This window comes from Peromyscus californicus, unplaced genomic scaffold (assembly GCF_007827085.1).
Source record: "Peromyscus californicus insignis strain IS unplaced genomic scaffold, ASM782708v3 Scaffold_19__1_contigs__length_69161282, whole genome shotgun sequence".
In the NCBI taxonomy this organism is placed as follows: Eukaryota; Metazoa; Chordata; class Mammalia; order Rodentia; family Cricetidae; genus Peromyscus; species Peromyscus californicus.
This window is the reverse complement of record NW_026294491.1, coordinates 34,539,197-34,644,391: the sequence shown is the minus strand read 5'-3', so window position 1 is coordinate 34,644,391 and position 105,195 is coordinate 34,539,197. Positions and strand designations below refer to the sequence as shown.

The following is a 105,195-nucleotide window of genomic DNA, read 5'->3' as shown; positions in this document are numbered from 1 at the left end:
ACATCTCATCCTCAGCACACCCAGCTGCGATACTTCCTCTGCCCCACCTTGCCGCTCTTCCTGGATGCCTGGATGCTGAGCACCCTGCCAGTGTAGACACAGCTGGCCTCTCTCTTCTGCATGGGGTCTTGTTTTCTCTCCCTAGCTGCCCCTGGCTGCTCTTTTTATCTTTCCGAACCCTGCCCTTTGTCTGCTTCTAAACACTGAAGTTGTCCTCAGTCTCTCCCTGAGCTATCCTGTTTATTTTCACTGCTTCTGCCAGTTGCCTGCTGCTGCTCTTTCCCCAGCCTCCCACTCCCTCTCATCCCCTGTTCCTGGGAAGACGTGTCCCACAGTCTTGAGAGGCAGGGTGGTAAGTCATTGAAACCCCAGCCTCTGCAGCCAGCCATGATGACACACACCTGCTATCCCGGCACTCGGGAGGTGGAGGCAGGAGAATCTGAAGTTCAAGGTCATCCTTAACTAGGTAGCAAATTGGACACCAGCCTAGACTACATGAGATACCATCTCAAGATCAAACAAATAAAAGCCAACAACCCCTCCTCCCCAGATATGCCTTCCAGATTGAAAATAATCCAGACCTTGCTCAATCAGGTCCTGACTGTGGGAGACTGGCCTGTCACTTGACACTTCTGTGTCTTTATCTGCAAAATGGGGCCTGTTACATCTCCCTCACCAGGTTTTGGATGTTAAGCAGACTGTCTCTAAGTGTGTGTGTGTGTGGGGAGTGCTCATGGGGAGTGCTGACCCTCCACCCCCATCCCCCGCTATGTCTGCTCAGAGGAAAAAGGATGTCTGTTCCAGTCTCAGAAAAGGAAAAGAGACAGGACTAATGTATCAGTTCAGGAAGAGGACCTGTGTATGGTGGTCTCAGCCTCCAGTCTGCTTTTTACTTCAGTACTTCTCTTTCCTCACGCCTGAGGTGGCCAGCTATGGGGGAGGCATGCACCTTCTCTGCCTAAGCCATGAGTAAGTTCAATTATAGAACCTTATAGGAGTCTTGCTTGCTCAAAATTTCCCAGTTATCTTTATGATTATCTCCATTGTCTTGCCCATTATCCCCATTATGCTTTCTGATTCTTGTATTTTATTGCCTCAAACAGACCCAAACTCAAAGCAGATTTAAGGCAACCATCAGCCAGGACATGGCAAGTGTCGAGTATATGACAGTATTTTTGTCTTTGACCTCCAGGGATCTGCAAGATCTGTCCCTCAAATTTGAGGAGATAATTTCCCTCAGATTTCTTGCATTCCTGTGGGGTCCAGATCTGTTTGATTAGTCATGAAAAGCTAGAGACAGTGTATTCATCTAGATTCAGACACTGCTCCTGCAGACCCTATTAGAGGCCTATCCGAGTTAGTAAAGATATGGGTATGGGTGTGCTTAAATTGGTTAATTAATGCTGTGCAAATAACTTTGTTATATGTGTCAAACTGGTATAGACAGCAATTACACTATCAGAGTATGAGAGTTACCATTTTTCTGCATTCTTAACTATTCAGATTATTGTCAGATTAAAAAAAAGTTATTTGCGCCCACCCAAATCTAGTAGATGAGCAATGATGGTTACTTGTTGATGTTTGCTTTAGCCTGAGGACCATTACAGTAGCTGTTTTTCCTTCACTGTGACTGAATTACCTGACATACACAGATGGAGGGTGGAGAGCTCTGTCTTGGCTCCTGATGTCACAGGGGTTGGTCCATCATGGTGGGAAGTGCATGAGGAACAGAGAAGTTCATGTCGTGGTGCATCAGGAAGCAGAGGAAGGGGAATTCCAGTGTGCTCCAGTGTTAGCCTGTCCCTGTTTGCTCCTTCACAGACACACTCAGAGTCGTGCTCCGCCATCTTCTAGACTATTCTAAATCCACTCAAGTTGACAGTTAAGATTGTACCAATGGAACAGGTCATTTTTCTGTTTAGGGACCAGCATAATGTCCTTTGTGAGATGCCCGTTCAGGATGTTGGCTCACCCCCCACCCCCCACCTCCCATGGTAAAAGCCACAGCATCAAGTCTCTCATCCATGTGTGAGAGTTCAGTACAACCTTGTCGACACCATGTGCCTTTCTGCAGAGGGATCTGTAGAATATTTGCATCTTGCCTGGAATTCTGCATCCTCTGAACAGCAACTTCCTGTCTCCTCTGCCCAGCCTCTGGCAGGCACCACTCTGCCTTCTGTTTTGATGAATTTGATCATTTTCATACCGCAGACAAATTGGATCTTGCAGAATTGGTTCTTTGGTGAATTTCCTTCAGCGTAATGTTCTCAATCTCTCATGGATATGTTGTAGCATCTCACAAGTTTCTCTCTTTTCAAGACTAATATTCTGCTCATCTGTGTACTGATTTCTCCATCCGTTTGTCCATCAGTGAGCATTTAGTGGCTATTATGAGCTACGTTGCAATGAACTGAGGGGTGTGGATATATGGGGTCATTATCCATTCTCTTGGATAAATACTCAAAAGTGGGATTAATGGATCTTATGGCAGTTTTGTTTTAAAGATGTTTTTTGTGTGTGTGTTTTGTTTTTTTGAGACAGGGTCTCCCTACATAGCCCTGATTGTTTTCATTTTTTCTCTTTTTACATTAAAGAATTAATTAAAATATATTTACATCATTTACCTCCTTCCCTTTTCTTCCCTCTGATGCTTCCCAGGCTCCTTCCAACCCCTCCCATCTTTCCCTCATTCCCTCTCAAATACCTGGCCTCGTTTTCTTTGATTATTATTGGTACATATGTATACCTAAATATATGAATGCAACCTGCTCAGTCCGTTTAGTGTTGCTTGTGTGTCTATGACTTCAGGTCTGACTGTTGGTATTGCATAACCGATTAGGGGGCTTATCCCTAAGGCAGACCAACTCCCCGCCTTACGGCAGTCTTTAGTTGACTGAAGTTCTCAGTCTACGGATGGGGCCCCCCATGAGATTTTCCCTTCCACGTTGGCATGTCCATGCTAGCTGGTGTACTTCTTCAGGTCCTATTTAGATAGCCGTGTTGTGGTGGTAGCATGGGGGAAGCCTCCCTGATGTTCTAGGAGACACAATCTCACAGCAAACTTCTTGGTCCCCTGGCGGTTACAAAATTTAATTCTTTGTGTTATCTCCAGCGCTGCTCATTTTCTGGTTCCGTTGGTGTTTGCTCGTAAGCAATGCCATCCTCGCAGGTGGGAGGCGACGCATCACTGCATTTTCCATTTGTTCTTCCCCGACGGTTAGCCGTGTTAGCATCTTTCCATGTGCACTCCAGCCGTCTCTGTATCTTCTCTGTAGGAAAGTGTAGCTAGGTTCTTTGCTCCTTTGAAAATCAGGTTTGATTGTTTGTTGTTGGATTGTAGGGGTCCCTGATGTATTCCAGATGTTAAGACTCTGCCCCAGTTTGCTCTCTGTTGCTGTGATAAAACACTTGGACCAAACACAACTTGAGGGGTTTGGGTTAGTTTGGGTTCTGTTGCTGTGATAAAACCCTGACCAACAGCGGCTTGCGGAAGAAAGGGTTCATTTCCTCTCAAAACTCCCGGGTCACAATCTGTCACCAAGGGAAGCCAAGGCAGGAACCTAGAGGCAGAAACTGAGGCTGGGTCCACGGAGAAAACTGTTTACTGGCCTGATTCCAGGCTCACAGTCAGATTCCTCTCTTACACAGCTCAGCACCACCTGGCCAGGGGTGGTGCCGCCCACTGTGGGCTAGGCCTTGGCCTATCAATTAGCAATCAAAGAAAATGCCCCAGAGATACGCCCACGAGCCAATTTGATGGTGGCAAGTCCTCAGCTGAGGTTCCTTCTTCCCAGGTGTCTCCAGTTTGTGCCAAACTTTGAGAAAACTAACCAGCATAGGGGAGGAAAGGGTTTTAGTTCAGTGTATAGGTTATGGAGCGATAACAAAGGAACTCAAGGCAGGAACTGAAGCAGAAACCAAGGAGGATCTCTGCTTGCTGGCTCCCTCCCCAGCTCATGCCCAGCTGGCTTGTTTGTATAACCCAGTGAAAGGACCAAGCAGACACCGTAGCAGGCTGCTCAGTCTTCCCTCAGAGATCAGGCCTCGATTTCAGTTTCCTGAGACTTGAGCAGCAGTTTCTGGGAGGGCCATGAACAAAAGACATAGTCCTTGCAGTAGCTCCCTTTCTGCACGTACTCTGACTGCTCAAGGTTCAGCCAGTTGTTTACTGTCTGGGACCCCTCACCATCTTAGAGCTACCTGCATGAGTCAAGGACAGAGCCTGGGCCACTGAATCAGCCCCTACAATCAGTACATGCTAGGCCAGCCAACCTCCATGGCAGCTCAAGGACAAAGCCTGGGACTTGTCCTGCTCAAAAATGGTAACTGTAACCCCCCCCCCAACTAACCCTAGCCAATTAAAAATTACTAACACGATTGCCACTCGCATAAACCAATCCTGAGTCTGTTCCTATGTAGTCTGTAGACCCCAAGCCCCCTTGCTTTAAAAACCCTGCCCCATTGCTACTCCGGGTCTGTCCTGCTCTGCTGCTGCGTCAGATGGGTGGAGAGTCCCGAGTTAACTTGTAGTAAAAAGACTCTCGCTTTTGCATCGGATTCCATCTCTTGATGGTCTTTGGGGGACTCTAGGTACAACACCAGGACCACCTATCTAGAGATGGTGGTAGCCACCGTGGGCTGGGGCCTCCCACGTCAATCATCAATCCAGACGATCTCCCCCAGACACGGCCACAGGGCAATCTGACTGCAGCAATTCTTGAGTTCCTTCTCCCCGGGTGGCTTCAACTTGTGTCAAGTTGGCAGTAAGAAGGAGCCAGTGTGACACCTTGTCAGAGACGTCATTTACGACTCTTTTCTCATTCCATAGTTTGTGTTTCCTTCTGCTGAGGTATCATCCACCGCGTTGATATGCCCGGGCTTGCTCTCACTGCCTGTGTGCTTGGTGTCATTTCCAATATGTCCTTGTCCTTGTCGAGACCAAGCTGAGGAGCTTTTCCCCCTGTGTTCTCCTCTGTGAGCTTTACCTGGATTTCATGGCTAAGTCTTCAGTCCATTCTGAGTTAATTTTGTATGTGGTGTGAGATCAAGGTATGCAGACACACAGCTTTTAAAAGAGATTTGCGGATGAGACTGTCCTGTTCCCATTGTGTCGTTTCAGTGAACCTGCTGGAGACTAGTTGACATATGTGAGCGCCTCTGTCAAAACCAAACTCATTTTTTTCTCTTCTCTTTGTTTTTATTTCTACTCTAATCTTTTAATTCCCGTCTTTCTAGTAACTGTGGGCTTCATTTCTTGTTTTTGGTGAGTTGCTGTGGTGTAAACTTGGGTTATGTTTTTGTTTGTTTGTTTATTAATGGAGACAGTGTTTCAGTGTGTAGTCTAGGCTGGCCTTGAACTCACTGCATAGCCCAGGTTAGTCTCAAACTCACAGCATGCCTCCTGCCTCGAGTGCTGGGATTACAGGCACCACCACAACTGCCGTTCTTCTTTCCATATGTAGGTACCTGATGCTACAAATTTCCTTTGTTACTACTTTTTCTGTGTTCAGTAAGTTTTGGTGGGTGTCCTGGTTCGTTTCTTTCTTTCTTTCTTTCTTTCTTTCTTTCTTTCTTTCTTTCTTTCTTTCTTTCTTTCTTTCTTTCTTTCTCTCTCTCTCTCTCTCTCTCTCTCTCTCTCTCTCTCTCTTTCTTTCAGGGTTTTTTGTTGTTGTTGTTGTTTTGTTTTGACACAGGCTAGAGCTATCTGGGGAGAAGAATCTCAGTTGGGAAAATGCCTCCATCAGATTGACCTGTAGGCAAACTTTTGTAGGCATATTTTGATATTGGTGAAATTATTAAGGCCACTCCACGTAGTTAAAAGGAGATTTATTTAATGGTGTAACTTACAAGTTAAGGGATAGGTAGGTGGCGGGGTCTGGGGAAGGTGTATCACAGTCCAGCGGTGTTCTCTGGAGCTCTGCTTGGCCCACCTTCTCCGTCCAAGGTCCCGGAACCAAGTGAGTGCGCCGCCCATCCAGATCTCAGGTCTCCAGGTGCCTCCCTTGGCCCCGCCTTGTAGGCATGACAGTTGCCGAAGTCTCAATGGGGGTTGGAACTTCCAGATCAAAGGGGAATGGCTACCCACTACATTTTTTAGTAATGATTGGTGTGGAAGAGCCCAGCCTATGGTGGGTGGTGCCCCCTGCTTCCCAGGCAAGTGGCCCTGGGTTCTATAAGAAAGCAGGTTGATCAAGACACAGGGAGCAAGCCAGTGAGCAGCAACACCCCACGGCCCATGTTTCAGTTCCTGCCTCCAGATTCCTGCCTTGACTTCCCTTCATGGTAGACTACAACTGTAAGATGAAATAACTTGTTACCCCTCCCCCCAGCTGCTTTTGGCCAGTGTTTATCATAGCAACAGAAATCTGACTAAGACAGTGTGTTGTGCTTACTTTTTGTATGTTTTAAAGTGTTTTCTAAATTGTCTTTGGCCCATCGGTTGTTCAAGAGTGTATGATTTCCACATATTTTCAAATTTTCTAGTTTTTTTCCCTGATTTTGATTTCTAGTTTCATGTCATTGTGATCAAAAGATACTTGATATAATTTCAATCTTCTGAATTTTTATATTATCTTTCTTCCTTTATTTAAAATAGCTTTTATATATGGTACTATATTTACATCATTCCCCTCAGCCCCTCCACCTCCTCCTGTATCTTTCCCCTGCTTGCTCTTAAGTTCATGGCCTCCTTCTCTAATTATTATTGTTTTATACACACACACACACACACACACACACACACACACACACACACACAAATACATAAGTACAACCTGCTGAATCCACTCAGCATTGCTCATATATATATGTGTGTGTATATATATATTTATACACACAACACACACATACACACACACACACACACACACACACACACACACACACACACACATAGATGGGCTGATTACTTGATACTGGATAACCAATTAGGGGGCTCATCTCTGGAGAAGTCTGATTCCCTCTTGGCAGTCATTTAATTGCCATAGCTCTTCATCTAGGTCAATCTTGTGAATATTTCTGTCTTTTTGAAAATATGATACATTGTGGAGAAGATTCTGTGTTTGCTTGGGAAAAGTACATCTTCTATTACTGGTATGTGGAATGTTCTGGAATTTTCTATGTAGACTAGGCTGGCCTTGAACTCACAGAGGTCTACTTGCCTCTGCTTCCTGAGTGCTAGGATTAAAAGCATGTATCACCACACCTGGTTTATTTATTTGTCTTTGAGACAATGCCTCATGTAGCCCAACCTGGCCTCAAGCTTTCAATGTAGCTGAGGATGATCTTGACTTTCTCATCCCCCTGCCTCTACTTTCTGAGTATTGGGAGTATAGGCATGGGCCAACATGTGAGGTTTTATGAGTTTCTGAGGATCAAACCCAGGGCTTCATGCATGCTCTGAAAGTTCTACTGCCAGTCTAGACTTGTATTTTAATTTTAAAACATTTATTATTGTTTCTATTTGTGTGTGTGTGTGTGTGTGTGTGTGTGTGTGTGTGTGTGGTGTGTGTGTAGGGGGGTGATGTAGGTGAGTATGGCTGTGCACATGCCATGGTGAACATGTGGAGGTCATAGGACAGAATTCCAGAGTTGATTTTCTTTTTCCACCATGGGATCTGAGGAATCAAAATCACATCCTTGGGTTTATACAAGTGGTCTCAGCTGCTGAGCCATCTTGCTGTTCCCAAAGTCATACTTTAAAATGACATCACCTACTGTGATTGTGTTGCTGTTTTCGTCTCTCTTCATTTTTTTTTTCTTTTTGTGTGTGTGTGTGTGTGTGTTGTTGAGGATGGTACCCAGGGCTTTCTACGCTAAGCATGTGCTATCACTAAAGCATTGCCAGATGCTTCTCCAACTTTACACCTGATATCTGGCCGCTTCGATGTTAAGTGCATATGTGCTTAAATGTTTTCCTATGTTCCTAGTGTGTACTTCCTTTCATGTTGCGGTGATGAAATACCATGAACATGTCCATTTTGGAAAGAAAGAGTTGATTTTGGCTTATAGTTCTGGAAGAATAGGAGTCCGTTATGGCAGAGGGCGCAGCAGCAAGTAGCAGGCATGGCGGCAGGAACAGGAAGCTGAGAGATCACATCCGGAAGCCTAAACAGGAAGTGGAGAGAGCTACCTGGAAGTTGGACCAGGTTATGAGCTCTCACAGCCCCACCCCAGTGATGTCTTTCCTCCAGCAGGGTAGCACCAGATACCTGGGCCTATGAGGACATTCTCGTTCAAACCACCACACCTGCTCACTGATCCTTTCAACATCACAGACTGCCTTTCCTTGTATCTTCTCAGGTGTTGACCTCAGTTGGGACTCCCGTCTCATTAAGCCACTGTTTGCTCAGGGCATCTTCCTCCATTTTTCTACAAGTCTGTGCCATGTCCTGGAGTCTAAAGATACCGTGGATGGACAGTGTAGTTTGATATTTCCCCCAGGAGTATTTTGCTCACTCCATGTCTTCCCACTGAATAGTGTAAACCAATTACATCGAAAGCTGTTTCCGATCGGGAAGGACTTATGGTGCTTTCGCTCCTGGAGCTTCTATCCTTCTTTCCTACTCTTGCTGACTTTTGTGCTTCGCTGATTTTTTTTTCCCCAGTATTGACATATGTTGATTCTTTTTACACCTTCCTTCGTAGGTCAATCCATTTCAAACCAGTGACAACTTTGCCTTGATTGCACACACCCATCTCACTCATTTGCGCCCTCTGACCTTGTGTAAGTAATGTCACCCGTTATATCTTTTTGTATTGTATAGACACCACTGTATTCTTAGCTCTGGTTATTTGTTCTTGTCTTTTAATTTCTTTTTAAAAAGATTTATTATTATTATTTTATCCTTGTCTTTGGGAGTTTGCATGCACCATGTGTGTTCTGGTGCTTGTAGAGGCCAGAAGAGGATATGGGATCCCTCTGGGACAGTTACAGGTACTTGTCAGTTGCATGCTATGGATGCTGGGAACTGGACTCAGGTCTTCTGCAAGAGCAGCAAGGGTTCTTAACAAGCAAGCCATTTGCCTGGGCCTTCTTGTTAACTTCTATAACTGAATTAAATGTGATTTTTGTACTATGCCAGTATCATAATATTTATAGTTGTCTGTGTGTTTACATTATTGTCTTACTCACTGTTCTATTGCTGTGAAGAGACACTGTGACCATGGCAACTCTTATAAAAGAAAACATTTGATTAGGGCTCGCTTACAGTTTCAGAGGTTCAGTCCATTATCATTATGGGAGGGAGCATGGTGGCATGCAGTTAGACACAGTGCTGAAGAGTAGCTGAGAGGTCTACATCCAGACCCACAGGCATCAGGAAGAGAGAGAACCACTGAGCCTGGCTTGAGCTTGTGAAATCCCAAAGCCCACCCTAACTTTCCCCAACAATGCCACAACTCCTAATCCTTCACCATTCCCTAATGACCAAATCTGTGAGCCTATGGGGGCCATTCCTATTCAAACTACCACACTTAGCTACCAAGCTTTATACTTTCATCTGATTTCCTGTGGCTGTCCAGTGTCTTTGTTTGAACTCACTTTAGCATTTCTTGTAACCCGGTGTAGTGGTGACACCATCTTTTGCTTTGTTTATCCTGGAAACTCTTTTTTCCCTTTATTTTTGAAGGGCAGTTTTCCAGATGTGGTATCCCTTTTCAGTTATATCCCTTATTATTCTGAATATAACCTCTCTCCCTTTTGGCTTGGTATGATCCCTGAGAATCTTCTGATAGTTCTATGGGGATCTCCCCCATATGTGATGAGTCATTTTTTATTTAATTCAATTGATTTTCTGCTTCCAAAATTCTTTGTCTTTTGACAGTTCAACTGTAATGTGTCCTGGAGTGAGCTTCTTTAGGCTCATGATGTCAGAGTCTATTGCTGAAAGTTTTTCTGTGTCCCGCCCAGTCCTCAGCCACTCAGACCCAAGTAAACACACAGAGGCTTATATTAATTAAAACTGCTTGGCCATTAGCTCAGGTCTACCACTGACTAGCTCTTACACTTAAACTCAGCCCATTTCTGTTCATCTATATGTCACCACATGTTCTGTGGCTTTACCTCTATGCCATTACATGCTGCTCCCTGGATGGGGGGATGGTATCTCCTGACTCAGCCTTCCTCTTCCCAGAGTTCTCCTTGTCTCCTTATCCCGCCTATAATTCCTGCCTGGCTACTGGCCAATCAGCATTTTATTAAACCAGTGTACAAAAGTATTATCCCACAGCAAGAGTCCACTGGGCATCTTAAAGTGGGGTGTTCATTTCCTTCCACAGATCTGGGGAGTCCACAGCTATCTTTTAAGTAAGCTTTGCACACACCTCTTTTTCTTTTTTCTTTCTGGGGTCCCTACCGTGCATTTACTGTTGCCTCTTATGGTGTCAAATGAGTCCCCATCTCTTTTTTCTTGTCATTTATTTGTCTCTTGTTCATCTTAGTTGGTCTTATCATTCCATGTTTTTGATCAAGTCTGACAAACTTCTCTGGCACATTTTTTATTTAGTTAGTTACTATGCTTTCAGCTCTAAATATTCTGATTTTTGTTCTCTCTTTGTTAATACAGGCTTATTTGATGATATTGCTTCTTTTATGATTTTTGATTATATAGAAATTCGGTTACATAGATACATTAAAATACTTACTGTTATTACATATCTGATAACAGACTTACATCTGTAATATGTAAAGGTCATTTGTCATTCAACAACAGACATCTTCTCACGGAGATAAGCAAATGGCCACCGAGTACATGAGAAGGTGCTCAGCATTAGTCCTTAGAGAAATGCAACTCGAACTGTGATAGGCTACTACTTTCCTTCCCTAGGGCGGCTGCAATCGAACAGGCAGGACACACGCATGAGGAACATGCAGAAAATTGGATTCTTCCTCTATTGCTGATGGTTGTGTAAAACAGTGCTGCTACTAGGAAATCAGTTTGGTAGTTCTTCTTCTTCTTTTTTTTTTTTTTTTTGGTTTTTCGAGACAGGGTTTCTCTGTGCAGCTTTGCGCCTTTCCTGGGACTCACTTGGTAGCCCAGGCTGGCCTCGAACTCACAGAGATCCGCCTGGCTCTGCCTCCCGAGTGCTGGGATTAAAGGCGTGCGCCACCACCGCCCGGCCTGGTAGTTCTTCTAATGGTTAGACACAGATGTCACCAGGTGAGCCGGAAATTCCACGGCTGAGCTTACACTGAAGACAAAACGGTCACACGATTGTTAACGGAAGTGTCACTCATCACAGCCCGAACTGGGAACTACTTAAATGATCGCCGTGTGATAACTACAATGATATACCCATACAATGGAATGTATTTGTCAGTGAATGGCTGTGAGAGGATGGAAGAAAAGAAGGAACAATTGCCAGTGCATTTGAGTTTCTTTTCAGGGAAATGGACATGTTCTAAAATTAGATCATGGTGGTAATGAACTATTTTACGTGTTCCAAAGTTCATTGGTTGCACATGTTCAATAGAAAATTTTATTGAACATATGTTAGGTCTCCAGATTTCGATTAAAAACTGCTCTGGTGCAGACGCTTTGCGAGACTTCTCAGGCCAGCCAGCCCATCCTTTCTTCTGCCCCCGGGCTTTCCTTGTCTCCTTCGGAGCAGAGTTAGAGAGGCTTACATCCGATTCCCCTGTCCTCAGACATGCAGGGTGTTCCAACAGAGTATGCGGAGGGTCAGCTTTTAGCCTCCACACCCAGGTGGGTTCTGACATTTGGACAGTTGCCCCGTTTATCCTGAGGTCATCAAGACTGAAACTCCGGTTTACCTGGATTGGTGCAAACAGATGCCCTGCCTTCAGCTGCTTTGATTAATCTCTGGATTCTTCTGTCAATTTAAGTCTTTTAAGAAAGAATGTGTGTGCACGCGTGTGTGTGTGTGTGTGTGTGTGTGTGTGTGTGTGTGTGTGTGTGTGTGTGTGTGTTATAATGCATGTATCAATGTATTTGGCACTTGCACACACATATAACAGTGTAATATCAGATATCACATTGTGCCAAGTAAGCTAGGTGTCTTAGCCCTAGAATTTTTACTTACTGGGGATTGAATGAAGGCTCTTGTGTGTATAGGACAAGAGCTCTACTGCCGAGTTACTTCTCCCTTAGAAAACAATATTGATTTGACATCCAAGAATCACTTTAAATTCAGAGGTCCTGACTCCAAGGGTGGCCCCGGACTGTAAGGCAGGGCTACCCACCCCATTCCACTCTTCCTCCTTTCTAGAACCCAGCCTTTCCTTTGTTTTTACCTTCCTCACATCTGTTTTCAAGTGGAGGCTCTGCTCCAGTGTCCTTCAGGAAGCCTCTTGTTGCCGCTGGCCCCCTCTGTGGTATTTTAACTCTAACACTTACCACCGAGTAAGTTCTCCGGCTTTGTTTATTGATTCAGTGTCTGCCTTTCCCTACCTGGTACATAAGCTTCATTGGACCAGGGCCTTGCTTATTTATTCATGGTACCTGGGAAAAGAATAAATCTATGACAAACACTTAATTTTGGAACATATTGCCATAAATTTTAAATCAAATATCCCTTTCCGGGAAATCTGTCTGCTGCCAGAATGTTAGTGGGTTTCTAACTTATCATCATGAGGGAAAATTTATGTTCCAAGATGTCTGTGGGTGCAGCTATTATTACCCTGGCGAGAGATGTGATATGTCTTTCTGTAAGCTCCACATTGACAAACGGCGCTGTGCCTTGGGGGAGATTCCTGTCTGTGCAGGGTCTCAACATTATTCCTATTTCCAATTATTGCTCAAGAAAGTACTGTTGCTAGTGTGCATTCCTAGGGAGCCTGTATTTTTGCTGCATCATGAGTTCAGTAACCCACAGCAGTGATACAGGGTCTGCAGAAACTCAGGGTCTTCCCTCTCGTCTGATATCCTTGAGCGGCAGTTCAGGCTGTCCTAACGACGATTGGGGAAATTGTCTAGCCATTAGTTGGAGTGAGTTGAAGTCCATAAAGTGTGTGGTGGAATGACCTGTGGCAGTTCCAGAGGGTGGACGACCCCTGTGCTCACATCTGTTAATGCCACATCTGTTAATGTTTCTCTTGGGCTCTGAGCTCAGCAATATAACTCATGTGGGCCAATGGCACAGATATAAAACAAAGGTACCATGCTTGTGTGTTTCCTTCTCTGCTCTCCCCAGAGCTCCCTCTGGATGGAGAGTATGCACAGGCTAGCTTGCTGGAAGCTCTCCAGGGGGGACGGTCAAGTCACCCCAGCCAAGGCCAGCCCAGCCCAGTTAGACCCCAGCAAGCCTGTTAGGGACCACAACTGAGATCCAAGCCCGGTTTAGACCCAAAGCACCCAAGCCACCCAGGGACCTTGAGGAATGCTAAGTGAACGGTGGCTGCGTTGGAACTGGAGGGTTGTTCATGGCGTCACAGCAGCAAAGCAATGCACGGGGACGGCAGAAAACAAGCTTTGAGCCTCCTCTGCAGATTATTTCTGGCCCTTGGGTAAAAACCCAAAATTGAGGAGTGAGATTGCTGTGGGATGGTCTGTATGTCAAATGTGTTGCTGATTGGTCAATGAATAAATCACTGATTGGTCAGTGGCCAGGCAGGAAGTATAGGCAGGACTAACAGAGAGGAGAATTGAGAGAACAGGAAGCTGGGTGAGGGAGACACTACCAGCCGCCATCAGGACAAGGAAGATGTAAAGTACCGGTAAGCCACAAGCCACGTGGCAAGGTATAGATGAATAGAAATGGATTAATTTAAGCTGTAAGAACAGTTAGCAAGAAGCCTGCCACGGCCATACAGTTTGTAACCAATATAAGTCTCTGTGTTTACTTGGTCGGGTCTGAGCTGCTGTGGGACTGGCGGGTGTCAGAGATTTGTCCTGACTGTGGGCCAGGCAGGAAAACTCTAGCTACAAATGGCGCCCAACGTAGGGCAAGAGTTTCCACCTAAAACCTGAGAAAAAAGATTCTAAAAGGGAGCTAAAAACAGTTCCTAGTTGTCTCTTTCAAGTTAGCGGCAGCCTGCTGGTTTGAGCTACTGGTGGGTTCCTAGTGTGCGTGCATGCTCGACCTGCAGTATGGTGGGAATGAGGCCTCTGCAAGTGGCACATTAAGCTGTGTGGTAGATTTAGCCTTTGCTAGTACAAAACAACAAAAAAAAAGAGGTTTCTGGGCTGCACACTACTTTGATAGAAGCATAGACCCACTATTTCTGAGAGTTGATGGCTCCCAGAGCTGGCGGAAAACCTATCACCGCCATGTTGGGAAGCTGAAGTGGGCGGAGCCAGCAGCGCCAGCACCGTTTCAGACTTAGAAGGCTACAGTTCAAAGCAATAGGCTCAAGCTAATATAAAAAAATAAGTCACGTAAAGATGGCTACCACACAGAGAATCTGGATTATGTTCTTTTTGATATTCGTAACTAAAGAAAAACATTTGATTACAAAAGCTGTTGAGTTATGCCAAAATGTATATTTTAAAGTTACCTTGACTTCAAAATTTGGATGTAAGGATATGTTGCTTTGGAAAGGAGGCTCTGCTTTTGTTTCCACAGAAAGCCAGAGGCTATGGATTTGTTCCAGATTAAGACACATCAGGTTTGACCAGCCAAGACCACCTGAAAGGTCTCCGATGACACCATGGCCCAGATGATCCAACTGGCTTAGACGATACACCCTCATGGACTACTCCATAACCCTAAAATATTCTTTATGTCCCCATAAGATACAGCGCCCCCCTCCAGCAGGAAGTAGTAAGAGAAGCTACGCCCAAATTCCCAAATATACCAAGCTGACTTTGGAGATGTGTAAAGGTTAAAACCTTCCTTTTTAAGAAAAGAAAAGGGGAAGTGCTGTGGGATGGTCTGTATGTCAAATGTGTTGCTGATTGGTCAATAAATAAATCACTGATTGGTCAGTGGCCAGGCAGGAAGTATAGGCAGGACTAACAGAGAGGAGAATGGAGAGAACAAGAAGCTGGGTGAGAGAGACACTGCCATCCGCCATCAGGACAAAGAAGATGTAAAGTACCGGTAAGCCACAAGCCACGTGGCAAGGTATAGATGAATAGAAATGGATTAATTTAAGCTGTAAGAACAGTTAGCAAGAAGCCTGCCATGGCCATACAGTTTGTAACTAATATAAGTCTCTGTGTTTATTTGGTTGGGTCTGAATGTCTGTGGGACTGGCGGGTGTCAGAGATTTGTCCTGACTGTGGGCCAGGCAGGAAAACTCTAGCTACATGAGATAGAGAGGTTTCTTGCTTCCGTTTGTGATCAAACAGCAGGAGGCTTCTGTAGTGGGTAGCCATTCCAGCTTTGACCTGGAAGTTCCAACCCCCAATGAGGCTTCGGTAATGGTCACGCCTACAACTTAGTATATATATATATATATATATATATATATATATATATATATATATATATATATAATATCTTAGATAGAACATATTAAGTATTAGATTCAGGTTCTTTAGGATAGGACACCTTTTGAAATGATCTTTGTAACATCCATTTACCTATGCTCTAGACTTCTCTAGATTTTAGTATGTGTTTCTTGCTTGATATTGTTCGCATTGATTGTAGTTCCATCTCATCTAGGTCATTATCCCTCATTACTCCAGCACAATATTTGATAACCATTCCTTTGTATATAGTCTTGTATTAAGTTAGAACCTTCTTATTTAGACAAAAGGGGGAGATGTAGTGGGTAGCCATTCCAGCTTTGATCTGGAAGTTCCAACCCCCATTGAGGCTTCAGTAACGGTCACGCCTACAAGGGGGGGGGGCAAGGGAGGACCCTGAAGACCCGAGATCCGGATGCACCGGCTCTCTTGTTTCCCGGACCCTGGACACTGGAGGTAGACCGAGCAGAGTTCTCCAGAGAACACCGCCAGACTGCGCTACGTCTTCCCCAGACCCTGCAACCTACCTATCCCTTCACTTGTAAGTTACCCCACAAAATAAACCTCCCTTTTAACTATGTGGAGTGGCTTTAATAATTTCACCAATAGGCTTCGGTATTCCACACTTACTTCCATATCCCACACTTACGTCCGTATTTCACACTTAGTGTCCAGTGGCGAATTGGACTCCAAGCATCATCCTACTAGACCAACAAGGACAGGGCTGTCCGTCTGCTCTCTCCTGCTGAGAACAGCTGCAGGCCTGAGGCCAGTGGAGCGAGGTTGATATGATTGCATGGCACCCCCAACCTCCTGCCCGGCTCCACAGAAAGGGGCACTGGGAATTAAACTATGACACTCCTCTGCGGTAGGGTACTTCTGCCCACACTCCAGGGCATGTGGCCCTAGTGGCTTTGCAAACCTAGCTACTGTCTCTAGGAATCCTTCTGGGTGCCTTTTGGTCCCACTCTCCAGGAACCTCCAGTCCAATTCTCATCATGTGGACAACTCATCTTAGTAACTGGTCATGTAATTTCCGGTGCTGGAGACAGAGCCCAGGATCTTGCACATGGCACACAAGTGCTGTACCACCAGCCACATCCCCAGTGCCTCAATTTCTCTGTTTATCATTATTTTTAAATTTTATTTCATTAATTTTTTTTTACATTTCATTCATTCATTAATTGTGCATGTTGGGGTAGTCAGAAGAGAACTTGTGGGGGTCAGTTCTCTTCTCTCACCATGTGGGTTCCAGGGATTGAACTCAGCTCATCAGGCTTGGTGGCCAGTGCCTTTACCTGCTCAGCCAACTCACCAGCCCTTATTGTAGCCCCACCCCCACCCCTGATGACTCAGCTACCAACGGTCTGTTTCCATGTGAGCAAATGAGAGACAGGCAGAGGAGAGCGTCCATGTCTGAATTTGCCTCTAAGAACCTCTGCTTCCAGAGAGCTTAAGAACAGAGATGATATCGTTACAATGGGGTCTAAAATAGGATTACTTCTAAAACTACTATGATGAACGTTTTTAAACAATCTTTATTTGAAATTTTAATTTGTGTGTATATGCATACGCACATGAGTGTAGTGAATGTAGAAGCCAGAAGAGGGTGCTGGATCCCCAGACCTTGAGCTTCACATGGTGGCAAGCGGTCTGACGTGGGTGCTGGGAATAGAACTTGGGTCCTCTAAAACAGCAGCAAGCATGTCCACCTGCTGAGCCGTCTCTCCAGCCCCAAGGACAGAAAATTCTAGTGTGACCCAGTTCCTATTTCTTAACATTACTACGCATATAGGAAAATTAAATTCATTTTGTAGGTAAATCTAATTCACTTCATATGTGGAACTAAATGAAATTTAAATCATTTCGCATGTAATAAGAGACCAGTAAAATTTCTCAAGTCATTTCATTTACTCCAGAAACCATGCAAATCATGAATTCTAAAATTCATTTTAAACATCATAATCAGTTGCAGAAAATATATCTGTATGGCAATGATACACAAAATTTCAACAACTTTTAAGATTCTGCTTCACAAAAGGAACATGGGCGCCTATCGTAGACATTTTTGAATTTACAATTCTACCTCATTGTGGTGGTATTTTACTTATACTGAAATGTGATTTTAATTGTATGTTAATAAATAAAGTTGTCTGGGGGTCAGAGCTATTAGAGTCATAGCAAGTGCGTGGCGGCGGTGGCGCACGCCTTTAAGGACCTGGAGGGCGGTACATTCAGGCAGTGACGAGGCAGTCACATGTTTGGGTTTACAACCAATGAGAAGGCAGAACAGGAAGACTTTAAAGACAGACACACAGGAAGTAGGTCCTTTTCGGAGAGCTCTCTTGGCTGGAGAGGATCCCTGAATCAGGAAGGGTGAGGCTCTTAGCTCTGACCTCTTGGCTTTCTTCTCTGAATTGGCTCTGTGTTTCTTATTTTATAAGACCGTTGGTTACATCTACACCTCATGTTTTGAAAACTAGGGTAATGAACCAGGCATTTAGACATGCCAGGGAGTACCAGGAGAACTCAGTGAGCTTCCTCTTGCCTGATGGAGTTTTCTACAAGTTCTGTTTTGATTGGGATTGGGTCACAACAAAGGGAAAGAGAAAACACCAATTTGTAGTCCTCAAACTGTATCTTTCTCTGGAAACAGCCAATCCTCATTCCTAATGATTTCTTACATTGGTCTTCTGTTCTGTCCCCAAAGAGAACTGTCCAACAGGACCCAAAGGAAAAACAAGAGGCAAAAAGAATTATTCTCCAAATTAGTTTATAGTTTGATCAAAAGCAATTCCTCAAAATACATACAAACATAAAGTGCTTCATCTATTATATACATAAAATCTCTCAGATCAATACAAAACTTTAGGATTTAATACATATTTTAAGAATTCAAGCCTGTCTCCTCACGCCCTATTCCAACAAACCACCTGGCATATTCGTGTTGATTTTTCTGCAGTAAGTATTTTCTGAGCTTTGGGGCACATCAGATATGTGAATTACAAATCTCTGTCCGTTGCTTAGGGTGATGAGGGCTTCTTGTCCCACAGGAAGGCTGAGTTTAAAGATGCTCTCGGTGGCCTTGTCTTCTAGCAATACCTGGATGAGCTGCAAGGTAGAAGTGTTTGAAAGGACAATGTTACACTAGGTCCTGGTTGCAGAAGCCACTCACACGGGGACCCATAGAAAGTGTGTGTATTTACTTTGCTCCTGCTGGGGGATCCTAATTTCTCAGGGGAATCCTTGAGGTCTGGTGGAGATTTCATGGGAGGACACCCCGTCAGGGGAAAAGGCAAGAGAGACGGCTCATTGTCAAATGGATTGCCTTTAGGAAGGGGGTGACGGTCTGTAGTTTTCGAGAAACACCCAGGAGCTGACAATTTCCCATAAAGACCCCCCTCCACCATTCCGCAAACATACAATTAGATTCGCACGCAGGGTGTGTGTGTGTGTGTGTGTGTGTGTGTGTGTGTGTGTGTGTGTGTGTGTGTGTGACAGACAGACTGTGAAACAGTTGCCCTCCACTGGTTGAGATGACACTAGATTGAGAAGTAAGGGATTACAGGGGTTCACGGCCTCTAATTTAGCCCTTGTACCCTCTGTCACTGACCTGCCTACACCAGGGGAACAGGGAACGGGGGGGGGGGGGGGGGGGGGGGGGGGGGTGGGGGGGGAGCCGGCTGTGAGTCCCTCAGCCCTGGAGGGCTTGGAAAATTTGCAAAGCTCTGAGCTTGACTTTAAGAGTAGAAATGAGTCTCTTCTTGGTCTGATTTCATCAACAAACTCCCCATAAGTGAATATACTTTTACAAAGATGTGCATGAGATAAATGTTAGATGCCAAGACTCACCAAAGTATCTCTCTCTAGCTGCAACAATAACTCCCCTCCCCCCACCGCACCTCAAAAATCTGTCTTTGGGCTAGTGAGACGGCTCAGCTGGTAAAGGCAGTTGCTACAAAGAGCCTCTGAGTTTGATCCCCGAGACCCACATGGTGGGAGGAGAGAACCAGCTCCCACAAGCTGTCCTCTGACCTGCGCATGAGCACAACTCCGCCCCTCCCCACCACACATACAGGAAAATAAACGTAACAGAACAACTATCTTTATCTTTGTTCCCAGCATTGATACAACAGTCTCTCTCTCTCTCTCTCTCTCTCTCTCTCTCTCTCTCTCCTTTCCATCTGAGAACATGAAAGTAAAAAACATAATTTGTCTTTAAAAAAAGATTTTCCTTATTTGACGTCATCAATACTTTTGATTTCTCTCTTAAACATGCCTTGGCATCTTAGACTCTTTGGAATGTTGCCACAGGATTGGCAGATGGATGTGTCAGTCTGGAATGCTGACTTAGCTGTTATCCTAGGTGCAGGGCAGTGCTAAATTGTTCTGAGAAGGAATGCTGTCACAGATGTGCAGTGCACGGGGCGTTAACTCTCAGCAGATGAGTGCAGATGGGACGTGTGGCGGCAGGGGAGGGGGAGGGTGCTTTTTTTGTTGTCGATGATGAGCGCACATGCCGAATAATGAACGCGATGAAAATTAGAGGCGTGTAACTTTTCGGTGTTAGCTTGTTGAAGTCATTACAGCTAATTCAGCAGGCGTGAAGAAACAGAGAGGCTTTAATTAATCTCTAATGCATATTACCTTGGATTATCTGTCATTCATCTGCTTGTACTGCTTTATTACCAAGTTCAATTAAGTTTTTAATATCTTCTCTATTGTTTCCGCCAATTAAACATAAGTCAAACCTCATTGTAATGAACTTCCGGGGAGCTATGGGATTGGGTGGAGTGTTAAGGATGGGTGCTCGGAGCAGGAAGCTTGATGGGAAAGTGACAATTAATAACTAGTGGTTGGTTGGACTGTGTTCTAAGGAATTTTCTAAGCATTTTTCAGTGGTTGGCTTATTGAAACTTTATAGCCCTATGGAATAAAGTTGCTTGCTCTGGTTTCTCAGGTAACAGGTGAAGAGGCGAAATTCTGGAATTTATGTGCATGAATCCCACACTTACCAAGTCACTAAATTTAGAATTAATCCCATCAGTGGAAGGCTCACTAAAGAAAGAGATGCTGAGAAAACCCTGCACTCTGCCAGTTCTCAGTGAGGTGACCTTGGGAAAATCTCTCCTCCATTCACACGCCTCAGTTATCTCACATGTAACACACAGCTGGTGACATCATCTTTCTCATACAGCTGAGTGATGCTCCATGCCTGCTCTCCATCCTGTTCAGCTGTGGCTCAGGAGGTGAAAGGTCACTGTTCACCTTGCTGGCTAAGAGCGAGCAGCCAAACTTCGACCTGATTCTTCTCTGCCTGGCCAAACTTAACTTTGAAACTTCTTCTAGAACCATCTCTGCACTTAAAGGAATCTCTAGTCAATTTGGGGAGATCCTACCACCCTCGATACTCTATCACCCTCTCTATATGGTTCCTCACCCTTCACCATTCCCCGGAATAAATAGGGTTGCCATGGTCTATCTTCAGGGACAATCCTATCAAGCTGATTTACCCAGAACCCTTCTGACTTCTGATGTCCCCTCTTAGTGATTTCCATTCACTGACTGCTCCTTCATCCTTATCTATGGTCTCCATGTTTTCGGAGTTGAGCAAGACCCTGTTCAGTGGTCCTTGTATCCACCACAGTGGTTTTGAACAAAGTGTTCCTTATCACTTTTTAATCAATATCATTGAATGATCCATCTTTTCTTTAACAAAGTCTCATGCTGCAGCACACACTCTTCCTCGAAGCTGAATACTACAGCCCAGCACTAATGCTGGTGGTCCCACTGGGTTCTAGAGAATAGGCTCAGATGGGCCTGCATAGATTTTTCCAGAAGGTCATTGTCCAGGGAGAGTCATTCTCCTGGTATAGCCTTCTTCGCAGAGGTCTGGGGCTCCTTTCTGTCGATACTCCTGGGACACTGGTTCTAGAGCTTCCTCATCTGAGGAGGCCCAGCTTCTACTACATCAGGTGTCTGACTTGGGTCTATATTCATTACTTCTTGGCTCTCTGATTACATTCACTCACACGGGAGAAGGCTGCTCTTTTAGGGACACACATTGCAACAGGCTGACCCTTTGACCACTGTTATGAATCGTAATAGAAATATCTGGTATTTCTGATGGTCTTAGGTGACCCCTGTGAAAGGATCAGTGGCACATTCTTGTAATTCCAGGGATGGGGAGGTGGAGACAGGAGGACCCCGGCCAGCCTAGCTGAATCAGCAAGACCCAGGTCTCAAGGAGATACCCTGTCTCAAAATAAAGGTAGACAGCCCTGAGAAACGTCACCTGAAGTTAACCTCTGGCCTACACACACACACACACACACACACACACACACACACACACACACACACCTGCGCACATGTACCCATCCATAAGAACATGCAAATATACACACATTCATACACATACATACACCAAGATAATAACTATCATCATCATCATCATCATCATCACTATTTTTAAGGGGTAGATTTCAAGTGCCACAATGGGAAATCTCCAGCGCTGGCCTTCCATAACTAGATTATAAATTAGAATAAACCCTGCACCTGCCTGTCTGCCAGCCTGTACCTAACGGCAGCATTAAAGACGGGCCAATGGCAGGGGCTTCACGCCCGATACAAGCAAGCAAAGCTAAAGGTAAAGTTAGACATCATTCACCCCTGTCTCAGACACACTCTGGGTTCCAGGCCACACAGGCTAAAACAAAAACCACCGTAGTCAAATACTTCCTCCGTGGCTGGTCTGAACGATGGAATCCGTTCTTCTGCCCAAGCCCCACACCACCTGGGAGGAAGGGAATCCTCTGCTCCCTTAATAAAAACGACGAGGGACTAGGCTATGGGCCGCAGTCCTTTCTCTGCCTCGGGGAGCTGTATTGCTGCCTGCGGCATCTTTTCTACTTCTATTTTAATAGAATGTTTTAAACCTCTAGACTCCGGCCCCCCATCTTTACCACTGAGCTCAGAACACTCTCATTCCTTGTAACTGCAATAGAGTCTCCATTTCCCATCTCTGTCTCTAAATCCCTTTATCAATGAGATGGAAAACGGACAGTGGGGCTCGGGGAGACAACGGCACTCACAGCTTAGTCACACTGTGTGAGCACTGTGGAGGCAAACCCACCTTTCTCCTCACACCAGGCATGTCACTGCACTACACACGTCACGCCTGTGCTGACCAGCAAGGGGCAGACAGGCTATCACAACTGCCCTTGACAAAACGACCACAAAGAAAGAGAGTTCTGGAACCCCTCAGCACTGTTCACTCTGTGTGATCTTTATGAGTTTCCTAAGTATTATGCATTTTTTTTTTTTTTTTTGGTTTTTCGAGACAGGGTTTCTCTGTGTAGCTTTGCGCCTGTCCTGGAACTCACTTGGTAGCTCAGGCTGGCCTCGAACTCACAGAGATCCGCCTGGCTCTGCCTCCCGAGTGCTGGGATTAAAGGCGTGCGCCACCACCGCCCGGCTGTATTATGCATTTTTACTAACTCAGTCTGCCTATCTGCCTGTCTGCCTGCCTGCCCCCCTTCTGTGTGTGTGTGTGTGTGTGTGTGTGTGTGTGTGTGTGTGTGTGTGTGTGTGTGTGTATCTACCTTATTGCCTGTGGCAGTGTCCACCAGGAAGCCCAGCACCTGGAGAACCATGCTGCTCACACCCATGGGACTGCAGCTCTGGCTCATGTGTCTCAGCGTCACCTGAGGTGACTCCACACTCCGGCTTGTGCATTCCGACGTTGGCAAAGTATCCAGAGGGTGGAAAAGGGCCTGGTCCGGCTGGGCGAGAAACTGGTCATCTGACAGCAAGTCCTGGAGACTCCCCAGGTCCTCTTCTTCCTCTTCTTCCTCTACGCACGACTCCAGAATGTGAATCACATATTCCAAAAGCAGCAAATGAAACAGATGCCAGGCGCCTGCATTTAAAAAAACATCAGAAAGGAGTACATGTGATAGACTGCGGACTGACAGGCATTAGTCAATCTCCACCAAACAGATGGCTTTTAATTCCTCGCGGCCAGACAATCAACTGAATGGCTGGGGTGGTTGGTGGTAAAGGACCTTTGATTCTAGCAACAATCCACACTCAAGGAACCCTGCAAGTCAGCCCTCCGATAGAGAGGGCTGAAGGCTAGAGCTGACTTCCTAAGAAAGAACTTAAAACCCATGTGGTGTGAGACAGGAGCAAAGTACTCCATAGAGGGATGGGTGCTATCCCTTCTGCTCTCCCAGAGAGAAGTCTGCCCTTGATGTTTGCCCAAGAAACAGAATGGGAGATCTGGTCCATGCAATCTTTAAAGATACTTCTTAAACAAAGGCAAAACTGTGGCTCGGATGTGATTTATTTAAGTCGTTAGGGAGAGAGAGGATGAGGGAGATGTTGCAGATGGATGGAAGGAGAATGGGGATTACTAAGCACAGGGCAGCAGGGGGGACTGGTGATGAGGTGTTTTACAAACAGATGCAGATGTGATCTGTTCGCTGGGCAGTGGTCAGTTTCACACGAGGACACCAGCAATGTGCGCCTGTGTGAGTGGGAATCATTAGGGGTTTCAGTTGACTGCCGTTGACAGAGGTGTAAAATGATGAAAGAATATTCCAGAAGCATGGACTCCATCTTCTTAGATCTTCTGTCCACATCAGGTAAGGTTTTTGTCCATTTCAAAGCTTCCACAATTTTCCCTGTCTAGTGTTCACCCATCCTTGGTGGATGCTGGGGGTTGGACACTGCCCGTGGGATAGTTGCTGACTTGTCTATATTAAACTTGTTCTATGATGCCCAGCCTAACAAAACTTGGGGAAACTACAGTCTCCGGGAAGAGGGGAAACCGCTGGTGTGAATGCTCTGACTTTGAATGACAGGCAGGGAGGGGAGACGGGGAGAGGATCAGAACTGGGCTTTCTTCTGGGCTCACACATTGGCCTTACGCTACCTCTTTGCTTGGGATGAGTGTTTGCATAAAGTCTGGAGCTCATTAGAAGGGAGTGCCTCATTAAAAATGGGTGTCACCCACATGGCTACTTCTAGCAGCAATCTTCCAAAGAGCTACAGGGTGTTTGCAAGCGGATCTGGAAAGCGGCTTGCCTTCTCCCTGCTCTGTCTATGTGGGGCAAGGGCACCTGGCAGCTGGTGGAGCAAGGCCGACTCTGCCTACTGTGTAGGTTGTAGGAGTGGCTTAGTCTGCTGTGTTAGTTATCCACAGCGGGCCTAAACACCTGGCAGAGGCAGCCTAAGGGAGGGAGGGTTTGGCTCCCGGTTTTCGAAGGGTCATTCCATCATGCTAGGAAAGGCATGGTGGAGCAGTTCACACCATAATGCACAGACTCCCCTTTCTCCTCTGCTCAGTCAAACCCTCAGTGGTGGGAGACACACCACACACTTTTAAGGTGAGTCATCCTTCCTCAGGTAGTTTACTCTGGAAATGTCTTCACAGGCACACCAGGAAGTGCACCTCACCAATCTCCTAGGAGACTCTAAGTCCACATGCCATCTGCCCAGTGCCCATGAAAGTGCCTTGGACATTGCAGGCTGAGGGGAAAAAGAGATACCTGTTCACTGATTCATCCCAGGAAACTGAAAAACAAAAAGCCCTTCCCCACAACTCCCGTATGCTTCATCCTCATCAGTGATGTGGCTGGCCTCGACGGAGAGGAAGACCAGTTATCGACCATGACATCTGCAGTAGCACTCCCTTCTTCTGTCACTGGCACACAGTGGTGGCTTCATCAGTGGCTCTTCCTAACAGTTAAAAACAGTGCTCCAAAGAACGTGTTTCCCCTCCGTCTCTGAGCACTTTTCTCATAATGTCCCAGTTTATGGCTCAAAAGCAGGGATAGTCCTTCTCCGTGTCCAGCTGGGAGGGAATGAGAATGGCACACGGTCCATTTACTCAACGGACAATCGCCTCGCCACCAGCAAATGAATAGCCACAGTTTTCTGTGTGTATGCCGCACATTATTTAAAATATTAAGAGAAGGATGAATAAATTCCACACGGCAACAGTCAAATTTATACCACGGTAACATTCCTCTTATTTATTATTTATCTTATCACTTATCTATTTATTAATATTTATCTAATAAAACATTTATCTACAGCCTTATTATGTCTTTGCTTGCTTTTCAGTGTTAGGGTTTGAACTCAGGGCCCTGTACACATTAAGCAAGTGTGGTCTCGTGGAGTCTATTCCCACCAGTGCCATACCAACACCTTAAACATGTCTCCAGGTCTTGAACTTACCGAAACTGTCTCTGTGGCTCAAGGTCATGGCTTTACTCACAGCGGTGAGAAGGAAATTCCATCTTAGCTGGAAGCTGGCAGCCAGCCTGACAAACTCCTCTTTGCTTTTGCTTGGCTATTATTTTTGTGTGAGAGAGAAAAAAATCTTGGCATTTACAATAAAATTAAAAAAAAAAAAAACAAACCACCACCGCCACCAAACCTCATGTTTCCAAATGCACATGTTTGTCACGAGCAGACATTTTAAAAAGGAGAAAGACGAAGAGGGAGACGAGAGACGGCTGGGTAAGAACGGAGGCGGACTCGGTGTGAGGGCTGTTGCCGTGTCTTACCGTGTTCTCTTTTGTCATGTTTGGTTGCGGTCTCTTGGAGGCCTGCTCTTTTCTGAAGGGACATGGAAGAGGAGTGGATGGGGGAGAGGGGAGGCGGGGGAGCAGGCTGGGAGGAGTGGAGGGAGGGGACTGTGGTCGGGATGTATTACACGAGAGAAGACTCTGTTTTCGATTAAAAACAATAAAAGAAAAATCAGAGGGAAGCAGAGGGCCTATTTCTAGTCTTGTGAGGAGGACGTACTGGCTGCTTTTGCTGTTCGTCCTGACCTTTCCCTTGGACCTACAGATAGCTGATGAGTCCTAAAATTAGGCTTAAAGTTAGGCTCAGAAGCCAGATGTTGGTAGAGTGCTTGCCTCATAAGCAAGGGGACCTCAGTTGGGTCCCCAGAACACATGTGAGGGAAAAGAGTCCGGCCAGCCTAGCCTACGGGTGAGTTCTTGGCCAGTGAAGGACCCTATCTCAAGGAATTGTCAGGGATGTCCAGGGCCAGACAGCAGCAGCAGACACAAAAGAGACCCTGCCTCAAACACAAGACAGAGGGAGACCCAACTCCTAAAATATTGACCTCTGACCTCCCCACACAGGCTGCGTACTCACCTGCCACCCCCTCCCCAACCACCCTGCCATAACTTGTTTACAGTGTTTTCAGGGAAGTGGTGGGGTGTGTGTGTGTGTGTGTGTGTGTGTGTGTGTGTGTGTGTGTGTGACTCTGTCTCAAGAATAAAAAGGTGGACAGTGTCCGAGGCACAGCACCAACGCTGTCCTTTGGCCCGTACACACATGTAAACACACTGTCCCATCCACAAACAGGTTTGCAGCCTCACATCTCTGCCTCCATTTGTCTCTTTTGCACTGAGTCATTTATTTGAGGGAGTCCCCTTCGATTCCAGAAGCAACATGTGAGGTGGGTTAGCCTCTGTGACAAGAAAGACTCCCTCTCTGCCCGCAGACAGTAGCCGCCATCTTATGACTGACGAAGCCCTGCCTGACTAACCCTGACCAAACGACAGCTTGATTAAGGCTGATTAATTATGCACACTTCTTAGCCACCTCCTCCCACATCCTTACCCCACATCCTTACCCTACATCCCTACCCCCACATCCTTACCCCACATCCTTACCCCCACAATATCCTTAGCCCACATCCTTACCCCCACATCCTTACCCCAATATCCTTACCCTCACATCCTTACCCCACATCCTTACCCCACATCCTTACCCCCACATCCTTACCCCCACATCCTTACCCCCACATCCTTACCCCACATCCTTACCCCCACATCCTTACCCTACATCCTTACCCCCACATCCTTACCCCACATCCTTACCCCACATCCTTACCCCCACATCCTTACCCTACATCCTTACCCCCACATCCTTACCCCACATCCTTACCCCCACATCCTTACCCCACATCCTTACCCCAATATCCTTACCCCCACATCCTTACCCCACATTCTTACCCCCACATCCTTACCCCACTCAGTTCTGTTCTTTCCCTATATAATCTAGGAGTCCATGTCAGTAATCCAAAAATGGGCTGAGAAGGCTGGTTCCATCTCTCTCTCTCTCTCTCTCTCTCTCTCTCTCTCTCTCTCTCTCTCTCTCTCTCTCTCTCTCTCTCTGTGTGTGTGTGTGTGTGTGTGTGTGTGTGTGTGTGTGTGTGTGTGCGCAGTGCCTGTGGAGGCTGGAAGGTGGCACCGGATTCGTTGGAGCTGGAGTTACAGGCATATATTGCCCCACATGGGCGCTAGGAACTGAACTTGAGTCCTCTGGAAGAGCAGCAAGTACTCTTAACCACTGAGCATCTCTCCAGGCCCTACTTTTCCCATTTGTTTTGTGGGATGTGTGGCAGGACCTGATTTGTTAGGACCACTGGAGTCAGGCCTAGGTCTAGGACTCTAGCAACAAGCTTCCTTCATTTTGTGTGCAGATGGTTCTGGGGCAGGGCCCATTGAAAAGGTGGAGAGGAGTGGAGAGGTAGGAAATCGGCCTGTTTTATTTTCAGTCCCCACACAAATTTGTAAAGCGAGGTCAGTTGTGAAGTGTGTTAAGTAAGTTTATGGGGGGACATTGACTTGAACTGAGTCTTGCACTGAGTCCCAACAGGTCCATATGGATTAACTCAGGCTGAAGCTCTGTCACCAAAAGGAAACTAAGGTTTTTATCTGACCTGAGAAATCAGGAGAGAGGGCTGGACAGAGGAGAGGAGGAGGTTAGAAAGGAAGGAAGGGGGAACTAGCCCAGGTCTCAGTCCATGATCCCTGACATGATCCAACTCTGCCTAAACCTTAATGGGCCATTGACTTTCTGTCCCTATTCCATCTTTCTTTAGCCTTTTTCTATCTACAAACACTGCTGAGATGACAGAGGGGACCGTCTCTGGCTTTGGGGGTTGCCCAATGCAGGAAGCGTTCTTTGCTCAAATCAACTTTGCTCAATTCATTTTCTTCAGCGGGTACCACAGAGAAGGGCCGTGGCAGCCACACCGAAGTGCCCTGGCGAAGCGCCGCTGGTAGAGTTGCTGGCTCCCGAGGCCTCGCTCTTCTGCATCCATGTCTGACTGACAGAGGGGCACAGAACCCCAGCACTAGAACATGAGGGTACCTGTGTGGGAAACACAGCTCTGGCTGCTAGGGGTGTGAGCATCTAGGTTGGTGAGTCCCTGTCCTTGTGCCCAGGAGAACTTGGCCCATCTGATGGCCTAGGTGGCTGGCACTAACCTGGCTGTCAATAGGATGCTGCCACATGTAACTACAATGTTCTTTGTGTAGACTAGGAATGGCATTGGGTCACATGTGGACCACAACCATGGAAGGCTAGGAACTTCAAATGTGTCTACTCTGTGAGTGTTCCCAAGCCCCTCCTAAGTCTCAGTCACACGCCATGTGGTCCAGGCATGACTGGCAACTACATGCCTTTGAAGAAGAGAGGGAAAGCTTGGCTGGAGACGGTGAAATGTCTTTTCTTCTTACTGTGTTTCTTCCTGCCCCCCCCTACAGAAAACCTACATCTGCCAAAGGGTTTCTCTGAGTCTTACCATTTTCCTTACCACATTTCTCACCGCTGAGTGGGCTCCCACTGGTGATCGAGAGTGATAGAGAGTGAGGTTGAAGGATATTGTGACTACGAAAACACAGGAGCACTTGATTGATTGACTTTTGAGGTAGGGTCTCATGTAACCCCACCTGGCCTCAAGCAGGATGATGAATTTCTGGTCTTCCCACCTCCACCTTGAAGGCCCGGATTATGGGAGTTGCATCACTGAAGGTGGGATTACAGGGGTGCATCACTGTGTGTAGCTTTTATGAGATGCTGGGGATGAGACCTCATCTCTCCTAGGCAAGCACTCTCCCAACTGAGCCACATTCTCAGGCCACAGGGGTGGGGGTGCTCCCTAAAGGCACCTGGGAGGGAGCTCTGGGTGGCCATCAGCACCAGGGAGTATCTGTCCCACCGCTGTTGCGCCAAGGCACTTCTTGTTTCTACATTTAGTAAGTATTCTTGGGTCCAAGCTGAACAAGATGAGAACCAAATTGGACATTTTCCTCCGCTAGCATCCTGCCAGATGCTAACAACCAAAACCATTAGTCATCTTTGACAGGCCCAAGGCTCTGCACTGGCTGTTTTCTTGACAATCATCTGTTTGTTTTTTTTTTAAAACCAGCTAAACTATTTTATAGTAACAAGTCCTTCCAAGGCATTCTCTTGCAAAAACACCGTTTTTCTTAGCACGCCTCATTGGTGAAGGCTGCAGAGAGGGTGGTAGAGACGGGCAACACGTGGTGTTACATGGTGTCGTGTGGCTCGCAACGTGAACGAGTCAGTCTGGCTGCTGAGAGGCATGACTGGCGTTAAAGATTTCTTGGTTAAAGATGGAGACTGAGTGAATATACAGAAATACGGACAGACCCTAGACAGCCTGCATCATTGACATGGTACAAGCCTTCAGCTGCCCAGTCCATCCACGTTCAGTACAGAATCTGGAACAATTATTATTACTTTTTTTTTTTTTTTTACACAGAGCCTGGCTATGTAGCACAGGCTAGTCTTGAATCCACAATGCTCCTGCCTCAGTTTCCTAGTCATAGGTGTGTACCCTCCTCACATGGCTTGGGGTGATTATCTTTTAAGAAGTAAAGAATGAGAAGGACAGTTGGAAAGGGTTTCCAGGCTCTTTCCTTGGGCATCTTTCTGGCTCATCTTTTGGAGGTGCCGACCCTGGTCAGGGCTACCAAGAAGGCTGGTGGGGAGGGACAGAGAAGTGGTGGTGGGGGAATGCCTGAAGCCCTTCTCCAGTTCTCAGGCCCCAGGGTCCTGGCTATGACCTGCGGGTCTCTTCCCGATTCCCCATACACTCATCTCTGCCATAAAGAGACCCTGTCTCAAAAAATAACAAATAACAACAACAATAACAAAGAAGGAAGAAGGTGGAAGAGGAGGACAAGGAGGATGAGGAGAAGAAGAAAGGGAAGGGAAAGGAAGGGAAGGAGGGAAGGAAGGATGAACGAACGAACTGGAAGGTGGGCTGCAGCTGTGTGTAGGTCAGTGGTACAGCACTTGCTTAACATGTGTGAAGTTGAGGTTTCCACTCCCAGGACCACCCTCCGCCCCGCACAACACACACACAAGATGGATTGTCAATGGATGTGAGTGGATTGCTTCTTCTGGCAGGTGTGCCTCTAGGGACTCCTTTCGCTGGGGTTCACACCCTCTCCACAGTCCCCTTGGTGCTCACCCCCTCTCCACAGTCCCCTTGGTGCTCACCCCCTCTCCACAGTGCCCTTGGTGCTCACCCCCTCTCAACAGTCCCCTTGGTGCTCACCCCCTCTCCACAGTCCCCTTGGTGCTCACCCCCTCTCCACAGTCCCCTTGGTGCTCACCCCCTCTCCACAGTCCCCTTGGTGCTCACCCCCTCTCCACAGTCCCCTTGGTGCTCACCCCCTCTCCACAGTCCCCTTGGTGCTCACCTCTCACCATCTCTTTCTCTCTTTCAAATGGTTATGTGCACACCTACCTACATTCATCTCAAGACACATCCCTTATTCTAGCATACATCCGTTTCCCCAAACACATGCACATGTGCAACCATGTACCTTACTTCTTCGCATTTCACACTTCTACTCATACACGTATGCTACCCCACAGTCACACAAACACAGCACACACACACACACACACACACACACACACACACACACACACAATGTGACATGCCACCTCCCCATTTTGTGCCTTGTCAGAGAGGTGAGAGGCCATGTCCCTATCCTAACACCCACACTACCCCAACATACTTATGACCATCAGAGAGCCTCTTTCTCATGCCCTCAGGACAGCAGTACATCAAAGGGATTCATTCTCCCAAGGCCTACTCTCTTTGGAAACAAAGGATGAGTTCTGAGCGAGTTTATCACCTCTATGGCCGTCAAGGCCAGAATCATACAGGTAAGTGTTGGCTACTTGAGGCTATAATTTAGCTAGAAGCATCAACACCCACTCCTTTCTTGTAAAAATTCAGAGTTTTGTACCTGGAAGACAAGCACTTGGAGGTTTGAAGACACACAGTTCAGGAGTTCAGCAAGATCTGTGGAGGTTTCCAGCAAAGAAATTAGACAGCCCAAGCCTGCAAGGAGACAGAGCAGACTGCATGAACTAGGTACTCATGTCCCAGCAACCAAGGGGACAGACCAGAAGAACAGTCCAGAGGGGATTCCCAGGACCTCATACTCATCTTGAACACAAAAGATCAGCTCTCTGGCTGGAACTGTCATTTTGGGGGGGGCCACCTTCTTGGTCATCACAGTCCTACCTCTGCCACTTGTTGCAATGGAAAGACGGGTTTTGAGACAATAGCTCCACCTTGCAATTACACAGAGTCTGGCTTCGGATGAGCTCATTGCGCGGTACAGACATGACCTCACCTTTCCCTGACAGTTTCACAAATGAACTAGTTTATTAGTGTCACTGAAATGATGGGGGCATCAAAGGCAGTAAGCGCCTTGCCTGGGGTGATGTACTCACACAGGTGGAACCCCCACCTGTGTGTGACCTCAGGTCTGCGTGTCCCAGGTAGCATGGGTGGAGGAAGAGTTCCCCTTCCTTTCTGGGGCAACTACCCAGCAAGCAGAGTTTAGGTAAGCAGCAGGGTGCTGTGGCCCTGGATTTCAGAAACACCGGGCCTGCAGATACCAACAGTAGCTAGTAATGGGCTGGCTGGACTCTGCAACCTCTTTGAGAGACACAAAGGGATGCTAGCGGGCACACCTGTGCCCTCGGCAGGCCAAGAGGAAGTTTGTAGGATTCTGGGGTCCAAGTGCCTTCACTGGGCCTATAGAAAAGCTGGGACTTGGAACAAGAACAGTGTATGGATGCCCACCTGGGTTTTCCGGGGAAGCCAGTGCCCTTGGAGGGAGACCTTTAAAGCTCCTATTATTGGGAATTGATGCCCAGAGCTCTGAAGCTTGCTGGGCTAAGGGAATTAGGGCATTCCAGGGGCATCTGGATTGGGGACAGCCAGGGTCTAAGGGACAGGGGACGTAAGCGACTATTAACAAAAGCATGGATGATTTCGGTAGCTTAATAACTAGCACAATCTTAGCAAGGTCACCTCTACTTCAAGGTCAAAGAAAAGATTATTTGACAGGTGGTTTCTATGTTGCCGAGTCCATGTGTCCATCTGGTCCCAGAAACTGAAGCGCTGCTGTGTGGCAGCGGCACTCGGGGTGGCCCACCATGAGCACAGCTGACATCTTTGCAGGCAACTTCAGCCACGGTTGGGGGGCAGGGAGTTATGCCTTCAGAGGGAGAAGCTACTAGATCTCCCTGGGGCATTCTGACTGGAAGTGGAGGCTGGCATCCCTTGCCACCTTCTGGTAGCTACCAGTTCCCCTCCTGAAAGGTCCTCTGGGATGGTTCTCCAATCACTCTATCTTTCCCTGCCCTACCCTCCCCCTCAAAAAAACAAAACAAAAAACAAACAAACAAAAAAAAAAAAACCAACCAGTGTGCCACCAGGCACTGGGCCTCTTTATAGAAAAAATCCCTTTCTTGGAAATGATTACAATTATCAAATGTCAAGTGGGAGGAATCTGGCGCTCTGTACTGGCTGTTTGTGGAGTAGTGCCGTGGTGAGCAGCAGGACCCCTACAGTACGCTACGAGGCTAGCGGCAGGTTAGCGGAACCTGGTGAGGCCTGGAGCTAACTCCATCCCATCACACAGGATGGGGTTTGTGTGGATCCGAGACAGATGCAGATATGACCCCGCCGCCTCGTTCCCCTGAGGAGGATATCTACAAAGAAAGGCTCATCTCTCTTGCACTCTCTCCCCAAACATGCATTGGCACTGACACCCTCTCTGACTGACACTCAGGAAGGCCCTGGGAGCAGATGCCATGGGGGACTTCCTGGGTTGTCTGTCGCCCCCTACAGGAAGACATGCGTTGAGCACATTCAACGAGGTAAATGGTACTCCGCTGTCCTGAGACCTTCCTAGTGCTGACCATGCTCGCCCCAAAGGAAGAGTGCTGTGAAGGAGGGTTACATTTCATCTCTGTGTGGCTCTCCAGATCCTCTTCATGGTCTGAGTCACCTGCCAGGACCTTCTTCGAAATATCCAAAGTGCCTTCGCTGATGATGGCACGCAGATCTGACTTCAAGAGGCCCACTCTCCTGCTGTTCTTCAGGACCATCTTCATCGTCTAAGGATACAGAGGGGAAAGAACAGTTAATTCGCATCCTGCTACTGTGACGAATCCCCCTGGACATCACAGAGCTTCCTATTGCTGTTGAGGGAAGGAAAAGTGGCTATGGGAACATCCATTAACATCAAGTCTCAAGCCAGACCTCCCAAACTTCCTCTCTTCCTCTTCCTCAGCACCCCAATCCAGGCCCAAGTTACCCAAGAAAGGAAACTGGAGGGTAATTGATCAATGTTGTCCTTGATACTAAGCGGATGGCTGCAGGGTTTCGGGAACCTGCCTTCTCTCCCTCTTCCTTCTTTGGGGCGACAGATTCTGGGTCTTGTCCACACCAAGGAATCACTCTGTCCCTGAGCTGCATCCCCAGCCCTGTCTCTGTGTTTTCTGTTGGGAACCTTCAAACATGAATAGAACCTTTAGGAGCTGGTTTACTGAGCTATCAGGCGGGGACTACAGAAACCTTTACATTTCATGATTTCATAGTATAGGTTGGTCGGCCTTCAACTACACCAATCTCCATTTCCCAGAGGAGGAAGCAGCATTAGGCTGTTGAGTAAATATCCTCAAGGAGTCATACGAGCAGAGACAAGGTTCAGAGAAGGACTCACTTTAGAATCCAAACATGCCACCCTGACTGGGGTGAAATCAAGGCCATACTACATCGTCACTGCCAGGCAGACGCATGAATGTGCATGTGCAGCAGACCTGCGAGCCCAGGGAGGGCTGTGTGCTAGTCGGATGGGCTGGTTCACAGAGGACCCGTTGTTAAGTTCCCCTCCAGCTCAGATGGACTTGGGGCACAGTGCTGGTGTCCAAGCTCTATCTAGATCTGCTGCCTGCAGGATTTCAGGCTCCCGTCCAGAGGGCTGGCATTATACCACTGTCCCTTGGTATCAAGCTGGGGTTGGTTCCTAGATGCTGTGTATGCCAGCGTACAGAGAGAGCGGAGGTGACTGGAACCTGTCAGTGTGAGGGGCAGGGTGAGCACCATGAGACCTGGAGGCCTCCCCAGCCGGTGGCCAGCGGGCTGGCTTTCCTGTCTAGCTTCTGCTTGTGGGTGGGATGGAATGGATGCCAAGCTTTGTAGATGTTCAAGTCCCTTATATACGTACTGTTTGTGTGCGGTCCATACAGTCATCCATACAGCTTAGACCACCTCTAGGGGACCTGGAACACCTGGTACAGCAAGTGCTGTGTTGTATGGTATAGTTGAGGGAACAATGACAAGGAATGTCTGTCCACACTCAGTACAGGTACAACTGTCAGGGCCTTTGAATCATTTTCAGTCTGATGTGAGTTGAGCCTGTGCGAAGGAACCTACAGACCCAGGAGGATCGAACTGCATCGCCATCCTCTAGCAAGTACGCCAGCTACATAATCACCACAGAAGCCAAATGCTCAGTGCTGAGGAGACTGGAACCCCAGGCACACAGAGCCCAGAGGCCGCATGTAGAGGGGAAGAGGTCTGCCTGTCTGCCCATCTGTCTGTCACAGGGTCTGCTGTGATGCCTTTCACCTTTCACCTCTCACCTCTGACACCAGCTGGCCCAGGTTGGCACCCCCACAGGGCATCCCTCCCATATCTGTTAAATGCTGCTCTACTTTCTCTCCTGTGCAGAGAGATCAGAGGTGACTGGAGTCTTTCAGTGTGAGGGGCAGGGTGGGCTTCTCGCAAGGCACCATGGGACCTGAGGGCCTCCCCAGCCAATGGCCAGCAGGCTCTCCTATCTGCCCTCTGACTATGGGTGGGATGAAATGGTCTCCCTCTTTCGTGGAAGATGTGGAGCTTCACCATGTGCCTTAGGAACATGCAGGGATGTTGCGTTGCAGCTTACCTTTGCCATGTTGGAAAGGTATGTCTTCCTCCTGAGTCTTTTGACAAATCCAGTGACTTCTGTGAAGAACAACACACAAGGCCATTATTGGTACTGCACATTCTAGCTCCTCTGTGCAGGAGGTGGGGGAGGCACCCATGGCTAAGCAGGAAAGCTGGGCCACCTGAGTCTGTCTGGACTCCACTTTATCACCCGCCTGCTCACCCTTTCCCCAATGGCTCAGGAATTCTGGTAGGGGCAGCATGGCCAACAGAAGCCCATTGTTGCAGAGACTTGTATAATCTTAGCATCTGGACTGGGCTGCTACAGGCTGGTTTGTGTCCCCCTTATTCACCTGGTGAAGCATCACTCCACAGCAATGGTACTGAGAAGAGGTGCCTCTGTGAGCGAATTAGTCATGAACATGGAACTTTCCCGAAGGGATTGGTGCTTTTAAGAGAAGAGAACTCAGGCAGAGTCCTCATCTCTTTCCCAACGTGAGGGCAAAGCAGACAGACTGTCTATGGACAGAAAACAAGTCCTAACTAGACCAGATCTGCCACTGTCCTCATGCTGGACTTGCAGCCTGTACAGCATCCATTCCTCACAAGCAACTGAGGAATGAATCTCAGCTGCCCGTGAGCGCCCAGGGCATGATGTATGACCGCAATCTGAGCTAACTAAGATAGGCATTCTGAGAAGTCCAGAATTTTCACCAAGATCTCCAAATACCCCAACTTGCTCATCTCTTTGGAAAAACTATTAAAAGGAAGGATGGGAAGGGGAAGGGTGGCGGTGGTGGGGGCAGGTGCTGACTCTTTTCCCTCTCCTCCTGAATGAACTCAGCTATTCATTGACAGCTCTTGAGGAGAACACACCCAGGCAGTGTGTGTGGTTCAGCCCGGGAACCCATCAGAAGCGCTAATGACAAAATCACCCAGGCTCTGCCTCCTTTCCATCAGTGAGGGGCAAAGGGTTGTTGTGTACAATGGACCTCTGGATGGAGCGGCCCTAGTGGCAACATTCAGTTCTTTATCTTGCAGAATCTGCGTTTTGTGTGGAACCCTACCTTTGAGTTTGGAGATCTGTAAGATGGCCGGGAAACCTTCGAGAGCCCTGAGAAGCCACAGTTTAAATCTCTTACTAAACAGCCGGACGGATTTCAGGTACTGGATACTAACGTCCTCCAGGAAGTCAGGGAGGAGAATGTCCTCCAGGCCCTGCAGAGAAAGAATCCACCAGTATGACCTGGCCTGCTGCTGCGGGTGCTGCCAACACCCGACCCAGGGACCCGGCAGGCACGGCAGGTTGAGGGAGGTCACTAATCCAGCTGCTGCTTTTTATACAGGACACCCTGCCACCCTGGTGTGCCGGAACCGGAACCTGGTTTTTCAAGTATTGATACTGGATCTTTTTTTTTTTCCTTTCTGATTCTGGGGATCGATTGTGCATACCAGGCAAATACTATGCCATGGAGACCCACCCTAGCCCCTGATTCAACTAAAGCAAACAAACAAAAACCCAAAGCCAAACCAAACCAAACCAAACCACAAAACCACCACCACTCTGGTTAATCCCAGGAGGGTCAAAATCAACATGTTTAAGGACCGAGTCCACTCCTTTCTTTCTGCTTCTGTGGTGAAAAACTAGAGGCACTAGACCCTGAAAACCTACATGGTAAGATTTGTGATGAGCAAGACAATTTCACCACAGAAACGATGCCTGTCTGACCTCCAAAACCCAGGGATTGCCCCAGAGACCAGAGCTCCAGAGCAAGGCAAGCTCCACAGGGACTGTTCCAGAGTAACCATCTGCATTCAAAAACATCTTTTCCTTTCTGAAATGTATTTGTTTTTGTTTTATGTGTACAAGTGTTTCCCTGAATGCACACCTGTGAGCTACATGTGTGCAGTGCCTGACGAGACTAGAAGAGGCATTGGATTCCCTGGAATTAGAGTGACAGAAGGTTGTGAGCTGCCGTGTGGGTGCTGGGAATCAATCCTGGGTCCTTTGGAAGAGCAGCCAGTGCTCTTAACCTCTAAGTCATCTCTCTGCCTTCCCCCTGAAAAATGCCTTTTTAAAAGACTGGCCTGGGAACACCTATGATCCCAGTACTCCAGAGACTGAGGCAGGAGGATTGTGAGTCCAGAGCCAGCTTTGATTTCATAGTGGGATCCTGTCTCCAACCAAACAGCCAAGAAGCAAAATAAATAAAAATAAAACATCTTTGGTTGATATGTTCAGAGATGGAAATTGACTAAATTCTGAATCATGGGTCCTTATTTTCTTTGTATGAGAAAATTCAAAAGAGCAAAAGGCCCTGGTCCATGGTGCACTGGTGTGTGTGTGTGTGTGTGTGTGTGTGTGTGTGTGTGTGTGTGTGTGTGTGTAAGGGTGTGCTGTTCTGGGTCGGTGCATGTACTGGGGGCTGCTGTTCTGGGCTTGTGTGTGTTGGAGGTGTTCTATTCTGTGACGGTGTGTTTTGGGGGTGCTGTTCTAACTCCACCACCGGCATCTGTTTCTAGAAGGGATGTACAGGGGAATCAAGGGTCTGTCCACCTTAAACAGCTGCATGTCATAGCATCCAAAGAGCTGGCGCACGTCAGGCAGAGACATGAGCATGACTGTGTCTTGCTGCAGAGATTTCCAGAAGGATGTGATTAAGTCCTCCACCTAATGTGACAAAACACATCATCAGAAACCCAGGCTCTGCCTTGTGGCCCTCACCCCCATACAGTCAGTGACCCCACAGGCTGTGCCTTGTGGGTCTCACCCCCATACAGTCAGTGACCCTGAAGGCCTGGAATGGACTTTGTACCAGGGCACACAAAGCTTTATTATCAGCTTCACCAGCCATGTTTGGAGACTACTCTTTTTTTTTTGTTTGTTTGTTTTTGTTTTTGTTTTTGTTTTTGTTTTTTTTTGTTGTTGTTCTTTTTTTGTTTTTTTTTTTTTGAGACAGGGTTTCTCTGTGTAGCTTTGCGCGTTTCCTGGAACTCACTCTGTAGCCCAGGCTGGAGACTACTCTTTATATTTCATGTGCTCTGGTGTTTTGCCTGCATGTATTTCTGTATGAGGACATCCTGCATGTGTTTCTGTATGAGGGCATCAGATCCCCTGGAGCTGTAGTTACAGACAGTTGAGAGTTGCCATGTGGTTGCTGGGAATTGAACCCGGCTACTCTGGGAGAACAGCCAATGCTCTTAACCACTGAGCCATCTTTCCAGCAGAATCTACTCTTTTTAGCAACCAAAGCAGGCCTGCCCGGCCTTGGTCCCATGCTAGAAAATCTATTTCTTTGAGGGTGCCTCCTAGATGCAAAGCTGTTTCTGACCACCAGGGGGCTCCAGTTGACTATAAGACGATGGCCATGGGCCCAATCAAGGGTTGAGAATAAAAGTTCACCGACAGACTTGACCACTTTGTTCATTTTCCAGCTCAAAAAGAAAAGTAACAGCATTGCACCTCAGGCCTCCTCCTCAGCACCGACTGTGAAGTCATGGGAGCCTTCTCGGAGAGCAAGTGGACAACACTGGAGGGGCAAAGTGTCAGTTTCCTCCTTTTCCTGTTTTATCTGCCCATTTCCATTTTTTGAACTAAATTGGCTGTTGCCAACTAATAAAGACTGCTCCCTTTAAAGGTTTATTATTAATTGTGTGTGTGTGTGTGTGTGTGTGTGTGTGTGTGTGTGTGTGTGTGCATGTGTACCTCTGTGTTAGTATGCACATATGTGTGGTAAGCCTGCTGAGTCAGAAGGTATCAGATCCCCTGGAGCAGGAGTTACAGGTGGTTGTGAGCCACTGTTAGTGCTGGGACCTGGACTCAGGTCCTCTATGAAAGCAGTGAGTGCTCTTAACCACTGAGCCATCTCTCCGGCCCTAAGATTCTTGTCCTGTGGGATTTCCATGGGCAGCGATATCCTGAGGCATAACAAAGCCCTCCAAGGACCCCAGGCAGGAAGCAAGTCCCAGTTCAGGCTGTTGAGGGAATGAGAGCCACAGTGAGGACCTTGACTTAGGATCCTGTTGACAGGAGACTTCTCCAAAGAGAGTCAAGGAAATGCTACGCTGGGAGTCTCCATCAAGTTATAGCTTGGTTGGGGACCCATGCTCCAAGTTCCCTGCTCCTGCTCACTAGTGAGTAACATTCACAAGTGTTTCTCCAATGTGTCCCTCTCTCTTTGATATGTTTCTAACCAAGACTGAACCCCATCGCTTCTCACCTTGACTTTGATGAAACTTCTATCCAGACACATCCACAGTGGTGGCCTTCCCTATTTTCCCACTGTTGGAGCTTTGGGGGAGGTAGGCAGAGACTTTGCTAGTCCAGCCTCCACCATCATCTCCTTTAGGTATGGACTGTTTCATCATCATCTCACGCTGGGGGACATCTTGCTGCCTCTGACCACAATGTAGGCTCCACCTGGAACCGCTTCTGTTCGGGCTCTGACTGCTGCTCGGCCTCTGCCTTTCCTACCAGCATTGGCAGAAGCGTGGCCACCTGCTTTGGGGGTCCTTTCAGTGTCTGCTCTTCCTCTCTGGGTACCCAGAACATTCTAACTATGCAGACTGCTACGGTTTGTCCTCCTCTGAACTTATGCGGGGTGGGGGTGGGGGTGGGGGCGGGAGTTAATACTCATTGTGGAGAATGAAGGCAGGGACTTCAGGGGACTGACCTGGACTATAGAAGGCCATCAGGGTAAAGGCCTGATGACTGGATGCTCATGGCTATATAAGAAGTGGAGAATTACAGGCAGACAGGTATGTTCACACACACACACACACACACACACAATCTGCTGTGTTGCTCTGGGTTGCCAACAAGAAAGCTATCACCAGATGAAGTCCTTAAGATCTTGAACCTTTAAAACTGTGATCCAAAGTAAACTTTTTTTCCTTTGTAAAGAAGCTCTTCCCAGGTATTTTGTTACAATAACTGTTAGAGTTTGAATGTGAAATATCTCCCAATGGCCTATAGGCTAAAGACTTGGTCCTTGGCTGGTAATGCTATTAGAAGGTGGTGGCACATTTAAGAGTTAGGCCTAGTAGGCCGTATCCCAGCCCCTGGGGGCGTGGCCTTTAAGGGGATTGTGAGACTTCCTCTCTTCCTCTTTCTCCTAGGGTTTCACCCAGGAGGAACACTTTGTTCTGCCCACACTCCCTGCCTTCATAATCTGCCTCCTCACAGACACAAAATGAGGAGGCCAATCAAACACGGCCCGAAATTTCCCAAACTGTAAGTGCAAAGAAATGCCCCTTCATTTTAAGTTTCTTATCTCAGGTATTTTGCCGCAGCTCACAGTAACTGACTAACAGGAAAAGGTGACTAATGAACAGCTCTGGGACTCATCAGACTTATTGGGCAACATTATTCCTTTCATTACCAAATGATACGTTTCTCAAGCTTTGGGGAAAATGCCTTGCTCGTCCCAGAAATGGAGCCAGTCACAGGACATGATTTACGCAAATATCTGCTGAGCGAGTGAGCGAGGGAAGCTTCGAGAGGCTGCAGACAGAACAAGGGTGTGCTGGTCCTCTCCCGCGCTGTAACGCTTCACACCCTGGCTCCGCGTAGCACGTGTGTGCATGCTGAGTGGCTTGTTGCTCAGAGCTGAAGGGCTTATAGATCCCAAAAGCATCAGGGAAACTTTCATTCGGGTGCGCCCTTGTTTCCCTGGGCTTTTAATCTCATACTTAGAAAAGTAAAATCCAGGCAGGCAAAATGGCTCAGTGTTCGATGCCAAGCCCGATTTCCTGAGTTCCGCCCCTGGGCCACACGGTGGAAGGGCAGAGCTGACTCCTGGAAGTTGTCTTCTGCCTCACACACACGTCATGCTCACACATAGAAAACTGAATTTAAAAATTATTATTTATTTTTTTTTTGGTGTGTGTGTGAGCCAGGCAGTGGTGGTGCACACCTTTAATCCCAGCACTTGGGAGGCAGAGCCAGGGGGATCTCTGTGAGTTCAAGGCCAGCCTGGTCTACAGAGCAAGATTAAAAACTACACAGAGAAACCTTGTCTCAAAAAACCAATAATAATAATAATAATAATAATAATAATAATAATAATTGTGTTTTCCACAGCCAGTTCTAAACCCTCCTTCTATAATGGGGAGACCCCAGAGCTTCATACTATAGGTAGGGGATGTTTCACCAATGCCACACAGACAGTTCTAGAATAAAATCTTCAATACTCATGCCAGATCACTTTCCTCAAAATCCTGTTTCCTTTTTCTTTTTTTTTTTTTTGGAGCTGAAGACCGAACCCAGGGCCTCACACTTGCTAGGCAATCGCTCTACCCCTGAGCTAAATCCCCAACCCTTGAAGTCCTGTTTCTTTTTCCACGGCCTATGTTGATAAAATGGCTTCAGCATTACTGGAAAACAAGGCGGCTATTGCTACCCATGCTTTACTCAGGCTGTGTTGAAACTGTTCTTCAAGCATCGTGATACCCACATCAGAACCTTGAAGAATTTCCCAGCGACTGTGCTGAGACTAGACCGCTTTCCAGACCTCGCCAATGACCAGACAGTCACGCGATGAGCCGTTTGAGGCAGTGGGCCAGCTCTGGGTATCCCTGGAGGGGTCTGATCGAGTTAAGTGATTGACAGCCGATCGTCAGTGCTTGTACTTTATAGATACAGGCCTACCTTCTCCAGCTCTTGGTTCTTCACACTCTGTAAAACGTCTCGACAGTAGTTGCAGTACTCGTCAGCGAGAAAGACCACCTAGGGAAGCGGTGAACGTCAGCTCTTCTGTGAGACCACTTCACGAGCAACTGTCCTGAGAGACCCTGTGGACTCTGCTCTCTGAGGCCACTCTTGTATGGAGTCAACACAACTTACTGACTGACTGCTCATGGAGCTTCCGTTTCGGTGTGGCAACTCATACATCGCCAGGGTTGGCCCTACTACTTTTGGAGGTGTGTAGTGTGTTTTCTGTGTATGTGCACATGAGTGTGTGAAGGCCAGAGGATGACATCCAATGTCTTCATCTGTAATGGTCCACTTTAACATTTTTTAAAGAATTTTTATATTTACTTATTCATGCATGTGGGAACTTGCATGCCACGGCACAGGTGTGAGGTCATATTTGTGTGTGTGGGTGTATATGGGAACATGCATGCCACGGCACAGGTGTGAGGTCATATTTGTGTGTGTGGGTGTATATGGGAACATGCATGCCACGGCACAGGTGTGAGGTCATATTCATGTGTGTGGGTGTATATGGGAACATGCATGCCACGGCGCAGGTGTGAGGTCAGAGGAGTTGGCTCTCTCCTTCCACTGTGTGAGTTCTAGGAATTGAACCCAGTTCCTCAGGCTTGGTGGCAAGTGCCGCCTCTGCTGAGCCATCTCACTGACTCCCTGTTTCTGAAGTTTCTTTTGTTGGTGTTGGTGGTGTGTGTGAGTGTGTGGTGTGTGTGTGTGTGTGTGTGTACCTGTGCACGTTTACATAGGCTCAAGGAGGGCATTGGGTGTCCCTGTCCGTCACTTTTGCCTCATTACCTGACACAGGGAATCACTGTCCCTGGGCCACTGGTTGGCTAGAGTAGCCCCAGCGATCCTCCTGTCTGCAGCCAACCCCCTCCCCCGCCCCCCCCCCCCCCCCCAGCACTGGGATTACAGAATTGAGCCTCTGTGCCAGCTCTTCAAGGCCGCTGGGATCTGAACTCAGATCCTCACACTTGTGCAGCAGACTCTTAGCTGACTGAACCGTTTCTCCAAAGGCCACCAATGTTTGACGCCTCTCTTCCCAAACACTAGCAGCACCCTGCATTATTTCCTAGCTCCAGTTTCTAGAGAATCCAATTCTCTGCCTCCTTTTTCTGGCCTCCCTTCTTTCATGGGGAAAGCCCTCACTTTAGACGTGAATGGCATCAGTCCAAAGGAGCCTTGCCCCAGCTCTGAGGGGCAGACCTCAATTTTCAGGCCCAGGAGGAATGTTGGTCCTCACAGATCTGAGAGGAAGGAGGCGGTATCCCAGGTGATGACCACATCCCAGGCAAAATATGAAGGCACTGATGTAAAAGCCACACAGACTGAAAGGCTAATGTCCCTCAGGACACAGACCTACCAGCTTACAGGAGTACTTGTTTGCCAGCTCTTGTTCCCAAAACGGACATCGTCTGAACGGAGACACGGGTGATTCCATCGAGTCCGTCTTAATTGGTGAGTGATTTTCACACTACAAGTCATTTAGACAACGGTTATTTCTTTAAAATAAAATGAAGTTGCAGTCACAGGTATAAGTTACTCTATCTATGGTCTTGGATGTGGTGCTATTTCTTTAACTCCCCTCATATTCCATTACAATGATAGTGATTCCCATAATACTGTCAACTACATGGCCACAGAGGAGGGGTTTAAGCTTTAATATTGTCTTAGGGTTTCTATTGCTGTGAAGAGACACCATGACCACAACAACTCTTATAAAGGAAAACATTTCGCTGGGGTGGCAGCTTACAATTTCAGAGGTTTAGTCCATTATCATTATGGCGGGGAGCTGGTGGCTGGGCGTACGGCAATGTGCAGTCAGACATGGTGCTGGCGAATTCCACAACTTGATCCAAAGGCAACAGGAAGTAAACTGTAATACTGGCTGTGGCTTGAGCATATACGAGACCTCAAAGCCCACCTCCACAGTGACACACTTCCTCCAACAAAGCCACACCTTCTAATAGTGCCACTCCCTTTAGGGACCATTTTCTTTCAAATCACCACAAATCCATTACCCAAACTGATTATGTCATGATCAGTAAAAACACCATCTATGAGCAGCCTAACGTCACTACTTATTTCTATGACCGACATCTGTAAAACGGAGTCCTGTCAGGTTCGTGCGTGGAGCCTGAGCTGTGAAGAGAGTTAGCTGTATCTGAAATCCTGGGCTGACAGGAAAATGACTGTCATGGGCTTCACTTTGGAAGAACAAATTTCAGGCTAGAAGGAACGGGGAAAGGGCAGTGATAGAAAGCACACGGGCTGCTGGGCGGCGGTGGCACACGCCTTTAATCCCAGCACTCAGGAGGCAGACCAGGCGGATCTCTGTGAGTTCAAGGCCAGCCTGGGCTACAGAGTGAGATCCAGGACAGGCACCAAAGCTACACAGAGAAACCCTGTCTCAAAAAAAAAAACCAACCCCCCTGCCAAAAATAAGAAAGCACATGGGCTGTCCTCACAATGCTGACATCCGGGCAGGGGGTGGATCTGCTCCTGGGCGAAAGACACCAATTTTATTTAAAATGATTTCTTTGGGATTTCTGAAAGCTTTCCTTATAATAGAATGGGCTGAAGTGAGTTCCACTAATTGAACTTGGATGCAAAGCCAACCACACAGAATTGAGGCTTTTCATCTCTCTCTCCATCTTAAGGCTGTGCTCAGTTCTGGACTTGGAATTCTGGCAGCTTTCGGGTCAGGGTTTCACATCCCACCCCTGGCTTCCTCAGGTCCTACATGCACATGGCCGAACTCAGCTACTTGCTGCTCTCTGAGGGGTTTGGTATGTTGCTGTCTATCAGGCTCCTGAGGGTCAGCAGCTCCTTTGAACTCCTGGGCACTCTTCTTCAGGGCAGTCACACACAACAGCAAACACTCCCTGGGGGCGTCACTTCCCCTGTGTGACACCCCTCGTTACTACTGAGTGTCACACTGAGGACCAGGGAGTTGGAGATACCACCCAATGGTCAGCGCTCCTGAATTACTTTGAACATCTGGTAAAAAGCAGGTGACCCTGCACTTCGGGAAACGCATTCTGTGAGTTCAGTGTTTCCAACGTCCTGCATCAACACCCCCTCTGGAGTCCTCTTGGAAAGCAGTGGGGACATCAGCATCTAGACACACACACACACACACAGGGCAGTAATGTAGAGTGGTGACACTCAAGGCTTCTTTCTTCGGATGCTGCCTGCGCCCCGGTCCCAGTGTACACTGTTCTCCGGTCTGTGGGGGATGGTGAGATTGACCATCGGGAAGGGTCTGTTTCACAAAGCCTAGCCTGACTATCGGTGCTTCTCTTAGGACCCAGGGAGCTCAGTTCCAGCTCTGGGGCAGCTTCTCACAGGGAAAACCTCACTTACACCCTCCATCTGCTCCAGAGCTCAGACTGACCCGGATAAAGCTTCTCTCTGGCTGCTACTGCTGTTCCCAAAGCCATGTTTCTCAAAGTGTGGTCCTGAAACCACACCTTGGTAATAAGGATCCACAGTCCCAGTCCCCAGGGGTGATTCAGAGGAGGCCAGAAATCTAGCATTTCAACCACATTTCTAGCACACTTAGGTTGAGAACTATAAATCTAGGCCGGTAGGTGTATGGGTGTGCATACACATGTGCTCCCGTGTAGAGGCCAGAGCAGGGTGCCCGGCCCCTTCCTCCATTGCTGTTGGACTGGAAACCCGATGTTTTGTCTAGGCTTGCTGGCCACTGAGCCAACCGGATCCACCTGTCTCTGCTCCTTAATGCTGGGTTTATAGGCATGAGCAGCTGTGCCTGGCTGTTTCTCTAGGTGTTTGGGATCCAATATCAGATCTTCATCAAGCACTCTTACTCACCAAGCCACCCCCGCCTCTCGAGCCAGACTTTCTCTCTCTCTCTCTCTCTCTCTCTCTCTCTCTCTCTCTCTCTCTCTCTCTCCCTCTCCCTCTCCTTTCCTTTCCCTTCCTTCCATCCTTCTTTTTTCCCCCCTTTTTCTTTCTATGCTGAAACCACTGAAGTTCTCTATTTCAACATAACAAATCACTGTTCCGCCATCACCCAGAAGTCACGTTAGGATGGAGTATCAGGCACTGAAGGATTCTCAGTCCTAGCTTGGACCCCTGTATCCACCACTCCTCGGGCAGGCTCAGGGTGTGGAGAGGACATGAGAGCCAGAGGGTGGGGAGGAGCGCCATGCAATGCTGTCTCCTGGCCGTGACATTTCTACTGCACGCATGATTTCACAGCAGCTGTGGATACCTGCATACACCCACACAAGATGAAGCTACCCTAGAGTCCAGCACGGATGGGGAGGGGCTCGCAAGGCCCTAGCTAAGGAGCCACTGGCAGCTGATGGCCTGCTAGAGGAGGAAGAGTCGCTTTTCCTTGGGGATGTGGCCACGGGCAGGTTGCCCATGTTACGGGGAGTGGCCCCCCAACCTGCGTGCATATGGGCAGAACAAACTGGACTGGAGAGGACCTGAAGTTTGGAAGGGGTGTGTCGGGAGGCTATCTGGAGGGAGCTGCTGAAAGGGGGTGAGGCAGAGATGATGAAAATATAATGTGTGTATACATGAAATTCTCAAATAATAGATTATATACAGATACAGTATGATGGTTGTAAGAATACAAAAGTACTTCGTTATGAGACATCCAAAGGAAAACTCATGGGTGCCTGAAGGGTAGGACACTTGGGTCTCTTCCTCTTCCTCCCCCTTTTCATGTCACAGCTGTAAGGTGAATAGCTTTGCTTCAGCACACACACCCCACCATGACATGCTTCACCTCAGCCCCAGAAGATTTGGGGCTAACCCATAATAGTTTATAAAACTTCCCAAAGTGCGAACCAAAGTAAACCTCTTTGGTTTTTAAGTTGATCAGAGCAGGTCTTTTGTTACAGTGACAGAAAGCTGGCCAGTACAATGCTTATGCGCTAACCCTGAGGTCACCATGGGGGTGCCTTCTTACTCTTGCCGTGGCCCCCAGACATGTTCTGCCTTTCCTGAGTTACTTCATCAGTTCTCTTGCCTTTTTTCTTTCTGTATCTTTGATCACCCCCCCCCCATCTCCTGTTCTCTTTTTGAAGATGCTTTGATAGTGCCCCACACCATCTTGAATGAAATCCAAATTCCTCAGCCTGGTGTTAGCAAGCTCTTCACATTTGGCTTCTCTCCACCTTCCTCGCCCAAAGCACAAGGCCATTCCATTCCTCACCGCCTCCAGACTGTTAGAACTACCCACCCCAGGTCTAATGTAAGCTACACCCCAAGATGAATACCCTCCCAACAAGGATTCTGGAAATCCCTTCAGAATCAGCTATGTGGTAGTTAAGAGGCAGAGCTCTGGTGCCCCAAGATGCTCCAATCTCCAGATCCTGTGACTCTGCTGCTTTACATGGCACGAGGGACCAGGGACATAGGTGGCCTTGAGAAGCTGGAAGGCAAGAAACTGATTCCCCGGAGCCTGCAGTTAGAGCAGAGCTCTACAGACACAGTCACCTTAGCCTGGTGAGAACTGATGGGGGACTCATGCCCTCCAGAACACCAGAGAACCGTTTTGTGTTGTTCAAAGCCACTCGCTTCGTGTTCATTTGTTACAGCAATCCCCCCGCCCCCTCGTCTTCTGTGAGGCTCTCCCTAGTCGTTCCTCATGGCTAAAATGAACGTCAGGGCTAGAGCAGTGAGGCAGGAGGGGGGGGGGGATACAGAAGGGAGATGAACAAGAGGGCTTGCAGCCGGGTGTGAAATGGCCAAGCTGGCCGGGTAAGAGGAAGGACAGGAACCCACTGAAACAAGTTGTCTGTCTCTGGTGATGCCCACCCCTGCCGCGCATACACCACCAGCTCCACACGGCACCTTGCCCTTTCCCATAACTTCTCAGTTTTATGAGTAGTCACACTTTTTGAAACATGGCTTCTTTATTTTGTCTTATGTGTTTGGGTATTTTGCCTGCACGCACTGATACGTGCACCACATGCATGCCCGGTGCCATGGATCCCCTGGAACGGGAATGACAGGCAGTTGTGAGCTGCCATGTGGGTGCTGGGAACTGAACCTGGGACCTCCAGAGAAGCAGCAGCGCTCTTAACCACTGAGCCACCTCTCCAGGCCTGGGACAGTTACATTTTAAAAAAAAATATATTCTTGCACCTAACTGAATTGTGGGTAAGGACGGCTTGGCTCTTAAGAAAGCTTCTGCCTGTTCCATGAGGGGAGGAGAAAGCGCCCACACACCAAGACTAGGGAGTCCAGATACGTCTCAGTGTGCTCTCACGTGGGGGGCGGGCTCAGTTGCTGCTTACCCAGCTGCTGGGCATCCCCCTTGACGGCCTGCTCCATCTACCTGTGTCCCCGGGGTGAATCCCTCAGCAGTCCAGGAACTAAGACTACCGGTGTAATCAGGGGATCCATGAGCGCGGGTCAGCCCTCATTCATAACCACTCTGACCCACCTCAGCCCTCATTCATAACCACTCTGACCCACCTCAGCCCTCATTCATAACCACTCTGTCCCACCTCAGCCCTCATTCATAACCACTCTGACCCACCTCAGCCCTCATTCATAACCACTCTGACCCACCTCAGCCCTCATTCATAACCACTCTGACCCACCTCAGCCCTCATTCATAACCACTCTGATCCACCTCAGCCTCTCCTGCCTTTCCAGACTCACTGCCATTCAGCACTGTCCCAGTGACCCCATGTCAACCGTAGCTCCCTGCCCACAGACAGTGCTTCTCAAGCACAAGGCCCTGGGATTTTGTCTTTATAACTTGTGGGTTACATCCCATGCAGCCCTCAACAGTACTAGTCACAAAATAGGTGTTTAAAAAAAGTGACTCTTAGTGAGAGTGTATCGATTAGGGACAACGTTTGTGTCCTTCCAAATCCCTCTGCTGATGTCTTAATTAAACTGTGCTAGAATTTAGAAGTGGGACGTTGGGAGGTGATTAGGTCAGGAGGGTGGGACCTTCATGAACTGGATCACTCACAAGCAAGAGTTCAGAGAAGGTCACCACCCAAGGTCAGGAAGGGCAGCCTGCTGCTTGCAGCTCAGCACAGAGACCTGGCCAGCCGCACCCAGAACCACGAGAAATCAGTGTGTTTAAACTGCTCAGTTTAGAGTAATTTGCTTTAGCAAACTGAGCATACACAATCAAAGTGCTCTCATGATGTCTTGGCCAACTAAAGCAAGGCTCAACTCAGTGTCACAGATTAGCTATTAATAGTTCGGACGTCCCGATTCTAAGAGTTGGAAGAATACTGCAGAGGCACATTGCAGGAAATTCATCACTAGCCACTATGCATCCTTTAGAATTGTACCTCAAGAAGCACAGCTCAACAGTGACCACAGCTGGGCAGTGTGGTCCCTCTGAGACAGGGGCCAGGTCTGTCTTAGCTGAGTATAATGTATGCTGGACACTCAACAGTGAGACCAATGGTGGGTTAAGGGTTGTCCAGAACACCACACACAAGAAACAGCTGTAGCTCCCAGATACAAGGGGGTCTATTAAAACACATCTATTTTATAGCATACTCACTCTTTCTTCCTGTTTGATAACGTTGTTATAATCAGTAGATTTTCCAAAGGTGACCACATCACCACTGCGGAAGAACAGACAACAGAGAAATCACGTGACTAAGAGACCTCTCTCCCAACCCAAGAACGGAATTTCTTCTGCAGCAAGCTTATTTGTTTAAGGTATAAGTCTTTATCAAAAAACCCCGTCCTCCAAGGTCCTATCCACATATGGTGATTGTCATGTGCTTGAGATTTTTTTTTTAATCTATTTCTGTATCTGGGACAACCTCGCATTTTAATTTTAAAATTTTTATTCCCTTCAGAAGCAAGGGTATGATACCATCAAGGCTACAACTTCACTCCTGTGGGAAAGGAAAAACCACTGTGAAAAAGGGATCTTTACTACTTTCTGATTCGGGTGTTTTACATTAGCAACCCAGATAGGATAATGTCACTACGTGATGGAGGTGACAGAGCACTGTCACGGAACAAGGGAACTGGGGGTTGATAGTAAACTGGTAAGCTTCACTTTGCCATGCTCGTTGGGCTGTGTGTTTAAGAGACATTAGACAGCAGAGAACAGATATAGGCCTATTGAGTGGCATGGTGTGTTTTCCCTTTAATTATGGGCATAAGATAAAGTAGGGTGCAGGGCCTCCTGCTTGCTTCGGGAAATGTGCCTTCTCTAGGTGTGAGAGAGGAGAGCATCTTCTTCCATGTCTGCCCAGGGCTGTGGCTGAGCTGAGGGCAGGCATGGCTGGCGAGCTCTGTCCACCCAAGTCATCCTCCTCCTCTTTGCCCCAGAGTGCAAGGCTCTCTCCCCTCAAAGCAGGGAGCCATCATCAGGTGGACACTCAGGGACTGGGCCAGCAATGGCTTTCACTGCATCCAAGAAGACTCCATCCCTGCCCAGCCTCCCAAAAACCCTGAGGGCTCTCTTCTAAAGGTTTGTGTCATGGTGTCATTCTGTTCTCCTGTCTGAGTCATGAAAACCTGGACAGAGTATTTGATATGTATCTGATAATGTTTCCACACAGTACTCTATTCTCTCCCCAAATGCAGTGGACAGACTGAAAGCCTGGATACCAGCCCTTCAGGGAGGCACACACCCTTCATCCTTTAGCGAGAATTGTTATCAAAACATCGATTTTACTTTGGACATTCCAGATGGCTCATGGGATATAGGTTCCATTCAACCCAGAGATACAGATGGAGGAACTCTGCACATAAGTAGCTCGCAAATGCTAGAAAATGGAGAATTTGAAGAGTTTTAGGAGTTCCATTTTGGAGATGTATTGTGGACTGAGCTGTGTCCCCCACTTCATATACTGGAGTGTTAGCCTCTAATGTAGCTATATCTGGAGAAAGACGTGTGTGTGTGTGTGTGTGTGTGTGTGTGTGTGTGTGTGTGTGTAGTTGTAATTTGCCTTTTATTTTATAAGGGCTCACTCACAGTTAAGAGATTGCCTTGAGGCTGGGCGTGGTGGCGCATGCCTTTAATCCCAGCACTTGGGAGGCAGAGGCAGGCAGATCTCTGTGAGTTCGAGGCCAGCCTGGTCTACAGAGTGAGTTCCAGGATAGGCTCTAAAGCTACACAGAGAAACTCTGGAAAACCAAAGAGAGAGAGAGAGAGAGAGAGAGAGAGAGAGAGAGAGAGAGAGACAGAGAGAGAGAGAGACAGAGAGAGAGAGACAGAGAGAGAGAGACAGAGAGAGAGACAGAGAGAGAGAGAAAGAGACAGACAGACAGAGAGAGACAGAGAGAGACAGAGAGAGAGATTGCCTTGAGGTCTTAGAAAAGACTAAAGTTTTGAACTTGAAACTCCGAAGGTTACAGAGGCTGTTGAAGTTGGACTGAATGCGTTTTGCATTATGAGACAGCCATGAGCCTGTGGGGCCAAGGGCGCTAGGATTTGGTATCAAGTTGAGGAGGCTGGGCTCATGAGGGTGAACTTGGATTGTCAACCTGGTTGGCTTTAGGAACACCTGGGCCATTAAGGAGCACACCTTTGGGTGCATCTATTGTGGGAGTCTGTGGGAGACCAGCTCCCACCTGCTCCCACCTTTTGAAGGGTTCTTAGGTGGGGGAGAGGGGAATTAAGAAATGATAGAAAGAGAGACCTAGCCGACGAGAAGAAAGACAGAAACACAGGACAGCTTCAGGAGGGCCTGGGTCAATACCCAACAGCCTTGAAGTTTATTCAAAAGGGCTTTTTATAATATGCCAAGGGGAGAGGCAAAAGACCTCCCCCTTGCAAGATCAAAGCACACTGTACAGCCAAGTATAGACCCTTCCAAACACCTGGTAACTACGCCCATGACCAAATCACCTCCTTATGCAGCCCTGCTGGGTAAAGCAAACCCAGATTCTCTGACCCTGAGTAAGTTCTCACTAGGAAGCCTCTGTGGGCTCCCACAATCTACAAATGTGTTCCCAGAACCACTGACTGAGGAGGGGAACCCCCCCCATGTGGTGGCACCATCTCCTGGGATGGGGTCTTGGGCTGAATAAAGAGGGGGAAAGCAGAAAGCCAGCTGAGCATTTGGCGGTCCCCATTCTCTGCTTCCTGGCCAGCACCAAAGACAAGCATCCCGCCACTGTGCCTTCCCCTCAGTGAGGGAATGTGTTACTCGGAACTGCGAGCCAAAACAAAGCCTCTTGCTTTGCCATTTTGTTGGGTACTTAGCCACGGCCACAAGAAACACAAAGCAATACATACAGATTCTGGACCATTCTATCAATGAAAACAAAGAAATAATACATGAACTGTGAATTAATCCCTAGAATAAAACAAGACAGAAGGAAACATCTGAAGTGAAAATTCACCGAATGTCAGAAAAGGAATTTAACCAGAAAACTATGGTTGTCTGCATTTGGGGATGTCTTAAGAATCGTTACTGCAGCCTTTTTTCTTTTTGAGACAGGGTCTCATTACGGAGCTCTGGCTGGCTTGGAACTCTCTTTATAGACTAGACTTGCTTCAAACTCACAGAGATCCACCTTACCTCTGCCCCTTAAGTGCTGGGACTAAAGGTGTGAGCCATCACACATGACCCTAGGCTTTTTTTTTTCAAGTAGGAGGAAATGCAATTTCTCTACAATTTTACATTATGTCAACATAGAATTCCCAGTGTCTTTCCTATGTAAAAATAAATACAAGACCACAATATGAATATTAGGTCCATTTATCCATCTATCTTTCTCTCAAATCACCTTCTAATCCACCCATTTATCTGTTCATCTGTCTGTTCAACCATCCATCCATCCACCTATTCACCATTCATCCATTTGACTGTCCATCGATCTGTTTCTCTCATTCAGTCATCATACACTTGTTAAGTGTCTGCCACAGGACAGGCATTTTGTTGGCTTTTGTCAGGCATAGTTGTGATTGAAACACACATCTGTTCTCTCAGAGGCTAATCTGCTGAGGAAGAAAACAAAATGTAAAGATGGTGAATGAGAACCGTGGCAGCTGACGTGTGGGGCATTACGATGGATGTCAGAATAGTCCCATGCCTCGGTGAATTCACTGGTTTGTAAGCATGTCCACCTGCAGCTAGATAAGCTCACATGAGCTTCCTTTGCGATTAGCGAGCCTCATTTGGCTGAAACTTACACAAGACACTGGGATAGTGCTTATGAAACCCTTTTGATGGTGAGAGTAAGCTTCACCAGGCATTCCTGACGATATTCAGAAATACGAAAGTGGCAGCTGGCAGATCTGGGTCAGACCGAAGGGAACAACGATGGACACGTCACTCCTCTCTCTCACCCCTCTCCCACCGCTGACTCACAGCCTTGGAGCAACTAGCACTGCTCATTGTGGCTGAGTCAGGCCCTCAAGTATTTCCAGCTTTTACATGAAACTCCCGAATTCCTGCCAGGTGATTGGTGTTAGATGTGGGTTTAACTCAAGGATAACTGGAAGGAAGGTGGTAAGACCAAGAGAAGACAGGACCTGTGTGTGGCTGTGACCCTCACTATGGGAGCCATGTTATTCTTTAATGTTAATGAGGGGATTTTATGCATTGAAATTACAATTATCAGAAAGAGAAAATGTTTCAGCCTCACGGAGGGATGCGGCCATCCAAAACAAAATCCATCTCGTCAGACAAAGAAACAGTGGGGCTGTCTCTACCCTGTCTGGGATGCCCAATCAAGAGAATGTGGGCCAATAAATAGGTTTAGTGAGTTTGAACCAGTTTTTCTTCAAAACCACCTCCTTTTAAGAGCAGTGGTTCTCAACCTTCCTAATGCTGTGACCCTTTAAAAATACAGTTCCTCATGTTGTGGTGACCCCACTCCCCTAGCCATAAAATTACTTTTGTTGTTACTTCATAACTGTCATTTTGCTATGGTTATGAATCATAACATAAATATCCGTGTTTTCTGATGGTTTTAGGTGACCCCATGAGAGAGTCATTTGACCCCCCCAAAAGGGGTTGTGATCCATAGGTTGAGAACCTCTGTTTTAGAGTCTCATGTAAGCAAAGATGCACAGAAGAATACACGGGAACAGGGGTGTAGGTCAGGTTAAAGTGTGTGCCCAACATGCACAAGGGCCTGAGATGATCCCTATGTGTAGTGCAGATTAAATAAAATATACATTGAAGTGGAGGGGGAGCTATTTCAGGAGAGGAAGGAAGAGAACCTGGCTAGGAGGAAGGTAATCAAGAGAGGTTAATGGGGGGGGGGGGGTAAATATGAACAAAACACATCATAACCATGTGGGAAAATGTCATAACAAAAACCAATGTATCACCACACATTTTGTTTTAGAATTAGTATATGCTAATTAAAAAGTAAAAAGAAACCAGCATGAGTTAGGACGTGAGCTGGAGATGACAATGCAGTTGGGCCACAGGCTGATGAACAGAGAACCTCTGCTCGGGTCTAGCCTTAAGGCCTGGCGTGGGAGCTTGGAGGTCTCAGTCAAACGACCCAGTGCAGTGAGGATCTGGTGGAGTGGACCTAGAGAGAACTGCAGACATTTGCTGGGCTTGAACCTGGAAATCTGGGCTAGAAAGTAAGGCTGTGGTAGACCTGAGTCCCGCTTTCCCTGCACTGGAGTCTACCACCACCCAGGGCCAGCCACAGTGAGAATAAGGTCAGAGCGGGTCTGTCCGGGCGCCAGCCACAAGGGCTGTGTGTCTTTGGGCTCACTGGCCCCTGCGTCATTTCCCCAGTGCGGTTCTGATTCAGACCACCAGGACATTTATTAGGCTCGAAGCCAAAGCAGAGTCACTGCTAAACTATGGCCCTCGTGAAGCCACACACAATCCCCAGAGCTGGCCTTGCTGAGAAGGAAGGGATCCAGGTCCTCCGCTGGGTGTCTGAGGCCTGAGCAGTTTCCGATCACCAAAGCAGCACCAAGAGCAGTCCTATGGCACAGGAGTGGCCCTGTGTTTGTCTGTCCCATGAGGACGTGGGGTCCTTGTGGGCTACCCCTCAGCTGCTGCATCCTGACCTAGGCTATTAGGATTTAATAATAAACACTGGGCAAGGGGAAGGGCAGTTAGACCAGGGAATACAGGAGGCCAGGGAGGAAAGCAGCTGATGGCTACTCTTCCTTCAGCAAGACTCGTGGGCTCTGGGGGGTCCTGGACAGGAATGTCGAGGGGTCAGACGACTCTAAGTCCTATTTAAGGTCCAGAGCCTCTAAATATTTGGTAACATGTGACCTCAGACTTCCTTTCCAGGCTCACCTATAGTTAGAGTTTTCTGAGTCCCCTCATGGAGAAGACCCAGGGAACCCTTGTTTCTTTGGGAACCAGCAAACGTCCACGTGCTTTATGTAGTATGAAAATCACATTACTTTAATCAGTTTTCACAATCACTTGGCACGGGAGAGACCAAGACACACTTCTAGGATACACGGTTAATCTTAAATACATAGATAAGTAAGTAAATATCCCCACACGTCTTTCAAGTGTGGTGTTAGCTCTGGTTTGCCTCCACATTCTCGGCTTTGGCATCACTGCCATTAATCTAGACTTCCATTACATCACTCTGGCACCCCAATCTCTCTCGCACATCACTCTGACAGTAGGGGAAAACAACTTGAAGCAATTACAAAGGTAAGAGGATTAAACTGCAGTAAAATCCAATTCTCAGACCACGCTGGTCTAGCGGGAGCACCGTCTCCCAGTCCCCGTGGGTCCTCCCGCGGTGCTCTCTCACCACAGGTGAAATAATGATTTGGGTTTTGATTGAAAGACGCTCTTCACAGCTAGCTTTGGATATAATGTTAAGATGTACATATAGGGGCATGCCATCACATCACAGTTGCAAAATCTGTGCAGTTTTGATTACATGAAATATAGGCATCTCTGAAATACGCCAACCAACTTGTGTGGTGCTGTACTTCATTCACCCTAATCCTCAAACCTCCCTGCCAAGGTGGAAGGTAAGAATTGTTGCCCCACTTTATAGATCAGGCAGGAGAAAGAGAATTCGGAGGGGGAGGTTCTGATCTGCGTTCAGAGCGATGACCTGTCATCCTAGTCTTTTAGGACACACAGGTGCCAGACAAGGTAATAATAATACAAGGACTGTGGATAAAACTGAGTTGTAGAGACCTTACCTACCATATACAGGGCCCAAGGTTCATCCCTCCTAGCACACAGACACACACACACACACACACACACACACACTGGTTCCATCCTTCCCAACACATACAAACAGACAGACACATGCACACACAAATTCACACTAGTTCCATCCTTTCCAGCACACAGACAGACAGACAGACAGACACACACACACATTGGTTCTATCCCTCCCAGCACACAGACATACACACAGACACACACAGAGACACAGACACAGACACAGACACAGACACAGACACACACACACACACACACACACACACACACACACACACACACACACACCCTATAGTAAAAGTGTTTTGAAACTAAAAATGTGCAAGAATTAGGCTACTGGAAAAAAACATGCTGGCATGCTGAGCACCAAAGCTTAGTCATTTTCTTCATGGAGGGAGGTTGCTATTCAACTATTTAACTGTCTCCTGACCCATTAGATTTAATGAACAACTTAATTGTCAAATGACGACCTGTGGGAAAGCCTTTGTGAGTGTTGAAAGTGTAAGTTATCCACGGTTGCTTTCTTGATGCAAACTTCAGCCTCTGGGTGTGTGTGTGGGGGGGAGGTCACGTTTCACAGGCAGACAGCAAATAAGACCAGGCCTTGCAGTGGGTGGCTTTCCATGGAGATGGGCCAGGGAGGGGTCCTTGGAGCAAACGATAAGTTCCTGAGGATGTCAGGGGAGCTTGGGGCTGGGATTGGCTTCCAAAGCCTTTGCCGAGCCAGGAGCCAGGGTGTCATCCAGGGCCATGATTCCTCATACGCAAGCTTTTTTTTTTTTTTTTAGGCTGCTAGAAAACAACCGGGTAATGCATATGTTTAACCTTAACAAGTTCTAACCAGCCCTGGAAACCATAGGGTGGACAGGGCCAAAAAGCTGGTTGCAACTTGGACACCTCATTAGTAGGGAGACTCATCCGCGGTCTCGCTGGGGGGTCCTGGCCCCAAAGGCTCTGTTTTAGTCTTAGCCCCTTCTTGTACACCCGCTGCCTAAACAGAAGGAAGAGAGGTCCTTCCTGGGTCAGTGGCCTTCTGGCAGAGCGGCTGGGATCCTCGGGTGGTGGTGGCCACAACTGCCAGACTGCAGCTAACTTCCAGTGCGGTCGCTTCCCCCCAGGGGCTGGGGGAGGGGGGCTGGAAGAAGAGTGCTCTGCCTGTATTGCTTTGCTGGTACACAGATCCAGCTGTGGACCCACAGCTGCATTCCACAGGCTCAGGCGGCCACCCCAGGGCCATCCCCTGAGCTCATGAGCTGGCAAGAGAACAAAGGGACCAAGAACAAAGGCTCAGCGTTTGAAGGACAGCGTAGACACTTTCAAAGGCCTTTAGCTGGAAAAGCTCTCTCTCTCTGTGTTTGTGTGTGTGTGTGTGTGTGTGTGTGTGTGTGTGTGTGTGTGTGTGTGGTGTGTATGTTTGTGTGTGTATATATCTGTGTCTGTGTGCTGGGAGGGATGGAACCCGTGTGTGTGTATGTGTGTCTGTGTGTGTGTACATGCCTGTGTGTGTGTGCTAGGATATACATAATGTGTGTATGTGTGTGTGGTATGTGTATGTTTGTGTGTGTACATATCTGTGCCTGTGAGCTAGGATGGATGGAACCTGTGTGTGTGTGTGTGTGTGTGTGTGTGTGTGTGTGTGTGTGTATGTTTGTGTGTGTGTATGTGTACATGTCTATGTGCTGGGAGAGATGGAATCTATGTGTATGTGTGTGTGTTGTGTGTGTACACTTATGTGTGTGTCTATGTGTATGTGTTTATGTTTGTGTGTGTGCACCTGTCTGTGTCTGTGTGCTGGGAGGGACAGAACCCGTACCCATGTGCATGCATGCGTGCATGCATGCATGTGTGTGTGTGCATGTGTGTGTGCGTGTGTGTGTGTGTGTGTGTGTGTGTGTGTTGGCAGGGAGGAGGGCGAAGGTTAGCTCCATTACATCTTGAAGAGAAACATGAGATTACATGTAATTCTTTCCGGAATTTAATTTAAGTAGAATGGAAAAGGACAGTAGTTTTCTTTAAAATGTTTTAACTTGGGATTTAAGTTAAGCAGGGCTGCTTCCCCAGATGTGATTAAACACACATGCACACATGCCCACATGCACTGCACTCTGACAAGAGAGGGAGGCATTTTGTGCCTTGGCCTCAGTCTGACGAATTTCTAGGTCAGCAATTACACCATGTCCAGATCTCAGTCTGGCTGCCTGCTAAACACAACGGGATCCTGGGAGGCCTGTTCCCTGCAAAAATCACACTACCCTGGAGATGGAGAAGAGTGAGAGTTCTGGACTTCATGAAGGGGTCTTTTTCATATGGTAAGAAGCAAACAAAAATCTCAAGATCTTGATCAGATCTTGGCCTCTCCTGGGTCTAGGGTGAGAGTTATCACACCCATCCTACCCCATAGATGCTTCATCTGTGCTCTGTCACCTCTGTGCGTGGTAAGCAGACACTGTGTCCTGGTCCCCAAGATGGACCCTTTGCTGTATCTTGGGATACATTTCTCCTCCCCTGCAGAAGTATGGAGGAAAGGGTGTGGTGGTATTCCAAGGACTTGAGTGTAGACTGTTTGCATTGATGCAGTGGCTATCTCAAGGCAGTGGGGAATAGAAAGACAGGTTTGTCTTGACATTGAATGTGTTTTAGCTAGGCTATATGTCTCTTTGAAGTGTTTGGGGACAGTGGCATAATGCTGAAAGTCACTTTTCCCATTCTTGGCCAAATCTCTGTGCTAATGCTCTGTGTGTGTGTGTGTGTGTGTGTGTGTGTGTGTTGGAGGGTGATATGTGTTTAAACCATACTCTTGAACAGCCCAGGCACAGGTTAGCGTCCCCCAGTTGCTTTAGAGAGCTTGTGTGCTCCACCCTAAAATGGTTCTGGGAAGAAATACTTATCTTTCTCTCGGTTGTGGGGCTGTAACTCGGGACTTCTGGGCAAGTGCTCCACCACTGAGAGGCATCTCCAGCCCAAGGCTGCCTCCCCAGGGGAATCTCTATCCTGCCTCTCAGTCAACAGCAGAGCTGTTGCACATTAGCCATCATTCCCGGACTCATAAAGGACCACTGGCCTCAGCGAGGCAGACAACTTTGGGGGAACCTCAAAAACTCCCATCTAAAGCCTTGCCCAGGGCTCTCCCTTGGGTTTTAAATGCGGAGAAGTGAGTATAAGCAGACCCAGCTGCGCTCTGTGGGGCTGATGACTTCCAGGTGTGCAGAGCCAGGCTCCTCCTTGCTGGCTTCCCTTTGCTAATGAGTCCAGGGCACCCACCCCTCAGATCTGTTAGAGGCGGAGAGTTCTTGTGTCTCCCGGGCACTATCAGCTCACCTCTCATGTGGGGAGATGGGCAAAAGAGTTTTGAAGGGGAGCAAGGATTGGAATGGTTGTAGCCTATGCAGCTTTGAGATCCCTGGCCGCCCCGAGGACTGAGCAGGGAGACGTCATGGGGCTTACCATGCCTTTTCTCCTGGATTATGGAGTTATGCTTGCTTTATTATTTTTAATTGAATTTTTTACCAATGTAATTATAGATTTATATGTAGCTGTAAGAAATAATTAGGGGAGAGATCCCTTTTATGCTCTGCTATGTTACACCCAGTGGTAACATTGTTTGAAAACTATAGTACAATCGCCCCTTCAGATCTACCAGGCATTGATTCCAGAACCCACTAAACCTCTAAGGAAACCTAATTCCATGGCTGCCAAGTCCTCATATGAAATGTATAGTATTTGCAGAGACCTTGCACACACCCCTGAACACTATAAATCAGCTCTAGTTGACTCACAGTACCTAGGACATTGGAAATGCTATGAACAAAGCTGCCACACTATATTGTTTAGGGAATAATGCTAAAAAAATACAAACCAGTTCCTATGTTCAGTGCAGACAGATTTTTTTCCCCCAAATAATTCCCACCCATGGTTGGTTAAATCTGAGACTGTGGAAGCTGCAGGGACAGTCAGCTGTATCATATCACAGCCTAGATACTGCCATTGATACAACTCACCTATCTTACTCAAATTTTCTGTTTTACTTAAACTGTGTGTGCGCGCATGCACGCACACATTTCTAAACAATTTTATCGCCTTCGTAGGTTCATATATCTCTCACCACAGCTGAGATGCTGTTATAGGGGAACCCATGGGATAAGGATGGAAAGACAGGACACAGAATTCAAGAAAACATTTGCAGACCACATAAACAACAAAGGGATAGTATCTAAAATAGGGGAAAGTGACCCAGAAGAACGGAAATACAGATCCCTCAAGGGATGGCGCTTATAGCCAGGCTCATCTCCAGCTTCCCTCGCCCCTGGACCCTCATCTTTCCCTCGTTTCATCTGAACACGTCCTATCAGTGGAATCATTTAGGGTGGGGGCTATTTTTCCCTTAGCAAAACTCCACAGAGATTTAGCCAAGTTTCGACGTGTGCCAATGGTTTGCGCCTCTTTACTGCCGGGTGGCCGTCTATGGTAGAGATGTACCCCAGTTAGATTAACCGCTGCAGGGCATCTGGGCTGACTCCAGTTCGAGGCTGTTACCACTGCAGCTGTTGTGAACATTCGTGTGTGGGTCTGCATGTGGACAGTAGTTTTCTTTTCTCAGGGACAAATGTCTAGAAGATCCACGGGTGATTAGACAGTACTCATGTGTCGGTTTTTATGAAAAACTGACAAACCGTTTTGTAGGGTGACTAATCATTTTATATTCGCACCAGAGATGTGGGAACATCCCGGGTTCTCTGCATTGTCATCAGGATTTGGTCTTTCTATTTCTGTTACTCTCACAGGGATGTAGGCACAGCTCACTGAAAAAAGGGTTTGCTGTTTGGGTGTGTGTGGGGTGTGTGTGTGTGTGTTTGTCTTTCGTTTGTTTTCTAATAGGATCGTTTTTGAGTTTTCATACTATTGGGTTTTACAAGCTCTTTCTAAATTCTGGATTCTAGTCATCTGACAACTGCGTGCATTGCAAATATTTTCTTTCTGTCCGTGTCCTTTCTACTCCCCTTTCCAGAGCTTTTGAAAAAGCCCAACTAAGTTTTTTCCTTTTAGGGTTTGTGCATTTGGCAGTAAGTCTGGGAACTTTCTGCCTAGCCAAAGGTCCCATGAAGCTTATTTTAAATTTAATATTCTCATATTTTATTTATTTGCTTTCTTGTTGTTAATTTTGTGGTAAGATTTTGCAAATATTACCTAGTACAATCTCAAACTCTTAAACAGTTGGGAACTCAGCCTCCCTACTGGCTGGAGTACAGCTTTATTCTTTTGTGGGGGTTGAGACAGGGTCTTTCTACATAGCCCTGGATGTCCTGGAACTTACTACATAGACCAGCTTGGCCTCTAACTAATGGATAGCTGGCTGCCTCTGCCTCTCGAGTACTGGGATTAAATCACAAGCCACTGTGCCTGCCACAGCTTTGTTCCTATCCTTATATTTTAAGTTTCAGCCTCTGACCTACCTTGAGTTAATTTCCATAAAAGCTGTGATGTTTATGTTGAAGTTCATTTTTCTTTTGCATGTGGTTTTCTGTTAAAAAGCTACCCTCTTTTATCAGTTCTCAACCCGTGGGTTGAGACCCCCTTGGGGGTCGAATGACCCTTTCATGGGGGCCACCTAAGACCGTCGGAAAACATAGACATTTACATTACAATTCATAACAGTAGCAAATTCACAGTTATGAAGTAGCAACGAAAATAATGTTATGGTTGAGGTCACCATGACATGAGGGACTGTATTAAAAGGTCGCTGCATTAGAAAGGTTGAGAACCACTGCGATTCTATCAAGTTTTTTGTGCTCCTCTGTCATGACTTGAGGGCTGGCAGGGTGCCTCAGTGGGTAAAGGTGCTCCTGCCAGGCCTGAGAACCCACGTTGGACCCCTAAAACCCACATTGTGGAAAGAGACCTCGTTCCCACAAGCTGTCCTCTGACCCCGACTGACACAACATAGTATGCATGTACACATAATAATAACATGTGGTCACTTTAAAATGAAAAGCTAGTTGATCACATTTGATGAGTCTTTTCTAGATTCTCTGCCCTGTTCTGAGTTCCTGTGCTACCAGTCAAACCACGGGACCCTGCTGGCTGTGGCTACACAGGGCACTTAGTAAGATGGAGTGCTCCCGTGTCAGTCGGCTTCCTTGAGGTTGTTTGAGCTACTTGCCTTTCCGTACAGCTTCTGAATTAGCTTTCATATGGCAAGAGAAAAATCTCCCTGGGCTTAAACAACAAACAAACCAAAAAACCTCAGTAGGAGACACAACTGAATCATTTAAAGAGAGAAATTCAATGCTTTCGTAGTATATTCACAGACTTGTGCAACTGTGTAGATAAACGGTAACCCTGCAGGTGAGGGACCCCAAGCATCGGAAAGGCCTGTGCAAGGCTGCGCCTTGGCTGGGGTTGGGAAACTTGGCCTGTGGAGCGTTCCCAGTGGCGGTTTGCTGGCAGGGGTGGCTCACGGGGTGGAGACTGTACAAATACTACAGCTTATGCAGAACACCTGTTTTTTTGGGGGGGGGTATTTTTTTGGGTGTTCTATTATTCAGATATGTGCTGGGCACAGGGTGCTGCATTATCAGCTCCCGATAAAAACTTGGAATATCAAGTCTCTAGTGTGCTACCTCAGGCAAAAAAAACCATCACTCAACATATGGCTACATTTTGTTGGTTGAGGAGTGGGCTCTGCAGGACTGAGGACTGAGCATGGAGAAAGATGACATAGGGCAACCTCAAAGAGGTTCCCTCTACTCTGTTTCCGTGTGTGTGTGTGTGTGTGTGTGTGTGTGTGTCTGTGTGTGTGTGTGTCTGTGTGTGTGTGTGTCTGTGTGTGTGTGTGTGTGTGTGAAAGCACACACACATGAGTGCACACGCATGTTCACCTGTGGAGACCAGAGGTCAATGTCAGATCTCTTCCCCTATTGCTCTCCACCATTTTTCTTCTTTTTTCTTTTGAACAGAGTCTCCCCCTGACCCTGGGGCTCATTGACTTAACTAGACTTGCGAGACTGGCAAGCTGCCTCCCAGCACTGGAACTGCAGCCATATGCCTCTGCCACGTGCTGCTCCTGTGTGGGCCAGACTTCACGCTTCCAGCCCTTTCCTCCTCTTCTCTGCAACCTGGCTGGTTATCTGTACATCACTGTCACAGATCTTAGCCACACCACAATCTTATGCCAAGCCCCAGAAGCCCTTCCACCCGATCCCCAAAAGTGGAGATGGTCTTGGGGATCGCTGACATAGTAGTAGCAGTGATGAGGGACCCCAACTCAATGAGGCCATGCTAAGCATCATTTGGGTTAAGGGAGATGGACTAGGTTGTTAGGAGGGCACACATTTGGGGTGATCATCTCTTACCATTGTATAAGGTCCCCTTTTTGTCCCAAGTACTTTTCCTTATTCTGAAGTCTATCTTATGGGATGTGAACACAGCTACTCTTGCCTTTTTGAAATTATATATATATATATATATGTGTGTGTGTGTGTGTGTGTGTGTGTGTGCATATGTATGCATATATAATTTATTATATGTTATATATAATTTTTGTTACTTTTAATTATGTGTATGTACATGTCTGGGTGCAGGTGCTTGTGGAGGCTGGAGGTGTCAGATCCCCAGGAGCTAGTGTTATAGGGAGTTGTGGGCCACATGTGTGAGTGCTGGGAATTGAATTGGGGCCCTCTAAAAGAGCAGTGCATACTCTTAACCTCTGAGCCAGCTCTCCAGCACCCTGTGTTATGGGTGCATGTTTTAAAAACTTTTAACTTGTCTATGTCATCAAATTTGGAGTATGTTTCATGTCGGCAGTATTTTTCTTCTGAGTCATTTTTCTTTGTTTTAAATCCACGCTGCCAACTCTATCTTCCCATTGGTGCTTGTAGATAATTTACAATTAAGGTAATTGTTGGTATGCCGGCTCTTCATTTTCCCTTTATATGACTTGTTTCTATTTGTTTCCTTGGGTTCTGAGTTGTGCTGCTGAGTTCTGGCCTTTTGGAGAGTTACTTTAAGCATAGGATCCCATCTTGCTTTAATTACAGCGTTTTGGGGTACATATCAGTATTGTTCTCATGGCAGCTGCCTGAGCATTAAGTACAGTATTTACATCTGAACCCACAGTCTGGTGTTCCTGAGTGTCACCATTTTGGACGGGGGGGACATCTCTTTCCATTTAGGCCCCTTTCCCTTCCCTGCTTTAATGTATCATTATATGGAGTGCAGGTCTTTGCTAACGTAATGAAATACGACTTCTAAAACTCAAGGAGGAGGAGGAGGAGGAGGAGGAGGAGGAGGAGGAGACGAAGAAGAAGAAGAAGAAGAAGAAGAAGAAGAAGAAGAAGAAGAAGAAGAAGAAGAAGAAGAAGAAGAAGAAGAAGAAGAAGAAAGCCTATTGTACGCTTCTGTGCTTCCTCTCTGGCCACGGTTTCTTCTTCGCGGTATCCCAGGGTTCCTCCTGCCATCACCCCCTTGCTCTTTGAAAGATTTCCTTCAGCTTACCTTCAGGAGTGAGTTGGCTAGTGGCAAATCATTTTTCCCCCTCATCTTCTTTTTCCCTTCATTCCTGAAGGATACTTTTGTAAAGTTTTATTTTAAAGTGTGTGCATGCTTGTGCAGGCATGCAGCATGCACTCAGCATGCACACACGTCAGTGCAGGCGCCCAACGAGGGCAGAGGTATGAGATTCCCTAGAGCTGGAGTTACAGGCAGTTGTGAGCCTCCTAATGTGGATGCTAGGAATCGGGCTTAGAGCCCTCTGCAAGAACAGCAATGCTTGTTAGCCACTGAGCCATCTCTCCAGCCCCTGAAGGTAACTGTGCTGCATACAGAAGTTGGAGTGGACAGTCCTTCTCCTCCAGCTCTTGAGAACTATGCGGGCCACCTCCATCTGGCTTTGATGAGAAAGGAGCTTTTTGGAATCTGTTTCAGGTCACATGTCTCCACCTTGATAGATTTCAGGATTTTTCCTGAATGTGTTTTTCTTTTTCTTTTCTTTCTTTCTTTCTTTCTTTCTTTCTTTCTTTCTTTCTTTCTTTCTTTCTTTCTTTCTTTCTTTCTTTCTTTCTTTCTTTTTTTGATTTTCAGAGGTGTCCCCATTTTATTTCTGCTTAGTGGTTTAGCTGGTTCCTGCTAGTGCTGTTTGTGGAGTGGGCAGAAGGGCTTCACTGACTGGACTTGGGAATCTCTTTCCACAGTGTGCTCTGTGGAGGAGGTACTCATCTTCCTGAAGTGCCTCGGCTCTCTGGGGAAGAAGAAACTTGGGCTGTGGGGCAGGTGGGCTTCCTATACCAGAAGTCTTACTGGAGCTGTGTGTCTCTGGACAGACCGGTTCACATTCCTCAGTTTTTTGTTTTTGTTTTTGTTTGTTTGTTTGTTGGAAAGAGGTGTCTCAGACTCCTGGAGAAAGGTGAGCGCTGCCTGGACTGTTCATTTTTGACGAGAATTCCTCTTAATCCCCAAGAGTCAGAGCGAACTTGAAAACCTTGGACTCTTGCTGGGTTGGGGTTGGGTAGCACTGCTTCTTGGTGTAAGGATGAAGGAGAACTAAGATGAGGATGTCCTGCTCTTGCCCTGGGCCTGTAGCCCGGGGGTCCCAAACCAACTCTTTTTTCCACTCCAGTCTCCCTTTGGTTGCTCTTGTCTCCAGGGTTTGAAGTTGTGCCCAGAGAGCAGGATCAGGGGGAAACAGGTCTCTATCTGCCTGTCGTTCCAGCTGGAAGTCCAAACCACCACATTTAAAGGCATGTTTAAATGTACGATGCAGTTGAATAATTAAGCATTCTGCTAATGAGTAGCATTGGTCTATAAAGTGTAGACAGTTTGCTTCCTAGAAGTATGTGAGTTGGCTTATACAGGTGATAAGAGGATCTAGATTCTAAGATGGTACAGATTCGTGCTACTTCACTTCTGTCCAACTAAACATCTGGAGACATTGGACAGACAGTGAGCAGTAAAAAAAAGCTCTAGATGTTATGAAGGAGGGTGGGCAGCTGGGGATGTGAGAGTGGAAAGAGACCTAGAGGAGGGAAGGGAATTCTAGCACTCTCTCGGTAGCAGGACAGAGGCTGGTAACTGCTGTGGAACATTGGTTGAAGATGGGTTACATTTGTTTATGCTGTGGAACAGTTGTTTAATGATGCAAAGATGTGTTGCATTCTTTCATGTTGCATTTGTTTAACTCTGTGAAGCTGTGCGACTGTGCCTGTCTGGAACACATGATTGGTCTAACAAAGAGCTGAACGGCCAACAGTGAGGCAGGAGGAAGGACAGGCGGGGCTGGAAGGCAGAGTGAATAAATAGGAGGAGAAATCTGGGAAGAGGCAATCAGGGAGCTAACGGAGGAGAGAGGACCCCAGGGGCCAGCCACCCAGCTACACAGCAAGCCACAGAGTAAGAAACAAAGAAAGGTATATAGAATAGAGAAAGATAAAAGCCCAGAGGCAAAAGGTAGATGGGAGAATTTAAGATAAGAAAAGATGGCTAGAAACAAGCCAAGCTAATGCCGAGCATTCATAAGAATAAGTCTCTCTGTGTGTTGCTATTTGGGAGCTGGGTGGCGGGCCCCCAAAGAGTAAAGAGTCAAAAGAGTAAAAAACAAAAAAACTACAGGTGATACAATGGCCACAGCAGCAGTCTCAAAGTTCTAGCTGTGATAGCCCCTAAACCCCATCCAGGGGTGACCCACTGGCTGACTCAGTACCCATTCCACATCTGGAGCACCAAATGGGCAGGTTCTGCTATCCACAGGGGCAAGGAAAGCTAGCAGAACCCAGGCCCACCTCCCTACTCAGCAGGGCATACAGAGAACCAGGCCCCCTCAGGACCTGTACCCCCCAGAGAGGAGAGCAAAGCCAGGGGTTGACAGATGTGCCAGAACACTGCAAGGCTGAAGCCCAGGGTGGCATGCCAGCACAGGGAGGGGAGGAAGGCCCTGAGTGAATGTGTGCTCTTGACATTGGCACTGACTTGTCAAGGACTCCAGAGCCTCAGACCCATGGAGGAAAGGCAAAGCCTTCCTCTGGTCCAAGTGTAGTAGTTGACAGTGTGCACAGAAATGTCTGCACATGTGGTCACACAGTCCAGGGATAGGTCATGTTTCCCTGTCCTTAGCTCTGTCCGTGGGTACTTTTCTCTCACAGTGACGATAAAGCCATCTCCATCCCCACTCCCACCCCACCTCCGGGCCTGTCTCTGTACCACTGAACAAGTGCAGACTCCCTGTGTGCCCACAGCCCATACCACTGTGGATGCCTGCTGGTCAGATGTTTCTTTATAGCATTCCAGGCTGCCTGGATGTCTGTAGGATGTCAGACAGCAGGCTGGTTTGAGTGAACAAGAAAATACAGAGGTGACGAGTCGGCCAGAATGCTCCAGGGTGACTGAAATCCATCTCTTCCCTCTCTTGATGTTTTTGATGACGTGGCCTTTTAGGTGTTGTGACTAAGCATGGCTGGGAGGTGTAGGGGAAGAGCCATTGGAGGCGGAGCATGGTGAGTGCGTTTGAAGTGGACTTGAAGACTGAAGGACATGCTTGGCTGTGTCATTTCTCTCCCCTCCTTTCAACATGGAGTCCCCTGGCTGCTGATCCTGAGAAGCTGGTCTCAGGGCTTCTGAACCGCTCCTGGTTGGTGAGCACACTTCTGACGACTGTGGGGCCCAGGTACCCATCACTTTCTTTCCTGATCTGTTCTTCTGAACCCTCACTTGGCAGTTTTCAATTCTTCAGCAACTGTTCCAGTACCTGCTTTGACTGGGGGGTACATCTCTGTCTCTGCAGCACCATAAGTGAGGCAATGTATGAACAAAAGAAATTTCTCTCTTACGGATCAGGGGGCCGAGAAGTCCGGTAATGACACCAGCAGAGTCCATGTCTGGTGGAGGCGCCCTCTCTGTCTCTAAGGCTCTAAGATGGATGGCATCGTGCTTGATATACCTCCATAGCGGATGACAGAGGAGCAAAAGGGACAGATGCTCTACTCTCACAGAGCAGAAGAGACAAAAGGGCCAAGCTGTTTCATGAGGACAGAATGTCATTCATGAGGGTATTGTCCTTACAGTTTTAATCACTCACAAAGGCTACCCTCCCACACAGTGTGTTTGCGTGTGCAGATATATGTGTGGATGTGTGTGCATGGGTGTGCACATAAGGCTCCACCTCCTAACACTATTACATTGTGGATTTCAGTTCATCTTGAAGTTTGGTGGGACACAAGTGTATTCAAACCACAGCTCGGTAAAACAAATGAATCTCTGTGGTTCTGCTGCTGTGAAGACTCATGAGGTCACACAGTCTCTTAAGAGGCCCCTGGACCAGCCCAGCACCAGCCTCGCAGGCCATGGCCTCTCACTTGCCTTCCAACTTCATATTCTGCCACACTCCACAGCTGCACAGCACAAAGCGCAAGCTTTCACGTCCCCTCCTCTTCTCTACCCAAGCCATGCCTGCTGCCCTCTCCCACGTCACCTGTCAGAATCCCACTGTCTGTCCTGCATGGCTCAGCTCGAAGCCCAGCTCCCTCATCATTCCTTTACGACTCCTGTCAGAATGTCTGTTCCCCTTCTCATGGGGACTTCGTACATTTCTGACACTTACGTGTGCATCACATTAAACACGCATCTTAGCTCTCCTATTAAGCGAGCAGAGGGAAGGGGCCATGCCTCATCCACACCACAGGCTTCTCAACGTAGTACCTCAGCAGCTACTCTCCGTGGAGGGACCCTCATAGAAACCTATTATTGTCAAAATGAGAGGACTCTGAGAGAGAATGGGCTGCTGCTGCTGCTGATGCCATGCTCCACGTGGAAAAGAAATTGCCCTTGGTTTCTCAGATGTACAATCGCCTACTTATGCCAAGTGAAGGCCCAGTAGACAACTAAGGAGGGGAGCAGTGTGGTTAGAAAAGGAGGCAGGACTGGAAGGCTGCCAGTGGTACCTACTGGGTGGTCTGTACCTCAGGTGCTTCTGGGAGGGGAAGAGGCGAGCAAACTGGGAAGCTTGGTCTGGTGGTTGTGTTTGGAGTAGGGGGAGGCTGAGAAGAGGGTGGCCGTATGAGGTCCATGGGAATCCAGCTGGCCCTCAGCATTCACACGGGACTGGCCCCAGACTTCCTCCAATGTTCAAGTCCCTTATATAAAAGGAGTGTCTGCAAAGGCCCTAAGTGACTCCTCATGTATGCTTGAAGCCATCTCTAGATGACTTCATATCGAAAACAATGTCATATGCTGTGCAAGTAACTCTTATGCTGTATTATTTAGGACATAGTCATAAGACGAGATGTCTGTGCATGCTTAGGACAAATGCAAAGATCACAGGGGGAACTGCTGAGCACATGGTCTCGGTTTGGTTGAATCTGAGGATAGCGAACCTTCAGTGTGGTTCAATCTGTAGATATGGAGCCGTAACACGACCGCTCTCTGAGGAGGATGACAAGGGCTTACATGAAATATCAGTCTCCTTAAAGGGGAAGAAGAAACAAGGATCTGTAGCCCAGTGCAGTCAGCAGTGGCTTGGGGTGACTGTGAGTATCATAAATGGAAAGTCGGGAAGAGGAGGCAATTTTCAGGGAGGTTCTAAGTTGATGTTTCCATTCCCCGAGTGCGAGGTTCCCATGCGTCATCTCAATGTCCAGCAAACAGGCAGAGAGGGAGTCCTAGGGAGTGGGCAGGGAGAGGACCGGAGAGAACAAGGCAGAGCAACATCCTTGTGGGGGGAAGGGACGGCGAGAGGTAGACGGTCAGAGGCTCCTGGGGCTGACTGGAGTGAAGACCTGCACTTACTGGGAAGGTCAGAGGTTAAAAGAGAGTGTAGCATTGGGGGAGGGGACACATGGAGCCCTGAGGACAATGATGTTTCCAGGAAGACTTGAGGAGAAATGGCTTGGGTGACTAGGAAAATGATTAGAATGAATTGCCTAACAAAGTCAACTGGAAATGGGTTACTCTGGCCAATAACGTTGCCAAGGCTGACGAGGTGTGTCGGCCACACGTGGTGTACGTTTCTGCCCTAACAAGGATTTGAGGTAGAACAGCCCACAGATCAGTTAGGTACCACTAAAGTTGGAATGATTTTCACAGAAACCAGCCTGGCAGGCGAGAGAGCTGACCCCGGGGTCAAGAGAGGGAGAGAACCAGCCCTGCCCTACACCAGCTACAGCACACAGGAGAGCGGGCCCTGCACCCTGCCTGGGCAGCACACTAGAGCTGACCCTGTTGTCTGGTCGGAGGTGAGCCAGCCCTGAGGGGGCATGAGAGCAGGAGAGCTGACCCTAGCCCCCCATATACCCCCTACAGCAATCTAGAGAGAGGACCCTGCACCTTGCGTGGGCAAAACCATAGTGCTGGCCCTGGTGATGTGAGTGAGGAGGACCTGGATCTGAGGGCCAGAGAGCAGGGGAACTGGAGAGCTGGCCCCGCCCCTTGCTGCAGGCTGCTTCGGGTGAGCTAGCCAAAGCAGTGCTGGAGAGCTAGCCTGGGTAATGATGATAAGGGAGAGCTAGCAGGCTGACCAACCCAGCTACCACCCAGGCCCAGAACCAGGGCTATGAGTTGGCCCACCCCAACATCCACCGAATCTGTGAACTATTGGAGCAGTTGATGGGGACGGACCTACGGATCCAAAACAGCAGGATCTCCACAACACAGGACAACAACAGGATGTCCAAGGGGAGCCTCAGTGAGAGCCCATTATCTGTGGTGTAGCCGAAACCAGAGTCCTTGAGCAAGACCAGAGCCAGACCAATGACTCGTAGCAATGAACACTTCCAAGTAAAGATGATCGGACTAAAGGGTAAACCGTGTGTCTCAATGGACCTCGCTACAGCTTCCACGACAAGATTCTTCTTCTTTTTGTTGTTGTTTTTATTTTTATCTTTGTTAAGTTTCTTTTGTTTTATTTGACTTTGGGTTTTTCTTTTAAATTTGGTTTTGTTTTGTAGGTTTCGAGGGCAGAGGGTGGATGCAAGGGGACAGGGAGAAAAGTAGGGAATCCACAGAGAATCAATAAAAGCTAAAAAAAGAGAAGAAGCCAGGCTTATGTCCCACGAGCAAGGTCCTCAAGGACAGACACTGACCTGTGACAGCTTTTTTTACCCAGGAGGTGGCAGTAATGGGAGTAGAAGAAAGAACTTTTCTTGATATAGATTCCATCATAGTGATACCTGAAAAGCAGAGGGTCTCCGTTACTGGATGGCCAAGCACATGCTTTTTTTTTTTTTTTTTTTTTTTTTTTTTTTTTTTAACGAGACAAGGTTTCTCTGTGTGGCTTTGGAGTCCATCCTGGATCTCACTCTGTAGACCAGGCTGACCCCGAACTCACAGAGATCTGCCTGGCTCTGCCTCCCGAGTGCCGGGATTAAAGGCGTGCGCCACCACTGCCCGGCTCAAGTACACCATTTGTGTGCACAGTGTGATGGCAGCGGGCAGGTTAGGTGTTCCTATCGCGTCTCTGACCCATCGTAAGCCCAAGCCCATCATCCTACGCATTTCAATAGCCCTACGAAAGGGCTGCTGCGTGCTCAATTCTGCTTTCTCAGTGTCAAACTTGCTCATCTCAGAGAGATGTCCTAGGGCTTCCTGTCCTACCATCCTTCGCACCTTTCCCAGGACTCAGCCTGCAGAAAGCCAGACTCCTTCCTCAAGGCCCCATCTCCTCTGTGGAGTCTGTAATGACAGCAGTGTGCCCGGGCTAACAACAGAACCAGATTTCTTCAACGTAATTACTGCCAAGGTTAGATCTGGCAAACTCTCCACGGTCTCAATGTCTTCGTGGGCAGCCAGACCTCCCTCTAATTGGCTTCTGTCCCTGCTCACTGATTTCCTGTCTTGATTGAAAACAAACAACAAATGACAATGATAATTGCCTGGTAATTATGATAAGGACACATTTGATGGCACTGGAAGTTCCTGTTAAAACTGCCACCTTGGGCCCCAGCCTCTTGAGTATAACCCATAGGCTAACTGACCAAATATTTAGACATTTCAATTCAAAGAGAAATTGAAAACAATTGGCATTATTCTACATGTGCAACTATTTAAACATTTTAATAAGTGGACACACATTTCTAAACGTTTAAAGTGTATATCGTGATCATATTTTGATAAGATTTTGAAGCGAATGAATGTAGCGCTGCCTTGCGTCACTCCCGACACAGGGACTCGGGCTGAACCGCGGCACCATTTGGTGAGAGCTGTGACCCAGAGCTTATTCCGTGTCACACGCTTTGTCGTCTGTTGTGATTTTCCCCACACTGTTGTTTCCGCCACTTAACACAAAGCAAACATCGTAACTCTACCTGGCGCTTCCTCGTGTGCCCAGCCTCCGGGTGCCCAGGTCAGGAAAAACCAAGCGCACGAGCTGCGGGGACAAGCAGATTTAAAGATGCAACTTGAAAAGGGAAGACAAACTCACTTTATCTATACTTACAAATAGTATAATGGATTTTAAAAAGTATACATGTAAATGAAATTAGGGGGACATATCGGGTAAGTAAAACTTGTCACGGAGTGAAAAGTGCCATTTAAATAAACCTTGGTGTCCAGGCTGGGGTGTGTAATGTCCTGGCGTAGATTCCCAGCACCAAACCTCTAAGACAGTGGTTCTCAACCTGTGGGTCACGACCCCCATGGGTTTTCACAAGGGTGGCCTAAGACCATCAGACAATACAGATACTTACGTTACATTCATGACAAGTAGCGAAATCACAGTTATGAAGCAGCAACGAAATCATTTTATGACTGGGAGGTCACCACAGCATGAGGAACTCTATTAAAGGGTTGCAGCATTAGGAAGGTTGAGAACCACTGCTCTAAAACAAAACTTTGTTTTAGAGTCTCAGTATGAATATGCGTTCTCTGTGTTTCTAGACGAAATCGCCGGCATCTGACAGTATGTGCCGTCTTGCGTTCTGCTCTCTTCAATGCTACACCACTGACCGGGGTCACGAAACTTCTCTAGAAAGTGGACCACCGCCAGCGGCGTGGGTCTAGCCTGCGGGCTGCCGCTGTTGTTTGAATGCTTTCTTCTTTTTCTGATGTCATAGTTATTTTCATGACTCACCCCCTTTTTCTCATTCCCGAGGCTTTTGCGAGCGAATGGTACTAAACTGTCGAAATAACAGCTGCTTGAAATTCAAATTCACATCTCTGGGCTGAGTTGCCTTGATGTGCCCTGTGTTCAGGGATGCCCAAGTTCCATGTATCAACAGGAATCTCTCATAGTTGCCTTATCAAGGGGTTAACCACAGGCCCAGTATCACATTTGCTAGAAGTAGAAAATCTTGCATGTAGGGGCACTTTGGGAGCCAGAACAGGGAAAGCCACATCACTGCCAATGATGTGTGCACTTTATCTGAAGAGATGCTCGGCCAAGCTCCTGCTCGGCTTTGTACCACCCACCTCCCTTTTGTATTATCTTCCAGCAGCAGCCTTTGAGAGGAACGAGAAGGGGTTTCCTCTTACCTGACTTTTCATCTTTCTCTCATCCCTGTCTATCTGTCTGTCTATCTGTCTTGTAGTGGGTACCTGTTGCACCTATGACCTTGAGGTACCAGCCCCTAGGGTGTGGCCTTGGGGCTAGCTTAAGACCTGAGGGGCACGTATGCCTCTCTCTCTTCTCTCCCTGGAGGGGGGGGGGTTGGATGGTGTGGACTGACTCGGGCAGCAGGAGCGGTGTGGGACAGGACATTAGCCTTCCAGGACTCTGCGACGATTTTGCCTTATTCTGTTTAGTGAGCTGTTTTCTCCAATTTATGTCCTAATAAACCCCTTAGATCCCTGAAGTAGACTGCCTTGGATTTCTCGCTATAGTATCTATCTACTTATTATACGTCCATCTATCTACTTATTATACGTCTATCTATCTATCTTCTGTCTGTCTACCCATCAGTCCACCAGCCATCCGTATGACACTCTCTACTCTATCCTTGCAGTATCTATACAAGACGACAGAGTAAAAGGAGGAAGAGGAGGATGAACAGTGAACTGTGTGGCAACACAGCCTGGGACTTGTATCTGTGGGCATTTTGTTATAAAATGGGCAGTTACTTATAAAACTAAAAAAAAAATTCCTGAGCTCATTCACATACAGTGACATGGAGATGAGGAAATGCACAGGGCTTCTCACTGAGGGTCCGCCATCTCTGCTGAGAGGGGTGTATGGGAAGGGTGGTCCGGTCGCTCCAAGTGTTTCCTGTGAGGTCAATGCAGTTGCCATCTGTGACAACCCAGACCTCGTGTGGGTCGGGCAAGAAGGGCCTTGGTGGATAAACAGAGAGCAAGGCTCTAGGTTCTGTGAACACTACCCACAGTCTGCTCGGGCCAAGAGCGGCAAAGCACGTTCTGTGTCCCAAAGTCAGCAAGGTGTGAGAGAGCTGGAGTACGGGAGAGCACCGACTTTTCCGGTATAGTTGCAGAACACAAGAAAGCAGGCAGACACCAGTAAGCTCCACCAGAAAACGTATCTCCCAAGCCGAGGGGCACATACTGAAATGTGCTCAAGGCAGGTACTGAAGAACCCATCACCAAAGGGTCCAGCTGGGGCTGGAGAGATGGCTCCGTGGTTAAGAGCACTATCTACTCTTTCAGAGGACCTAGGTTCAATTCCCAGCACCCACATGGCAGCTCACAACTGTCTGTAACTCCAGTTCCAGGGGATCCAACACCCTCACACAGACATACATACAGATAAAACATCAATGCACATGAAATAAAAATAAATACATCCTTTTTTAAAAAAAGGGTCCAGCTGGCTCTTAAAAGAGTACAGCCTCCCTGAGAGGTGGTGGCACACGCCTTTAATCCCAGATCTCTGTGAGTTCGAGGCCAGCCTGGTCTACAGAGTGGGATCCAGGACCAAAACAACACAGAAAAACCCTGTCTCCAAAAAACAAACACACAAACAAACAAACAAGAGTACATCCTCTTTATCCTTCCTCTCCCTTCTTCCTCCCAGAAAGGTTCAACCAACATCTGAAGCAGGGTGAGACAGGAGACAGGAAACAAGCCCCCACACCTGGTTCTTCGTGGCATGGCACAGAGCTGGGACATGGGGTGAGCACACCACTTGGAAGGTGTGCTAGAGTCTGGATACTATATGAGGGTGGGCATTTCAAGTATCAAGCTGCTGTGGTTGAGTGGACCAGGGTGATGAGAATTTTGCCTCACCCAGGGCTTCGAAGGAGGCCTGCTGCCTGTTCACTAGCTCATCAGGGCAGAGGGAAACAGAAGAGCATCAGGCACACAGGGGCAAGGGACATGAGAACCAGGTCTGTGATCACTCCCAGATCCTGCTATTCACACAAGCGTGTGCTCATGTGTGCAAATGGACCACGCACGTGGTCATACCTTTGATAGTGAGGCTACAGCCAGCATGTTTTTCCCCCTTCTTAACACTTTTCGATGTCTACATTGCTCACAAAGGAGAGGCAATCCTTTTCTAATCAGAAAAACATTCGTCCGTGTTATTTTAGCAGAGGAAGTCGGCCTCCGGAAACTCCCCAGTCCATGGAAGATATCCTTTGCAGCCAGAATGCGCATCGCACACTGCATGCCCATCCGAATCATCTGTGCAGGAACTCCTTGGGACTCAACTCAGCTCCCGGGGGAGGAGGGAGGAAGTGAGAATTGGATATTTTGCTGTTTCTCTTGTAAACATGCTTTGCGGTCATATCCTTTTCCCCTTCCCTTCTCCATTTAGCCACGGCTTTGGCACACAGGACACATTCCCAACAATCAGTCCCATTCCACTGGCCTGTTCTCCAGGCAACGTGCCAACCAAACTTAAATGTTAGAACCTTGGCATCTTGGGGAGTGGACTCTAAGGGAAATATTAAGACAAAGAATTCAAAATAAATGCAGAGGTCAGACACCGGAGTCTCTCATTTCTTTCCTTTGGAATGCGCTGCACTGTGAAACGAGGCAGGACAAGATCTTTTTTTTTTTTTTTTTTTTCCTGTTGTTTGGTGCAGAGACTGAACACAGGAGTTCCCCATGCTAAGCAAGGGTTCTGCCACTGAGCTATATTCCCGGACCCTAGATCCTAAAAGGGGGTGGAAGAGAATTTTCTTTTAGAACTGAACAAACTCTAACGACACCATTCAGAGAGATGGGAAGACGTCTCTGCCATCTCAGCCCAGGAAAGAGCATGCTCTGCTGACGTCACCTAGTTCCCTCTGAGAAGACCGGCAAGTGGGCAGATGAGAGAAGACTGGTATGCCAGGCTACCCAGTACTCTGCAGCGCCTTGGATGATGTTTCCTAAAATTCTGAGTGATGAAATCGCAGACATTTGGGCTGTGTGATAGCAGGTGGGAATTCCCAGGGGCTGGAAAACCTTCCTGAGTCACCTCGTGAGATGTAGTGATAAAGAGACCTGGAATGTCTCTTCCTCTTTGGTTTTGAACTGTTTACTGACATGGAGCATTTACAGCTTCTGACACTTCATTCTGACTTATGTGAAAAAAAAAGATTTATTTTTGTTGGTGACAGATTTAAAGTGAACTAAGGGAACGACAAGAAGGATCAAAGCCCCAAAGAAAAGAAACAAACGGAAAACAAGAAAACACTCCTGCGTCTGAGCACACTATAGAGGCGCTGGGTGGCATCCATGAAGCCACTTTTAGGGGGAATATCCACAAACTGAAGTCACAATGAAATGGGTAGGCAGGAAGGTGGCCTTTTAGGAGCCAAGAGTAGTCGTGACCAAGGCAAGGCGGTAAGAGCGGTTACTTCCATTATTCAAGCAGCTGTCCCATTAGAAGGTTCAAGCACCTATCACAAGCACAGAGTCATCAAAGACTGGACGCTTCAGCTCTGAGGACTGAGTTGGAAGAGCAGATCGACATAATTCAGTGTTTGGGAAAAACACACCGGCATCCCCAGGATTACCAGTGGAAGGTAAGGGAGCTACCTGGAGAACACTTTGGTCCCCACGACCACACACCTTGTGACCCTCCCCATGTCACTCTTCAGTCTCACGCCCAAGAGACGATCATTTCACTCACACACCGGAACACAGGCACATGATTGGTTACAACAAGGACATCAGGGAACAGTCCCAGTGTCCACCCACGGCAGGGGATTGCACAAAGTGAGTGCAATGTCACACAAGGATCAAAGGAGCTCTTCATGTAATATTATTAAGTGATGAAAAGCTCACCACCTGGCTAGAGGCCAGTAAGACCCCAGGGCCCACCGGTCTCTGTGTCCCCAGTGCTGGGGTTACCGACATGCACCACCATATTCAGCTTTTCGCATGGATGCTGGGGATCGGAAGTCAGGTCCTCACGCTCGTTCAGCACGCCCCTTCCAGCCCCTTCCCCCGCGAGCCATCTCCCTGGTTGGTTTAATTCTTTTGTCTTTATCAGGTTCTTTGCTTTTCGTTTTTTTTCTTTTTCTTTTGGTTTTTTTCGAGACAGGGTTTCTCTGTGTAGCTTTGGAGCCTTTCCTGGAACTCACTCGGTAGCCCAGGCCGGCCTCAAACTCACAGAGATCTGCCTGGCTCTGCCTCCCGAGTGCTGGGATTAAAGGCGTGCACCACCAGAGCCCTGTTTTGTTTTTGTTGTTGTTGTTTGGTTTTTCTGTTTTTGTTTGTTTGTTTATTTGTTTGTTTGTTTTGTTTGCTCTTGTGCTTTTCTTATCCAGACAAGACGATGAGGACGATGACGAATTTTTTAACCATCAGGCTATACATTCACCAGTGATCAAATGACACCTTCAACCAATCCGATTCTGTGTGCACAAGGCCCCTTACAAAGAAAGGGGAGAAACAGAGTCGGCAGCTCTGTGACTCCATCAGCAAGCTCCTGGTCACCCTCGTCATTTAAGATCAACCTGGATATGTGGTGCAGGCTGTCAACTGTGCCAAGCCCCCTGATGAGGAAGTGAGTGAAATTCATCTCTTCTGTCGGTTGAACTACAAATCCCAGCGCATGGGCTGTTTGTCCAGAGGAACAGCACCCTTTCCTTTGCAGAAATGTGCTGTTCTTCACTTAGCTTCAGGTCTCAGTCCAGAGAGGGCACACGGTTCTTAATGACGTTCACAGCCAAGGGAAGGTGCTTAGAAGGCTCCTCTTGTCCTGGGCATCACTCAGACTAGGTGATCGCCAATGTCTGTGCTCAAGGGTTTTTTTTTTTTTTTTTTTTTTTTTTTGGTGAAATCAAGTGGAAAGAACTTTGCACCTGTTTCAGGAGGCTAGCTCTGCTCACCATGCATTGTGACCAGCTGTGGGACCCTTGGTTTTAATCACTCCAGGTTTATTTTGCTAGCAATCAAACAACACTGGTGATACCTGCCTAGGCCTGGTAGCCTGAACAACTAGAACGCAGTGAGGGCTGGATTTGATCTCTGTCAACCTCACTGTTTATTCCCAGCATCGAAAGCAGGGTCTACCATTAAGCAGTTGCTCAGAAGAGCTGTTGAACGAAGAGGGTCTTAGACTGTCATTCTGTTGTGTATCAACGGTTCTCAGATGAAGTTCCTGGATGTGAGTGCTAACTTCCAAAGCCAATGAGTCCCCTAAATCCAACTGAAGTACAGGGAGCATCAATTGTTGGGTACTAGAACTGTGTTCTGAGAGCTTTGGTACTCTGTGCAGGAGTAAGTGCCCAGCAAACCAAGCTCTTTGGTGAATGTTGGGGTTGCCACAAAAAGAGTACGTCAACTTTCTCCCAAACTGCTGTAAAGCATGGAGATGTACATCAGATTTTCAATACAAATGGAGGCCACTGGCTGGTGCCTCCTGAGAACAAAGCCAACTAGACCTGCTGAGACCCCATTAAACCCAAATGCATGTTAGACTTTCCTCAAGGGCAATCAGCAGAGTTCTACATATATGGGGTCCCATAAGGCTTTGCCATCAGCAACACTGTACTCTGTCTATATTTGAACTAGGATATACCCTAACAACATTTCTCAGAATGTATCTTCACACTTAAGCCACCCAGGGCTGTAACTTACAAAAACAAAACAAAACAAAACAAAAAAACAAAAAAAACCCAAACACCCCAGTGAATACAGCTCCGCTAAACCTCCCTACTTACCTTCCCGAATGTTGCTGGGTTAACCTGGTTCTGAGCACTCTGCCCACAGGTCTCCACATAAATCTCATACATGAGACATCGAGGCACACTAAACCCTTCACAGACGCAGAAATTGTCAACTAGCCTGCAGAGAGAGAGGGGAACCAGAAAGAGGAAATTGGTGGCTACTTTTCTGAAGTAAGGGTACTCTGACAGAGCCAGTGACCAGGCCATACATGGGTCCAGCCAAGTGACCTCTGTCTAGGTTACTGAATGGAGCAGAAGCTCACAAGCAGCCTAGAAAATGATCTCTTTTATCCTCAGGCCAGTGTTAGGAATATAGACTACAGGTTTTCAGTTGTCAACACTGTAAGGTTTGGGAGTTTATCGGAGGGGAAGTCACATGCTAAAAAGAAGTAGATATTCTTTGATGAATCTTTACAGAGACTGTAGCCAAGAGCTACGTAACTACAGGACAGAGAATTATTGACCTGGTAAAGCAAAATAATACCACAGTGTACACTCAGGTGGGAGGGTGTGGATGTTAACTGGTCCCAGAGGCCCACAGGCTAACAGCCTGGCCACTACCTTATGGTGTTTGGGGGGATGGTGGGACTGCTGTAAGGAAGTTAAGTCACAGGGATGTGCCTTTGAAGGGGATATTGGGACCTTCCTCTCTGCTTTTTGGCTGCCATTAGCGGCATGGCTCCAGGAAGGAACTCTCCATGATGCTCTCTGTCCCACTACAGACACAAAGCAATGGAGCCAGGTGACCCTGGACTGAAACCTCTGGAGGAGCCATTAGTCAGGGTAAGCCATTTTCTTTATGAACTTGATTTTCTCAGGGATTGCCATTTTTATCTCTCCCATCAAAATGCCAAAGAGAAGCAAGAAAGCCATAGGCATTAGAGGTGTAAGTAGACTGTCTCCGGGAGAGCGCAACCCCAAGGAGTAACTGGTGTGGGAAGCCTGACCTCTGTTGCATGTGACTCTGGAGAGAAGATGTGAGGCAACACTACCCCAGGTGACCCAGGGTAAGGGGCTGCCAGTGTGCCACCAAAACGTCCTTGTGTTTTACCTGAGGTTGGATGCCGAGGCCCATCCCAGCCAGGCCCCGAGGGTCTGTACCCACAGTACTATGTCCATTCCTGTGTTCCCCAGTCCGACTGTGTCTCTTCCTGTCTCTGAGATGGAAACCTCTTCTTTCCATTCCCCTAGACTAGCCAACATCCCGATTTCTCCAGGGGATAATTTATCATGCGCAGATGACGAGGGCACTGATGTCCTAGCTAGGACCCCACTTGACTAATAGATCATTGTTGGTCCACCCAACAGACCCCTGACTGAAAGACACAGGGTGAAGTAATGCAGACACATGGCCCATCTTCCACTGGACGACAGTTGGGGCCTCTCTACTCTCTCCTGAGCTGACTGCCAGGGCTCCAGCTCTTCGTGTTTGCTCTCTCTCTATACCCCTCCCTTTGGGGAGCCTGGTCCCTTCCATTCCAAGGCTATCTGTATTAGAAGTTGGGGCAGTACTTTGAATGACAGTGTTAGGTGAATTGAAGTCTTCCAGTCTTTTCTCCCAGCCCTGAAGGACACGTCGCCAGAGGCCCACCTACCTAAGAATTCTGGGCATGGGACTTGATTTGGACTTGCTGTTAAAATACACCCTCTTGCCGGGCGGTGGTGGCGCACGCCTTTAATCCCAGCACTCGGGAGGCAGAGCCAGGCGGATCTCTGTGAGTTCGAGGCCAGCCTGGGCTACCAAGTGAGTCCCAGGAAAGGCGCAAAGCTACACAGAGAAACCCTGTCTCGAAAAACCAAAAAACAAAACAAAACAAAACAAACAACAAAAAAAATACACCCTCTTGAAGACATCAGTTATCTGTAGAAGGGGTTTGGGGCACCTGCCTTGTCCCAAACCACAAGCCAGCTTAAGGAGGACGCCCAAGTATTTTAAATTTTATAATCATTCTTTCTAATCTATCTAGCAACATTCAAAACCCCAGAAATGCAGTGATGAGCTGAAGTAGTTAATTAAGGTACCAAGCTGACTCTTCCTGCTAAGAAGGTGAGGAAAAAACAAAAATCAAAAACAAAACAAACAAACAAAAAAAAAGAAAACATATTGCTGTTGTTTTTTCTCATTCAAGATGAGAAGGACCATAATTTTTTTTTTTTTTTTTTTTTTTTTGGTTTTTCGAGACAGGGTTTCTCTGTGTAGCTTTGCGCCTTTCCTGGAACTCACTTGGTAGCCCAGGCTGGCCTCGAACTCACAGAGATCCGCCTGGTTCTGCCTCCCGAGTGCTGGGATTAAAGGCGTGCGCCACCACCGCCCGGCAATTTTTTTTTTTTTTTTGGAAGGAAGTATAACTATCTATAATCGTAAACGTACTCTTCATTTTTTCTATTTCTTACTCAGGTGACTCTTTAAAAAGAGTTTTCCCTGAGAAATATTTCTTAAAACTTACAAAAATAAAAATGTAGGCTGATGTATAACAGTCACCTTATAAAGCCACGGTCTGAGGACTGACTGGCTTCAATTATTTTCCTATTTATAAAGAGCAGCAGACTCTTTTGAGTTCAGTCCCACGGGCTGAAGAGTATTTTTCTTTCTAGTTTTTTTTTCTTTTTCTGTATTTAAATAGCCAAGAAATGAATTTCATAAATAATATGGAATGCATTGTTGAAGCTAAAAGTTGTTTTAAGTCAGGCACATCCACTCTAGAGCTCACGCCAGGAGGAAAAAAAAAACAAAAAAACGTTTCCTCCCTGGCCAACGCCTGCCTGCGTTCCAGGTCTCCTACCAACAGGCCTAGGTCGGGGACAAGCTGGACTGCTTCCCACGGGAAGTGTGACCCACGGGGACAGCCAAATGTAAAACCGGAGCTCGGTGCGGATGCGTGGGGGGGACCGCGTGTGTGTGGGGACCGGCGTCCTCAGCCCTGGCCTCCTGCCCTCGACCTCGACCCAGACAGAGGTGCTCCTGCTCTCCCTCGACCTGGGCTCCAGCCCCGCCCGCGGCGACCCGCCCCTGTGCCGCGTCCCCGCCGCTCACCACTGGATGATGCCCCGGTGCAGGCCGCGGCTGCCCGCAGGGGAGGCCGGCACCGCCTCGGCCATGGCTCCGGCCGGCTGCAGCCGGGCAGCGAGCGGGCGGCACCGGTCCCCTCCGCCCTGTTTACTTTAGAGATGGGGCGCGCGGGGGAACACGCGGGAAGCCCTGCTGCAGGCAGGGAGGAGGAGGATGCTGCTGGACCCACGCCCTGCACCTAGGGGTGCGGGTTAGGGTCGTCTACCCCCCCCCCCCCCCGATCAAAGGTCTGAGAAACATCCCCCCACCCCATCCCACCCAGCCCTTGCCAGCTTTGGACCAACGGACCAAGCCAGGAAACCAGAAAGAAAAATGGAGGCACGTGTTTCCAACCAGGTCGCTCCTTGTGTTTGATCATCAAGAGTCATCGGCTGGACTGCGCTTGGAAATTATTTGGTTATTTTGGCACTTTGGAGAAATACTGACGTCCAAGCCATACCTCCTTTCCCAAAGGGGTTCGGTATATCTGGCCCGGGTGGGGGTGGGGCATGGGGAAGGGCGTTGACCTGGGTAAAGCCACTCTCTTGGATGAGGCTGTGTTCCAGGTGACTGAAAAGCTGAAAGCAGCCGGGCCTGGGGGCCTAGAATCCCAGGGAAGGGGACCCCAGGTGAGGCCAGTGTGCAGCTTCAGGTGGCTGCTATTGCAGACTGATCCCCAGAGCCTGAAGCCAGGCTAAGGCCTTTCTTGCCCTGCAGAGCCAAATGTGTTTGTGTGGCTGTTTTGTGACTGCGGTCTCCGAAGTTGACTTCTTTCTTGGGGCAATAGGCGGCTGTGTTCACAGGCATGCCATGCTGCACAGCCAGAGCCCACCAACCGGTAGGTGACACTGGCCGCCCACTGCTTATGAGTCTCCTAAGGATGTCTCAATCTAGATGAGAAACATATTTGACAACCAGAGTAACACAGTATCAAAGCTCAACTTAAAAACGAGTGGAGGACATGAGGAGAAGACACGCCTGTGTCCACTAAGCACCGGAAGAGATGCTCGACCTTAGAAAGAGATGCAAGCCCCGGCGGTACTCATTGGAATGACTCTTAGAAACAGAAAACAACAAATGTTCGTGGAGATGCAGGGAAATTGGAACCCTTGTTTCCTGCTGGTAGGGAGGAGGAGTGGAGCAGTTGCTATGGCCAACAGTATAGCCATCCCTCTAACCATGGGATTATCAAATGATGGAGTAGTGTCCAGTTCTAGATGCGCACTCAAAGCAGCGGAAAGGAAGCACTGACACATGTGCGGGCGAATTCATAGCAGCACTGTCCATGGGGAAGCTGTCTGAGCGTCCATGGACGGACAAATGGGTAGAGAAAATGTGGTATATCCAAACCGCGGGCTGGTATTCGTTCTTTAAAAGTCATTCAGTTCTGACACATGTTACCATGTGGATGGATTTTAAAACCGTTATGCTAATTGAGGAAGACCCTAAAGGGTGCTCCTATTCATACGAGGTACATCTGGTAATCAAACTCATAGAGACAGAAAAATAGACGGTTGTCATCTCGGGATAGTTGTGGAGGATGTTAAATAGGAATTCATACTTAACAGTGTTGAGTTTCAGTCTAGCATGATGAAAAAACTCTGTAGCTAGATGATCATTACACAATGTGAATGTGCTTAATGTTACTGAGTTGTGCAATTAAAAGTGGGTAAAATGTTTGATGTGATATATATGTACCACTTTTTGAAACAATCTGCCCCCCAAACACACCTATGTGAAAGCCCCCTTCTGAAAGCAAGGCAGGAATGCATTAAGCATATGAAAGTGCCAACTGCCTCCCACATCCGGGCACATCATGGGTAAGGTTCCTTTCCACGGGAACACCAACATCATGGGTAAGGTTCCAAGGAGCAAGTAAGTTCCAAAGCAGCAATTACGGGACATCCAAGGAGGAACCTGCACAATGAGGTGTGACTAGGTCACTGGAGCGGATAAAGGATGGCACCTGGGCCTTCTTGGGGACACTGCACTGCACTGAGGTGAATTCAACCTTGTCTTGAAGCTTGGAGAATCTTCAGGGCTGGATTGGGTGGGGTAAGTGGGTGGAGGTTGGAATAACCCAGTCAACAAGTGACCCACTGCCAATTTATCTTCCAAGCTCAGTTTCTGTGTTCAGGAAAGGCTGATTTAAAAGGCCATCTGTAGGGACAAGTGGCCATGCGTCATATTCTCGGAGTCAGGGGATAAGACGGACACTCTTCATGCTTCTAGAGAGCATCCCTCAAGGCAGGGAAGGTCAAGTGTATGTGTAGGTAAGAAGCATGTTAGAACACCGGTCTCAAGCTCATCTAGGAGACACAGCTGAACATTGAAGGGAGAGTAAAATGCCAGCTTCATTGAAGAATTAGCAACAAGAACCAAAGAGATGGGGTGCGGGGAAGGACTCGGCAAGGTAGCTGTCTCGGAGTCAGCCATCTTTCCCTAGTTGAGTCTCCAAGTGCCGATTGGTCCTTTGTGATTCAGCAGGAACACCATGGTTTTCTGATGGGCTTTGTCCAAAGGCTCAGATGCTGGGATTTCTGCAGCAAGACAGGTGGCTCCTACTCACAGGAAACCGAGGGCAGGACTCCTTCACATCTGCCTTAGTTAGGGCTTTATTGCTGTGAAGAAACACCATGACCACAGCAACTTGTATAAAGGAAAACATTTAGTTGGGGCTGGCTTACAGTTTCAGAGGTTTAGTCCATTATCACCATGGTAGGGAGCACGGCAGTATGCAGGCAGACATGGTGCTGGAGGAGGAGCTGAGAGTTCTACATTCAGGTTGGCAGGCAGCAGGAAGTGAATGGGCTTGAGTTTCTGAGACCTTAAAACCCACCCACTAGTGACACATTTCCCCCCCCCCAAAAGGCCACACCTACTCCAATAAGACCACACTACCTAACAGTGCCACTCCCTTTGGGCCAAGTAGTCAAGCACATGAGTCAATGGAGACCACTCCCATTCAGACCACCGCGTCATCCTGGATGCTGCTTCATCCTCAAGCCAGCTCCCTTCCACTCAGGCCATGTCTCAAGACACCAGCTCCTGTCCCCAGAGACTAGATAGAGCCAAGGCAAGTGTCTGTCATTCCAAGTCTACCCCACTTTGACTGCATAATATTTGCTGTGCTTCGAGGACCAGTATGTTCTTGGCATGGGGTTGGACTTCAGACATACAAGTGACACCATGACGGTTGGGTTGACTGTGTGTTTCTGCTAGTTGTTACTTCCAGTGATAGACGCTATGAAATGCAAGCATGACTTCATTTTAGCCCAAAGCTATTGAGGCCTGTTGATTAGAGGGCTCTGGAAACGAGGCCACAGGGTCGATTTCACAGCTTCTACACCCCAAGGGCCTATTAATTTCAGATGCCACCTGTGTCCTTATATGATCAAGCGTGTTACAGATTCAGACTTTGATTAGTTACATGCTAATCGAGTGACATTCTTAGAAGACTTATCCCCAGCCCACACCCTCTTAATGGACTAATTGTGCAGAGGATACTTACCTTTGCACATGACTTTTTATCAGCAGAATATTAATGGCTTTTATTAGAGTCGGACATAAAGCTACCTAAGTGCTGAGTAAAAGTAGATCTACAAACCGTTTCCATTTCAAAGGATGATTCACAGCCACTGACACAAGGAAATCTTTGTCTTGCAGCCGAAGGGACAGCCTGACCCATGCCTGTAACTCTTGTTCTACTAGAAAAGCCCCACCTCTCACTCCAGCTCAGCCTCTTCACTCTACCTTACACCACAGCAATGAAAATAAATGCGAATGTTTCTACCACGTGGCATTTCAGTTCTGTAAGCTGTATCTGAATGCTCACAATGCCTTCCCTCCTCCCACTCAGAATACAGTTCTTCTTTTTCCTCCTTCGGGCTAATTGGTTTCTAGATTATCCAATTAGTCTCAATTCACCTTCTAAGAGGGCGCCAGCTGCGCTTTATCCTTGCGCAAAGCCACCTCTGATGATCCTGGGTGCTTAATTTTGTTCAATTCTTGCAATTATTCACGGTCTGTGGATGGACCCAGGTGTCTCCAGGCAATGATAGGTTTTTAAATAAAGCTAATGAGGGCACGGAATGCATCGGGTCCGAAATTCACAAGGAAGCAGGCAGTTGCACAAAGGGGCCATTTGCAGAGACTGGCCAACTTTCACTGTCCATCTGGGCGTGCAAGACGCTAAACCAGCAAGCTGCAGACTTTCAAATTGTGTTGAGGTGAAACACTCCCGTTGGAGAGAGTCAAAATCACTCCTGCGTGTTACAGTTTTCACTGGTCTGCACTTACCTTTTGAGTGGCTGAGTGTTGTCCCAATTGAAAGCAATAGGAACACTGAAAATCTAACAATATCTCCTCCTCCCCATGGGGGGTGTCTCACTATGTAGCCCAGGCTAGCCTGGAACTCCTGGGTTCATGGGATCTCTTTGCCTCAGTCTCCTAAGTAGCTAGGACTATTCAGGTTGTTAATATTCTGATCCACTCCGCCTTGAAATCCCACCCCTTGGTGCCACCCTACATCCTGATGTAAAAGCCTCTTTTTAAGGAAAAACTCCATCTCTCTCTCTCTCTCTCTCTCTCTCTCTCTCTCTCTTTCCTTTTCCTCTAGGAGGTGTGCACCCCTCGACCTTTCTCTCTCTCTTCCTCTCTTTCTCTCTTCTCTTCCTCTTTCCTATCTTTCTCTTCATCTCTCTATTATAATAAACTCTCCATGTGGATTCAGCATCTGGGTTGTGAATTAATGGCCGCAGCCACCGCCACCATGACTGCATGGTGTGCATCTGCCCAGCATGGCAGCAAGTGTCCCCGCCCCCGCCCCGGCCAGCTAGGGGTTCCCCACATGTGTATAATTCATAACACAGATAGATGTTAACAGGATGACTGGCTCCCTACTCCCTGCCACTCTTAATCTGGGGCACCGTAGAGGCACCCACTTCCCATAGCGGTCTCTTGCCCTTCTGTTCCCATAGGGCATATGGAAAGCTGGCTCTGTGTGGTGTAACAAACAACATTATCTTCGGAGGAACTCGGAGAATGCTCGGAATGAGAAGAAATGGCCCCCATTTATCACAGAATACAGAGCACATTACGACTCGGAGCCTAACGTATTTGAACTCTAGTACACTGGAAGAGGCCTTCTCGGAAAGGCTGATAGAAAATTAAGCAAAACGAAAATGGGAAGCAGTTGTTGTTGCGTGAGAGCTGTCAAATAGGAGAGACAGTTAGGTACTGTTTCGATGGTAACTGCCCACAAAAGCACGTCTTTGCCTACTTTGTCAAGTAATTAAAAAAAAAATGGGTGAAAAAGACACTAAATCATTACTTTAGATGTGTATTGTAAATATTACTTTTAGGGGTGTAGAGGTTATTTTGTGAAGTGGTTTTTGAATGCTGGCACTGGGACATGTCTCATCTTCGTCTTCCCTGACACTCTGATGGGGATCGCTCACTGGTATGAGCACAGGCGAACAGCTGCTTGCTCCCATCATTTTGCTCGGATTCATTTCCCCACACTGACCCCGCTGTGAAACGCATTTTACTGAAGCATCTTCAAACCTCACATGTGTTTGAGAGAGCTTCCTGTGGGTCATGTGATGCTCCTGCTAATTACCCATTGGGATTCCCCAGGGGAAGGAAGCCGGAAGGAAGCATTATTTACAAGGGCCTCTGCCTGAGCTTTGCTGGAGAACAAAGGTAAACACATCCCAGTGGATGTCTGCAGATGGTTACAATAAAGCATGCTTCAGAAGCCTGCCTTCATAAACGCTGCAAATGGTCAGACCCCCTGCAAAGCCAGCCCAAGATGTAAATATAGGTTCAATTTCTTAACTATGGTGGGACCAGAAGAGTTTCTGACTTCAGATTTATTACATTTGGAACATTCACATATATACATAATGAAGTACCTTGAGGACAGGAGTCTAGTCCAAACACAAAATTTATATTTCAAACATGCCGTAGACACACAGTCTGGAGCTGATTGTGAGAAGTTATGCCTGGATGTGTGAAAGGCGTCCTATCACTGTTCAGAAAAGTTTTGGCGGTGGTGCCTTTCAGATTTCTGGTGTTTGGATTAGGTGTGCTCAGCGTGTATGGTCAAGGTCATCTTTTAAGATACAGTTTTCACATGTTACAACTGTGCCAGGCTCCTGACAACAGCCTTTGCCGTGGACATGCAGCTACACCCCTCTACCTGTATCCACCCTTCCCGACCACTCAGCCTGGGCACAGGTCTCAAAACTTTGCCCAGGGAAGCTGGGATGAGAAGCCACAGGAAGCCAGCTGGGAGATCAGGACAGACAGATGCCTGAGTGTTCTCTGGCTCCATGTAGCCCAGCTGTCCCTCCTGAAGTGAAGGACTGTGTGGTTTCTCTGTCTCCCCTGACAGACTGCCATTCTGATTCAGCTAGTTTGAGCAAGATTACTTTCCTTTTCAAGTGGACGAACTTTCTAATATCTGCCATTTGTCCTCCAAAGGGAAGGTTCTGGGTTTACTCCCACACCAGCTCTGAGGGGCAGAGCAGGGGCAGTGTTCAGTCAACCATTCACATACCAGCTCCCCAGGAAACTCTGTGTACAATTTGTGTGCTAGGGCTGGGAGACCCCAGGAAAGGCATTCTGCAGTGTCTGTGATGATGCTACTCATGGTAACTGCCATCTTTCATAAAGACACAAGAATGAAAATATGGCTACCCCAACATGCCTCAAAACTAAAGGTCATATAGCCCAAGATCACAGGGATGCTACAGGTTCCAGCTGGACCCCCAGGGGCCCGTAATGACACAGAACATGCAAGATTAAATCTGAGATGAGAGGAAGATGGGGACTGAGGTCTAACCATGCCCAGTCATATGTATGGACCTGGTTGCCATGGAGCAAGCATCACCCAAAAGAACAAGCAGTTAATGAAAACGACAAAGCCTTGGAAGGGATCCACATAGGTGGAAACTGCCTGGGACAGTGCCTGCATGTACCTGTCACCCCTACTACAATTCTTACTACTTCCTTTATCCACTCTGGAGGGTGTTGTGACTTGACCTTTGAGTTACAGTTGCCCTCCACACATGCAGATCTAGTCAATATGCTTAAGAATATTTAGGGGAAACTAAGCATAAATAATCTCCTCAAATCTTGGTAGATAGGATGTAGCATGCATGGGCTGGAATCAGAAGTGGATATCACTTTCAAAGGCCTTTAGCAATCCATGTCTGTAAGATAGACCACCATCCTCAAAACATCATGATCCCCCCAAACAGCACTATCAAATGAGGATTAAATATTGAATATTTAAATATTGAAACGTGAGCCTGTGGGGGACATTTGCTTTTCAAACAATAACACCTGCTGTAGTTTGAATGTGCCTCTTCCAAACTTGATGTTGAAACTTAATGCTTGTGATGGGGGTATTAAGAAGTGTGGCGTTGGGGGCAATGATTATCTTACCCTCACGAATGTTAGTGTCTTAACAATGACGAGCTTTGCCCTGGATATGTTTCCACCTTTTCACCCTTCTGTCCACACACGGATACAGCCTTCAAGGTCTCATTTCAGGGGCCGGAGAGACAGCTCAGTGGTTAAGAGCACTGACTGCTCTTCCAGAAGACCCGGGTTCAATTCCCAGCAACCACATGGTGGCTCACAACCATCAATGATGGGATCCAATGCCCTCTTCTTGCATGCAGGGATACATGCAGGGGGAGCACTCATACCTAAAAAAAAAAAGAAAGAAAGAAAGAAAGAAAGAAAGAAAGAAAGAAAGAAAGAAAGAAAGAAAGAAAGAAAGAAAGAAAGAAAAGAAAATACATAAATAACATTAAAAAAAAAAAAAAAAGATCCCATCTTGGAAGCCAAGCCAGTGCTCTCACTGGATTCAAATATGCTGATCCTCTGATCTGGGACTCCCCATCCTCCGGGACTGTGAAAAATAGACATTTGCCTTGTTTGTAAGCTGCACACAGAGGCCAGGGCTTTGTTGCAGTGACAGAGGCAGGTGACAACAGATGGGTGAGGACACCGTCCGCCTCTTGCTTCTCCCTTCTGTTCCCCTCTTCCTCTACGCCCACTTGCCACATCTAGAGAGGAGGGAAGGCCTGGTGTGCCCCACAGGAGCAGCATCTCTGGCTGACAAGCAAGGGTCAAGTTGCGTTATTTCGCCCTGTTTTACGCACGCGGTGTTCTGATATGGCCGCTGCGGGATCTAGAGTCCCTTTGGCAGGTTCTTGGTCCTGTAGGCAAAAGAAGCTGACACAGACACAGAAGGGAGCTGGAGGACACACTGCAGAGAGAGAGAACAACAGGCTGGCAAGCTCCGAATCCTCACAGCTCGGAGGACGGAGACGGAAGGAAAGGGCGGGAAGGGGAAGGGGGACTCTGAGTTAGAAGTCACCGGAGTCCAGCTCAGCAACGGAGTTTTCTGAGTAGCCGCATGAGAAGGAAGGCTATGGGGTCCATCTGAGCACATCTCATTAAGGGGACTTTGTTTCTGCCATTGCCTTATCTTGCCCCTAAGATACATGTTGTATTGTATGGTCTGGTATTGTACGGTCCACCCTATGGCTGTGGAATAATGCTTTTGTACACTGGTTTAATGAAACACTGATTGGCCCGTAGCCAGGCAGGAATTATAGGCAGGATGAGCACACAAGGAAGAGAAAGGCTGAGTCAGGAGATGCCAGCCTACCGTCCAGGGAGCAGCATGTAATGGCACAAAGGTATAGCCACGGAACATGTGGTGACATATAGATTAACAGAAATGTGCAGAGTTTAAGTATAAGAGCTAGTCAGTGGTAAGCCTGAGCTAATGGCCGGGCAGTTTTAATTAATATAAGCCTCTGTGTGATTACTTGGGTCTGAGTGGCTGAGGACTGGGCGGGACACAGGAAAACTTTCTGTACCATACTGTACCATATCATATCACATAATATCATATTACATCATATCCCACCATGCATCGCATGTCATATTACACTGTATCATATCACATTATAGCATAACTGTATCATATTGTACTGAAACGTACCATATCTCACCGTGTATCATATATCCTACTTCCTTACACATTCTTCTTTATATTGCAAAACAAGATTCCCTCTTTCACGTGGGAAGGGTCTTATCTCCAAGGAGACAGCCTTGATGGGAGGGAGGCACGTGTTTACATTGTAGAGGGTGTCACTGACCACCGACTGGCTTTTGTAAAGGGTACCAGTGGTATTTTTCTCTCTCATCTGTGGCCGAGGGTGCCCACACACGGATACCCATTTGTCCTGAGTTGGTGAGGGAACAGATGGCTGCAGTGGGTTCTCTGGGGCCTCTCTTCCTGCCTCGAGTCCTGAGTCACCACCCGACAAACACACATCCTCCGGTTTTCTTCTCAGCTAGCATGGGAACTCACGGTGCAGGGTATTGAAACACACTCAGAAGCCCCGACACACAGCACAAAGGACTTCCTTGGCTCTGGGAGATTTATTTTATTTTTTTTAATCAGGAATAAGATAAATAACTTTGCGGTGAGTCTGACCATACCCACTCAGGGAATATGCTGGATCACAGAGTGCAGGGTTAAAGACATTTTTTTTACTCCTTTACCCAACATGCAACTGACCAACTTCTGCTTTGTCACCCTCCTGCAGTCCAGCCAAAGGCTTCTCTCTCTCTCTCTCTCTCTCTCTCTCTCTCTCTCTCTCTCTCTCTCTCTCTCTTCAGGCAGGCTTTCCTCGGTGGTTCCCCAGGAGGATGGAGTTCTCCGTGCCCTCTCTTTTCTTCTCCACTTCTCTATCCTTTCCATCTCCCATCATTCCTAGCAGTAGGACGATGAAGACCAGAACGAAAACAATGTGAATGCTGACTCGAGTGGCTCCGTGATATGACTGTCTGTCATCGCCACCCTGTCACGGTCACTCAAGACGCTCATCTAACACTAAGGCTAGGATGCAACTCCCCGGCAGAGCACACACTTAGCTTGGTGACCTGCTTGCATCCTTAATGCCAAAACAAACAGAAACTAGACCTAGGCAGTAGGCATTTTATTTATTTTATTCTTTGGACAGGCTCTCACTATGTAGCCCAGGCTGGTCTCAAATTCAGGATCCTCCTACCCTAGCCTCTCAGTGCTGGGATTATGCGCATGCACTTCCATGTCTGGGTTTGGATGTTTCTATTGTTTTTTAAAGCGGAGGGATCCTGGTGAATGTGAGCAGTTTGCTCAAGATGCATCATTTTACCATTTCAGTTTCTATTGTAACTAAATCTGTGCCATCACTCACATTTCTATAACCTCCCTCAGTTTACCCAAAATAGAATCAAGGACATGGCTACACATTCTAGGGATTTTTTTTCTGTCTTTCCATAATGCCAAATAGTCACACAGAAGTTGCTCAGATGTGAACTATTGCTTCTCTAGCTTCCTGTCATCCCTTCACTTTCTTCTGGGTTCCCTGAGGCTTAGAACCTGTGACATGACACGTTTGCACACTCTGGCCTTTGCATAAACTGCCCCTTCTGCTCAGCATGGTTTCTCTTCCTCCTGGTTCACTGGTGCCTTCAGTTCACTGGTGCCTGCCCTACTTCAGCTCATCTCCCTGTGTGCCCAAAGCCTTCCCAGAAGCTCCCGGTCTCCCCCGACCCCCTCCCTGCCTGTGGCTCAAGTGTGTAGGACTCTGACGAGTGCCAGGTGCTTCACTGTCCTGTTCACCATTTTGTTGTTATTGTTGTTTTGTGCGTGCGGGTATGCATGTGCATGTGTGTGTGTCTGTGTGTGTGTGCGCGCGTGTTGTGTGTGAATGTGTGCTTGTGTGCATGCATGCACTTTTGCTATAACTTCGTGGCTTCTGTTTCTCTGAGTGGGGGTAGCACTTTTGTTTGGAGCCACTAAGAGCTGACACTTGTCACTTGAACTTCCTGACTTTGTTGGCCCTGCCAGGCACACAGAGGCCTCTGCATTTGATTTCCTCTGTAAGGAAGAAAAACAAAACAAAACAAAAGTCTCAATTTATCACGGGACTCAGCACAGGAAAGCTTGCACAATGGCCCCCAAGCTCCCTTGCTTTGGAAAGCTGTCTCAGCCGAGGAAGAGAGTTCCTCAAATCCAACAAAGGCTGCTTGTCTTCCTGGAGAAAGCAGCTTTGCCAGGAGACATTCACAGGGAGGTGGATGGCTCAGTGGCTCTGTGAACCTGCAGGCCAGTTGAGGAAGGAAGGCTTAGGGTCCCCTGGAGAGCAAAGCCATTTTACTGGGGTCACTGGACGATGGCAGCTATGAATTACGACTTCTCTGGATAATGCATGTGTTTGAAAACACTGTGAGGTCATCAAATGTTTAGGAGGAAGCCAGAAAGCCCCGGGGACTCCAGAGGCAGTGAGATAAACATCTGCCTTATCTTGCCTCACCCCTTCCTATCTCAGCTCACCCTTCCCTCTGCTACAGTCAGTAAGGAATACCTGTTATGGCCCCACCCACAGTCCCCACCCATTGGACCATCTGATGTCTGTCAATATTACTATGCTGATTTCATAACAAACCTTTAAAAACCTTACTCCATTTTCTTCCCCTTTTTGGATTAACTTAATATTTTTATCACTTCATTTGGAAAAAAAATCCTTGAGTTGGATGGCGGTAATAACCTGTTTCTGCGCTGTTAATAACGATTACAGAAATTATAGCATAAACAGTTATGTCTAAATGAGCACAGCAGCCTCGTACTGACAGTGGACACACATAGACGCTCCGTTTGCTTTTCCTCCTGTCTAGGTGGAGACCCCATCATGCCCATCTTTCTCCAGCCCCAGTGTCAACAACAAAGCGCTGGTCCAAGTGACCTGTCTAGTCTGTTTTCTTCTGTTGTTTCTTTGTTATCATAGCCCTCCATCTAGCATCGCTCTCCTCCTACCTAAAACTCATCCCTTAGGATTGTCCTAAATGATAATCTAGTCCTGGAAAACCTAGATTTTGTTTCTAAATATGTCTTGTTTTACCCACTTTCTAAGTGTGTTTATGCTGGTTTAAAAATTCCTGGGTGGCGTGTGCTACCTTCAGCACATAGATGGTGGGTTCCACCATCTTCTCTCTCTCATGTAAGTCTAGCATCTGCTTAAAGGTAATGTGTGCTGTTGCTGTTATTATTACCCCCCCCCCCCCCCCCCCCCCCCCCCCCCCCCCCCCCCCCCCCCCCGCCGCCCCCTTGGTTTTTCGAAACAGTGTTTCTCTGTGTAACAGCCCTGGCTGTCCTGGAACTCTCTTTGTAGACCAGGCTGACCTTGACATTCACCTACCTTTGCCTCCTGAGTGTTGGGATTAAAGGCATGAGCCACCATGCCTGGCTCCCCTTGTCCTTTTAACAGTGTGAGCTGCCTGGATTGTTCTCCGGTTTCACAATAATGGGATTTGGGGTGCATTTCTTACACTTTGTCTAGTTTGGTGATGGTTAGATCTCTTCAGTCTTATAGCTTAAAGTCTCACTTCAGTTGTAAGGAATTCTCAGCCACTGTCTCCAAATATCTCCCCTGCCCTCTCCTGTCCTTTTGGAGCTGAGGGACAGTGTAGATGGTTGCTCCTGCCTTCCACATCTTTAAATCTCGTTCATGTATTTTCTTTTACTCGGTTTGACACTAGATTTTAGTTTTCTTTCTGTTTTTCAATGGTAGGAGTTCTGTTTGGTCATTATTCAAGTCTGCTGTATCACAAGCCACTTGTGGTACTCACCTGTAATCCTTCCTAGTACTCAGGAATCTGAGACGGGAGGATTTTGAGTTAGAGGGTAGCCTTGGCTACGTAACAGATCTGTTCCTTATTTCCTGAAAATATGAGGTTTATGCCTTTAATAAGCTTTTTTAAAAATATGAACTACACCACATATTGTTTTAGATTCTGCCAGAGAGGTGAACTTTGAGGTGTTTGCAGTTGGGTTCCTCTAATTACCATCTCATTGGTTCTTGCACAGAGTGTCTGGGTACCTCCCATATGTGTTTGATCTGGTTGTTTTTGCTACTGTTCTTGACAATTTGTCTTCGGGGTTTTCTTAGATGGAAGAAGGTACTTTCCCCTGGAGAGAGTCTGTGTTTGTTTCCTCCAGCAGGCTTAGGACCTTATGAGTACAGGAGACATTTAATTTTAAAAGATGAACTTTCTGGACCACCCAGAAAACACGGTTGTGGTCTGCCAGTCCACACAGAATCGGGTTTATGGTCATGATTCTGTAAGGGAAGCCTGATTTTTCCATACCTTGCTCAGTATTGAGTGAGTGTTCCTCAAAGTCTTTGTTGTTCTTGTTGTTGTTCGAGACAGGGTTCCTCTGTGTAGCTTTGCGCCTTTCCTGGAACTCACTCTGTAGACCAGGCTGGCCTCGAACTCAAAAAGATATCCTCCTGCCTCTGCCTCCCGAGTGCTGGGATTAAAGGCGTGCACCATCACCTTTTGATGGAAGTTTACTTAAGGAACGCCCATTTGCTGATTTTAGCTTTATGAGGGTCCCATGAGACCAAGGTCACTCTGATCATTTCCAATGTTGATTTTTATTCGCTGTCCTGTGAGGCCAGATTTTTGGTGCCTCCAAAATACAAGTGTTAGAATTCTACTCACCCACTTAGAATTATGGTTTGGTAGTTCCTTACTCTCTTAACAGTTCTGTGATCTTTAATATATTTTTAAAAACATCTCATACGTTAGTTTTTATTGACTTTCAGCCAAAGACACTATTTTCCTGTATTTATTGAGAAAAATCACATGATGTTTCTCCTTTAAACTGGATGGCATGGTGTGGTCGTTGAAGGAGATGTCCCCCATAAGTCCCTGGCATTTGAATACTTGGTCCCTAGTTGGTGGTACTGTTTGGGGAATCTTAGGGGGGGTTGGCCTTCCTGGAGGAAGTATGCCACTGTGGGTGAGCTTTGAGGTTTCAAGATTGCCACCATTCCCATGGTTCTCTCAGCTTCTGGCATGGGGCTGGAGATGTGAGCTCTCAGCTGCTGTTCCAACCGCCCTGCCTGCCCGCCTGCTGCCATGTTCCCCCACCATGCTGGTGGCGATGGACTTCAGCCCTCTGTCACTGTAAGCCCAAATAAACCCTCCTTCTGTAAAGTTGCCTCGGTTATGACGTTTTATCACAGCAATAGGAAAGAAACTAAGACTCAGCAAATTTTATTAGTTGTCGTTTTTTGGAATAAACTCAATCTGGTCTGATATATTATACCATTAATAAATTTGAACTCTTGCCACTATAGACTGTGTGTGTTTCTCCCACCCAGACTTGTATGCTCAAATGGAATCCTCCGTGTGATGAGATTTTAATTAACCATTCATTCTAATGGTTAATCTGGGCTGTCAGCTTGATAGAATTTAGAATCCCCATAGACATCTCTGAGCATGTCTGTGGGGAGGATTTTCTAGACTAAGCAACTGATGCTGAAAGACCTGACCCAGTCCAAAGACTGGCGTCCAGGACTAAATTAAAAAGAGAAAGCTGGTTGAGCTAGCGCGTTCTTCTCCCTCTGCTTCCTGACTGTGGATCCAATGTGACCAGCTGCCTCCAACCCCTGCTGCAGACGTGACTTTCTCATCATCATGAACTGTACCTCAGACTGTGGGCCAAATAAATGCTTCCTCCTTTCCTTTGCCTTTGTTGAGGTATTCTATCACAGCAGCGGGAGAAGGGACTAATACAGGGGGAGGTTAGGCGAATCTTCGAAGCCACAGGAATAGGACTGGTGGAGGTCAGAGGACAACCTTGTGGAGTTGGTTCTCTCATTCCACCTTTTACATGGGTCCTGGCACTCCAATGTAGCTAGAGTTTTCCTGCCTGGCCCACAGTCAGGACAAATCTCTATCACCCGCCAGTCCCACAGCCTCTCAGACCCGACCAAGTAAACACAGAGACTTATATTGGTTATAAACTGTATGGCCGTGGCAGGCTTCTTGCTAACTGTTCTTACAGCTTAAATTAATCCATTTCCATTAATCTATACCTTGCCACGTGGCTCGTGGCTTACCGGCATCTTCACATGCTGTTTGTCATCGTGGCGGCTGGCAGTGTCTCTGACTCAGCCTTCCACTTCCCAGAATTCTCCTCTCTCCTTGTCCCGCCTATACTTCCTCCTGCCTGACTACTGGCCAATCAGTGTTTTATTTGCTAACCAATCAGAGCAACACATTTGCCATACAGAACATCCCACAGCACTCCAACACAGATGGGCAGGCCTTCACAAACACCTCAACCCAGCCTCAGTTTTGTAGTATTTTATTACCATTTTGTGCTGATTTCTATTTTGGTTCATGAGAAACTGTCTTCTAATTACAAACAGGATGGAGATTTTTTTTTTTTAGGAGAGTATGAGTGTGTGTGAGACAAAATCTTGCTATGTAGCCCAAACTAGTCTTGAATCAAGGATGCTCTCCTAGGATTATGGATGTGTGCCGCCACCACCCTGACAGGAAATGTGTTTTTATGATTTATGTCAGAAACATACTATGACTATTATCAATCTTTTGAAATTTGATGTTTCCATCATATCATGGTTGAGTGTGTCATGTGCTTGTAAAGAACGTAAACTTGACAGGTTATTCAACAACATCCCCATTTTGTTCTGTCTGATAAGTGCTTTCAGATTTCCTGTGAGCAATGTCCAAGTAGTAGGCATTCAGTTTTCATTTGGAAATGTCCCCACTGCCCTGCCCTTGTTCTTAAGGTGGCAGCGTTGTGGGGGCAGGGGGCATTTATAGTCTCCATTGTATGAGCCAGGCATGCCCACCAGGGTGTGGAATCCTGCCTCTGACCGGATTTTGTCATTGAGGGATTTTGTTGTTGTTGTGTGGTGTGTGTGTGTGTGTGTGTGTGTGTGTGTGTGTGTGTGTGTGTTTTATCCTGAGAATGAAACCCAGAACATCAATTTTGCTTTTATTGGGTCTTTGAGTTTGGGGACTGTCTTCATTATTTTCTGCTGCTGTGATAAGATACCACAAACAAGGCAACTTAAAAAGAGGGAGTTTGTTTAGGACTTACAGTTTCAGAGGGAGAGTCCATGGCTATCACTGTGGCAGGGAGCCCTGCAGCAGACAGGCAGGCATGGCTGGAGTAGGATGAGAGCTCATCCTTGTCCACAAGCACGAGCCAGAGAGAGAGAGAGAGAGAGAGAGAGAGAGAGAGAGAGAGAGAGAGAGAGAGAGAGAGAAAGAGAGAGAGAGAACTGGGAATGGTGAGGGCCTTTGAAACCTCAAATCCAGCCCCCAGTGACACACCTCCTCCAACAAGGCTACACCTCCTAATCAAACAGGTCCACAAACTGGGGACCAAGCATTCAAATGTATGCGCCTTTAGGGACTTTCTCATTCAAACCACCTCAAGTACTCTTTTAAAAGAGGCTTCATATAGCATGAAGTATTAATCCCTACCCTTCCACTATCTGCCATGTGAAGACACAGCACTTCTTCAGTCCAAGCATGCATCCATATCTTGGAAATAGAAAGCTGTGGGAGCCCACAGTGACTCCAGTTGGTGGCTTGATTCCATCTTGACTCAAGGTCAGAGAGTTCAAGCTTGTCTTTGCCCCTTAAGGCTGGATAACAGGATGTTTGGCCAAAGAGGCATGGTTACCAGATGTCTTGAGAATTAAGGGGGTGATTACACTTGTTAGTTCCTTGAACCGTGGTGTCCTTGAGAGGGGAAGGTCTTTTGCCATCCTTGCTTTGGGTATAAAAAGGCTGTGAGAGACAAACTCAGGGCTGCTGCAGTACTGACTCAGATCCCTCCCTGTGTCTCTGTTTTTTCTTTCACATCCCTGTCTTTCCTCTCTGTTTTCCCTCAGTCCTCACTCCCCTATTCAGGACTGTTTGACGGGTCAGGTAGGACCCGACAGAAAGCAGCCCTCACCAGACAACTCAACTTGTCAGTATCTTTATTTTGGATTTCCAAAGCTATGAGGGAATAAACTTCTGTTCTTTTATAACTTAACCAGCCTCCGGTAGTTTATCATAGCATCACAAGATGAATTTAATACCCAGGCTTCTACCTGCCGTCTTAGCAATATTTCCTGTTGTATTAGCTCTTGAATCTTTTTTTGTTGTTGTTGTTGTTCTCCATCTTTACACTGTTACAGTTAGATTGGGCTGATCACTACTTGCTGCTAGCCACCTTGCAATGGTTTACTGGTATTTACTCATCCTATCTAAAGATTAGAAAGATCGAGGACTGTGTGGTATTCATTCGTATATCTCCAGAACTTAGGGGTAGTGTCTAATGTTTTTTGGATCTTAATGCATATTAGTTTATCAGAGTATTCCTAAAGTGGGTTAATTCTTCCTGGTGTGGCAGGGAAAAAACATCCGAATACTTGTATAAGGTCAAAGCCAAGTTTGTACAATGCAGCAAGAGTAGATTTAGGAGCATGGTCAGGGGCAGACAGGACAACAGCTGCCCAAAATACCCACAGAGGGCAAAGGAACACACCAGCAGCAGCAAGCAGCCAGGACACAGGCACAGGCTGTGAGATAGGAAGGTAGGTTATCATTGCTTATCCTTCAAAGAACAATGGGCAGGTGCTTTTAAATAATCATTATAATTATTATTTATCAGTGTGTGTGAGTGTGCGTGTGTGTGTGTGTGTGTGTGTGTGTGTGTGTGTGTGTGTGTGTGCACCATGACATGCGAATGAAGGTCAGAGTTATATACATCTTCGTGCAATCAGTTCTCCACTTTCATGTGAATTCTGGGGATTGACCTCAGGCCTCCAGGCTTATGTTTTAAACTTCTTTACCCAATGAGCTAAGGTATCTTGCTGGTTACAATGAATGGAGTTTTGTTAATCTTTTTTTCTTTTAAAGATGTTGTGTACGCAGGGGTCTAGAGATAGACGGCTCACTGGTTAGGGGCTCTCACTGCTTTTGCCAAGCATCTGAGTTCATTTTCCAGAATCCACATTGTGGCTCACAACTGCCTGCACCTGTCCTCCTGTGCACATGCCAACCTTCATATACACATAATTTAAAATAAAATAAGCCTGCCAGTGGCAGGTGGTGGTGCATGCTTTTAATTCCAGGACTGGGGGAGGCAGAGGCAGGCAGATCTCTATGAGTTCAAGGCCAGCCTGGTCTACATAGTGATTTCCAGGATAGCCAAGACTACATAGAGAAACCCTGTCTCAATTAATAAATAATAAAGCAAAGCTTTTTTTAAAATGCTGTATGGTTGTTATTAGTATGTTACTTATAGATAAATAAGAGATAAATAAAAAGAGATAAATAAAACAGTTAAGGAAAATGTCCTTGACTCCAGGCCACACATCATCCTTCTGGTGACCCTCATTAGATATTGGGTGCTGGTGTGACCTAACAGAGCGTGACCTTCAGGGTCCAGGGTAGGTACTAGGTGACTGTGAATGGAATTCTGAACCGTGAGTTCATATCCTCCCCTGCTCAACCGTGATGAGGCATGCTGCACCTGCCCCAGAGAGTACGCAGCTCATACCTTTCAAACGCAGGCATTTAAAAACATGTATATAGTGGCTAGCTGTTCTAGCTACGACCTTGAAGCACTGCCCCTAGTGAGGTAGCAGGTAACTGTTACATCTGCCTATAACCTTGAGGTACATGCCCCTGGGGTGTGGCCACTAGGGACCCTTAAGACCTGGGATGCGGGCACTCTCTTCTCTCCCTTGTGTTTTTGGATGCTGGAGACAGACCAGGCGACAGAACAGCGTGGGACTGTGCCTCAGCCTTCCAGGACCCTGCAATAATTCCTCTGCTCTGTATAGTGAGTTTTCTTTCTCTAATAACTTCCTTTGCCCTTTAAGGAGACTCTGTGGATTGCTAGCAATGTCAGGACCCATTCCATGTACCCACTACATTCCCTCTCGGGAGTTAAGGAAAGTAAGTGTGGTCATTTTTCTGCTTCTGCTCCCAGGGCCTGCCCAGAGGAGTTTCTAATGTCCAACTGACTCCCCTCTCCTGTATCTCTTTCCAGTGCAGCTTGAACTCAGCCTCTGAGTCAGTATTTGCCAGTTATTAATTAATTACCTTAATTAATAACTTCATTCAAATTTATTTAATTATTACATAATTATTGCAAATGCTCTTGCGCCATTCATGTTCTGCGTTGGGCTAAGAGCTTCCTGTATTGGCTCTTGCTGCCTTGAAGGAGCAAATCCCATTTTTCATCCCATCCAAGTACTCACTAGCCTGACGCTGCTTAGCTTCAGACGAGATCTGGCACGAGATCTGGCACAGTCAAGGGGTATGTATGGTCATAGACGAATCTGTGTTTTTCTAACTCAATTATTTTTAAACAGGAGGGACTATCTTCCTTCTTACTGTGGAGATGGGGCCTGTCCTCTCTATCCGGGAAGTGTGAGAAACATAATGGGTCTTAGTGAATAGCGAATAGCTGTTTTATCCGTGTACATAAGGGAGGTCTTGCTGTGAGTACGGCATCGGGTTCTGGTGGGTGAGATGATTTGTCCCAGATGAACTGCAAAGGGCTCCTGTCAGATTTTATGTCTACTGACATCACTGAGCCATTCTGATACAGAACACTCAATGTCACACTCCCGTGGGGCCCCCGTGACACAGCACACAGCTTCTTCAGCCTGACAGCGGCTCCCCTTCCCCGGGACACTCCCTGGACCTGGCTTCATTTGATCTGAAAGTCTCCTGTGGCTGGCGCTTGGGATACTGCAAACCTCTCAGGCCTGCTTGACCTAGGATAACACCCAGCAGAACTCCTGCATGAACTGGAGGAGGACTGGCCAGGCGGCAGGCTAGCTCAGGTCCTCCGGGAGGCTCAAAGCCAAAGAAAAAGCTGCTGAGCATGCTGATTGCTACCCCGGATAACGAGGAAATCAACAATAGCACATTCAGAATTAGTACCGGTGGCGCAGTGCCAGACAGGAGGCAGCCAGGGAGAGCATTTTATTGGGTTGTATTTTTGTTTTGTTTTTGCCCCCCCCCACCCCACTTGTTTTGCTATTTTGTGGGGAGGAACTGGGGCCTCGCTTGGTAGCCTAGGTTAGCCTTGAACTCTTGGTTCTGCTGCTTCAACCTCTCAAGTGATGGAAATGTCCTGTTAGTTTACTGTTGTGTGTGTGTGTCTTTTTTTTTTTTAGGTTGTTTTCTCTTTCCTTTCCTGCCCCAAACCCTCTCACGTACCTCTCCTTGCTCTCCTTCAAATTCACGGTCTCTTTTTTCAGTAATTGTTTTACACACGTGTGTGCATGTGCAAATGTGTGTGTGTGTGTACGTGTGTGTGTGTGTGTGTGTACATATGTACTCCTAAACACATAAATACAATCTGGTCAGTCTCTATAATGTTATTTGTAGGTATGTTTCAGGGATATGTGGAGGCCCACAAAGGTTTCCTAGTGAGATCTGAGCTGGCTTTACCCAGCAGGGCTGCATTAGAGGATGGCTTGACCATGTGCATGGTTACCAGGTGATTGGAAGGGTCTACACTTGGCTGAGCTAGGGGGAGGTCTTTTGCTCCACCATTTGGCATTCCTATAAATAGCTCTTTGGAAGAGACAGGAGGGGCCTGTGGATAAGGATCCAGGCCCTCCCGAGGCTATCCTGTGTTTCTGTCTGTTTCTCTCCCCTCTATCCTGCTATCTAATATCTCTTATCCCTCTCTCCTCAAAAGAGTTCCCTGTTGTAAAATGTGGGAACCGGTTTCCCAGCTGGGCTCTCACAGGGGTGACCCTTCGGGAAATCCAAACTGGAAACCCAGCCAACTCCCCAGGGCTGGTGAAGTCCTGGGTCTTGGAGGAGAGCCTACAACCCCTAACTACATTCTAAGTGTTTGTCCTTATACCTGCAGGTGAGTGGAGTCCTCACCCCTCATCATGGAAGCTTCTCTTTGCAACAGATGAGACTATTACAGAAATCCACAATTCATCACAATGCAGAGCTGTGGAGCTTAGTCCCATCTGATGATACATTTACAAAACGCTCCTGTACCTAAGGCTCTGGGAACGCTGTGGGGGAGGGGTCAGAAAGACGATAAGAGCCAGAGGATCAGGGAGTTCGCTGCGTGGTTGTGTCTCTTAGGAAGCCTCACCCCCCGTGAAGTCTCACCAGCATGACTGCCTAAACATGAGCTGAACAAGGATGACACCAACAGATGTGCCAAAGGGGATGGAGGAACCCCCACAAGGCTTCAACCCTCCACAAAGAACCACAGGCACCCAAGGAATGCTGGGAGTGGGAGGAACAGTCTACACTAAGTGGTTACCCGGTACCAAATGGTCGGCCCTGAAAACATGCATCTAAGTGTGTGTGTGTGTTTAAAGCATGTCACATGACAATGTTCAGTAGGTCAGGACAAACCCAGAAGCCGAGGATTTATTCAAGGGCTGGAGATATGTTATTAGTTGCGTGCAGGGAACTTGCGAGTGTGGTTCCGTCCCAGCACTCTGAGAAACAAAGCCAAGTTCCATCAGCCAGGCAGGGTAGGGTGTGCTGAGATGACATAGCTGAGAGAGTTCGTTTTCCGGGGAAGCTGTAACAAAACGCCACACACAGGATGGCTTAGACATCAGCCATGTGTGTTCCCGCAGTTCTGAAGCCCAGAAGTCTAAGATCTGGGTGTTGGAAAGGTGGACTCCTTCTCAGGCCGCTTTACACATCCTGGTTCCCCCTCCCCTCTCCTGTCTACATGATCCTCTCTCTGTGGGTTTGTCTGGGTCCTCATAACTCTCTTCTTAAGGAGGACTTGTACTGGGTTAGGGCCCACCGCAGGGACTTTATCTTGACTTGATCAGCTCTGAAAGGCCCCAGTTCCAAATGCATTCTGAGGAACTGGGATCCAGGCTTTAACTTATGAACCTGGGACAAAACCTACAGCTCACCCTCCAACAATAAGTAGTGAATGAAAGTGGTTAATATCCTAGCAGGGCAAAAAAAAAAAAAGCATTATTTTTGACATTTAAAAAAAATTTTTTTTATTATTTTATTTTACAATATAATTTAATTCTACATATCATCCATGGATTCCCTTGTTCTCCCCCCTCCTGCCCCCCTCCCCTTCCCCCCAGCCCACCCCCCATTCCCATCTCCCCCAGGGCAAAGCCTCCCCTGAGGATTGAGATCAACCTGGTAGACTCAGTCCAGGCAGGTCCAGTCCCCTCCTCCCAGGCCGAGCCAAGCGACCCTGCATAAGCCCCAGGTATCAAACAGCCAGCTCATGCACTGAGCACAGGACCCGGTCCCACTGCTTGGATGCCTCCCAAACAGATCAAGCCAATCAACTGTCTCACCCATTCAGAGGGCCTGATCCAGTTGGTTAAAATATATTTTTATTTTAATTATCTGTATGCATGTGTGTCTGTGTGTGGCTATGTGCAGATAAGTGTAGTGCCTGTGGAGGCCAGAAGAGGGCATCAGATCCCTTAGAGCAGTGGTTCTCAACCTTCCTAAAGCTGCAACCCTTTAATACATTTTCTCATGTTGTGGTGGCCCCCAACCACAAAATTGTTTTCGTTGCTACTTCATAACTGTAATTTTGTCACTGTTGTGAATCATAACGTAAATATCTGATATGCAGGCTATCTGATACTCAACCCACAGGTTGAGAACCACTGCCCTAGAGCTAGAGTTACAGGTAGTTGTGAGTCATCCCACACGAGTCCTGGGAACAAAGTTTGAGTCCTCTGGAGGAGCAGCAAGTGCTCTGAACCACCGAGTCATTCCTCTAGCAGCGACATTACATATTTTAATGGTAGATTGAAGTCATTTGCAAATCTACTGTATGCAGGTAAAACGAAGCCCTGGACCATTATCAACTGTCGTTAGTAACTCTAAGGAAGGTACATCCCTGGAACCAGCCTGAATCAGTTCAACAATGCTCCC

At 47.4% G+C, this 105,195-nt stretch overlaps 1 protein-coding gene across 1 annotated transcript; it reads right to left on the bottom strand.

Moving 5' to 3' along the window:
- Positions 1–17,208: 17,208 nt before the first annotated feature.
- Positions 17,209–84,041, bottom strand: Rfx8 (regulatory factor X8). Its single transcript, XM_052745069.1, has 15 exons — positions 82,354–84,041; positions 79,314–79,437; positions 72,570–72,631; positions 71,349–71,435; positions 49,695–49,758; positions 43,539–43,649; positions 42,113–42,190; positions 38,021–38,134; positions 36,531–36,681; positions 35,483–35,541; positions 33,491–33,647; positions 31,478–31,572; positions 25,617–25,731; positions 22,976–23,292; positions 17,209–18,482 (listed from the first exon to the last, which is right to left on the bottom strand). Exons 1-15 carry the CDS (start codon positions 82,416–82,418, stop codon positions 18,288–18,290), a joined length of 1,794 nt encoding a protein of 597 aa, XP_052601029.1. The 5' UTR covers positions 82,419–84,041; the 3' UTR covers positions 17,209–18,287.
- Positions 84,042–105,195: the final 21,154 nt, after the last annotated feature.

Coding starts and splice junctions, on each gene's coding strand:
- Rfx8 (XM_052745069.1), bottom strand. CDS start 82,418: ATGGCCGAGGCGGTGCCGGCCTCCCCTGCGGGCAGCCGCGGCCTGCAC. Junction 35,542..36,530: donor ACAGATCTCCAAACTCAAAG/GTAGGGTTCCAC, acceptor TGTTCTTCACAG/AAGTCACTGGATTTGTCAAA. Junction 23,293..25,616: donor GAGCCACAGAGACAGTTTCG/GTAAGTTCAAGA, acceptor TTTTAAATGCAG/GCGCCTGGCATCTGTTTCAT.